Here is a 144,179-nt window from a genome sequence, read left to right on the forward strand (position 1 = left end):
ACTACATGTCTACATAGGATGGGGGGTCACACCTGACACTTGTACACATTTGCTATGACTGTACTGGTATGTCAGGTACTCTATTTCATTCTGTAGTCTTACCTATCATGCTGACTAGAGGCATACAATTGTACTACAGATCTTAGCTTTTATTTACCTACATATTCATTTCTGACTTCCTACCCTTCAGAACTGATGTCCCACTGCCTGACCTGCTGTAGTCTGTCTGTGTAGGCCTGGAGAGTGGAGGTTACCCATAGGTCTCTTTCAGAGGCCATAGCACAGCCTCTGTTTGTGTTTGTCTACACCTGTCCTGTTGGCTGTGACTGTTGTTGGGTATGTGAACCCCCCTGACTGGCATGTGTGAGTCACTTACCTTGTGGGTGTCCCAGTACTGACAGTGGTGCTGCAGGGCTGCCTATGTTGGATGCACATAGTACACTCCCTACACATGGTTGAGCACAGGTAGTATAATGTTTGGCATCTATTTTACTCTATGTGAGAGTCAGAGAGAGGTGTTATTTTCTGGGTTCCTCTTGTGTCAGTGTATGTGCTATGTGTTGCCTCTTTGCCAAGGCCATGGCATACTGGGAAAGCCTCCTTCTGCCTATTGTAAAACAAGAAAAAACTATTCTTACACTGTTAAAGGATACCGATGGAAAAATGGAAATGAAGCGGAGTAAACCTTCGGTAAACCACCACGGCAAAAATTCCAATGTGAAAATGTAGATAAAAAACAAAGTTTTATTGTAGAACAACAGATAAAATAAAACTATAAAATAAGTCCTTTCAAGTCTGATAAGCGCTTTCGTCAACTAGCCTTCTTCAGATTGTAAAATTTTAGGACTGATGCTTACATTTTTTAAAAAACAAGTAACCAATAGAAATCTTAATATTAAAGAATAATTCGCATCTGACCAATCATAAACATCATGCAAGTTCATTAAATCATGTTTCTTATTGGTTTTAACATGTCCAGTGATCTTATCAAAGCAGCAGCTTATGACCTAACACATTGATTTAAAATGGTTTCGTAACTAAAGATCTTGGTGCTAAATATATGTTATTTTTTTTATTTTTTATGTCAAATCGTAAAGGGCCATAAAAGCCTGATGCACCACTCGGAACACCTGTTTAACTTTTAAGACATTTAGCTATTCAATAACCATAGTTGAATAGTAGGTTTCTTTTAACCTGTTGGACTGCTCAACATAAAGAACAATAACCACAATGTAATAAATAAGCCTTAGAAAGCATAATCATTTAAAACAAATATAAATTCCATTCACGTTTCAAAGATGTGCAACTACTACTACATCTAGACCTAGATATGGAGTAGTGCATACACCTGTGAACTGGCCTTTGCCAGTTTTTATGAATCAGAACAATTACAAGACTCAAAGAGCACAGAGTCAAGAGCAGAAACGCAAGAAATTCATGATATGAATGAGACTCCATCTAACCTAGTAGTTAACATCTCACAGGCCGAGTTGAGCCATGAAGCAATGACCTTATTAAGTAGGGGTCTGAGCTTCATACCATCTTTGTCATCTGATCTGAATGAATTCATGACAGATATCAGACTCTTTTGCAGAAATGTTTCACTTAAATGTATTTTTGGTCAAGAAAACACCCATGAACCATATCAACTTAAAAAACGAAGCACTTTTACTCCACCTAATCCTCTGCTAGTTGAGTTATTCCTGAGACTATGTGAAGAAGAGATATCTAAAATAAGGAATTCTACTAACAAAACGAAAGGCTCTTTTTATAACATGACAGATAAAGAAAATGAAGCCTTAAGACAATTGAGACAGATGGATAACTTGGTTATAAAACTAGCGAATAAAGGAGGCTGTATAGTTGTAATGGAAGCAGAATGGTACAGGAACAAAATGTTAACCATGTTGGAAGATCAGCATACATATAGAAAACTGAATAAGAGAGAAGTTATGACCAGGATTGATCTCTTTTGTAGTCTTCTATATGAGCTATTAATGGAAAGGTGCATCACTCAGTAGTAACATGAGTTTTTTGATACCCCTAATCCTTTGTTTCCTAGCATAAGTGGCATACCCAAAATCCATAAGAACCTCCATGACCCACCTCTACAACCCATTGTTTCAGGAAGAGAGTGGATAACGGAATCTCTTTCTGTTTTTGTAGAGAATGAGCTGAAAAAAGCCCTACCATTTGCATGGACAGTTCAGAAAGATACAGGTAATTTCTTGAGTGATTTCTTCAGGCGAATTAATCATCTGACAGAATTTGACTATCTTTTATTAGTAACCATGGATATCTTTCCTGTTAAGGAATGAAATTACAGTAGAACCCACATGTACGTTATTGGAATTAGTCCTTGAGAATAACATCTTTGTTTATGGTGATGATTTTTACCTACAAACGTGGGGAGTGGCAATGGGCACCCCATGTGCCAATAGTTATTCAAATTTGGTGCTAGCCGAATGGGAGCACAATAAAATCTTCACCGAGAACAGCTTATGGAGTTCACATTTGTTATATTATGGTCATTTCATCGATGATATTTTTATCTTGTGGAAAGGACAAATGGATGAGCTGAATAGTTTTACTGATTACTTTAATGAAAGTACCAACTTTCCTGAATTCAAGGCTAATTCTTCAAATGAAGTGATTGACTTCCTGGACGTAAAGATTCGTTTTCACCCAAAAGAAGGCATAAGTACAGGAATTCATAGAAAAGCTACTTGGAGGAACCACTATCTGCATAAACAAAGTATGCATCCAGGACATATTTTCAAACATATTTATGAAAATCAGGTCCTAAGAGCTTTAGGACTATGAACCAATGATGAAGAATTGATGAAGGAGCAGCACAATATACAGAAGTATCTAAAGGAAAGATCTTATACAGGTAGGAACCTATCACTTAAACAAAATTTTCAGGAGATAAGAAAAGGCAAAGGCTGCCCTTACTTTTCCAAAAGATTATTCCATTACAACAGGAAGCTATCACCACTACTAATCAACCTCCACAGCTAAAATGCATGTTGACCTATAGCTCTGACAACAAACAAGTCTGTGAAGTAGTAAGAAAGTTTTGGTCAATATTAACAATGGATGAAAAAATCAAAAAGGTGGTAGATGACAAACCAAAGTTCCTTTATAAAAACAAGAAAAACATAAAAAGGCTTCTATGTAATAAGAATGGCTTCACTTCTCATTCAATATGTTTGGATAGAAAGCACACTTTTAAGTGCCAAAGTGTAAAGCCTGTCCTTTTATTGATAGTTCCAACACATTTTTTCTTCCCCATATGAATAAACAATATAAATGTAATGTTTATGCAGATTGCACAAGAGTGCACCTAGTATATTTAGCTACCTGCTGCCATTGTAGTGCTTTCTACATTGGGAAGACAGACCAGTGTTTCAAAGATCATATACTATGACATCTAAGAGATATACGACAAAAGGAATCAAATAATGTGCTTGCTATGCACATAGTCAAAACCATACCCATCACTTTCTTTTTAAAGCTATTGAAGTTCTTATCCAGATTAACAGAGGAGGAGATGTCCAGAATCGAACTGAACTACGATAACTCTGCTGGATCACTAACATGAGAGCAAATCACCCCCCTGGGCTCAATACCATAGTTCCACTGAAACCAGTGTTAAAAACCAGAAGGAATACTATCACCCACAAGAAGTAATTCTTGTTTTAAGACATTTTCCACTGTAGTATTGGGCACAACTAACCTTTTAAGCTGTTAGAGGTTCACCATCTTAGGCTACCTTTTTAAAAAATACATCATTACCATTGTGCCATCATGGATATTATTTACTTTTTTATATCATTCATATATTCACAATTTTACCATTCATTTCTCCTTTACTTGCATTTAATTATTCTTAGGACTAGGACATTTCTATAAATATATATATATATATATATATATATATATATATATATATATATATATATATATATATATATATATAGTTTGACCAACATAGTGGCTTATATGCCTACCAAATTGTTGACTGACATTTTATTTAAATCTACACATTCGACTGATGCCACGCAAGTTCTTTTTTGCTTTTCTCTTTTTTTTTCTTCTTTTTTTCTCTTTTATTGATTGGTTTATATTGATTTGGAGTTTATTGTATTTTGTGTTTTCTAAGTGTGAGCAACCCTTTGCATTAAGGGAAATTGCTCTTTGTTAATGCTTATTATATTTCGTAACCTTCATTGTTGTCTATGATATTTAGCAGATAACATGAAATATTTCTTATGTGTTTGAATGTGTTGATAGATCGATAAAGGTATATATTTCCATGGAGCATTACAAATGATTGTCTGCTCCCTATATAAAACGATTATCCGTTCTCTATACAGATATTTTTGATTGGTGCTGATAAGTATATTCTCCAGTGTCATTGGTTAATAACAGATGGGTTCACCAACTGAGAATAAGTCGATTTACTTGCTGCCCCATCATATGAGAATGTGTCTTGTTCTATGTTCTTAGTTACAAGTAAAAGTAAAAAAACTTTTTCTGGCTTTTGTCTTATGGAGTTCTAGGGATGATGAACTTTTTGGTCTAGTTTTTGTTTAGTGAAGATTCATATTTTACAGTTAATGATGACCTCGCTGGAGGCCTGACTAGTCAGCTACATATTTTTATTTGTTTTCATTGTGTGTGTGATTTAATATATAAAAGGGTTGTTGATTTCTGCTTAAGGACTGTCTTTAGCCTAAGGATAGTTGTGGCAATGCGGATGCTTTATTTATACATGGATTACTTTTTAGCTATCCTGGCCTGAATGAGTCATGAATATTTAATAATGGACACACTCTGCTGATAGGTTAACTTTTTCAAGCAATACGATTTGCTTATCCCTTTTAGCATTTATGCATTTTTGTTTGGTTTTGATGCATGTATTCACTGGCACGATTGGTTAGTATCAGCTAAAAACCACCAATAGCAAATGATACCTTGTTTTCCACTTGGCTTCAGTGAGAATTTCCGAAGCAAAAGCTGAAACTATTTTCAGCTTCTGTCCAAGGTTTTCCTCAGTTATAAATACTATAACATAATTCCTTATATTATCGAACACCAGTGATAATAACACTTAGCTCTGTCTACAGGATACTTGATTTTTCGGCAAGTTCCATTATTTTGATGGTGCATCATATATGTTTCAATAACTGTAATCACTGGATGGATCTGTTGTTTATATTACTTATTTATGTTTATACATTGGCCAAAGATGCAACACTACCAAAAATTAACGTAATGTGTTCCTTTTACTGTTGTAATCAAGTAAGGGTAGAGTCTTTAATTTGGAAGACCTATTTCGCAGTTACACATCTTGGAAACGTGAATGGAATTTATATTTGTTTTAAATGATTAAGCTTTCTAAGGCTTATTTATTACATTGTGGTTATTTTTCTTTATGTTGAGCAGTCCAACAGGTTAAAAGAAACCTACTATTCAACTATGGTTATCGAATAGCTAAATGTCTTAAAAGTTAAACAGGTGTTCTGAGTGGTGCTTCAGGCTTTTATGGCCCTTTACGATTGGACATAAAAAATAAAAAAATTAACATATATTTAGCACCAAGATCTTTAGTTACGGAACCATTTTAAATCAATGTGATAGGTCACAAGCTGCTGCTTTGATAAGATCATTGGACATGTTAAAACCAATAAGAAATGTGATTTAATGAACTTGCATGATGTTTATGATTGATCAGATGCAAATTATTCTTTGATATTACGATTTCTATTCGTTACTTGTTTTTTAAAAATGTAAGCATCAGTCCTAAAATTTTATGATCTGAAGAAGGCTAGTTGCCGAAAGTGCTTATCAGACTTGAAAGGACTTATTTTATAGTTTTATTTTATCTGTTGTTCTACAATAAAACTTTGTTTTTTTATCTACATCTTTACATTGGAATTTTTGCCGTGGTGGTTTATCAAAGGTTTACTCCCCTACTGCCTACTGGGACAGGCTCAGGTTGTTCCTCCTCCGAGTCACTCTGTGCCTGTGCATGCCATGACAAAGGTGGGGGGTTGTGTGGTCCTGCCACGTGCTGTTCCATTTGCAGCTGTTTCTGCAGGATCATACTGTGTAGCATGGCACATACAAGCACAATTTGGGTACATGTAGCTGGTGAGTACTGCAAGGCTCTACCAGATGTGTCCAGGCACCGGAACCATGACTTGAACATCCCCAACACATGCTCTACTATAATTCTGGTCTGTGCGTGTGCCTCATTATGGAGTTCTTGTTCGGGTGTGTGTGCATTTCAGATGGGTGTCATCAGCCACGGCTCCACTGCGTTTCCAGCATCCCCACTAGGTGACCGTGAGGGATATCCCCACTGGCAACTCTCTGGTACAGCTGTGTCAGATGCCATATGTGGGAATCGTGATAGCTTTCAGGGCAGCCAACACACACATTCATTATTATGCCCTGAGCATCACACATGACCTGACGTTTGATGGAGGGGAAACCCTTGCGGTTGATGTAGACCCTACCCTGCTCACCGAATGGTGCTTTGATGTGTATGTCTGTGCAATCTATAGCATCCACTACCTCAAGGTATTCTGCTATTTGGTGGAACAGTTGCATATTGCTGGCCAATGCCTCACAGGTGTTCGGGAAATATACGTGCTCACCAACATGTGCTGACATGGCATCCGGGAACTGGTGGAGTACCCTGGATGCTGATGCCTGTGAGATCCCCATAATATCCCAAATTGGCTTTGGAAGGTACCTGTAGCTAGTATTCTTAGGCCTACACATACCTTGGTATCCACTGGGATGGATTCCCCACTGTTAGTTCTGTGTGTCAGGCGTGGCCGACACAGCTCAACAATTTGCTGTAGGAGGTCCTTGTCCACCCTATAGCACTCCACTATCTCCAGCTCATGTAGCCCCTGGTAGGTTACCCAGGGTCTGTACACTCTTTTCTGTCTTCTCACTGTGGGTTGGTCACCAGCATTCACATTCTCACCACCCTCAGCCTCTTCCACAAATTGTTGTATAACAGCTATTGCAGCCCCTATCATTTTGCTGTTGTGAGTGTTAAAAGTTCCCTGCTTGTTTACACTGGTGGTGTAGAGTGTGGGAAAAACCAGAGGAGAAGGTGTTTGCATAGTTTATAGTAGTGTTTTGGGCTGGGCTGATCTGCTGCCTGTGTAATTGGCTGATTCTGATACATGTCACCTGCCAGCTATGCTAGTTCTCCTTAATTACCTTCCTACTGCATTTTTCCCTTCCCATTGCCTTCCTGTTTAAGCCCGGGGGCACGCCACGCAAACAGAGTGCTCAAATGTGCGCAGTGCTGCTATTTCCTGGTTTAACTTTTTTTAAAACCTGGTGCACGGCAGACCTGCTTAGGCAATGTAAAGAGTGCTAGGCAGATTCAGACACACCCCCTAGCTTAGCTAAGCTAGGAGCAAACCCGGGCCACAGGGCACCAATCTGCTTACAGTATGCCTGGCAACAACCCCCATGATGTCAGCTAACTCCTAGGCTTGCACCAAGCTATTCCTACTCTTACACTGTTGGGACCTGACTAGTATGCTGGGGAAAACTGGGATTCACTATCATTCCCCTCATTTGCATAGGATTGCCTGCTAATGCATAATTACTTGTCTCACATTGAGCCTCCCCCTTTAGCAACCACTACTCACTTGCCATGTTGTCTTCGGCCTGCCATTGACATGCATGGCAGAATAGTGATTTTAGTTAGAATGCTTAATTTAGGTTTATTTTGTTATCTCCCCCCCCCCAATCCTGTTTGCGTGCCACTGCCTTACACTTAAACAGCAGAGTTAGGCTAAAAAAAAAAAAAAGTTGATTTTTTTTTTTTCGCTGTTTGCAATGCCATTGATTTTGTACTTGGCCATTGGCATGCTTCCTAACTGATATGCAGCCTTTATTTGGAGCTGTCACAGCTCCGTTTTGGATTCTGCAGAAATGTACTCAGTTACTAACCGAGTACATTTATGCAGATTGCACTAGTCCTGCACGGCTGATTGCAAGCTTCCTGGATTGCAAATTCACCTTGTTTGCATGGATTTCTCCTGCAAATGAGGTGATTTGCATACAGGGGCTTAGTCCATGAAGGATTTGTGCAGGAGCGCTCATGTACGCCCCTGCAGGCTGTTCCTGGATCTCATGGCAGACATATTGCCTGCTAGAGCTCCTGCACTGATCTTGCACATCGTGCAAGGCATAGAGAATCCGGAGGAATCTTTTGAGAAGAATGTCATGCTATTCTGAACTCCATCTTTCGTACTGGGTATTTTCAGAGAAGTCTTGTGAAAAGACTAGTTGGATATTCAAGTATTCTTTTGTGTCAAAAGAAATTACTTGTAAGAAGAATTAATGTATCTGTTTTCTAATTCAACCAGGCAGTCACAAATGAGCCTGGCTATGTTTTGCAGGTGATACCTGCAAAAAGAATAAAAATAGACTTACTCAAATAACGAATGAATGAATAAATAAATAAATGAATGTGTTAAGTTTAAGGTCTAGCAACTTGCAAGTGCTTTTATAATTCAATACAAAACTAAATGTAAAAGACAGATACATTATATTTTAGCTATACATTTTTTTCTTTTCCTTTACTGTTGACTGAAGTTTTATGTTAGACACACAAAGTTTATTCATTCACAGAATGCATTATCCATTCATGCTCCTGTCAGACAGATTAACACTGCAGCTATGACTAAGAGTGTGCTGGCACAGGAGAAGAGGAGGAAAAAAGGACAAGCATGGCACATGCCATTGTTCAAGTTCGTCTGAGTCACCAGTTCATTGTTCTTTTTGATTTTTACACATATTAACTGCTTGGAAGTCACATCAGTTCAGTGTTAAAAATTTAAACTGCACAGCAAATCTGATTCCAGCAAATTTATTTGTATCTGTGCCTTTATACTTATTTATTAATTAAATAACTTTAATACTGTTATATGAAAAATACTATTCCTGTTTATTCAAACTTTTGCTTTAAATAAGATTAAGCTATTACTTTAGCAAGCTACAGACTATAGTCAATGTTTGGCTGCATATCTCTCTTTTACTAGAAACACATAACTCACTGAGAAGGTCTGCAATAAAAGAATGCCCAAACTTACATATGGGTTTTCTAGAACCAATCTCCTGTTTAAGAGAGCTTCAAATGTAGATAAATAGATAGATAGATAGATAGATAGATAGATAGATAGATAGATAGATAGATAGATAGATAGATAGATAGATAGATAGATAGATAGATAGATAGATAGATAGATAGATAGATAGATAGATAGATAGATAGATAGATAGATAGATAGATAGATAGATAGAATAGCAAATCAATAAAGCAAATATTACAAAATGCAATTGCCTCGGGAATTGTCAGCTAGCAAACTTCTCCTGTAGTGCACTAATCTTTAACTCCACGTGTACTGACTTAGCAACTAATCATTTTGGCTGTGGTAACCCTAGGTGTTAATGTAGGTCAGACCCAGCTGTGTTGCTCACCTGGAAAATATTGCAGATAACTGGAAAGTCAGATAGAGGAGCTACCAGAGGGGAAATAATGTTAAAAATGACAACAGCTTCTAGTCTCAACAATCTTAAGCATTACTTTACTTTTTGTTGCATTGAACATTGTAAACAGCTTTTTAGCCTATCCCTGTGGAGCGAATCAAAGTCCTGGTACACCAATCACTTGATTGTAAAGCCACACGGCACACGTAAGAAGCATGCAAAGGGCTTTGCTTATGGTGTGCAACATAAAAGTACAAATAAAGTATTGGGTTCTACTTGCTGAATGTTAAAATATGCATGCTGAGTTCTGTTAACAAGCTCTGCTTCCTACAGACTTAATGAGCTGGACACTGTTAATGGTTGGTTATGTTTGTAAAAGTGTTAAGGTTGCATTGTGAAGTTTTGATGAAAATGACACATGACAGAATCATTGCTGTAATTTCAGTCTTATTACTGTTAAGTTGTAGTTTGAAATCGATGATGATGATGTAGTTTGAAACAGAAATACAGTCAAGGGAAAGGAGAATGCAGTTTTGTTATTATTTACCAGTAAGTCTAAATGTCATCTGTTCACATAGCTTAGTGTGAAGTCAAGCAGTAAATCTGCTATTAAAACAGTAAAATATAATTGTGTGCCTGTTTGCTGGTTTGCAGTCCATACACAGGGCATCTTTCTTTCTTTCATCACGTTTTGAGCTTAAGTCTGAACATAAAGTTAATTATTGGAAGCTACAGTTTATGTTTTCATCCCAGTGGTTCATTAAGAACCTACCATCTTAAGAAAGGCAGACTGTGTTTATATCATTGTCATTGATGGAGTTTCACAGCAATCTAGATAATTTTCTACAGTTTTTTTTTAATTAATGGATGGTGCAAAGCAAGCTAAGTAATGTATGTTGCCTGTTTACATGAATGTCTGTGTTTCGATTTGTAGACATTGTACAGAAAAATCTCATTGTACAGTGGCTCAGATAAGGTGAAAATGATCTTACTACCAAATGTTCAAGCCCATGCTATTTCTTGAATCACTGCAAACTTCTAGAAATTGCTGGCATACAAGGCATAATCAGACCCCACTCTGATGGACCTCCTGCATATCCACAAAACAAACAGTACCAGAATTATCCATTCTAAAGATTTAAACCTTGCCTGTGATACAAATAGGTCCTACAGGAGTGACAGGTATGTATCCCAGAGACTGCCCCTTCTCTGGACCAGGCTCCCCATCCATGTGAAGCAGAGTTCCTTCCTAACCCACTTCAAGTGTAACTTGGACAATTGGATGGGGAACAGGAAATTCAGCTTTGGTTTGGCACCTATGTCTCTAATGGACAAAGGGAGACTGTAAATGGTTCATCTCCCAAGCCCCTGCTTGTAAATGTTTCATCTCCCAAGCCTCTGCTTACACTTACAAGGGTACCAGAACTTATCTGAGATCTGGGATGCATGGCTAGGCTTAAAAAGGCCCATGTGGTCATTAACCTAATAAACACCTATGAAGCTATTAACCTATGAACCAGTACCCATCTGCATTTTTTCTTTATCACTGTTTGTTAAAATTAATTATACTATAGGGGAAAATAAAACCAGTATTATTCATTCTTGTTGCTGTACAGGCTAGCAAATGCACATATGAATGATTGTCCATTCATAACCATATGAACAATTTCATTGTTGTCTGTTTATTAATGCTACTGGCAAAGTATATTTCTTAAAGTATGCAATGTCCATGAAAATAACTACAGATAAAATAAATTATCCATTCTGAATAATTTTTACTTAGAGCCATTAAAAATATGTTTCATTTAAAGTAAATGACATATTCATGTTATAAGAGGTATGATAACCCTCTGTAAAGTGCTGAATTAAATGCATGCATTTCACTGGTCTGTCTCTGTTAGTTTCCTTTTGTTTAGTTTCATATGTTCTATTTATATCTGTTGAACAGGTAGGTCCATTTGGAAGGTCTTATTTTCAGTTGGGGACCAGAGACAATGCCAACACAATAAACAACAACAAGCAAACAAGTTTTAGCAGATATTATATAATTAATTAATGCACAACATATTATTATCCTGCTGCAATTTGTTAGGCCATGCTTGCAGGTTTTACAAGTGTAGCGCTAGACCCAATGTCAACACCTTAAGCAGGGAATGCTCAATATTTGTTAAGATCAGGTTTCATGCTACTGTAGCACTTAACTGATTTGTCTTTTTTTGAGTATGAGTGTAATAATTACACTCCATGTACTTTAACATTTTTCTCACCTAAAATGATTGCATGATTGGAATTCTAAATCAGTTATTCAGCATTTCAAGGCACTTTCTCAGGAAATTTTAAGTTGATTTGAATTAAGTCTAGAAACAAAGACTAGTGCTGGTTACAGCTGTTCAATACTTAAATTAAAATGTAGCCCCATGACAATGACATCACACACCTTCCAAAGGCACTAAAAAGCTTATAATTGACACTGCTTAACTTTAAATCAATTTGGCAGGATTCAGAAAGGTTTCCATGAGATATAAACCTTGCTGTAACCATTTCTGATTCAGACACAGCCCAACCATGGTGCTGCACCATGAAGATGTGCATGAGTGTGATGGGCTGTCTCCATGGTTAACCGCAAATGCTAATGAGGCATATCAGGGATTCGCATATGTTAATTAGCCTTGGGATCCAATTCTCAGAACGGTCTTTGGTAAGGCATTTATGCAGTCAGCTCATTTAGAGAATCGCTCAGATTTGTATGTTACATTGGCTGCCCATGTTAATGCACACGGTCCAAAGTCTGTTCTCACCTGATTTGTGATCGAAGTAAGTGCTGGGGTGTTCAGAAGGCATGTAGTGTTGAGGAGCTATGTCCAGGCATGTATATATGTATATATGCACGTGAGTTGCTACATACGTAATTTTATGCAGAGGTATAAGGGGTGCGTGTGTGTGTGTGTGTGTGTGTGTGTGTGTGTGTGTGTGTGTGTGTGTGTGTGTGCGTGCATGTGTGTGCATGTGTGTGTGTGTGTGTGTGTGTGTGTGTGTGTGTGTGTGTGTGTGTGTGTGTGTGTGTGTGAGAGAATAGGTGAGTGCACCCATGAATACATTTGGATGGGATGAGCTCTGTGTGTGTGTGTGTGTGTGTGTGTGTGTGTGTGTGTGTGTGTGTGTGTGTGTGTGTGTGTGTGTGTGTGTGTGTGTGTGTATTGGGGACTGCCATACTTCCACTCTTCCCTAGAGTAATGATCAACTCCTGCAATGCTGGGAAGAACACTAAACACCAAGTATACTCTTCATATTGTGCCTTAAAGGAACCTTAATAAAACATAGACATAGAGGAAGATTTGCACTGCAGAAGATTTTTTTTTTGGGGTGAACACTAAGCATCAGGGTTATTCTTCATATTGTCCCCTAAAGGCACTTAAAAAGGACATAGAAGAAAGCTTGCAGCCTGAAAGATGTGTGCTGGGAGGCACTTAACACCAGGTATACTCTTCATATCATATTCTAAAGGCACTAAATAAAACATATAATAAAGCTTGTAGCCCAAAAGACATGAGTCCAGGGGAATACTAGACAGCAAGACTACTCTATGTAGTGTGTAGTAAAGGCTCTTAAAAAGATTCAGCTCCATCATTGATGCACATACACAGACGAGTGCTGATCCTCTGCACCATGACTAAACACCAGGATATGTAGAACATATTACCTTACATCTCTCTCTCAAAAAAAAAAAGCTGAAGGAAAAGGGAGTGGGGGTGAATGATTCAATTGCTTTAGTTTATAGGCAGAAAGCAGCTTATCAAGTAGTGGCCTTAACCTTATACACTTGCAAAAAAGATAGTTTAGCAGGGTGCTTTTTGAATAATAATAATAATAATAATAATAATAATAATAATAATAATAATAATAATACCAAGCTTGAAATTCTAATGACTGGCATTATATGTTCTTTGCAATGGTTTGTGAGTTAAGAGGGACAGGACATGAAAAAATATATAACAGCAGAAATGTTCTGTAAAAATAGGGATAGTCAAGATGGATCTGGTGTGTCTGTGTGTAGGGTGACTTTAGGACAAAACCAGGAGGAACCCTAGATGATGCCAGGGAGAACATTTCAATTATTTGGTGGACCTACTGAAAATGTTAATAGAGTAGCAGGTCTAGCATAATGATCCACTTTATAAGCCATAAGAGTATAAAATGTTAATGTCTGGCATCATTGACTGACTGCTAAGATCTGTGAATTTTGAGGGCAGGGACAAAAATAATAGATGTCAGATCATTTTTTTTTTCAGTTCAGAAAGAGGAATTTAGTATGCTAGTGTGTGTGGGAGAGTGAATGGTGGGGTGCCAGTGCCAATGGGATGAATGGGACAGCAGTTTTGACTACTGCAGAAAAGTTCCAATTGGCACTTGCAGTAGTTAAGGGTGATTCAGAGAAATGGAAATTAAAATATAATGAGGTTTTTCCTCATTGTGACTATTATGTGTCTAAACTTTAATTTCATACATCAAGGAAACAATTACTTTAGTAGGATGGCTGGCTGCCTGGCTGGCTGACAGGATATGTGCAATTTATTTTATCAAACTGGATTCACTCATTAAATCAATGTTTAGAGATATATGGCCTACTTGATAGTGCTATGACTTCAGGGTAGATAATATTTAATTGAGGGGATATTAAGTGTGTCCTAAAATAAATCAAGTTTTGTTGTCTTTAAGTAATATTTAGTGGACCCAGCAAGGGGATGGGTGAGAAACACAGTGTACAATTACTAGAAATGTGGACCAGCACCATATGGTAGCATCTGCATTGATAGCAGCTAAAAATGCTACTGATGTAGACAAAAATTCATCACAACAATAGATAGATAAGGGTAGGCGTGTGTGTGTGTGTGTGTGCGTGCGTGTGTGTGTGTGTGTGTGTGTGTGTGTGTGTGTGTGTGTGTGTGTGTGTGTGTGTGTGTATTAGGGACTGCCAGCAGTACGAATCATACCCATACACCCACAGACACGCACAAACACACGCACACACGCACACACGCACACACGCACACACACACGCATACACATGCACACACACACACACACACACACACACACACACACACACACACACACACACACACACACACACACACACACACACACACCCTCACATGCATGCACACAGACACAGACACACCTACACAAACAAGCAAGACAAACGTATATACACACACACACACACACACACACACACACACACACACACACTAACAAACAAAACAAACAAACATACACACAAGCAAACATTCTGTGACAGGCAGCATGGATACATACCAGTGTTCTTAACAGGTCGTATAAAGACTCTCAGAGCAAGACAGATCCATTTATCTTATCACCAGGCATTATAAAGAGTCTGTATTTTGTGTCTGAATGGGTAATGAGAACTGCAGCACACAGCTATGAAACAGAATCTGACATAACTAGTACATCTGGTGCTATGGGTCGCCCTGTGCCCCACACTGAAGCTTTTATTTCTGGTCACAGTATGATCCATGTATAAAACTAGACTGTGAGGTATTTCAGTGTATGAGCCATGTATAAAACTAGAATATGAGGTATTTTGAAGCACCGATCTCTTCAGTACCATCAGGGATGAATTCTGTATATCTTCACAAATGCTTCATTCTAGCCACCATCTGACTACCATTATCATCAGGTGGCTGCAGGCCAGCATTGCTGTTAGACTAAAGATCTACAGCATTGTGCTACACGTGTTGATATATCTCATCTGGGGTTTGCTATGGTCAAAATAAAAGAGTTTGAGTGTACAGAGACTGCAGGTCTCATCCTGTCCCATGCATTTGGTATTATTCAACATACACATTCTGTGACAGCATAGCAGAGCAATGCAAATAGCATGTATGATGCCCTGATTAAGCACACAAAGTGTTTTACACTGATCTGGGTCACATGCACTGGTTAAGTAGGGATTTCCAAGGATAATGTAATGACAGTGGTTACCTCATTCAGGCATGTAGATAAGACAGCTTATATTACACACCTCTCAGTGTGGATGTTTCTCCACATGTCATACTTATGTCCATGGTTACTGACATGCAAGATTTGCTGTGTATAAATACCAAAGGCTGTGTAGTTGTATGCAGCTAGTATCTGCATAAGATGAATGGTAATCTCCACTATATAAGCCCACTAGATGTAGTCTGCATGCCACTACAGTGACATTATTATTCAGTTAATTGATGAGATTTCATCCAACAGTGGTGACATTTCCTGTGGATCCTTTCCTTTGGTAAGCTACTGTATGCCTGACGTGGGCATCTTCCATGCTAATTTGCTGCCATCTGCTGCAACACTGACATGGATCATGGTATAAGCCATGAATAATAGTGCAGTCTTAACTAGTGCATGCTGTAATCTGGGTTTTGAAACATTTGTATTCTTCTTTGAGGATATCAAACACTTTTCCCCCCAACACATGTCTGCTTTTATCACTCTAGAACCTACCTTTGCAGACTGCAGCTCAGGAACTTTGTTCATGGTACTCAAATGATTCCATCATGCCAGTATTACTCTTTTCAAAAGTAAAAACCCATTGAGTTAATTTAGGCTCACTTTATACATCTTCTGATTATGACTGCATATTATTACCTTTAACTAACGAACTCCTGTCTGAAGCCAAATGACCAAGAAGCAAGGAACAGAGCAGGAAATTAAATGGAGAGCCCAGAGAAACAATAGGATGAGCACATGAACAAAAAGAGCAATACAACAAAAGAAAGGAACATAATAAATGCCAACACCCTTGTTTTCTGAAATAAATTTACTGTGCTTAGAGTATTGACAAAACAGTACTATTTTGATTTTATACAGATGTGATGTTTGCTCTGAGAGTGTTGATGAAGAAGTACAGAGAAGGTCAGAAGGAGTTGCATTGTGTCTTTGTGGATTTAGAGAAAGCATATGACAGGGTGCCTAGAGAGGAGTTGTGGTATTGTATGAGAAAGTCGGGAGTGTCAGAGAAGTATGTAAGAGTGGTACAGGATATGCATGAGAGTAGTGTGACAGTGTTGAGGTCTGCAGTGGGAGTGATGGATGGGTTTAAGGTGAAGGTGGGATTACATCAAGGATCAGCTCTGAGCCCTTTCTTATTTGCAATGGTGATGGACAGGTTGACAGACGAGATCAGACAGGAGTCCCTGTGGACTATAATGTTTGCAGATGACATTTTGATCTGTAGTGAGAGTAGGGAACAGGTGGAGGAGACCCTAGAGAGGTGGAGATATACTCTAGAGAGAAGAGGAATGAAGGTCAGCAGGACTAAGACAGAATATATGTGTGTGAATGAGAGGGAGGATAGAGGAATGGTGAGGATGCAGGGAGTAGAGGTGGCGAAGGTGGATGAGTTTAAGTCCTTGGGATCAACAGTTCAGAGTAATGGTGAGTGTGGAAGAGAGGTGAAGAAGAGAGTACAGGCAGGATGGAGTGGGTGGAGAAGAGTGTCAGGAGTGATTTGTGACAGACGAGTACCAGTAAGAGCGACAGGGAAGGTCTACAAGAGGGTAGTGAAACCAGCTATGTTATATGGGTTGGAGACAGTGACATTGACAAAAAGGCAGGAGTCAGAGCTTGACGTGGCAGAGTTGAAGATGTTAAGATTTGAACTGGGTGTAACGAAGATGGACAGGATTAGGAATAAGTATATTAGAGGGTCAGCCCAGGTTGGAAGGTTTGGAGACAAAGCCAGAGAGGCAAGATTACGTTCGTTTGGACATGTGCTGAGGAGGGATGCAGAGCATATTGGGAAAAATATGCTAAGAATGAAGCTGCCAGGTAACAGGAAAAGAGGAAGGACTAAGATAAGGTTTATGGATGTGGTGAGAGAGGACATGCAGGTGGTTGGTGTGACAGAGCAAGATGCAGAGGACAGGAAGAAATGGAAACAGTTGATCTGCTGTGGCGACCCCTAATGGGAGCAGCCGAAAGAAGAAGAAGAAGGAGGGTTCCGACGCTAGTGAAACATGAGTTAGTAAGATAAATATATATATCTACACACACAACCACACACACACACACACACATACACACACACACACACACACACACACACACACACACACACACACACACACACACACACACACACACACACACACACACACACACACACACACACACACACACACACACACACACACTCACACACACACACACACACACACACACACACACACAGATATGTAATAATGAGAAAAGCACTAAAATGATGTCATTTAGCAAAACTGTCATGCTGTTCACCACAGTACTTCACCTAGCATGTAAAACATCCAGTAATCATCTGCTTTAAATACATAAGTGAATTTTTGGAAGTGATTTTATATGCTTCTAAAGCAACATCTCTCAGACAGCAAGGAAATGCCACGGTCAAGGAAAGTAAATATAAATTAAGCAGCCACCACAAAGGCAAACCTCCATCATAGCAAATTTCTTAGTAAAGGAAGCCTAATGACTTTCTTTAACTGAAAAATGTATGACCAATTTGCTTTCTGTCAGAACTAGTTTCATGGTAATGCCATACCTATGAGTAACTGCTGACTCTGCCATCATGCATCTTCAGTGAAAGGATGTTTTATTGTGGTAAATTTCATTGCTGTGTAATGTACTGTGCCAGCTGATGGTATGACTTTGCCCCCTTTTCTTTGCTGTGGTGTGACAGGGAATCAGCACACACACATATATATATATATATATATATATATATATATATATATATATATATTTTTTTTTTTTTTTTTTTGGGGGGGGGGTGAGGAGGCCTTCCCCACTGCAATAACAGATTTTTTCTGTTTCTGTATGTTTTTCAGCTTACTGTTTTCAAAATCATACTTTCAGTAAATGGTGAGCCAAAAAAGGTATTTATCTAATTTTTATAAGTAAACCAAATGGTAACAGATGAACTCATTAGGCTAACTTCTTAAACTAGAATAAGGCTAGCAGGGTCATTTCATTTCCCAACTAAAAACTTCTGAACATCTCAAAAGCAGTCACTGCAATTGGTGATAAAAGTAAAAGCTCACTTATTCAAATCAAATTGATTAAGCTTCCTTCACTACAACTGCTAAAACTTCACCTCACATAAACATGAAAATGCCAGACTAGAAACTATCTTTGATTTCCTTACAATGTTTATAAGTTAGTTTTGTTTTTCTTTATACATTTTTGCCTCCAGCTTGACAACCATCAAGCCTCCTATCAGTCTCAACTCATTCATTCTGATTATCACCAGGGAATCCCATTTGTTAGGAAAATACCAAGCTGAGTAACTATCACCCAGCAAGCAAGGAAAAGTATGGGGCACTAGCTTGCATTCCAATAATGAATACCTTTTTTAAATGCTAACCCCTGCCTGACAGATGATATGAGCAGTAACATCACTGCAGTAACTATTACAATCCTCCCTATATACGTGTATGCTTCTATCTACATGTAATGAGGGCTATCATCTCTAGGTTGGGAGTGACAATTCCAGTTTGCCAGTTCTGGCCATCTCCCACCATGCGAGCTTTTGTTTACATGGTGGCAGTTAGTCAAGTATACCTGCAAAATACAAACTCCAAACTGAAACGGACCACCATTTGCTAAACCAGAAATCCAACAGAATGTAATAAATAAGTAAGTTTAATATTGTTAAGCATGGATGCAAATCATCCAATCCATATACTTAAAATGAGGGACTGCTCATGAGGTACCTGATTTGAAAAGACATATGCAAAAATTAAACATATACAACATTAAATTATATACTAAGTTAAATGGTATAAATACTTTAAATTTCACAATGTTTAACCTTTAAAATACAATTAATAGAACATATCTCATTCAGTCCTGGGTAATTCATGCCATCTAATGCTAACTGCCATTTAAGTTCACGATTTTCCAATATTTCATTATAAAAGCAGTTCTGGGGATCATGTTTGGTTTGTTCCAAAGACCCCATTCTAGCTAAACATATTAATTGCCCTTTTACCACTGCTTTCTTCTGATGATTTGGGTGCCAACTATCAAAATGAAAAAGGAATTTGAAAAATGTAGGTTCCCTATACATCCCTGAACTAAATCTGTTACTCAGTGATCTTTTTAATTTCTATATCTAGGAAAGAAATAGTTTCATGATTCCACTATATCATTTACATAATCAATGAAGATATTCAGCTTCTCTTGAATACCAGTCCATAAGATAAAAAAAACAGTCATCCAGGAATCTGGAGTATAAGTACCAGGAGCTTTGGAATTAGTACATTTAGTTAGAATGCTGTCAGAATTTGGTATATTTTTACACAAATTTGATATGCTAATGGACATGTTTCTTAATAGAGTTCACCCGTTTCAACCTATTAAGCTAATCAGGGATGAAGTAGTAAGGAAGAAAGAAAGTGGATTTTATCCATCACTTATTTCTGATACATTTGGTGAGATATTTAATAATCCAAGCTTGATGTTGGTCAAAAATTAGATTACTGTCCCTATAATTTTCCAAATCCCAAACAGCTGGGTCATCTCTCAGGGGTATACTGTTAACATGGTAGTTTCTTGGGGTAGATGACTCTCCAATGGATACAATAATGCAATTTTTGGCATTTAGTTTCAATCCATGATTTTGGCACCAATTATTTGTTTGGTACAAACCTTCCAGCAGAATGGCAAAGTCACTTAAGGATTCAATGACTGCTCCTAGCTTGAATTCATCTGCAAACACAGTCAGTAATAGCCCTTTGGGATTTGCTTTTACTTCAGAAAAGTAGATGTCAAACAGAAGTCCCAACACAGAACCTTGAGGGACTTCACTGATAATTGGTCTCTTTACGGAGGTAATTTCCCATGTTTTGATTTCCTGCATCCAATCTGGGTGCCAGTTGAATCCAGTGGATGGCATAGGGGTTTAGACCCAATTTAATTAGCTTTTCTACAATGTTTAAGTGGGGAATTGTGTCAAAAGTTTTGGGCAGGTCAAGGTATGCTGTATGTACCATTTTGCCTTCATCCACGGCTTTGGCGATCTTTTCAAAAAGCTACACCAACTAAGAAAGCATGACATGCTCTTGATAAATCCAAACTGAGATCTGTCCAGTGTTTGGAGGGTCCCTATGCCCTGATTGATTACTTCCATAAGTCTTTCCATGGCTTTGCATATGAGGCTGGTCAGACTTATGGATCTGTAATTGCCTGGGCTTGTGGAAGGACCTTCCTTATGCAGGAGAATGACAGATCCTGTCCATTCATTTGCTACAAAACCTGCACGGGGGCTGAGATTGAACAGTGTTGTTAGATGCATGGTTAAATCATGTTTCATGTTATTTAAGGGGCATCCAAAGATATTGTCAGGACCCATCAATGTAGTATTTTTTTCTTGTGATAGCACCTTTAGGACTTGGTCTTGTGTGATAGATGAAAGCAAACCAGTTTTCAGGTACATTTTCAGGGACAGATGGAGGGGAGAGAAAAGTAAAGTAAGAGCAAAATTTAACAGTCAGTAAGTTCACTATATCTTTAGCCTCAGTGTAGGCAAAATGTTCACAATCAACTCAGTGCATTGCTGTTATGCTTTTGAGATTATAAATATTAATAAAAAATACCTTGTGAATGTTTTGGCTCAGGTGATTATTTTAACATTAAATTTGGCTTTGGTGATTTTTTTTAAGCTCCTGAGTTGTTTATTTCATTGACAAGGGCTCTAACATTCTGGGAATTACTCTTACTTTAGGTCAAAATTATTTTCCTTTTATTATAAAGCTTGTTGATATTATGTTTTCACCATGTAGGTTTGTTTCTGGGGGACTGTCTTGCACTTCTTCCTATGGGGTAGAGCTGCATTTATGCAACTATTTATATACTGGTCTCGTGCGGTGGTGTATGTTTCTGCGTATTCAGTGGAGCTAACTGAGTTTGGTAGGGATTTGAAGCTTTCCAATGTATCTCTTAGGAGTTAGGAGAAAAAATGGCTGTTTGTGGAATGTGCAGTCAGTGTAAACATATTTTGAACACATCTAAGGTTAGGATATGTAATAGGGAAATTAATATTAAGGGTAGAATGTAGTTGTCACGCACAAGGTTTTGTTTATGCTGCTTTGTGTTCCCAATGTTCCAGTTTTCATGTTGGGAAGATCCAACGTAAGTTGGCCCAGCGGATATACGAGCACCTGTATGATGTTCGTCGGTGTGACTATACCAATGCATTATATAGGCATATTAATATATTTCCAGACCATGTTTTTAAGTCTGTGGTGTTGCAACAGGTCAAACAAGGGGACAGAGGTGGCCCTTGGAGATTGGTATCGGAAGACAAGGAAGTTTGGTGGCAGGTCTTCCTTAATGCCCATGTACCCCCAGGTTTGAATGATGCAATTTCCATTAGTAGTAAATTGAAGCTCAGGGTTTTGGATAGGTAATGTTTATGTGTGTAGATATATGTGTATACATATGCATTTTTTATGTATTTTGTATAAATGGTGCAGTATATATTTGGCAGTAGTATCTATATTCTTATATTCTTATATATTTTTTCTATTCATTAAGATGTATATTCATGCTTTTTTGAAGGATGATTTAATGCTCATTTGTAAAATGATTTAATTGGTGAACAGGGGTTAATCTAATTATTAAGGGTGTGGGCTGTAATATAAATGATGAGTTCTTGTAGGGTAGTTTGTCTGATGAAGTTTGGTCATTGTACCTTACAAAAGTGCTTACTTCAACTTGTTTTTACTGTGTTGTTGCAGAAAAAAAAAATTGTGTTCGCACTTTACAGCTGTGTGGCTCATTTTTTGTTCTTACTAGTTGGTGTTTCCTTTTTGGTGCATCTCTTAGGAGTTATTCAGGCAGAAAGTAGTTATTTTAAGTTGTCTTTAAGATAGCATACATCTGTACTCAATTTACATAATGTAAACAACATTTAGTCTCACTGTAGTAACCTAACTACATGCTTTATTTATTCTGGTCTTTTACAGTTGTATTCTAACAATCATGTCTTCAGAATGAGTGTCATCAAGTGAACATCTGCTATTTTTAACATTCTGGTCTACCTGCAAATAAAGATATTTTTACTTGCATTGTCTTCCATCAAGAACAGATCTCTAATTAATTTTAAACAGAAACTATAGCAACCTTCTGTAACTGTATCAGATCTGTGCTCTTGACGTTCAACAATATCTTATTGCTAAGATACATATTGTTGCACATGCCCATTAATTTGTATGATTTTATATTATTATTATGCCCTCTGTCTTTACTGTGTGTTTTATCAAGTTGGTGGAGTACATTTTTTGGAGTGTCTCTCATACCTACTCTGTAAATGGGCTCTGTTCAGTTGTTCTAATGCAGTTAATGAAATATAAATGTATAGGCATGTATATAGCTAGATATATAGATAGAAAGTCACACACAGATAATGTTGTGGCAGGCACAGGACTATAGAATCTTAAACTGCAGAATCAAAAGCTGAAAGATCATTAACACTCTACAAGCCTGGGATCATAGAAATTATAATAACAGGAAGACACTGGTGTAAAGAGGCACATTTGGCCATCCTGAATACAGGAAACAAATGCACAGTATGCATAAACATTATGTACTGACACATCCTCCTCCCATTAAGGAAAGAAAAAAAGGATAACAAATGGCTGTAATAAAAAGGCAACATATTATTGTGAGGCAATATAAATAAGACTGATATTAGCTGAAGCATGTACAACACAATTTAATTAAGGAAAAAAAAGTCAAACGAGTCCTGTACAATGGTGACTTTTGCAAATCAGAGAACTGTGCCTCATGTCTTCATAATCATGTACCTGTAATAGTGAATTAAGGGACTATGTATTATGTCCAGGGCTGCAGTACATCAGACTATCTGTTCTACATTGATGTATACTGAACTCCAATTTATTAAATATACTAAGTGGCAGTGCAGTGACAAAGCTGCCAAAAATGGGAGAACAGCAAGCTAACCCCACTCCCCGCTGCAGGCCAAAAAAAAAAATACTTTACTGATTTAACTACATTCATTTTCTTTTGAAATTCCCCTTTTCTTCATAGTTTGAAGCACTTCATCTTCAGGTAGTGCAGGACTGAGTTGCAGACCAGACATAAAGCTTACCTTTAAAACTGTCTTTCGACTTTTCCCGGTTAGGGGTCACCACAGCGGAACTCCGCTCCACTAATGATTGGCAGTAGATTTTTAAGTGTTGGCTTGCAGGGCCTAACGCACAACCTTCAATGAAGGAAGGCCCATTCACGCGTGTCAACACACAGAAAACAATCTAACTGCCAATCGAATGTGCAGCGTCTAACTGTGAGGCGACAATGCTACCGCAGCACCACCACCACAGTATAAAGCTTACCTTTGACTCCTTTTATTAGAACCCAGTTGAAACTTAACACCCTAATTGCAGGTAAAAAGCTTTAATAAGTAATCAAAACTACAAGACAACGCAGCACAGAAATAATGGCAAAATGAACAACATGACACCTCAGAAGCTTTTGTTAAAGTGCAGTACATAAACAGGTATAAGGCAGTTTGAATTAGGTACTAATCTGAAGTTCCTCACAGTTGAGACTTCACTGTGAACACAGCAGGGTATCATCCTGCCTAATATACTAAGATACAAGCATAGAATATGACAATGGTTGGTTGCCACTTATTGTTTACATTTTCTGTTCAGAATTTTTTCAAGCTTTTGAATTCCTTTCACTGATTTTTTTTATCAGTGAGTCAGTCCATCAATCGGTCAGTCAGTTACTGTTCTTTAACTCTTATTATTACTACTACTGCTATTGTTTCCACATAGCTGCATTAATGCTAGACGAATAATTAATATATTTGTGGTTTCTGGTTTGCTGACCTTACTTTTTGCTGTCACAGAGGTAATTTGGAATGGTGGACCCTTTTCCTAAAAGGATTTAGATACTAGTCTCAATTAATATATTTTTAACAAGAACATATTTATTAATTATCACTTATGACATAGGCAATCATATATTTATATAAATGAGAACAAACCATATTGACATATTTTTAGTTGCAAACATTATACATGACTTATGAGCTTTGCACTCATTGTCAGTCAAACATTACATAAATCATGCAAATCCTGCCTTGTTTAAGAACTCATTCCTCCTCCAGAATGTTATTTTACATGAATTGCTCCCACAGTTACCATTTTTTTCTGTGTAATTTACTCCTACACTTTTTCTAAAAATCCCATTTCTAGCTGTTGTATCTCTGTTACTATATTCACTCCTTCTAGTATGGGGCGTGCATTTTTTAATTTTTTTTACCCTTAGTTAGTCCCGCTACACCAATGGCTTTTTTTCAGGGGAGACCCAATGAAGATCTCATACTGACTGGGGAGATCTGGCCATGGCACTGAGGAACTTTCACTTCTCTTTTTGATAAATGCTATGAGATCATTTACATCCACTTGAGCTATGGACTCAGGTAGATGGAACCTCGGCTTGTATCCAAAGGAAGGCATATTCAGGAATGGAGCACCCCCCTCCCCCAATGCTGCACTGTAATGTCATTATAGGTTCATAGGTTGATACTAGGCTATCAGCCCTAGGGCCTATATAAGCCTAGCCATAACAATTCCCTGCATATTTCTTCCCACAATATTTACTTCCCTGGACCCCTGTTTAGCAGGGTGACTGACATGATCCCTGAGGTGAATTTCCTATCTCCCATCTAAACGTCAAGGTTCCTTTTGAAGAGGGCCAAGGAGGCGCTTTGCTTGACATGTATGGGCAGTCTATTCCAGAGTATGGGGAGTTTCTGGGTCAGGAACCTGTCCTTCCAGCATGTTTTGTTCATTGTGATGACCAGGTTTAGATCCCTGGAGCATGTGGCTCTGAGGGATTGGGATTTCTTTAAGTGGAGCATGTCCAACAGCTCAGGGTTTGACATGGCCTTGTATGTTAAACAGAGATCACCTCTGAGTAGACAATATGCCACAGAGTATATCTGGAGTTTTTTTAGATGGTCAGCATAGGTCATCTTCTTTAGGCCAGTGATTCTTTTAGTGAGGTATTTTTGCGGCCTTTCCAGTTGTTGCAGATGTCTTGTGAGGTACATACCAAATGGGGTGTTGCACTCTATAATGGATCTAATGAGGGATGAGTACAGTGGGATAATGACCTTCTTTTTTCTGGATGAAAAGCCCTTAGTGATGAGGTCTGCCACCTAGAAGGATTTCCTGACTGTTGAATCTGAATGCCGGGTTAAGGCACCTAATGCTGATGCTCATCAGTCCCCAGAAAAGGTGTTAATCGATGTAGACAGCGTTACTGTGGCCATGGAAGTTGCAATCTGGTAAGAAGTGTGCAACATCCCACCTGCTGAATGAACCAGTCCTAAAAATGGATAGCACTGTCATGTTGGGCCCATTCCCAGCCACTGTTGTCACTGAGAGTTGAAGGGGGTTATGTCATGACAAGTGGGAGGGGTGCTGTGATGACACTGAAGTCCACAGCAAGAGCCAGAATGGAGCCATCACACATAAAAATCTTGGTGGTAGTGGTAGTAAATATCGAATTAAATATTATATAAAGCACAAAATGGAGAAGGGCTCTATGTGAATAGCAGGTGAACGTTGGTCATTCCATCCTGAGGGATTCCCAAGAGAGGGGATGGGTGATGGCCGCCACCACCCTCAGGTGATCAAAATAGAGTTGGATTCAGATGTAAATAGGTGGGGTTTGTTACAGTCCACCCAGAGAATTTAACTTAATGACACATTAGTGACCCAGGCAGGTAGATCTGTATCCCCTTGTGTAGGAGTGGGAGACTGGCCTGGAGCGAAATGGCAAACTTTGAGTGCATTTTGCCTGTGGTGGTGTGCAGTGATCATCTCAGGGTTGGCTGGGAAGCCAGTAGAAAGGATGGCTCCTCTTCCTTGTGGAAAGTGTTACAGACTGCAATAGCTCCTCTCACCATGATGTGGGGTTGTGCAAGATAACTACTGCCCCACTTTCCTCCTCCTTCCTGCCTACCATCAATATGGGTCATGAGGGCTTCTGACTCCCAGCATGGCTATCAAATTGGCCAAACTGTCCTCAGTACAGCCCAACCTCATCTCACTGTTGGGCTGGGAGGCTCACTATGGGTGACTAGGGTCTGAGACGATGCCAGTGACCTAAACCTTGCTTCTTGAAACTCATACCAGTTGTGTGAGTCCAAGGGTGGGCCAGAAGACCTCATGGCATAATGAAAGTGAGCGTCGGCATATGCAAGCTGAGGTGAGATCCCTCTGGCCCCTGCAAGGATCTCCCCCACCCATAGGGCAGGTAGATCATGAAGGTACCTGGTCAGACCCAAAAGATGGTGAACTATGCTGGGGCAGGTTGAAGCTAGAGGAACCTCTTGTGGAGATCAATAGCAGTCCTGATGGGTAGATTGGTCATCTGTCCTGGGTGTAGGGGTGAAAGACTAATCGAAACATCTAGTAACTGGTTCACTCCAAAGTTTTCCTCAGAATAGCTGACACTCAACAGACACAGTTTTATCTGATAAAGTGAATAATTAGAAGTTTTAGGGCTGAAAAGATCTCAACCTATTCTTAAACTTTAAATGAGTATGACATGTGTGTTTGTGCTGCATCTGTGGTTGGTCTACCACAAACTCCTGAGTGAGAGATTTACTTATTGAGTATGTAGGAGTTAATTCCTTTTTTGGATGGTGGGTGTACAGTGGGGAAATTATTTTTTTTCCTGCACAGGCAAACTGTGAGCCTTTGATCTCATGTGCCAGCTGCTGATCCAGATTGCTCTAACTGAATCCAAATATTGGAAACAGATGTCCTGTATTATTTATTTCTTGATTACTGACAGCAGGAGATTGGGTTTGAAAGAATCTGGTAAAGTGCCACAAGTACACATTTAAAGTAAAACCAATGTGTGCTATTTGAGAGCACACTCTTAATGGGGTACTTAGTGTGAGTTTTGCACTTAGTATTTTAATACCTCAAAGTAGAGGAGGTCCATGCCTGCAAGTAGGTCAAATAGATAGTTCAAGATTATATACTTTAATATTAAAGGCCTTGGCACTCTCACAAAAAAGACTTAAAAATCCTATTTACTTTTAGGCAGTCTGTGATTTAATTTTGCCCTCTCTGAGAGTCAAAACTGAGAAAGAAGAAAGACTGAATGCTAAGGGGTATATGCATGGGTGAAGGTTGACATTAGTGCACATCATTGTCAATGGAGCAATCATTTTGGCATGTAGACTATGGCCTTTCCAGATTATAAGGCACTAGTCAAACAGAAAGAAGAGGTGGCTTGTTATATTACTCTAGGTTTAGCTGGCAAAACATGTCATTATAAATGCCAGTGTCTTGGATGCTGGTGTTTTTCACTTCTTTTAGGGTTGTGTCATATCATAGACATATGACAGAGGATTCTAATTTTGTTCCGAATACAGCCAAGGACAAAGTTTCTTGTCATACGGAACTACAACAGAAGGGTCAAATGTTTATACACAGTTTAATGGGCACCAACACACCATTATTGAATATTTGAAGGCTACATCACAGATGCAGTAGGAATACATAAACTTGTTAGCAAAATTTACTTATTTATTTATTTATTTATTTATTTATCAGGATAGTCCGACTGAGTGAGAGCCTATTTTCAGTGGAGGCCCAGGAAGAAAAGCTCCAATGACAACATTACAAATAATAAAAGTAAAAGTAAAAATAATTAGAAAACAGAAGATACACACTTCATAAGATACAATGAGACATTTCAATTAAAATAATTACAAAGTAAAACACATCAATAAAACACGTCTCAAGAGCACATAGAATTACTTTGATTAGAAATGAGTATAAGAGTAATGCAGGTTGCTGATAAAGTTGGCAATTTCCTGCATAATGTCTAATAAGTGTGAAATGACGAGAAATCTGGATTTCTTTTTTCCTTTCCCCATCTTTAGGTCTTAAGTGCACAAATATCATAATGAAAACCTTTTTCTTTTTGGATCACTATGCAGTGTTTGTAGTGTTTTGTGCTTAAGTAAAGTCATGATTGTGAGTCATGAGCTCAAGAGTTGTTTGTCTAAACTGCTCCCCCAGTAAAAGACATTAATGAGTTTGAGGGGAGTGATGAGACATTTCAATCAAGGCAATCTAGTGGTGAGACATTTCAAGCAAGGTAATCATAGACAGAAGTACCTTCTTCTGCTGAAATGATTCATTCTGTATGCTCGGCAGTCATGAGAGGTGCTTCGATTGCTTCTGGGTCATTCTTAAAATGTCAAAGATGAAATGAGATGAAACAAATAAAAAGGTATATTTATTCTTTACAGAAACATTCTTAATAATTCACAGTGCAAAAGGAAGTCCTTTCAGTACAAAGAGAATTTTTTGAAACATAACACAAGCTTTTAAATAATGTATCTGGTAGTTATAGACAGTTGCATGGTTGGGCAACTAACACTGATTATATAGAGTGAGTAGCAGAGCCAGATCCAGCACTAGTAGACCTAGGCAGTTGCCTAGGGCCCAATGGATGCAAAGGTGCCGCTGGCCAGGTAACTTCCATAATTACTTTTAAACATTTCTTCACACGCGTATGTCTAAATGTGTGTTTGTGTATGCATATGTGTGTATGTGCACAGAAAGAAAGACAACTACAACATGTATACACAGAGAAAAAAGCCTACACTAAATGAAATTACAGTGATTGCTTTTTCTATACAGTCATTGTATTATGTATGTACTTGTGAATAGGGTAGGTATGCAGTATACTGTCATTGGCTGTTGTGGACAACAAATAGCTTTATATACTAAAAGACAATATACTTATAGATAATATACATGTTCAGAAAAATATGCATCAGTGTCCACAAACGTTGCCCACAACAAACATTACAGTGGATGTACTGTCATCTGCATGCAGTAGTTTCCAAAGGAAGCCTCATAAATATAAGTGGTGTCATAATATACGGTAGAATCTTCCATACAAGTTCTCATCTTCATCAAATGCATGCTGTAGCAATAGTCATGTACATAATGGACACAAACGTAAAACATGATGCAGCATAAGTGATGTGACATAAAGTAAATATACATACCTTGGAATCAGACTGCTAAAAAAACCTAGATATATGTGAGAATCTCAGAATACTACAGACTTATGTGACATGCTGGCGCTTCAGCACCATATAGCATTAATGGACCTAATTAGCATGTAATGTTTCAGGCTTTCAGGGAATGCTAACTCACAGCACCAATGTCTGCCAGTCTTTGTAGAGTCGAAAATTGTGTGCCAAAATCCAAAAGTCATGCAGAAGCCAGTTCTGTCAGTGTAGAAGGAGAACATCTTTACTATGATCCATTCAGGCTGGTTAGAGTACAAAACATCTGTAAGAGCTGTTGGTGGAAGGGAGGAATGATGAGCTATGCCTGTTCATCTTTTTTCCAAGGAAGCGGAATGATGAGCTACACCTATTCGTCTTTTTTCCAAGGAAGCATGGGAATGGCATGCAGGTGTGAGGCAGGCCATTCTTCAAGATCACTGAAGGTAAGAGCCATGAATGGCGGCTGGTGTAGTTGAATGTGCACTAATAACTTTAGGAGGAGTTTGGACTATAAAGGCATGCTGATGTTTAACACTTTCCAATGCTCTTTTTCACCATGCCAACACAAAGGAAGTTGGGCCTCCCAGTACTGTGTCAGACCATCCTCTGTGAAATGCAGTGCTGAGTCCCAACCTCACTCTTTTTGTACATCCTATCTTCCTCAGTCCATACCAGCTGATAAAGTTGTCATGTGGGTTTAAATACTTGGGTGATGCTCTTCAGCTGTGGAATCATGTAGATGAGGGCTTGGAGGAGCCACATTTCCTGAGATGTCATCCCATCCTGCAAAACCACCAAGGATTTACAAAAAACAAAAGTTCTGCAGAAAAAAAAATATAAATGCAAGATATATAACCAGACAGAAACATGAGCATGGATACAGAAATGTCTGCACTTTTCAGGTATGTCTCGAGTATTGCAGACAATTAGAATGCAGCGCAGTGTGATCATACATTGGAATACATACAGCTGATATTTGCTAATATGCAATAATCTGAATAGTATGACTACATGCATTTACAGTACTGAACACCGTAATGCAATGTGTAACATCAGTTTGATATTGGATCACACTTAGTAGTAATGCAATTACTCTGCACACAAACTAACTGTAACAATATGGTAGCACACTGCTCCTAAGGAGTACAAGTAGCCATACTAACCATTATCTCATACTACTGTAAAAAGATATGTCATGCTGGCAAAATACAAGTTCATAATTAACTTTTAAGTCTCCAAGGTGTAATGAGTGTAGCCATTCCTTACTTGTAATTTATTTTCCACATCAGCCATTTGTTCATTATAGCTGAGTAATGTTTAACTACTTTGACTATATAGAAAACAAGTTATTTATTTATTTATTTATTTATTTATTTATTTATTTATGTATTGCTTTTCATGACTAGAGTAGTCCAAATGGGCTGTGGTAGCCCCTTTTCAATGGAGGCCTGGTGAAAAAAGCTCCAGTAACAAAATAGATATTCTGTTATAAGACAGAAAAATATAAAGCTTAAAATGACCCTATGGGCATACAATTACTGAAGGGCAACCATACTAGAAAAAGACCTGCAGGCAGTAAAATATAGAATCATTATATACTAATACAAGACAATTTAGTATATACAATGATGTTTAATAGCTCACATTTCAATTTTACATTGATGGATATGAGAAATAGGATAGAGATGGTGTGAGAGATACTAGTAGAAAGCAAAGAGATGATGATAAGAGTAGAAAGCTGAGAGTGGGTGAGGGTAGGTGAATAGTGTGCAGATTTAAGTGATCTAGAGTAAAAGAATGTTGTAGTGAATTTGAAGTAGATGTAGAAGGTAGTGAGTATGAGTTGGATTGCAGAGACCTCCACATGCTAATCTGAATAAATGGTGAACATTAGATAAACAATAAAAGGCACAACTTTTTAAATGAACTTTTCAGTTATATTTTGATTAAATTCAATATTAATTCCAGTTGTGGTGGAGACACTGTGTTCATGTATAGTGCATGCATAAAATATATATATTAGCATCAAAGTACATTTTAAATCTACTTCAGGATATAGTGATGTTAACATATTATGTATAATACATGTATCTGACAAGGACTTGTGGATAATTTATTTATTTATTTGTATTTTTTATTTTTAATTTCTGCTTGTTAACCAGGTAGGTAGGCTGGTACGAAGACCCTTTTCAGCTATGACCCTGGATACATAAGGGCAGATTTTACAATAACATTAGTACATTTATGTCAATACAGTTATTTACAAATATATACAGATAGATAATGATTTACAATTAACTCATATAGTCAATTCATTTATAAAGACAAAACATAGACTGTTAAAACAGTTATACATTTGCTAGACATACAATTAAAATCTAAGACATGAAGGAGGCAATAGCAGTACTTTTAGCCATTGTCAATAAAATATTGGCAAGCTGTGTCACTAAAAAGTTGCTTAAAAAGGGTTGTTTTGCAAATTCTAAATATTTTTTTTTGCCTCTAAACTTAAAGGGAAGAAAGACAGCTGCATACAGCTGGTCCAATCCTTGAAAAGGCCCTTTCAATGAAAGTTGTTTTGAAGGGGGTCTATGCAGTAGGATGTTATTAGAGTAGGATGTTATTAGGTTGAGAGCTTCTAAATGAGTGGTTTGGTTCTCTGATGTGAAAGAGTCATTTTAGAGGTAGTTGATATTCAAACTGCAGCTGAATGCATATCTATTGAACCTCTATAGCCAGACACAGAAGGTCCAAGTGTATATGCAAATTGCACCATCTTTACTTTCAACTTCCTGACAAAAAAAAAAAAAAAAGACAAGTTAAGAAAACAAAAATGTACCCAAGTAATACAAAAACTGAGGACTCTATTTTTTCTGCAATAAGTCATACATCACAAATACTGCAATAATACAAATGCACCAAGTACGTTTCACCACAAACTTTAACAAATGTATACTTCCATTAATAATGCAAACATCTTGTCCACAGTCATTTTGTGTAATTTGTTGTTATGCTGTCTGCTAAACATTATGTATACTGAGCATATTTTATGTTACCTGTGTATGCCACTGTTGTCAATACATTGTGCAGCACGTGTTTACACTTATGTAATCATGAAAACTTCTGCAAGCTTGCAACAAGTTCTCATGGGTAATTTGGTAATTTGTTAGCCACAACCATGTATGCTATATTTCAAGTTTCCTGCTCATATAATTAAATTTTACCAGTGTGACAAAGCCTGTCACAACTGTATGTGATAAAGCAGTAATATAGCTTCTCGTATTGATAAGGGGAGCTATATGAGTGCTTTGTTACAGTTTTACAATCTATCACAAACCACTACTGACTTGCTATTGCACCTTGCTCTGCATGGCACATTCTTCGATACTGCAGAAACATGTGCTTACACTGCTCAGTCTTTAGCATGGTAACAGATAACAGCTTTCTAGCTTTCTATGTATCCAAGTATGACAATTCTCCATAGCACTTTAACAATCTGTGATATTCTAAACATAACTGCAATGTCCAGGTTTCTACAATTACACTCACTCTGATGGTAAGTCCTGCACTGCACACACATTGTTCTGTAACACTGTTTTTTTTTGTGTTTTTTTTTTTTTAAGCAAATCCATGGATGTTACATGGGTTGGGCTGACTTTTGTGGTTTCTTTTCTGAGTCCTGCCCTACCTAATATTAAGTTACTCAGTATAATGCAGTGGGGAGAGAGACATATCCTAGATGACTGGAGAATAAGCATATTCACGTCAGTCTGCATGAGCAAAGTGGACATCCACAACTGTGGGCAGTACAGAGGTATCAAACTCCTGTCACACTACATGAATGTTCTGGAGAGGGTGATTGATAAACTGACATTCAGAATAGTAAAAAGTAAGATGGGAGATGAGCAGTTCAGATTCAGATAAGGCTGCAACACAATTGGCCCAATATTTGCAGTAAGACAGATAGCTGAGAAGAAGCTAGAGATGAGGAATGAGCCCAAATGGGCATTCCTAGACTTGGAGAAGTTGTATGACAAGGTCCGAAGAAAGCTGATTTTGGCAGTACTGTTGTGATTCAAAATCCTATAAACATTGGTAGAATTAGTGCATGCTATGTAGGTGGACCCAATGAATCAAGTACAAACAGTGCTTGGTCTTACAGAAGGGTTCACAGTGGGAGTGGATGTGCACCAGTGTTCAGCTCTGAGCCTGATGCTGTTTTTACTCATGATGGACTAAATTAGCAAACAGTTCGGAGGGGGCAGATCAACAATGTTGCTGTATGCAGATGATGTGGCATTACAGGGAGACCCTGAAAAAGAACTTCAGCAAAGGATATTGGAATGGAATGCAAAACTGAAGGCACATGGGATGAAACTAATTACAGATAAGACAGTGGTAATGGCAACAAATTGGGGAAATCAGAAGAAGCTGAGAAAAGAGATAGAATGGAAGACAGTGGAACAGGTTAATAACTTCAAGTATCTAGGAGTGGTAGTTGAGGAGAAGGGAAGTCTGAATGAAGAGGTCAAAGCTAGAATCAGAAGGGCTGCAACCAACTGACAGAGTGACTGGTGTAGTGTATGACAGAAGAATGCTAAAGAAGCTGAAAAGTAAGGTGTACAAAACAGTGATGAACCCAGTACTACTATATGGCACAGAAACCTGGGCAGTAAAGGCAGAGCAGATGAGAAAGTTTGAGATGACGAAAATGAAGTGCTTGAGAAAGGTGGTAGGATGCACACTGTGGAACAAATGAAGAAATGAGGGCATAAAAGCAGAAGTCGAGTCACTCCAATTACAGAAAAGATCAAACAGATTATGGTGGTTTAGACACATGTGCAGAAAAGCAGAAGACAATCTGGTGAAGAAAATTTGGGAGAGACAGGAAGAAGGTAAGAGGAAAGGAGGACATCCAGCAAAGAGGTGGATGGACTGTGAGAGAAGATCTGTGACAGTTAGGTATGAGTGTCAAAGAAGGCAGCAGTGTGGCATTGAATCAAGAGAGATGGTGACAGATAACACAACACCCGACCCCATGTAGAAAATGGGAAGAAGGAGTTGATGATGATGGGTGTAGCTCAGGTGAGTAATCCTTCTATCTTGCAGTTACCAGCTGAGTGCAAGAAGAGAGTGAATCTGGGAGCTGTCTCTGTTGCTCACATATGATGGCTTGAAATAGTACTAGGACACCCTAACCATCTGTGCTGGCTTTAGTCAAAAGCTAATTGAGTTATTAGACATGGCCTGTTTTTAGGTGTGTCCTCACCCATCTCTGATAGTGAGAATACCCCTTACTGCTCGTACAACTAATCTAGAAGCCATTCATGATTCTGATCTTGACCAAAAGCCAGGGCCATAAAGACCACCTGCCTCACTCCAGCATATAGTCATTATCCCATCAAACAAAGATGAGAAATCATAGTCTCATCATAGAGGTCATACAAGTGTCTGGAATGGACTGCATGAATGAACCCAGGTCTGAGTCATTGTCTAGGCTTCATTCCTCTACAACAATGCAACTGAATTACTCTGTAAGATTTGCATATTTTTGCACAAATTATTGGATCAGCAAGTGTTTGTGAATATTGTCATTGTGTGCTATCAACCCCTAGCAAAACAGATATTTTGTAAAGAGTAATATTCTGAATCAATACACGCTAATGTGTCCCATTAATGAAGAATGTTATCAGAGAGGTAAATATGGTACCAATCAGTCATACAAGTGTGTAATATTCTGAAACATGCACATATATGGGTTCACTATCTGAATGTAGGGCTGTACAGTTGAGTGTTTGAAGTTCAACAGGATCTTCTGTGCAAGTATAAACAATGGATTCCCTTAACACTTTACTGGTTAATAAAGATGTCTAAACACCTCTACCTCTAACTTTTCCTTCACCTTTGCATTTACAACAAATATTTTTTTTCAGTTATATAGTCCGTTCCATAGAGTAAACTTACCCTTCAATTATAACAACTTGTATTTCTTTTTCAAATGTTGTATTATTCTATACCTAGTCAACGATTGACTAGCTTGGAACTTAATGTCTGCTATACTTTTTTTTTTACAAACTACTAAACCTTAAGGATATAGCGTACACTTTACCAATATACTGTTTAAGTACTGTATTTACAGCTAGATTATGTATTTATGTATGTGTATATATGTGTGTATATATATATATATATATATATGTGTATATATATATATATATATATATATATATATATATATATATATATATATATATATATATATATATATATATATATAAGGGTCCCTTCACATAGTCAACATTTCAGAAAGCTGAAGACCATATGGCTGAGACCATATGATCAAGCTTTGAAATGTCGACCATGCAGAACGGGCATCTCCGTACAGTGCAGAATGGAAAGATTTCCATCTTCTGCACTGTAGTGCAATCTCAGAGCTGGTACATTTAAGTTCCGGGTGTGTGTGTGTGTGGGGGGGGGGGGGCAGAGCAATGTTTAGGTTAGTAATTGCTCTGTTTTTCTTTTTTTTTAGCATGATCAACATTTCAAAAGTCGATGATATGGTCTCGGCATTATGATCTTCGGCTTTCTGAAGTGTCGATCATGTAAAGTAGATCCATATATATATATATATATATATATATATATATATATATATATATATATATATATGTATATACATAGATATATGGAGCTACTTACAAATCCAGAATTACCAAAACCTGAACGACACAATAGTGAGACTATAACGTTGAAAGTTGTATTTCCTAAAAGTTTAAAAACTCAGTATTTAAAACATTAAAAAAAACTGCAAATGTAACATTCCTGCCCTCCACTGATACAAAATACACTAATAAATGAAAGCACTTTAATTTCTACATTTTTACATTTTATCTGGGGGACAAGCAACCCTGCACTCCCCACACACCTCTTGTTATTAAATAAATCAACTTTGAGATTGCACAACAGTGAAGACAATGGTAAATATACTGTTCTGTGCTATACAGTTGAGTGTTTGAAGTTCAACAGGATCTTCTGTGCAAATATAAACAATGGATTCCCTTAACACTTTACTGGTTAATAAAGATGTATAAACACCTCTACCTCTAACTTTTCCTTCACCTTTGCATTTACAGCAAATATTTTTTTCAGTTATATAGTCCGTTCCATAGAGTAAACTTTCCCTTCAATTATAACAACTTGTATTTCTTTTTCAAATGTTGCATTATTCTATACCTAGTCAACGATTGACTAGCTCGGAACTTAATGTCTGCTATACTTTTTTTTTTTACGAACTACTAAACCTTAAGGATATAGCGTACACTTTACCAATATACTGTTTAAGTACTGTATTTACATTTATGTATTTATGTATATATATATATATATATATATATATATATATATATATATATATATATATATATATATATATATATATATACATATATATATATATATATATATATATATATATATATATATATCTACAGGGGTTCCCTTCAGAATCTCGAACTACTGAAATCTCGAATTTCAGCAGCCAGAGACCAGAAGGGCGAAAGTGCAGAATACCGAAAACCCAGAAGCATGAAATTCAAAATCCCGAAGTTCAGAGATTTTGAATTAGTGGTTCTGGTGTTGGGGTGTGTGAGTGGGAGGGTGGAGATGTAGGTAAGTGTTTGTGTTTTATGGGTTTTGAGTAGGGGCTTTAGTCTGTGTCTGTGTGTTTTGTTAGTGTGGTGTGTGTGTGTGTGCAAGGGGAATGTAGCTTGTGTGGTGGTGTTTTTGTGTGTTTGTCTGTGTAGTGCAAACTCGGAGTTAGTATATTTAAGTAGGAGGGGTGTGCAAGGGGGCTTGCCCCCCTGCTTGCATGTAGGGTAGGTGTTTGTGTATGTGAAGGGTGGTGTATGTTTGTGCTTGTGTCTGCATGTTTAGTGTAGAAGTCGCAATTTTAAATTTTGCACTTCTGGGGTTTTGAGTTGATGGATTTTCAGCTTCACGGTTTCGAGATACTAAAATTTGAGATTTCAGTATTTCTAGATTCTTTATTGGGCTTTTGGACTTAAGGTTACCTGCACCTGCTTGTTTAAAAGTGGTTTTATTTATTTATTTATTTTTTTTTGTATCATTTCGAGATTATGAAGTGAATCCATCTAAAGACATATGCATATTCACATATATTTATCTTTGTTGACTACATTATTCCTACTATTCTAGTAGCCTTTTGTAAGGAATACCATAGGTGGTAGTTATATACTGCACAGAGAAATTTGCCTAGAGCATCAGGGAACTTCACATACTCTTTTTTTTGGAGTGCACGGGGACAATATTTGTTGCTACACTTCTGGTTTCTATTCCGAGTGTGAAGGCTGCTTGGAGAAACTGTAAGGAAGATGGAGGCAGCAAGTAAGTGTGATGGCAAGCAGCAAAAGAAAGAAGTGAATATGTAGAAGGTAGCAGAGTCTGAAAGTCAGTCACCATCTAAGGAGGATGGAATTGAAAGTGCAGTCAAGTTATCAAGAAAGCAAGAGAAGAGCAAAGTGAAGGAAATGGTGAAAAGAAGGCAGTCAGATCTTCCCAGGACTCTGTGTACATGCTCCAAAAAGATCTCTTTTCTGTGTCAAGGTTGGAGTGTATGTGGGATGTATATCTAAGGGAAATGATAAATCAGAGTAAGCCAGAAAGTGAAGCATCAGAGTCTTGAGGGGAGATTATGGGCAAAATTCAGGAAGAGGTGAGAGAAATTACAGAAAAGGAAAAATGCATGCAAGAATGGTGAAAGAAGGCAAGAAATAAGTCAGAAAGGGACATGGAGAAGGAGGAAAAGAGATCATGAAAAAGAACATTTGTTGTACAGCTTAGAAGTAAGGAAGAAAAAGAACTTGAAAGATATAAGGTATATGACACAGTTATTGTGGCTTTGGGAATATCTCCTAAAGAGGTTAGAGCTTTTATTCATTTATTGAAGAGACTTACTGTGATATTTTGTTCCAGACGGGACAATATATGGAAATGTCTTACCAAGACTTGAGAAAAAAAAAGATTGCTGTACAATTTCAAACTGAGGTGCATAATGAAGCATTGAAAGACTACTTAAAAACTGTATGTAAGAAGTTTTGGACACTGCAAGAATATATGATGATAGAAGTTTATGGACAAGAGTTTGGGATTGTGGGGTAATTTTGAAAATGGGAAATAAGTTTGTACATATTCCAAGTGTAATAAATGATGAAGGCAATAGAGGTTCTGTAAGATATAGGAGACAGCCAAAAACCTGTTTTTTTTCTGTGAAAAGAATGATATTTAATAAGTAATTATGATAAGATATTTTTTTTTGTTTGTGGAAAGATCGAACATGAAGCAAAGAAATGTGATTTGATGTGGAAAAATGTGGAAAAATGGGGCAATGATTGCATTAATTGTGATGATGAACTACATGTTGAAAAACAAGAACAGATACAAGAACATGTATATGATATAGTAAAGCATGCAGAACATAAAAAAACAAAATATCACACAGGAAGATAACAAAAAATGTATAAGGAAAATGAGAATAATGAAGGTGAATAATTAGTACTGGAAACAAGTGAAGAAGAAGATATAAGCTGGGAAACATTGAGAAGAAAAAATAATTCAGTAGAGAGAACGGTGAAAGACCGAAAAAGAAAATTTAAAAGTGTGATTGTGAAAGAAAAAACAAAAATAAGGGGGAAGATGGGAAATAAAATACATTTGAAAGAACCTGAAAATTCTATCAGTAAATGTTAATAGTATAAAGAACATTAAAAGAAGGTTAGGTGTTTTGGAATGGTGTATGCTACTTGATATTCATCTCATTATTTTAGAAACCACAAAAAATATTAACAGAAGAAGAAAGGCTGCAGATGGAAAAGTTATAGGGTGAAAGCATTGTGTGGAATATGGAAAAAGATACATGTTCAGTGATTGCTGTGTTATGTAATGAAATAGTTAAAATGTTAGATCATACTACAGCTGAGTTAGGTAGAATAACAGTGTTGGATATAAGATAAAAGAAAAATGTGTATAGAATTGTTCAGTATATGCATATGTTACTAAAAAAGAAAGAGGAAATGTTGAAAAAACTATTAAACTATGTAGAAGTGAATATGGAAATAATATTAGTGGGAGATTTTAACTGTCGCCTAGAAACAAAAGAGGAGAATTATGCCAAGAGGGTATATAAAATAATGAAAAGTTGAAAGTTATATATATATGAGGTAATATACATTGGACTTATAAAATTGATTACTTTATAATATCTGATAGTTTAAAAATATATAAAAGAAGGAACAAAGGAAACAGCTTTTTCACATCATTTGGCTATATGGGTAGAAGTAAAGGAAACATAAAGAACATATACGGTTAGGTAAAGGTATTAAAGGATTGAACAAATAAGATTCTGATGAAGAAGAGAGAGCAAACTGAACAGTTATGGAAAGATTGTGTGGAAATGAGAATATTCTATGAAAGCTGGACTGACTGGTTGATAAGCTTTAAAGAAAAATAAATGTTTTTTTAACTGTCAAGTGATAAAAAGAAGGAAAGAAAAGTAAAAATATAAGTTATTAAGCCAGATAGTATTAAGAGAGGTGTTAAGAAATAACAAAAGCTTTTATGAAAAGACAACAAAATATATGAAATGAACGAAGACAAGATTAAGAAAATGTTATATAAAAAAATGACTTTCTACAAGGGAAAAAATGAAGAAGTGACTTCATATTTGAGTAAAAATAGTGAGAGAAAATGAGAGTATATCAAGAAAATTGGCAAACAATGAAGGAGAAAGGAGTGAATACACAAGAAAAATATTTGAGGTAATAGAGCAGTATATAAAACTACATTTAAGAAAAGGGAAATAAAAGAGGGGCAATATGGAAAGCAAATAAATTAAATAAACACAATGATACTATTGAAAACATATAAATATAGGAGAGTTCAAAGAAATTTTAAATGATTTGGGTATGGAGAAAGCTACAGGAATAGATGGAATTGAGTATCATATGTATTATAATATGAAAGAATGGCAAAAATTATATTTTGTACAAGTATTGAATGAATGGTTAAAATATCCGCGGTGGTATAGCGGTAGCATTGTTGCCTCACAGCAAGAGGTTCTCCCGTTCAATTCTCGGCTGGAGTGCAGGGAGTGTCTTCAGTGTGGAGTCTACATGTCCTCCCCGCAGTTGGGTAGGCATTCGAAAGACATGCATAAAGGTTGAACGTTGAGCTGGCACCTCAGCGTTTTTGGAAGTCTACTGCCAATCATTAGCGGACCAGGGTTCCGCTGTGCCAACCCCTAACCCCAGTTAGCCAAAAGACAAACAACATTGAATGAATGGTTAAAGAAAAGGAATTTGTTAAAAAAGAGATATGTGTGGGGCCATGAAATTTATAAGGAAGAAATGGGAAAAAAACAGTATATTAGAAATTGGAGACCAATACTATTAAACAATATGGATTATAATATACTCATGAGAATAATAGGGAGAAGATTAGGAAAAGGTGTAGATAGGTTGATGGAGCCTATGATTTCTGGAAACAAAAAGGGAAAGAAAGTCAAGATTAATTATGGATATTAAGAGAGATTATAAATAAAAATGTGGAAAATAAAGTAATGGTAGGAGACTTCAATAAAGTATTTGATAGAATACCATACAAGAAATTATGGAGTAGATTAAGAAATTATAATATAAGTGATAAAATAATAACAGTTATAAGATCAGTATATGAGAATACTAATATGAAAATATTAAATGTATGGTTAAGTGAAGAAATAAGAATAGGGTGCGGGATAAGAGAGTTGTCCAGCAAGTAGTATATTATTTGCATTAATTATGAATGTGATTGTAAATTAAATGAATAGAGAATTAAAAATGACAAGGTTTAGCATAATAGAGGGAATAGTTTTAATTATTTCTTCTTCTTCTTTCGGCTTTTCCTGGTTAGGGGTCGCCACAGTGGATCACCTGTCTGCTCATGATTGGCAGTGGAATTTTATGGTGTCGAGTTGCCAGCCTGGCACCCAACCTTCCACAGAAGGCACACACATGCACACACTCACATCTAGGGCCAATTTAGAGTGTCCAATCCACCTACAGCATGTCTTTGGGATGTGGGAGGAAACCGGATCACCAGGAGGAAACCCACGTGACCACAGGGAGGACATGCAGACTCTGCACAGATGGCACTCCAGCCGGGGATCGAACCGGAGTGCCTCTTGCTGTGAGGTGGCAATGCTAACCGCTGCACCACCGTGGCTGTTTTAATGACTAAATATAAGAAATGGATGGAACAAGGAATTAGAAAATAAAATAAGTACTTAAATGTGCTTGGCTTAAGTATGAATAAAGACAAAATTAAAGTGAGTGGACTTTTGAGTGAATTAGAAGATTTTCACTTTAATGACAAAGAGATAGCTTGGGAATAACATTTGGGATAAACATGAAGAGAGAAATACAATGGAAAAGATATACAAAAGTTGAAAGAGATATGTATATTTTGGAAATTATACAGACTGGCATGTAAGAACAAAGTATCTTTAATAAATTCTATTCTTTTAGGTACAATAGCCTACTTGGCAAGTGCACATATGATCCAATCTAAGTATGAAAAAGAATTGTTGATTACATTTTCATTTATATGGGGATCAAGACTAAATCCTGCAAGTAGAAGGGTTTTGTATATCAAGGAAGAAGAAGGAAGACTAGGGTTAGTCAATCCTATAGTCCATGCAGCTTCTTTGAAGCCTGTAGGAAAGGGAATACAGGGATAGGGCCTTGAGGCAGTCTGCATAAGACATTTTACTTATGCCCTGTATTCTTTTAGTGAGGAATCTCTGTGGACGTTCCAGTTGTTAGATACACCACTTAGGTACATACTAAAGAGGACACTGTACTCAATGATAGGTCTGGTGAATACCCAATATAGTGGAACAATGACTTCCTTGGACTTAGATGCCATACCTTTGTTTATAAGTTGAGCAACACAGAATTATTTACTCACCACTGTAGACATGTGATGATCAAAGGCTAGATTAATATCTATGTGTGTCCCTAAGTCCCTGACTACTGTGTCAACTCTAAGGGGTGTGTTACATGCATACAAATATTTCAAGCATGGGTATTAATGCCCTTCTAGCTTGCCAGTATACCAAAACACTTATTCTTGTAATAAGTATCCAGGCTGTTCTTAAAAATATCTAAACTAGTACTTGCTTTAATGTAATTTGGTAGTCTGTTCCATGCATCAGCTACTCTGTCAGAGAACCAGTTAGTACACTTCTCATTCCTATAGAATCTCCTACATAGGTTGTCTGATGATTCTCTAGTACTTTTTGTTAACCCCAAACATTCCCAGAGGTAGTTGTCACTAAATGCCTAAATGCCCTATATACCTAAATAATATCTACTCTTAGATATCTGTAAGAGACACTGTACAAGTTCAGATATTTTAGTCTTTTATAATAACTTAAATTTTCACATCCATAGATATCCTTGGTATATTTCTGTTGTGCTCTTTCCAGTTTACTCATGCTTGTTTTCTTATATGGTTTCCATATTGTTATTACATAACTAACAAACAATGACTTCATTATGTTTGATTTCCTAGACTTTATAAATCTTTTTATACAACCTATAGTTCTTTTTTATTTAGTTTATTTATTTATTTATTTACATTTGTTTACCGGGAAATTCCGACTGGGCGCAGGTCCTTTTTCAGTGGATGTCCTGGGAGAAAAGCTCCACATCATGTACATGATAAATAGAGATACAAAGTTGCAGCAATAGTAAGCAACATTACAGGTTGTTGGCTTTAATACAATAACAAGATATTGATTATCAACAGTATATACAATAAATGTTGCAAGTTAAGATAGTTTCTTGTTGTTTATAATATTAGTAACAAAGTTGCCAGACAAGATTTTAAAGTATGTAAAGACAACTAGCTAATTCTGACTATGGTTAGTAGTGGTGGTAGTATATTTGGTTAAGAGTCTAGGTGGGGGTTAAGGGTGAGGGTGTTAGTCTGGATTAGAACAAGGACAAAGCCAGTGCAAATTTAAGTGGAATTTGAGCACAGTCTTGAAAAGGCTGCTGGAACGTAGAGTAGTTATAGAGGGGGGAAGATTGTTCCAAAGTTTAGATATGGTTCATGAAAATATGGCTTCTCCTGCTGAGTTTTTGGGTTTGATAATAGTGAGTTGATTTTTGTTGCTTGACCTTAGGGGCCTAGTGGAGTGATAGGGTTGGAGAAGGGTTTGAAGAGAAGGGATGTTATGGGGGTGGTTAATAAGTTTATGAGCGAGGGTGAGTTGATTAAAGTGAAGGAGTTGTGGGAGTTCTAGCCAGTTTAGTTCTTTAAGGGAGATACAATGATGGTTGCGGTAGGAGGTTCCAGTGGCAAATTTAGCAATTTTGTTGTAACAAGCATCCAGCTTGTGTAGGTCTATCTATCTAAGGTTGGTAAGTATGGGGGTGCATAGAGTAGGGTGGAGATTAGCTGGGAATTGGCTATGGAGATTCTAGCCACCTTGGTTAGGAATTGACGGCTTCGATATAATGCACCAAGTTCCTTGTGAACTTTTTTTTATTGTGAGAGATATGCAGGTGTGAAATCTAAGTTTGTTGTCTAGTTCCACGGCAAGTAATTCTGTGTTTTCTGATGGAGAGATGATGGTATTGTCTTTGGTGAGAATGTTGAAGTGGGGGTGTTTTGGTTGGCTTTGGAAGGTTGGAACAGGAGAAGTTTTGTCTAACTTGGGTTGAGTAGGAGATGAGCATTGGATAGCCAGCTTTCTACAGAAGAGAATGATTCCTGTGTGATTTCTTGTAGCTCTGGTAGAGTGGGGGCAGAGCAGATGAGAGTAGAGTCATCTGCATACTGTATAAGATATGCTTGTGTGGTGGCAGTATGTAGGTTGCTAGTGAAAAGTGAGAATAGCAGAGGGCCAAGGATAGACCCTTGGGGAACTCCGAGAGTAACTGTGAGGTGAGATGATAGGTTATCATCCCAGATTACTGATTGCTGGCATCCATGTAGATAGCTGTGGAACCAGTTGCAGGCTGATTGTGAGAAGGAGAGTTTGGGGAGAGTAGAGAGTAGTAGCTCATGAGATACCATGTCAAAGACCTTTGAGAGATCTAGAAATACGGCAGTAGAGAAGAGGCCATTGTTTTTGTGATGAAATATAGTGTTGGTGAAGGAGAGCAGAGTGGAGGTAGTGCTGTGATATGGCCTGAAACCATGCTGGGTTTTGGAGAGGAGATTATTAGCTAGGAGGTAGTTGGAGACCTGGGTGTTGATACATTTTTCAAGTATCTTGGATAGAGGGGAGAGGATAGCAATTGGGCGGTAATTGGAGAGGTCGGTGGAGGAGGTGCCTTTGTGGAAATGATGTGGGATATTTTCCATATCGAGGGAACATAGCCTTCTGTTATGGAACGGTTGATTAGAATTGAAATTGGGTAGGCTAGTGTATCAGCTGCAATTTTCAAGTATTCAGAGGGGAGGTTATCAGCTGCGAGTTTGGTGGGTTTAAGTTTTGACAATAGTCTTTTTATGTTGGAGGTAGGTACTGAGGTGAAGAAGAAAAGAGGAGTGGGGGTTTTAGGGTTAGGAGTTAGGGGGCTGTTGTAGGGAAGTGTTGTTTATTTAGAGATGTTATAGTTTCAGTGAAGTGTTTGTTGAAGAATTCAGCAATACTGCTAGAGGAGGGGGGAATGGACGGCTGGAGGGTATCAACCTTCCCTGGGTGGAGGATAGTGTTAATAGTGGACCAGAATTGCTTAGGGTTGTGGTTGGTAGAGTTTAGGGTGGATTTATAGTAGAAAGATTTGTCTAATTTTATTTGCTTTTTAGCTTTATTGCATAGTTCAAGGAATGATTGCCTATCTGAGTTATTTTGTGTTAGGTGCCAGTGCTCCCAGGCCTTATCTCTGGATTTCATTAGGGTTCTGGAGGTCTTTTGTAACCATGGGGCATGCCTGAATCTGACTTTGGCATTTCTTACAGGAGCATGTGTGTTTAGGATGAAGAGGAAGGTACTGTTGAAGAAGTGGACAGCCACATCTTGGTTGAGATATTTTAGTGGTGTCCAGTTAAGTTTTTGCAGGGAGGTGATGAAGGAGTTGGGGTTGGGGTTGAAGTTGGACTTGTTCCGTATTTGCCTGTGGATAATGGGCTTGAGACTGTTTGTGAGGTGCTGAATTAGGAAAGTGGGGGAGTGGTCACTAAGGCTGTCAGGTAAGCAGTCTGCTAGGTAAGAGTGAGGGGCTTTGTTGACTAGGATCCAGTCAAGTAAGGTATGATTGTTAGGGTTTTTACTGATTCGGGTAGGGGATTGGATGAGTTGAGTGAACCCATGGAGATTAAGGTGAATAGCTGGGAGATTGTTATTACAGGATAGCCAGTTAATGTTAAAGTCACCCAGAATGATGGTTTCCTGGGGTACATATAGAGTGGCTCAGCTCAAGAGATTTTCTAGGGGTGTAATATTTTGCCCTGGTGGGAAATAGCATCCTATGATATTGATTGTTTTGTTTGGGTTTAGCTTGAGATTGGCATAAAGGATTTTTTTCATTGTTGTGGTGAGGGGCAGATGTGTTCACGAGTTAAATATTGAGGTAGTGTTTAAATATCAATGCTACACCACATCCTTTTTTTTGGACAATCTGTCTATGGGAAGGATGTTGTATTCAGGTTGAAGTATTTCCTCACTTTTGATGTGAGGATTGAGCCAGGTTTCATTTAGGAAGAGAATATCTGGGGAATATATGCTTATGCTGGCATGTAGTTCTTGGATTTTATTGCATATGCTTCTGATGTTTAGGGACATTATAAGTAGGTCTGTTGTTTTTTTGTTGGCTAGGAGTTGAGTTGTGGGGGGGTTGCTTGGACTAGGGTTTGTGGTTGGGTTGGATTTGGGAGGACCGAGGTTTGGATGGATGTCTCCAGTGAGGGCTAGTTTATAGAGGGTGTTTAGGATATGTTTTATACACACAGTGAATTGCTTACGGTATCTTAGGGATATTTTATTTTTGAGTGCGTTAGGTGTTTGGTAATGAAGTGTGTGTATTGGGAGGATGTTATTGGTGGCAAGGGTTGTGTAGTTATAGTGTAAATGTTTGAGGGAGGGTGTTGAGAGAGTACAGTGGAAGTTGTTGGGGCATGTGACTGTGGAGCCTTGGTAGGATGTAATGTGAGCTAGAACTATGCAGGTTAGAAGTGTTATTATATTAGGTAGCAGCATGATTGTGTTGGATGTAGGGGGTGGGGGTGACTAGTGGTGTAGCCTAAATGGTGGTATTAGGGGTGGGGTTAAGGCTAAGAATAAATGTAGAGGTACTGGGGTGTGTGGGAACAGGGGGCAAGGAGGGGAGCGAAATGAGCATAGCGAATGGAGCAGGCTAGAACCCCCCCCCCAGGCTAAAGATTGCAGGGTAAGTGTCTAAATAGCCAAATTGGTAGGAGTTATTAGAATCTAGTAGGTTAAACAATCTCTAGACCTGATTTCAGCTGTGTCCTTTCTGGGTAGATACCTAGTTTGAAGAAGACAAAAAGTGGCAGTTTAAGTACCTTTTGCCTCTATTTTACAAGTGGGCAATTCCAGTGTATCTACTGGGTTACCTTTTTTCACCTAGACATTTATCTTGGTTTACTGATAACTAAAAAGAAAAAGTTTAACTGGGGAATGAATATACAGCTGATGGGGGTGGGGAGCAGCTGCTGTCCCTAGCCGTGGGTAGAGCCAGTTATTTCTGCTTTAGACCAGGTACTTTCTACAGTAGCAGGCTAAGAGGAGAATGTAGCTAGACACCTACAGTAACTTATTTTCTTTTTAAAGCCCTTGAGTCCTTGTGGCTGGTTTCTTCACTGCAGATGCAGTCAATGGCCAAGGATTCAGCAAGTGGGGAACTGAGAGAGAACCCATTTGCAGGGACAATAGTCACTAAATGAAAAGATGGAGACAAAAATAACTATTACGTTAAGGTCGGAATGAGAGAGAAGTGCTGTAAAAAGTAACTGAAATAATAAATTATCACCCAGGCAGGAAGGGTATTGGGTTTAAGAGTAGCAGCACATTATACTATTTACACAGGTACAAAGGGTATCATTAAGCAATTGGTTGATATGATTATAAAAATTCATAGCTGAATCTACCTATGTACCCAGGTCCTTAAGTCTGCAGTTTCAATCACTGTGTGCTGTATTAAATATTCACCTTTCAATTTATGCCTACCAAATCTCATATGCTTAGTTTCTGATGTATTCATCAGCATATTATTCTCCTGTGCCCAAATGGTCAATTTAGTCAAGTTATTTTGCAGACATGCCTTATCTATAACACATGTAATCAGTTTACCCAATTTCAGGTCATTTGCATACAGACTGTAGAACACCTCAGATAAAAAAGTTAGGTCTGAAAGATATAATCTAAACAAGTAGGGGCCTAGGACAGAGCCCTGTGGGACACCCTGACTGTCACCAAGGATTTTGCCTGTCCAGTTGCTGTATGATACTTGCCATGTTCCATTTGCAAGCCATGCAGCTATCCATCTTATTAAGAGTACATCAATGTTGTTGTGTCTTTTGGCTTATCCTGGTTAGGGGTCACCACAGCGGAACTCCATCAATACCTAGTTGAAATAATTTATTGATCAGTGTTATGTGCATTACACTGTCGAATGCTAGTTTCAAGTCCCAACCTATCTAGTTCTGACAATAACTTATCCAATATTACCTTCACCATTATGTTTCCAGAACATGAAAGTAGACTTAATGGTCTATATGACTCTGGGTTTGTCTTACTCCCTTTTCCCTTAAAAACAGGTTTAATAAGCACATGCCTCAAATCTCAAGGAATCTCCCCATATTTATATGACCTTGTGAATAATAGATATAATAGTACTGTAAGCTCTTTCTGAAGTGTTCTCAGGTCATTGTTACTAATTCTGTCTCCTCCCTGTGCTTTGTTTGGATCCAGTTCGTGCATTTCTTTTTCAATATAATCTAATTTGATTCCAGTATCTGGGTTTACCTAACTGTCACTAGGACAACTTACCACCTCTTTGTGGATCCAAACTGTTTTGCATAAGATTTTGTGAATACATCTATAATTTGTTGTGTCTGAGAATTAATTTTAGAATCTGCACACAGTTTATCAATTTATCTTTACTTCGTCTAGATCTTATCTATCTATAAAAAGGTTTCCTATTATGCTCAATATCTTTAAATACATTTTCTTCAAATTTTTCTTGATCTTGTCTCACACTATGCTTAATCTGTTTGTCCAGCTTGTTTGTTTCAGTTTTCAACATTGTAGTTCACCTGTCTTCCATTTCTTATATTTTTTGTCTCTCACCTTAAATCAGATATCTTGTTCTTATGGAAATATATCTGCCCTATGTTGTATACCTAGATCCTGATGTTTTGACTTATTGCACTCAAACAATTATTTTTCAAAACTTTCCATATTCCATTTGCAGTTTTTCCTCTGAACACCACACTCAAGTTAGTTTTACATAGCGACTGTTTGCTTCCATATAATCTGCAATTAACCTTCTGTGCATTGGCTTAGATTTCAGTTTGGCAGACTTATCTAGCAACAAATTAACCTTTATAACCCCGAGATCACTGCACATCAATGGTGGTAAAACGTGACTTAAAGTTAGAGTAATTTCTTTGGGAACACAAACAATATCTAGTATGTTCTGTCTCCTGGTAGGTATGTTTACAATCTGAAGCAATTGTTGTTCCTAAATATACACTGTGAATAATTTCCTTACTAACATTGTAAAATCAATATTATTCCAGTCTGTTTCTGGTAAATTTAAGTCCCCAGCGAATACTATTCTTCCATCCTGTATTTCATGCAATAAATGTATGAATTCCTCTAGGTCATCTGCGCTTGACTTTGGTGGTCTATACACCCCAACAATTGTTATAAGTTCCAGGGTTGCCTTTATTGTCACAGTTACACAGTCTATATTGTTGGTGTTATCACTCAACATGTAATAATCACAGGTCTCATAAAGTAGCTATCTTTAATCCCTATCATAACACCTCCACCTTTTTATTAGAATGTCTGTTACAGTAAAAACATTTATACCCTGACAGAACTGGTTTCCAGTAATTGTTCTTTAACCATGTTTCACAAACAATAACATCAATCTCATGGGAACATAGCAAATTTTCCTATAAAAAAAAAACTTTATTACTAATGCTCCTAACATTAACAACCATCAAAGGCATCAGATGCTGCTATGTGTGGGCTGCTAAATTTTTGACATGGCAAAAATCCTGCCTAGTGTTTGTCAAATATTGCAAAATATCTGCTGCAAAAATTCTCTTTCCTGATCTAGACAAATGCACACCATCCAGTCAGAACACATGTGCCCAAAACAAGGCTTGGATGCTCTACACATTTTCAGTTTTTAAAACAGGATATTTTTTCCATGTAGGTGTTTATCCAAAAAATCTTTTCATTCACAGTGACCTGACTATCCTTTCTATAGGTGATTTGTGAAAAATACATCCTAACACCAGTATGAGCAATGCTGTCTAAGAGGGCTGTCAGTTTCCTACTAACAGTCAGAGAATGTTTGTGGGTGACATCATTTCTACCAACATGAATAAAAACAGAGCCATAGTTCCTTACATTAAGGCATTCCAAGGCTTGTCTCACATCTTCTATTTTCACTTCTGGCAAGCATAACACTATTTCGATGTTCATTATCATCTCTGCAAACATACATATCAGTTCCTCTAATAATTGAATCTCCAATTACAAGAATATCTTTGCTGGCCAGCTCTGAAGAATCTTCAGATTCTAATTAAGTAATATCTGCTGTATCAATTGTTAAGAAGGACAGATCTTCATCACTATTGGTCTTATTAATCCCACTGCTTTCATTGTGTACTAAATTCTCATCCAGCTGGTATTGTAAATCCACAGCTTGAGTCATGTAGTCAACATCTGTCTTTCTTTTTTTTTTTTCTTACAGTAATGTTTTTCAATCCTTGATTTCTTCCTTTTCACCTGCCCCTTGCCTCTTTTTTCTACCTTTTCCATTGGAAAGGTGATGCCTTTTTCTGTAGACTGAGGGTTTTCTGATAGACAGATAGCATCATTTCCTGTAACCCGTGTGTTACAGAACAAAGCAGAATCCTTTTTACTATGTATTCTCTTTCCTTTATAGTATTTAATCAGTTTCTTTTCTTTCTTCTTATGTGTTGTGAACGTCTTCCTTCTTTCTTTCTTTTTTTGTTTCCTTCTAAACAAACTGAATCCTCAGATTGCTGAATACTTGCATCCAGAATTCCAGAGTTGTCAGTGGCATCATCTTGTTTCATAGGGGTTGAATGATCTTTGCAGAAAATAGATGCATCATTTCCTAAATGTGTTCTATTTGTTCTATGCCTAACGTTATTTAGTTCATCAGTCCAGTCATTAATATATGAAACAACAGTTAACCAAGCCATGCCAATTGCACAACTGCAATCATCATCAAGTCTAGATTTTTTTTCTAACAATGGTAAGCAAATCATCCAACTTTTGACACGAGGAACACAGATCACCAGTGTTATCAGCTGTTACCTTTAAATATGCATAGCATTTATTACACTGTACAAGATATTTGTGCATTAGCAAATCATTAATTGCATACTCATTTAAGGAATCCATATTCAGCTTCAAATTAATACAATATTACAAAAGAAAAGATCAAAATCAGTAACCTCAGAATTCAAAGAGAACTTAAATCAACTTCTATGACAAAAAAAATCACACCAGCAATATACAACTAAATAAAGTACAGTAAGTTGTTCTGACCATGCAAGTTCTACAAGCAAGACAAAAGTTGTAATTCCTTTACATCGCTCACTATCTCTCACAGCAGCACTTCTTTTTTACAATAAAGATAAATCACAAACCAAGATGGGATTGTTCAGATACGCTCAGGATTTTCCTCTCTGCAGTATGTGTAAATTTATAGCTGTCTAGGCCCCTCGGGCTAGCTAGAGCTTGCCTGTCTAAAACCTATCCCTTTCTAAAACCAACAGTGAAATTAAAGGTAAAACAACAAAATATGAATCAAAGTAAATCTTGTTAACAAGTTGTCCGTTCCTACCTAAAAACAATGAAAAGCAGTGATAAATAGAATATAAATTCAAATAAAACTTCTCTTACCAATCAACTCCACAGTAAGGCACAAACTAAGAAGGGATTGTTTAGATATGCTGACAATATGACAGTTAACAGGGATGGATGACTTCCCAAAGGACACTATTATGCATTTCTTGCCATTTAGTTTTAGTCCATGGCTCTGACACCAGTTGTTTGTCTGCTTCAGCCCCTTTTGGAGAACATTTGTGTCAGTGTGAGATTCAATGACAGCTCCCAATTTGCAATCATCTGCAAATTTAGTCAGGCAGAGACCATTGACATTGGCTTTGACTTCTGAGAAGTAAATGCCAAAAAGGAGTGGTCCAAGAACTGATCCCTGAGGGACTCCACTTGTGACTGGCCTCTTTGTAGAGGTGGGCTCCCGAATTCTAACTTCCTGGGTCCTGTCCGTGAGCCACTTGGCTATCCACATGGTGACATACGGGTTTGTACCTAACCTCCTGAGTTTGTCAACAATGCCCAAGTGAGGTATTGTGTCAAATGCCTTAGTCAGGTCAAGGTAAGCAGTGTGAATGATTCTGCCCTCATCCATTGCTTTGGAGACCTTCTCAAAGAAGTCCACCAGGTTGAGTAGGCATGATCTGCCCTTGACAAAACAAACTGGGTTGGGTCCAATGTCTGGAGATTTACTATATCTCTGTTGATCATCTCCATAATAATTCTTTCCATAGCTTTACATATAAGACTAGTGAGACTTATGGGTCTGTAGTGTCCAGGGTCTGTAGATGGCCCTCCTTTGTGCAAAGGGATGACTGTGGCCTTTCTCCATTCATAAGGCATGAAGCCTGTTAGGAGGCTACAGTTAAATAGTAATTCTAGAGGCCCTAAGAGGTCATGTTTTATCCTATTTAGAAGGCATCCTGAGATATTGTCTGGGCCCATTAATGCAATGTCCTTGGTCTTAGAGAGAGAGCATTAAGGACCTGTTCCTTAGTGATAGTAGGGGGAGTTATATTTGATGATATTTACTGAGGGAAGGTTGAGGGGGGAGAGAGGAGTAAAGTTGGAGCTGAATTTATCAGCCAGAAGGTTTGATATATCTTCTGGCTCAATGTAGGTGGCTCCATTTACAATGTGATCTGCATACAATTGTGTATTGCCTTTGAGATTGCAGACATAGCTAAAGAATGCTTTGTGGTTGTCCTTTGCCTGGGAGGCCAAGCTTAACTCAAATTTGGCTTTGGTAGACTTTATTTGTCCTCTGAGTTGTTTGTTTAGTTTGACGAGTGTGCTTTTATCCTTCTGGGTGCTGCACCTCCTAATTTTTGCCATGATTTTCTTCCTCCTGTTATACATCCAATTGATTTTGTGATTTCACCAAGGTGGCTTGTTTTTTGAGTTAGTTCTGTAATTCTTACTGGTGGGGACAACTGCCTCTATGCAGCTATTAACATGCTTGTACAGGGTTTCTGTGAACAGTTCTGCATAGGCAGAAGTGTTCTCTGGGTGTATGGGGGCTTGAAATTTTGCCAGGTTCTCCCTTAATAGCAGGCGGTTAGCTTTAGAATACTTTCTGAATATTCCAAGTTAAGCTGGGAGTCCAGGTTTTATTTTTTACTTCAAAGGAGACCATTTTGTGGTCTGACCTTACCAGGGAAGGCATTACAGTACAGGGTGTGCAGCAGTCTCCCATATTAGTGACAACCAGATCCAGTGTGGTTGCACTCCTGGTTGATGTACTGACTAAAGAATGCAAAACAAAACAAAAAACTCAAGAAAGGCTACTTCGGAGGCATAAAACACCAAGCAGAAATGTAATAGTCACTAAACAATCGGACACACAGTAAGGTTAAGAGCTTTTCATCCGGTAGATTCACCGGACTTCTTCAGACACAAAGTAAAAGCAAGCACGTTGTTAAAAACCCACAACATCCCATTCCACCTTCTGTTACAACCAGTCAAAATGCAATGAAAACAATTAACAATTAATACTATGGACGTCAGTGAAAAGCACTAACCGCCCTTTTAAAATACTGTTAGGTGTAAACGGTGACTTTAAACTTGAAACAATGTAACCTATCTAAAAGACACCGTTACTCAGATAAAACTTGTACATACTCCTAACACGAACTACTGTACAAACAATAATAAATAATAAATAAAATATACTTGGGCTAGGCTCAGTGTGAACCAACCTTGTGTATACTATATTAGTTGATAAAACCAAAGACATACACGTGTGATGAAATGTATTAAATAAAAATTCAATGTACAAAAATAGTGTGAGTGAACCTATAGTTCTAATGTTATTACTAAAATTATAATAAAAAAATACACGCACAATTACTCCTATCCACTCATTCTTACTATCTATCTAGTCAGACTTCTCAATTTTAAAATGCTAGAAATTGACACAACCTCATTGAGGCCTGGCCCTCTACTAGAGTCCATCTGGAGTTGCCACAGCACCTCCCACCTCTCTAATTGTAAACTCACAGCACCTCTTCTAACATCCCTCACTAACTGTTCAATAACCCTAAAGTTAAACATGTGACCCGGGATGTGTATCTGGTCCAGGGAGTTTGTGTTTACAAAATCCAGGAATCTCTGTGCATGTACGTTTGGTGTTGTATAGGATTCCCAGTTAATAGTGGGGTAATTAAAGTCACCCATGAATACGGTATTGAGTTGGATGGTTAGTGTTAGTAATAAGTTTGAATACATGGTATGGGTTTGCTGGGTCATAGAGGGCGACCTATAGCTTGCAAGGAAGTGGTATTGGAGCAGCTCAAGTGCATTGTCCTGTTTGACCAGCCTTGAAGTATATTTATTTTTCATGTAAATAGAGACACCTCTACCTTTAGTCCCTGCCTGTGAAGTAGCTGGTCTAAATGTGTGGATGGCATTATAACCTTGCACTATCAATGTGCTCTCCATGGCTTTAAACCATGTCTCAGTGACTGCACAGACATCAACATTCTCTATGGTAAAGAGAGCTTCTGGGGAGTGGAGTTTTTTGTTCAGACTCCTAGCAATGAGCAGTAATACTTTTAGATTTTCTTGGTTTTGATTTGCTATGTCAAGTACTTTCAGTTTGACATTGCCTATAAAAGGCAGTATGGGGGAAGACAATGTTTTAGCTAATATTCAAAAGCCTAGAGGGGAGAGGTACAGACCATCCCTGGCAAAGCAGTGTGGTGTGCTGACCATCTCCTTCCATGCTGACAAATATTGCACACCCTTAGAATTACACCAGAAAGTAAGCCAGTTATTAAAGTCAAACATATTTTGTTCGTATTGTGGCATCATCCTTGGAGAAGGTAAAATACTGCTCAGTGCTAAGCTCACACCAGCCTGTGACACATATTCCAAGAGCTCCATGATGTCTCTCTTCATATATTCTAGGGAGGTGTGTCTCAGGTCATTTACACCCACATAGACTATGAGTGAGTCATATTGGCAATTGTGGTCCAATGACCTGAGTGCATGCATAATGCGGCAGATCCTAGCCCTGATAAGCAACCGACCGTAACTTTCTCCTTACTCAGTCTAGTGAGAGGGACATCAGTGTGTCTCATGATGGAGTCTCCAATGACTAGAATGTTAGATTGTGTGTTGGCTTGCCTTATAGGCTTAGAGGTAGAGGATCCATGAGATGTAGCTCTATGTGTTGATGTGGGTGTTGTTTTGAAAGAGCACATTTGGGGCTACTGACGGTATTTCTTATATATACTTCATCTAGGAGGTGATTTAGGAAGGTTACATGTAAGTGCCTTAGCGTATGTGGGTGTATATGTCTGCTTTGAATTGTGCATGATGGCTGCAGTATGTGTACTACTGACAACCTTATTGACATTAGGATTACTTTTCTGTGAGAGCTTTGCCTTCAGTGACATTGTATAAATAAATCTCTCACATATTATATCAGTTTGAGAATTAACTGGTTGTCAGTAAACATGAGGCAATTTCTACATTGCCTCAGGAAGCCCATATCCACCAAGCCAGTAATACAGACAGTAGGAAAGTTCAAATCCTTGGCACCAGACCTTTTTTTATTGATTAGACAGTTGGAGTGAGAATGTCAGTCACTGTCAGGAGTATCCAGTTTGCAACTATGTGGATAGTACTTGTCACTGCAGACTAGTTGTCCTGTGTGCAACTAGGTATTGGAGAAATTTCAGTTGTGCTTTTACAGGAAAAATGTCACTGAAGGTGACTGAGTCTGCACAGAGCACTGCCAAGCACTTAAGAGGAAATGAATACATAGACCATAAAAATTTAAGGATGAAGTATTTAGGCAGATATTTTGAAGTTAGAAACAGATCAAGCAGTGCTTACTGAAAACAAAGAATTAGCTTGTCAAGAATGATGAAAAGAGGGGAGTCATATGAATGGCTACTGCCTGGCTACTACTAATGCTGGTCTTACCACAGCTTCACTCTGCTGAGATACAATGTTCCTTTGTTTCTTCTCTCACCAGAAGCAAAATATTAGCACTGATAAACAGTCTTGCCCCAGATGGTGCAAGGGTCTTTAGGCTTGTAGCCTTTTTCTGATAGATGCCTCGAATAACAACCAGACCAATCAGGTATGTTAAGCACAGACACTCACTCTCCAACCAGAAATATTCAGGAATCAATGCACTCTGCTCCTTCTCTCACATGGATCAGAATATAAGCACAGATTCCAAGCTGTCACCTACAAAGCAGTTATTAGGCTTTCTAGTGATCAGCAGTCTACAGGAAATAATGTCCCTGTACTCCTCTCACCAGGAGAAAACAGAAGCACTAATCCCAAGATGACTACTGAGAGGCAGAATGTGGTCTCTCCAATAACTGGTGGTCCTACAATAGATGCTTAAATGCAAGATGAAAAAATGGATTATCCTAAACACTGCAGTGTGCACTAAGCAGTTAGATATGAAAGTGGGTAACTTGAGTCTTATCCAAGTGAAGTGCCACTATTTTTAAAAGAGCAAGATAGACTGAAAGGGGTGAGCACTTTTATATACGGGTACCATGGAATACAGTGGGATGGGCAATAAATTTAAATAGTTGAAGGGGACTGATTTCACAATATGATAATTTTGCGTTTGCTCACACCAGCCAGTGAAAGAAGAGACGGAAAGAGATATATGGTCAAATTAACATAAGGGGCAGGCAACTAGAAAGACAGTGGTGTTTAATAACACAACAGTAACAAGGTGGGAGGGTGGGAAAAATTCTGTATGACTCACAACAGACAGAACTGGGGTCTCTTATCAAGTTTTAATATGAATTTAAAAGCAGAATACAAGTAAAACACAGTGTAAGGAAAACAAATCACTGTATACAAAATAGAAAAAGGCAATAAAGTAATTAATACAAAATACAAGAAATACAAACAAACTAACCTTTCACTCACAGCAAGCTGTGGCAGAATCTGGGTGAGCTTTTCCAATAAATGTAAAATTATTTTTTTAGAAGATACATTTTGGTTGTGGAAAAAAATACTGGGGGGAATAATTGAACTGTATGAAGTTGCATTATGTTGTAATGTAAGATGCAATCAATTGTAAATAATGCATATAATGTAAATAGTGTATATAAGTTGCTATAATTAATAAAGAACCCGTACCCATTGTAGAGAATCATTCTATTCCCAGCACAGTGGTGGCTGGGAGAATGATGCTCAAGACTAAGTAAGATAGCAGAAAACACAGAGAAAATGCTGGTGCTGTTATGGAGTCAGTGCAAGATACAGAGGAACTATTTCAGCAAAAATATTTTTACTGCTTCTGAAATAAATTAATCTCAAAACAATGCATGTATAATTGCAATCATCCAGTCAGGAGGGTTGTAGGATGTTATTGAGTGAGATGACACCGCAGCATGACCTTGAGAGTGGAAAGGTTGTTTCATCATCTGACATTATGAATAAAATACAAACTGAAGAATCTGAATCCATTTTGAAGGAAGGAGGTCAGAAGAGGAAATCATATGCAGAGATGGTAAGGAAAGTGCAGGGATAGCAGTAAGAGAGGGAAGAGAAGACAAGTTTTGTAAGCAATCATAGAAACATTGTTGTGAGAATTCACAATAAACAAGAAAAAGAAATGGATGGGTATGAGGTAAAAAATTTGATAATGCCATTGGGTGTGAAGGCTCAAAAGGTAAGAACTTTTATACTTATTCACAAGTAGACATTGTTTGATATTATAGTTGAGACTGGTTTTGATAGTTTCTGGGAAGAGTATGAAAACAAAATGAACCATAATCCATGGAACCTATATGTGATCAAAGCATTTTGGAGGGAAACAAAAAATACAGGTACCATTTTGAACTGAAGATGAAAAATAGACTTTGAACAGACATTTAAGTAAATTATGTAAAAAAAGTTATAGGTATTACTAAAGTTTATGATAACAGAGGCTTATGGACTGGTGGATGAGATTGTCATATTGTGCAGAAAATGGAAAAAGAAAAATCCCTAGTGTGATAAATGTTGAAAGACGTAAGGACACTGTAAAATATCAGACACAGACCAAAACATATTTTTTTTCCTGTGGAAAGTGGGATCACCATTCCTCTCAACTGTCCAGATTTTCACAGAATGTCCAGATTTTTACCTCATTTTTGGTCAGATTCTCATAAAATTGTCAGTTTTTGGCAAATCACTGTAAAATCATTGAGGACTGAAGTCAGAAAATAATGGCACACATCTGCGTTTCAGACTTCATTTCCTTCTGAAAAATTCATGCTAATGTACAACCTGTTATTCTATCAACTTTCTAAGTTTATAAGAGCAATAGTTAAGAATAATCCCTATTTTTAGCACTATTTTGGGCCTTTGCCCCCCCAACCATCACTGGTGCTTTGTTTCAGATTTCTTGCTCTAAGAGGTTGAGAGTTATGGTGATCACTTAACACATAACTGTGATAAAAGGAAATGTTATACCTGTGGAGACACAGTCGTGATGCAAACAGATGTGAATGTCAAGTGTTATAAGTGTAAAAAAATAGGCATTAAAAGATGAATTGTAAAATAGAGAAAACAGATGAAGAAGAAAACAGAGGAGAGGAAAATGTACAAAATAGAAATAGTGGAAATAGAAGGTAAAGGGTATGTAGAAAAGGAAGAAAAAGACAAAGATATAATTAAGATATAGTTAAAGATAAAAGATAAGAAAGAATATGTCACAAAGGAAGGTTCTGAAGTAAGAGATGAAGAAGATCTAAAGCAGAAAATAGTAAAACAGGAAAACAGAAAATAAATAGATAATGTAGATTGTGAATATATTTAAAGACTCACAATATATAATTAATTAGAGCATAGAAATACTGACAATTTTAGAGTACTTTTGATTAACATAAATATTATCAAAAATGCACTAAGAAGGATTTGAGATTTAAATTAGGTTAGAAAGTGTCATGTGAATATAATAATATTAGAAGATATAACATTTCTGACAAAGGAAGAAGGATTGCAATCAGAAAAACTTTGAGAAGGAGACACAGTATTGAACCTAGTTAATGAAATGTGTTCCAGAATAATAATTCTTAGTAAACAGTCAGTAATGATATTAGATACAACATTGGTAATAATGTGAAGGTTAACTATTGTAGAACTAAGATGGAACAACCAGGTATTTAGAATTATACTATCACATGCCTCTGTCACAAGCAAAGAGGGAGGGAATTACGTTCATAAAATTTTGGATTATGTAGTAAAGTAAATAAATATTACATTGAAAGGAAATTTAAACTGGGATTTGAGAGGAAAAAAGAAAAAAAGAGAGGGAATGATTGAAAAAAATGTGAGAAGTTGTAAAATGCAGCAAGTTAAATATTTGGAACAATAATTTGTGGACATACTGCTGGGGTGCATATAAAACTGAAACAAATTACTACTTTGTTTCATAAGAATTGAATATTGCTGAAGGAAAGTCTATTGCAAATAGTTTTTTTTCAGATCATTCAGCCATATGGATAGAGAGAATGGAGAATAAAGAGTATATAAAGATGGGATAAGGGACATAAAGGATAATTGAGATAGTATAAGATGAAAAAGAAAAGAAAACAACACAGTTATAGAAATACCACATTACTAAGTGGGAAAAACTGGCTTGAGTGGTGTCTTGTTTTCCCCTGGGAAAATATAAAATATGTTTTTAGAAAGGCAGATAGATGTAAGAAAATCAGAAAAACAAAAATATGGTAAACCATATACAGATGCTTAAAGGATTTAGAAAAAAATATCACAGAGTATTTTGTGAGAAAATGGAAAATTTATTAAACAAATCAAGAGAAAACTAAACAATTATTATTTAAGCAAAGCTATTTTACTAGGTAAAAGAGAAGAGGTATCATCTTACTTAAGTAGATCAGTTAAGGAAGATAGTAGCATAACGAGATTAAAGATTAAGAGAAGAAATTAAAATATCCGATGAACAGATTATGAATAGTGTAGTAAATAATGTAATAGAAATATTTAATGATAGAAAAACAACAACATAAAATATGGAATGTTAAAAGATTATCAGAACAAGACAATAAAGACTTAGAAAAGAAGATTTCTTTATATGAATTAGATAAGGTAGTTGAACAAGTTAATATACAGTCAGCTGCTGGACCAGATGGGCTAGAATAGCAACTGTATAAGAAATTAACAGATTGCCAGGAAAAAAGTATTTTTAAAAGTTTCAAACAAATGGTTAAATGAAGGTGCTGTGCATAAAGATTTAAGTAGCAGAATACTTAAATTTATATGGATAAAAGACAACAATGAAATTAAAAACTGGAGACTAATAGTATTGGACAATGCAGATTATACAATTTTATGAAGATAATTCAGAAGAGAATGGAAATTAAACGAAAAACACTATGAAATATAGTATATATATATATATATATATATATATATATATATATATATATATATATATATATGGTTCAAAAAGAAAAGGAATTACTCTTGATAGTAAGGATAAATTGTGGATGATATTAGAAATAGAAAAGAACTGATGATAGGAGAGTTAAATAAAGCCTTTCATACCATACAACATGAATTGTTGTAGGTTATTATAAAGATAATTCAGAAGAGAATGGAAATTAAATGAAAAATACTATGAAAGATAGCATATATATAGTTCAAAAAGAAAAGGATGTCAGGAATTACTTTTGATAGTAAGGGTAAATTGTGGATGATGTTAGAAATAGAAAAGAACTGATGATAGGAGATTTAAATAAAGCATTTCATACCATACAACATGAATTGTTGTAGGTTATTATAAAGGAATATAATATTAGTAGAAAAAATAGAAATGTATGCTGTTCAGCATACAATACAATTTAAAGTAAGAATTTTAGTAAATGTATAGTTAAAAATCAAAATAAATGTAAAGAATGACATAGGACAGGAATGTCCAATGAGTAGCATTTTATTATCTTTAGTTATGAATGCCTTAATTAGAAAAGTAAATAGGAAAATGAAAGATGCAAATTATGTAACAAATGACCGGATAAAAATTCCAGGTATGGTGAGTTATGCAGATGGCATTATTATGATTACAAGAAACAAAGCCAAACTGATGATAAGAAATTTAAATAAAGCCTTTCATACTATACGACATACATTGCTGTGGGTTATTATAAAGGAATATAATATCAGCATAAAAAATAGGAAGGCATGCTGTTTAGCATACAATAAGATTTAAAGTAAGACATTTAATAAATGGATGATTGACTCATAAAATAGATGTAAAGAATTACATAAGACAGGGATGGCCATTTAGTAGCATTTTATTCACTTTAGTTATGAATGCCTTATTAAAGTAAATATGAAAATCAAAGATGCAAATTATGTAACAAATGAGGGGATAAAAATTCCAGGTATGTTGACTTATGCAGATGATATTATAGTGATTACAAGAAACAAAGTTTGGAATAAAGAAGTAGTATATTACATGCACAAATGTCTTAAAGTAATAGGCTTGGCTCTAAAAGACAAAAGAAAGGACTGTGTGATATAGGAAAAATAGAAAAAAATTATTTTTCAGTGAATGAGATTTTTTAGGTATAAGATTTGTAAGTAAAAATGTAAGTAAAGAACAACAGAAAATGATAATATATTAAATGAAGGAAATTTGTGTTTTTTATAGGTTCATAGATTAGTACTATGCTAACTGCCCTTGCAAGCCATTTAAGTCTAGCCAATTATCCCTTGTGAGACTCAAACCTTGCACCTTTTGTTTGTAAGGTGAACACCTTAACCCTTCAGCCACCCTCCCAACCTTCTTGGAAAACATATAAACTATTTTTTTAGGAAAAGGCTCTTTTAATTAAGTCAGTTTTGATGAGGAAGACAGCTTATATGGCAAGCATGTATATATCACCAATAATACATGAAAAAGAAATATTAGAAGTGGTTTTCTCATTCATATAGGACTCAAGACTGAATCCAGTGAAAAGACGACTTCTGTACATGGACAAGGAAGATGCAGGGTTAGGATTAATAAATTCAGTTACACATGCTGTCTCACTGAGACTTTATAGAGTATCAGACTGGATAATTGAATGAAATCAGAAGTTAGATGCAAAATTATTCAATTAAAAATATGAAGGTTTTTGGGCAATGCTAAAGAAATTTAAAAGAAGAAAATAACGTATAAATGAAAATATAGGATATTAAAAAGTAAAGATACATTTATGGAAAATAAAAATTGAGGAAACTGAAAATGAGATAAACATACGATATATGAATATAATGATGCAATATTATCATGTTAATCTAAGGGCAGATTTAATAAATGAAAAAAAAAATAAAGCTATAAAATAAGTTCATTGTATACAATATAAGTGGAATGTTATGATTTTTTTTTAAGTAGACTGGTGATTAATAAATTACCAGTCAAAGGAAATATCCCATATTAAAAGAAAATTGAAAGAATATATTTTTCTGGCAAAGAAAAAACTATAGAACATATTTTTTAATGTAGTCATATAGTGAAATTGTGAGAAAAGTTATGTGAAAAAAAATGTTAGAAGATATAACCACGGCAGATAAAATAAATATAGATACAATTATGTAAGGATATTACAGGATAAAAGCAAGGTGTATGTTAATAAAATGGATACAAGATTATCTTATGGTGTATGTATTATTTGGAATTAAAGGATAAATAAAATTATGTGTAATGGAAAATAGTTGCTAGCAACAATTTTACAGAAAATCAGATGGAAGCTATGGAAGGAGTGAGGGTCTAATAAGAAAGACAGTAAAAAATGTTATGACACTTGTGAGTATTTGTTAATGAGGAAAAAGATGTACATTTTCTATACATATTATAAATAGAAAATATTTAAATATGTAAATTCGTAAAATTGCAAATAAGATTGTGGTCTACTTTATGTGCTCGAAGTCCGAGAATATCGAATACGATATTCTCGACACTAGTACACCAAAAGCACAAAACATCGAAAATGTAAATGGAAATATCTGTAGGTGGAGATTTCCATTTACTTCAATGTAGTGCAATCTTGGAGTTGGTATATTTAAGTAGCGGGGATTGTGGGGGGTGCAGGGGGGCTTGTCCCCTGCCTACACTAGTTTTAATTTTTTTTGTGTGTTTTTTTTTTTGGACTTCGATTGTTTAATTGTTCGATGCATATGGTTTGATCCATATGCATTCCAGCTATTAAACTTTCGAGGTCCTAAAGTAGACCCATAAGATTGTACATAGTATTATGAAAGTGTTTTTAAATAAAGGATTCCTACTCTTTTCAACTTGTGCTCAGGATCTTTTATATCTACCTGAGCTGTCACCATCTCAAGCAGATGGGACCTCTGGGACCTTACACTCAGGAGTGCAGTGAAAAGAACCACACAGCCTTTGGCACTAAAGGTAAGTGTGCCAACTGTTGCACTACAGACACTGCTAATATTAATATTCATGTGTGTGTGCGTGTGTGTGTGTGTGTGTGTGTGTGTGTGTGTGTGTGTGTGTGTGTGTGTGTGTGTGTGTGTGTACTTTTTAACCATAATGTTAGCAAAGCCAGCATAAACGTGAAATACTAAGACACCTCAGACATTAGTTCACATAGCAACACACATACCTCTAAGCCCTAATTTCCCACTGAGACTGCATCTAACCACAATAATGTTTTAATTACATGTTATTCTACAGTCAGGTATAAGGACACAATCATCACCAGGCTGGATTTCTAGAGCCAAGATTCAGGATGTAACAAAGGATCTTTAATCCCCCCCCCCCATCTTTACAAGCATTATTATGGCCTGACAGTGGTCCTTGTGGTGGTGAAAAACTTTAGGCACTCTATCCAAAGGACATTCAGAAGGATATGACTTGTGCTTGCCAAGCACGTATCTGGGGGAGGCAAGACACTGCCCTTGAGTGGTATTTTACCACCACAAACAATGATGTAGAGACTCAAAGACAAGATGATTGGCTTTAATAAATGGTTATGTAGCTGGTATCATTCTTCAGGGATCCTGTATGTGTCAGCTTTAGATGAGATGGCTATTAACCCTTTCTGTTTTGCCAGTGATGGTCTGCTCCTCTCTTACAAAGGATTTGCTGCCCCATAGTGACTTTCTTAGACAGAGTACATTCTAGTCTGTAGCACATTAATGTGGAGCTACTCAATGACAGTAGTCTGAAACAAAACTGAACTTTGGGCTCTCCTGCATATATATTCATATATGTATAGTTATAGAGACATGGCTGCAGATCAATGAAAACACCTTATATCTTCCTGGAAAAAAATGCCTATCACATGTTTAGACTTGTTGGTTATTATAGGGGAATATCAGTATTTTTAAGTTTATTATCAACTCATGACAGTTTCCTCAAACAATTGCATTTGAATTCCTAAATGTTCAAAACACCATAAACAAGGAGACCCCTTCATAACTTGATACAGAGTGCTCTTTATGTCTCTTCTAAGCATGATTGCTATCTAATCATATTCACTGACATTACTATTAAATTCAATTTATTTCTACTGAGTGACTTCAACTATCTGTCAATAAACTGGATGACCCACACTGTCAATGGTCAGTATGCTGAACAAATCAGTCATATTATCAGTGCTAGCTCTCTTGTACAAATGGTTAACTGTTAGATGGATAGGTAACTGCTTGTCTGATGTAACGCATGTGGTTAAAGTTGCAAGTGCCACTTCTGAAAACAAAAAATGTTACCAGTGGTATACCGCAGGGCTTAGTGTTTGGTCTTCTCCTACTTGGCATCTATTTCTTAGACTTTAAAGCCAACACTCCTGGCCTATGATTATCTAATTTTGCAGATGACTGTAAATTGGGTGCTGTTATTTTATCATCCACTAACTCACAATTGCAGCATTATATGCTAAACTGTGTTAACAACTGGTGCAAAGGCAATGGCCTCAAATTAACTATTAAAAATTATAATTCATAGCTAGCACAGTTTATTTTGGTAAACAAAGCATTTTCATATATTATATTTTATATATATATATATATATATATATATATATATATATATAGTATACATGCATACAGTCGACCAGTGAATGGTTGAGCGGGTATGGCCAAAAGGAGTGCGGCAACATCTCAAAACTGTGGTTGCAAGTGTTGTGAATAGCAAAATCCCGTCCCCTTTTTGACCCATGTTAGCACTCATTTTAGGGTGTAGAGCAGTTGGAAATGTCGAATTCAGTGTTTTTACGGCATTCCAACTGTCCGGCGTTATGGGATTCATGGAGAAAAGTCATTCAAATGTATGGTTGAGCAATGTACGCTCAACCATATGAATGTAAACCATATATATATATATATATATATATATATAAATATATATCTATATATATATATATATATATATATATATATATATATATATATATATATATATATATATATGTAGACAACAGTTTACTATCATAATTTGGAAACGCACTCAGTAGAGTCATCATGTCATTAAAAAATACTGGCAAAAATGAAAATGTTTTTCAATCCCAATCTTGAACAATGTTAAAGTCGAGTGTTCGTCATTCGTCATTTTGAACATATGCCCGTTGAACTGCATGTGTTGTCTGGCCATCGATATTCAAGCTTCGGTACAGTAGGTTTCAATTTTCCAAATCTTTGAAAGTATACATTCAATGTTACACTACTCAACCAAGTGTGTTTCTAAATTATGATAGTAAACCATATAAAATACACCCTCCAATCAGAGACTGTCATAATGGATCAAGGCACTTTTATGTTGATAATTCCTTATTGTTTAGTCATTGTGTCTCCACAGTAGTTTAAAAAGCCTTCTATCAAGCTCATCTACTTTCCAAAACCATTTCACTATATCCAAAAATGTTACTTGTAGCAAGTTATTTGATCTGTTTCTGGGTCTGGGCCTGAAATTCTAGTGGCAGAAGAAAAGGTATCCTGGTCTGCCCAAATTGGGAAAAACACACGGGGACTTAAAGTGAAAATTACTAGCTATAGCTAGTTGGTACCTTTTCACTTTGGCTAACCAAAGTGCATTTTTACATTAAGAAAACTGGGATTGCAATTCTAATGGCATTAGTAAAGTAGTCAGGTCAGTCAAAGTTGGGAAATGCCGCAGGAGGCTTAACGTGAAATTGTTTCATCAGCCAGAGAGACTTTTAGGGACTTCGTTGTTTGGTGTTAATTTGCAGCTCTGATGGATCTCTCACATATCTGCAGAACAAACAGCACCATAAACATTAGACACAAGTATCTGAATTATTTCTGCAACATAAATAAAACATGCTGGAGTGACCAATGTGTGTCTCAAAGTATCTCCATGCTATGGAATTGTCTTCCCATCTACATGAAGCAGACTTCAACCCTGACCTTACTCAAAAGAAACCTTACTAAAAATCATAAATTCTCCCCTGGCTTGGCCCTCAGGTCTCTGATGGATCCCCAACTGACATACCCTCTCCACATAACGTTAGCTACCTCTTACCTAGCATACTCCACCATATAGGTATCCAAGGAATTTGGGGACAAAACTGTGTAGGGTTGCACAACTTTACTTGTAAAGACCCTGGAAATCAGTAGCCTAGGATAAACGTATGAAGTTATGAATCATATAATTATAAACATATATATATATATATATATATATATATATATATATATATATATGTATATATTATATATATATATATATATATATATATATATATATATATATATATATATATATATATATGTGCTACAGAATCCAGAAAGCCCAAAATCATGAAGACCAAAATCCTGAAAGTTCAAAATACTGAAAACTCAAAATACTGAAAACTCAAAATCCTGAAAACGCACAGGATACCAACACTTACTATATTTCAGCACAAGTACATACAGAAACAAATAAAACACACCCCTGGATTCATGAAGCCTGCACCAGGTGCAGGTGTAGCGTATGCAGGATAATGCCAAATATGTCCGCCAAGCGATTCAGGTACGAACCAACTCCATGTGCACTACCGACGTACGCAAGAGCTACACAGCCCTCGGCATAGGTATGCAAATCACCCCATGCGCAGTGTTGCACCATGCTAATGAAGGCATACAGCGAATCACGAAGTGGTGCAGGCGTAGCGCAAGCCCATGGAAATGTAAACTAAAAAACATGGTTTACATTTTCCCAAACAGAACATTGGAGTTATGGAAGCGGACCAGACCAATGTATTACAAAATTAACATATGCCAATGGCTAAATACACAGCCAATGGCACAAGAAAAGATGCACAACATCTAAAAAACATTTAATGTCATGTCCACAGTACTGCACAGTACAACCGCAGGACATGTGTGCGCAAACAGGAATACAAAGGAAATATATACAAATGTCATAAAATCGCAATGTAAGACAAATCAGGATTTCGCCATAATAAGCAATGGTAAGCATGGCACACCACAAGCAAGGCGCAAGGGTTGCCAAGGGCCCGTGACAGTGTTCGGCACTGTAACTATGAATTAGTAGTCAATGCCATGCAAATGAGGCAGGTAATACTGAATTGCAAACGTCCCGCCGGATTAAGGATGTACCTGATGGCACAGCACTATAACACCGAGGAGTGTATCAGAGGTAATAAATGACATCAGCAGAGGGGTGTGCCACTGTATCAGTAAGCACATTGGAGCAATGCAAATCTGTCCTGGCCATTGCTAAGCAAAGCTGCAGGACAGGGGTGGGGAGGAAGGTATAGAACAGTTTAGCTGAGAGCACACATGGTGCCCGAAAGCGCATGTGTATGGGGATGAAATCGTGCCCAAAACCCGGTAAATGGATGCACGTGCCGTGAATAGCACAAACAGGAAGGTCAGGGGAAGAAAAGAAGGAAATGTCGAAGTAGGGTAATTGGCGTACTAATGAGCAATTAACACCAATCAACTCACGGCGGCCAATTGATGGCAGTAGACAAGCCTGCTTGCAGAAACCTGCAAAACAGGATAGGGGCGGCATAGGATTGCAAAGAAAGGAGGGGAGGACTTGGAAAGCAAAGACAGGAGAACTGTCATAGCAGAGCAAAGCAAACTCACAGTAGACCGGCAATAGCACACATTACACAAGATAAGCCAGGTCTAGGAAAGTACAAATGAAAGCAGGCTGCTGGATGCATGCCAGCAAATGGTAGGTGTAACATGCACACATGTAAACGGAAGGGCAGGAGGTAATTCATGGCATCTAAATGTAATGCAACACCAAAGGCAGCACAATAGTGGTTCCATTAATAAAACACAGAATATACCCTGTAGCCACAATCGTACATACACACCCTATGATATCATCAGTGTTCACAGCAAAACAGTATAAAGTGTGAAAGCACCCAACACACACCTGTGTATTCCCAAACACTGCACCATAGGTGTAAACAGATGGGGAACTTTTAAAATGTACATGTTGGGAGCTGCCATAGCTGTGATTCATCAGCATGTGTTACAGACCGACGGTGTTGTGGAGGATGATGCCGACAACCACCGTAGGCCTTGGAGGAGGAGAAGAGTGTTCAGACCAAAGGTAACCTACCAGGAGCTACATGATCTGGAGATAGCAGAGCATTACAGGGTGGACAGGGGCATCTTACAGCAAATAGTAGAGCTGTGCCAGCCACGCCTGAGAACCAGAAACAACAGAGGGGAACCCATCCCAGTTGACATGAAGGTATGTGTAAGCTTGTGAATACTAGCCACAGGTACCTTTCAAAGGCCAACTGGAGATATAATAGGGATCTCACAGGCATTGGCATCCAGGGTACTACACAAGTTCCTGGATACCATGTTAGTACATGCCAATGAGCATATATACTTCCCCCAAATTCAGGAGGAGTTGGCCAGCAATATGCGTCACTTCCACCATGTGGCAAACTACCCGGAGGTACTGGGTGCGATAGACTGCATGCACATACAAATCAAGTCACCACTCAGTGAGTATGGTAGGCACTACATAAACCACAAGGGATTCCACTCCATCAACTGCCAGGTCATGAGCAATGCCCAGGGCATTATCATGGATGTGTGTGCTGGCAGCCCTGGAAGCTACCACAACTCCCATATCTGGCATGCCTCACAGCTGTATCAGTATTTGTCAGGGGGGACATCCCACAAGGCCACCTTGTGGGGGATGCTGGCTATGCACTGGAGCAGTGGATGATGACCCCCATCAGAAATGCACACACACCAATGCAAGAACACCATAATGAGGCACATGCACAAACCAGAATCATCATAGAGCGTGTGTTCAGGATGCTGAAATCATGGTTTCGGTGCTTGGAGACATCTGGTGGAGCCTTGCAGTACTCTCCAGGCACATGTACCCACATCTTCATAGCATGTGCCATGCTACATAATATGATCCTGCGGAAACAGCTGCAGCAGGGTCAAAATGGGGGAGAGCCTCACAGCCCACTGCAATTGCCAAGGCCAACACAGGCACAGGGGGATCCAGACCATGGACACAATGTGCCAGCCCCAGTAGGCAGACGGAGGTGTGCCCAATATGCCTACACCTTGGCAAAGAGGGAACGTATAGCACATACCTTGACAGTGTAGGCTCCCATGGACTGCACCCCTATCCACCTGCACACACAGTAAAATGGATGGCACACAAACATGACCACCTGTAAATTGTAATGTATAGGTGGCCCACTGAGGAATCCTACATAGACAGCCCTCAAACATTGTACATGCAACAGCCATTGGAACATGGAAATGTCAACCCCTGAACAGTAGATGCTCCTATCAGCATCTGTCGGTGCTGTGTGTATAGGTTCTCAGGTACATCAGTGGGTACACGTACGATTGTCAGAGGCAAAACACCAAACGGGGCAAACAGTGACTCCCGTTGCCACAACATCGAGTAAGCAACTGTCACTTACTGGAGCAGAGGCAATTGTGGGAGCACATGTGTGCAAGCACTGTCCTACACACACTCATCATGGATTCCCGGCTGTGTTACCGAGGGGCTCCACAAAATGTAATCATGGATGTTGTGTCAAGGCAGGGGATGTACCCATGACAGGCATTCATCACCCCAGCATGCTGCATCCACGGTCGTATGAAGGTGTAGCACATTATTGGGTGTAGCTAATTGTGATATACATACCCAGTGCCAGAGTACAGCCAGTAAACATCACATGCACATACCATTAAATGGACTCATCAATTTGTAAACTAATGGAGTTATCCATGTGAGTGTAGTGTGGAGTAACTGCTGTAATGTTCTTCACATACAAAATGACATAATACGTGTACAAACCCCAGATGTCCAAGTGGTACATGCAGTGACTGTCGTGCATTTTCCCAGTCCCATGTCCCGCAAGGGATGTAACGTAATCCCAATGGCACGGGTAATGCATTCTGGATGCAGGTCATCAGAATATGTGTAGCACACGTTAGCGGGAATAAGCATTGCCCACAGCTGGTAAGCGATGTTTAAATACAACTATACGGATATGCGCAAAACAGGGCTAAGCTTTACCGACCACTGCGCAGATCATGGTCAATGATTTACAGAACAGGTGAAACCAGTATTAGTCACCCCTGAACAAATAGCACCTGCTCTGAAGGGTAAAACGACCACTGCCAGGAGTGGAACAGGCAATCATGTATACAATCACCCAACACTATTGCTAGCCAAGATATATGTACGGTAGGGTTGCCACATTTCAAATGACCAATGTGGGACATACGCCAGATGTCTGCAGGATGACACATACACCCGGCCAGTATGAAAACCAGAACGTCAGTGTTTTGCATAGATAAAAAGCTTATTCTAGTAATGGTCGCAGGTTCGTGTTCCGTGTCCTGTAACATGTAGGTGGGTCAGATACAGAATAAGTGTTTTATGCAACTATTACATAAACTATAGGGAATATGTTTGTCCCAAAGTCACAGGACATTTGCTATGTTCACAAATATTTTGCAGGACACAACTGCACAAAGAGGGACTGTCCCTCGCAAAGTGGGATGGGAGGTAAACTTAACCTATGGCAGGTGTGTAATGTGACAGGTACAGACACAAACGTGCGGAGTCCAGGAAACACAGTATACACTGACAAACACACAATGAAAGGCGTAGCGTGCCTGTCACCACCCCTGTCCGAGATATGTATATATATGTATATATATATATATATATATATATATATATATATATATATATATATATATATATATATATATATATATATATATATATATATATATATACACACATATATAATACAGATAGAAAGGGTGATAGTGTGATATATGTCGATATATAAGGAGTCACTGACATCTGCAAATATATAGATAGGTCAATGACATTCAAAACACCTTTGAGGTACAAATAAATAGGATACCGCCAACTATGGAACGTGTCACACACCGACACGTGTAACCAGGAGGCTGAAAGACAGAAAGAACACAGTACTGGAACAGTAGAACCACAAGCAATATGATGATAGTAAGGACATGTAGTCACCGCTGCCGGCGGTGCGGTCCACGTAGGTACTGTGTACAACTGTGGTTGTGAGTGATGTAGCCTGTGTATGTGTGTGTTGAGGGTGCCATGTGTGTTTCCATGTGACTGTAAAGTGTGTGTGTGTGTGTGTGTGTGTGTTTGTGTGTGTCTGCATTGTGTGTCTGCAGGTGGCAACTCGGAGGTAGATGATTACGGTAGGTGCGGGTATAGCTAGCCGTAGGCATACGGTAAACACCTGTCCCACATTGGGAAGGACAGCCCCCCTTGGGCAGGTGTGTCCTGACATGAAACATTACAAAGGGCAACTGTCCGAGAGTTTAGGACATTAGTATGTCCCAAATATTATGCAATAGTTGCAGGAAATACTCATGCCTGTATGTAAGAAATGGAAATGTTACATGCAAACCGATAAGTAGTTAAGGTCCAAGAACAATTGGTATGTAATGAGGATAAAAGTATGTGCTATCCTGTGTACTGACCGTGGCCATATGTTAGCCTGTAAACACCACTGTGTGACCCGCAAGTGTCCAACTATGGCCATACAAAAAGGTGGCAAGCCATGCCACAGAGGGTCTGACACCAACACCACTGCAATGACTGCAAATATTTGGGACAGACATACACGGGATAGCGGCCATTTAGAAATATCCCTGCAGATATCACCGTACATCCGGAGGTATGGAAGTATCAACCTCACCTGCATACCATATATAAACCAATTAACAACGGCCCAAAGTAAATTCCCATAACATAAGTCTATTAAGTGATAGCACTGTAATTAGGGAAGGGGCCCACACACATATATATGGACTACGTAGAAATGCAAGCCCCACAAAACCATATATGCTAAGTACACCCGCCTACATCCCCCACACTGGAAACAATAGCAATACAGACTGTAATCACAGCACAAACATCTAGTTAGTCAATCACATCTGCTGAACAATTAACATACCTTGTGAGAGACACATTTAAAGGCGCCATGCAAAATTGTATCCATCGTATAACGGAGCAAACGACTATGTTACAGGTGTTTGCAATAGTCCGTTATCAGACGGGTGGGATGACAGGTAGAGTCACAGGTAGAACCACATACTCAAGCTGTCACACACAATCCACGGGGGACATGACTCCAAAATACACTTGGCTCTACACATAGCAGTTGCAATTACACACAACAAAACACAATACAGGCCGTCTCCCCGAAGGCAGGGCAAATGGCCAATGCCCAAGTGGAGAATTCAATTATACCCCACTGTTGCCACGTAAATGGCGAATGGAGTAGCTGCACAGCTGAAGTGCACGTAATTAGTCACACCGGAACACCAATTGGCGGCAGTAAACCACATGTTGCAGGTATCGACGTATATAAGGATGGCTTGCCAGATATTCAAACTGTATGCTCATACCGTAAAACAGTTTAAAGTGTGATACAGAAAAGCTAGATAGAGATGAAATACCGGAACGATATCAAGGTATGTAGAACACTAACTGTATGTATAGTATGTTCTGTATTGTTATGTCAGTGTATGCATAGCCTGGTTTGCAGTAATTAAAAGTGTCCGCCATGCATAAAGTCGGAAATGGTATTTATGTAGTGATGCCTTGCTGATCGTACTAATGCTTGTAGAAGTTATGCGTCCAGCTGTGGGCCACAAGGTAAACAGCACAGACACCACAAGGGATGCAACATGATGGCTTTAAACAGAACAATGTCATATGACCTGCCGTCAGTGGCAGGGTATGTCCAATAAGTATGTGCCATAGCAGGGGATAGTATATGTGGATATACTGTAACAGTACGCATGTGTATGGGCATATAACGTCAATGACATGTCTAAGGTGGTCCCTCTGTGCAAGTATGCTTTGAATTATGGGATACCATGTAAAGCATGTGTAATGTATAGTACAGTAGATTGATATGTCAGATATGCTACACAGGAGAACAGGCATATGATGCATACCAAAGGTATCATATAGTGATGTGAGTAGTATGCAATTAATTTATGTATAAACAGTTATGATGAAATAAATAATGTAATCCACTCTGTGCATTTGCAAAGGACACAAACATTACTCCCATACTAGAATAGCAGAAGAGATGTGACAGACAAACAAGAACATGATTGGCGTGTACAATAACAGGATACATATGGCCTTTAGTCACAGGACATTGTAATAGCATGACAGCTAATCTAAATGGAAGGGCTATTCCAGTAACCATGCACAAAGGACATGTAATAGCTCCACAAGTTCATAGTGGGGTACCATGCAGTCTGGCAAGTCTATGTGTAACAACAACTACAGTGTGCACACCAGTGGTACCTCTCTAGGGTAGTGTCCTGTGAACAGAAGAGCCATGTGTAACCTGCATCTCTGCACAGTACAGCCACTGCAGTGATCCCTGGCGTACGTGTGTCCACCATCCACCAAGTGAGGTATCACATGAACACTGCTATTGACTGTCCATGTGTGATGTACATAGGAATCTTGTCCCTAAGCATGGTGAGTGTCCGGTCTGGGAATGCAACCCCCAAGCACATGCCACACACTGTCGTGTGTGTGCACATATCCATGAGCATCATGCTCATAGTGGCTATTGTTTATGTTGCGTGTGCGGAGTATATCCATTAACATATTTGCTGACATGGGCCCTGTCTTTGCAGCAGAGGTCACCTTTGAGTATGTAGTCCGCAAATGTGTACAGACGTGGTGTCTGTACATCAGCCGCTAACTTTAACTGTCGTAGCTCAATAAACGTCATGGCGTTTTAACGTTGAGTTATGTAAAGCTGTTGTGTAAGGTACATCCTAAGCGGGGTGTTGTACCCATGGATGTGTGTATAAGTCCGGTGTTCAGAGGTACAATGGGTGCCTATGTACCAGCTACACACCCAGTACAGACAAGTGTGAACATGTAGAAGGATATCCATGCCACAGTGGCAATGTGGTAATCACAGGAGTGTGTGCAACATACATGTGTTTTACAAACACATACAATGCGACATGTATGTAGGGGACTAACACCTATGTGATAACCAGTGGGTGGATGGTGTACTGCAAAGGTGATGTTCATATCAAGTGTCATGCAGGTTGAGGCCATGATGTTCATATCAGGTATCCGTCACAATGACACCCATATGGATGGGGTCTGTATCAGCTGGTGGATCAACAACGGCACTTGGTATGCAGTGGTCTGTAACGCTAGGCAGGGAAGTCCCCTCAGTGGTAGCCTGTACCTCAGGGAAGCATATACCAAACATGAGGGCCCCATGACTGAGGACTGTGGTATGCCAAGTGTAACGGGAATGCAGTATGTGATATGGTATGCCACCCTCAGTGTGTGTGTCCCGTCCATTAACCACTTTGCATAACATCCTGAGACATATGTTGTGATGTGCAGGTGGATGTGTATGTTGTCAATACCAGAATGGAAAACGGTGCTGAAAGGCAGCGAAATAACAATGTAGGCTGTGTGGACCCCCGTGTTGTCATCAGCTACTCTGGCAACTGTATGAAAGGTGTTCAACAGGTGTAGGAGACATAATTAATAAACCACAGCAACCAGCAGTAACAAAATTGGTAAAAACCACAGCAGCAGCAATCCAGCAATTCCAAGGAAGGAAATTTATTCACCAAACAGCAATACAAAATCTCTAGCGCCTCGGCCAACAAGCCTTTAACAGAGTACATCAAATGAAGAAAGAACCACAGTTTATATACACATCTACTTAATTGAATAATGAATTAATAACTTATATTACACAGTTAATTGAACCTTATTAAAACATAAAGCACAGTTTAACCCACTTATACAAAGCTTTTCCAAAAGCATTCTTGATTCAGACCCACAGGATACATAGTATTAAATTTTAAAATCAAAAATGCCTCTTTTTTTCTTAATAATTGTTTCACTTGTTCATCTGTTATAAACTTTTTACATATTAACCTATCTAAAATTGTAGCCTGAAAACCTTCCACACTTCCATTATGTATGGTTGTAGGAGACATGCTGTGGCCCCAACAAGACCAACCCAGCTGGCATCAAAGGACCGGAGCACAACAAAGACTCAGCGAATGATGTCCATGATGATGCGCCCTATAGCCGTGCAGAACAGTCCAGTGAGGTGTGTAGGGCAATAGTCCCAGTCATGCATTGTGGCACCACCTGTGTGGAGTGTAACTGTCGCTGTGTGCCAGTCAGGGGCCACAATGTCTGGTACAAGGCTATTACTGAATATGGTGTCCCAGTGGGGAGACATGTCATTCAGAGGTCTGTGGACATCACAGCCTGGGATTTTGTAGGGTGACAAGGGGCCAGTGTCCTAGGACATATAGAGTGTAGGTCAGTACTGTGTAGGTGTGACTGCAGGTACACAGCAATGTTCCTGCAAGGAATGTGGCCCCGTAGGGAGTGAGAGGGTGTAATGTTAGCATTGAAGCCATCAGACAGCATGTTGCCAACATCACCTGTTACTGGCATGTTCCAGAGTGACAGTTGTATGCGTGAGCAGATGTGGGTATTGCATACGACTACTGACATACCACCATAATGCCTTGTGGTACATCTCGGGATGTGTTGCAGTAATGTGTAAATACCTAGTTATGGAGTATGTGATGAGGGATCCCGTGACCCTACCGAGGCTGACCAGTGAGTTACCCCACCCATGGGAATGTACACCACTGTGCAACAGCCCCCACCTGTTATTGTAAAGTATGTCCATGGAACCGCACCCCCAGAGTGTCATCTGTTATCTGGTGTGTACCATCATGGCTCTGTGTGGAATAGCATGATCCATATTGTTGTGTACATGCTAATGAAGTGCACTGGGGTATGTCTCAGCGTTTGTATGTGCATTGTTCACCTGCACGTGTGTCATGACATCAACTACCACTGTCATACGACATCTGTAGTAGGTGTTGTAGTACTCATCTACACTGTATGCCGTGAAGTGTGTGGTGCCGGTAGGTGGCTAACAAGGGTGAGTAGCATATGTCTGGATTCCACCAATGAGGGGATAACCCCAAGTGTGGAACAGCAGTCACATGTTGGTAGTATCTATGTCAAGGATACTGTTGGTCTTGGAGGTGGTGTGTATGGGTCGAACCAGCCGAGCGGAGGTTATGACTCACGGACAGTGTACACCTAATGTGTCGGTACATGTGCGGCTATCACTGTTAAGTGTGGGTTACTGTCAGTCTCACATCACTTGCAGCAATATGAGCCCAACTATCCAGTACACCATGAAATTAGGTCTGGTAACCATGGGGTATGTTGAATCCGCAGCTGGTAATACTGTGCATAGCAGTTTCAGACACAGTTATTTGCACGTGGAGCACCTGTGATGCATTGTGTTAAGTAACCAGCCGGGATGTGTGTACAACATAGTGGAATATGGGGACACCTCAGCCTTGGGTGTGCCAGTCCAGGTACATACCTGAGAGGTACGGTCTGTCTATAACCAGTCATTGCAAGTGTGTTCTGCAGAGCCAAGAGGCAGGTCCCAGTCACTGCAGAGATATATGTAAGTGGTGCAGTATCAGGTGTGAGCCAAGAGGTAGGTCCCAGTCACTGCGGAGATATTGAAGTGGTGAGGTATCAGGTGTGAGCCAAGAGGCAGGTCCCAGTCACTGCAGAGATATTGAAGTGGTGCAGTATCAGGTGTGCCTTGCCTGCATGCATCACAGAGGATGATGTCAAGCACTGTGTGACATGACCACATGTTTGGCTAGCCAGTTCCCATTCTGGTGGTGACTGTTATTGGACACTGTGCAAGACAGGCAGTATAAAAGCAGCAAGAGTCCAACATGTGATCTGTACTCCCAGGGCTGACAGATGCAGGTCAACTGTGCCACAGCATCATGTTGTTTGACCAGGTCTGTCAAAGTGGATGTGTACCAGACACCTGTGGAATGACAGCAGAAGCATGGACAACTGTTGGGAGTGACACAGTCACTCGTTGTACAGTGGTAACAGGTCCGGATGACTGCAAAATGCTCCCCAGGGCTTGGACCACACCATCAGGGCTACAACACTGGTGGGCTATTGCATGTCCTTGCACACGTAGTCTGTGCCCTGAGATACAACTTCAGTCACACAAACATGGAAAATGACAGTCACATTGTACCTGTTGAGTTGTGGCATGTGTGCATAGGTTATGTTGCAGAACCAGTTACTTGACAGCAGGATGTAAGTGACTATCACCTTGTGTAGCCTGCTGAGTGGAACAGCAGTGTGACCGCCAACAGTCACCTATGACAGGTGTGTTGTGTATGTTATGACACCCTATTGGCTGTATGTGATGGACACACGTGTCTGTGGGCTATAGGTTGGTGTGGTTGTGTTTGGCAATGTGGGCTGTGGTTGGTGCCCCCCACAGAGTATGAAGGGGTACTGTACAAGATGTCTCCGTATGTGTGGCCTGTGGTGGGGATCATGTGGGACTATCTGATGAGTGGGGTGTATTGCCAATGTTGCACATCCCCACATGACTGTCAAGTGCAGTCAGGGTTGGTGACAGTATAACCCCCAGCAGGGTTGCATATGTGCATCCCCCACAGGCTGTATTGTTGTATGTTGGGAGGTGTGCATTGACTATGTACATGAGAATAGCTCTGTTGCCACATGTACAACATAGTCATCGTAGTGACAGGTATTAGCACTGGTACGTGCCAGTTGGGCATGCCTGTATATAAGTGGTATGTGCCAGGTGGACACGCCGTATAAACCACCATGTCTCACAAGATATGTGAGTGATGTGTGTACAACAGCTGTTGTACTGTAAGCAAGCTAGAAATGTATGGACAGACAGTGTACCTGTGAGGACTGGTGTGAAATGGGTGCTAAACTAAGCAGTAGCTCATAAAGTGCCAAGAAGCTCTAAACAAGTGCCAAGCATGCCCATACATTACAGATAGGGTGTTGGATAATATCAACTGACAAGTGTTGACGACAGTCATGATTGGTGGCACCGCATCAGAACACTGCCAGGTATGGTCTGCAAGTCCATGAACCATTATCAGTGTAGATGTTAGCAGTGCAGATGTACAAGACAGTACGGATGTTTGACTACAAATGCCTTTGTATGTCACAGGAGTGTTCTACTAGTGGCCTGTTGACAGACTCACAACTACTAAAGGTGCTACAGTGACATGTGCATATCACATGGTGTCAGCTACAGTAAACCAGAGTTAATGTGTTGTACCCCACCCGCATTATAGCCCATACCACACAGACAAATGTCAGTCATCTGTGTATGTGAGGATGTGAATGGCCATGACCTATGGGCAATAGTTGTCACAGTGTTGTGAACAACATACAGAATGGGCTGTGTGTGTGAGGTGTGTGACATATGTGCACATTCTGGTGGATGATATCAGCAATGACACCACTAGGGGAATAACCCTGTACCCATTAAGTAACACCTAGGCTGTGGTCAACATTATGGACACTGTGTTAGGGATGGTGTTGTGCAGTACACCTCCCTGAGCTGGAGACATCTCCCTGGCCCTTTAGGTTGTCATCTGAGGTATCCATGACATGACAGGGTGGTATCCATGAGCAAGGAGATCATTGGACAGGCATACACAGCACCCGTGTGACCAATATTGGAACACATATCACCCTCCAGGGGTAGGGCCCATGCATGGATGGCCGATACCAGCCTCCACAATACTCACCTCCAGTATGCAGCATGCTATCCACCTTGCATACAGACATATGCCACACTATGCTGTTAGACATGCTACATGTCCATAGCCTGATCTGAAAGACATACGTCATGGACAACCACTGTCCTACAACTAGGATGGCCACATGCTGGACAGATCCCTGTGCCATACCTGTGACATACTCCCGCCATACCATGCAGCCCTGTCCACATAGCTGCACATATCATCCCTGTCATACATGGTGTGATGGCCGTATGGTAGATGTAGTATCAACTATCTGGATCAGTAATGTGTCACTGATGCCCCTCGCGGTGGCGTAATGGGTGTCGGATACAGCTAGGAAACCCAGCCCGTACATGCTATAGCCGATAACCTTACCTGCGAATGATGTCCGACTACCCATTGTCCCATGTCTATCACATGTGCAACACAGGCGATCCGTGGCAGGATGTTGAACAGCTGTACAGTGCAGTGTAGATGTCTATGGCAAAACAGATGCATGTACAGGTTTCCATGCGTATTTGGTGCATTGTCACTGTCCAAGTCCAGTAAGGCTGTGTCTGTGTTGATATGTGACATATACACAGCATCAAGGTCAACAGCATTACCGTGGATACATCAGGCATGTGCAGATAGGTAAGAACACCAGTGCAGGCAAACAGACATGCCCACATGAAGACAGACGTCACATGCAGTAGGAACACTAATGAGGTGATACACATATATGGGGATGATATCCAATGCATAATGGGTGTTACATGTTCATAGGTTCATAGGTTTATACTAGGCTATCTGCCCTAAGGCATTTATAAGCCTAGCCCAAATTTTTGTGGCTTACGCCACCCCTTATATGAAAAAATACTGTGCCCATTAGTTTGTTGTGCCTCTGTCCAGCAGTGACACAGAGATGATTCCCGGGGTAAACCTACGATCTCCCATCCACAGGTCTAGATTTCTCTTGAACAGAGTCAACGAGGTGCTCTGCCTCACATGGACCGGGATTTTATTCCACAGCATAGGGAGTCTCTGAGTGATAAATCTATCCCTCCGGCATGTCCTATTTATATCCGTGCTAAGGTTTAAGTCGCTTGCTCTAGTGGTTTTGGTGGATTTGGATTTTTTGAGGTGGAGCATGTCCATTAATTCCGGGTTGGACATGGCCTTGTATGTCAGACACATGTCACCTCTGAGCAGACGGTATGCGACTGAATAGAGCTGGAGTTTCTTCAATCTGGCAGCATATGACAGATTTTGGAGTCCCTTTATCCTTTTGGTGAGGAAATATTGGGGTCTCTCCAATTGCTGCAGATGTCGGGTGAGATACATCCCGAATGGGGCATTGTACTCGATCATTGGTCTGATAAGTGAAGAGTACAGGGGAACAATGACCTCGCTAGATCTGGATGTGAATCCCTTCATGATCAGGTGGGCAATGTAGAAGGTCTTTGTAGCCACTTTAGCAACGTGAGTGTCAAAAGAAAGGCCACTGTCAACCTGGGTCGCCAGGTCCCTGATAACCTCTTCTGTGCTTAGTGGATTGCCACCTATATGGTAGCTTGGGGTTACCTTGTTTTTCCCGAAGGGTATGACTATACATTTTTTGGCGTTTAACTTCAGGCCATGGCTCTGGCACCAGCTATCTGTTTCCATGAGTCCCTTCTGAAGGATATCCGTGTCCGATGCACTTTCCGCTATGGCGCCCAGTTTGCAGTCGTCTGCAAACTTTGTCAGCCAAAGTCCTCCCATGTTGGCCTGTACTTCTGAGAAGTAGATGCCAAACAATAGGGGGCCAAGGACCGAGCCCTGTGGGACACCACTTGTGACTGGCTTGGAGTCTGACATAGCGCCAGCAACTCTAACCTTGTGGGTTCTGTCCTTAAGCCAGTTTGCAACCCATCTTGTGACATATGGGTTTACATTTAAGCTGGTAAGTTTTTCTACAATACCTGAGTGGGGTATTGTGTCGAAAGCCTTTGCAAGGTCAAGGTAGGCTGTATGGACTGCCTTTCCCTCATCAATGGCCTTGGTGACTGTTTCGGAGAAGTCGACCAAGTTCAAAAGGCATGATCTTCCCTTGACAAAGCCAAACTGGGTTGGGTCCAATGTCTGCAAGTCCCCTATATCTTTGTTTATGAGCTCCATTATGATCCTCTCCATAGCTTTGCAGACTAGACTTGTTAAGCTTATGGGGTGGTAATTACCAGGGTCCGAGGCGCCTTTGTGGAGTGGGACCACAGTTGCCGTCGCCACTCCTTGGGCACGTATCCTGTGGTAAGGCTGAGATTAAACAGCTGCCTTATGTGCAGGTTTAATTCCTCATTTAGCTCGTGTAGCACACAGCCGGGGACACCATCCGGTCCCATTGATGCTGTGTTTTAGCTTTAGAGAGAGCAGCTTTCACCTGCATTTGAGATGTCCAGGAGGCTACACTCGGCTGGGATAGTTATCTCTCCTTTAGGGGAGAGGGGTGAAGTTTGCACTGAACCTGTCTGCCAGTATGTTGGCAATGTCTGTGGGTTCAGTGATTTTTGTATCATTTTGGACTAATTCTGAGAATATCTGGGAGTTTCCACCCAGGTTCCTAACATAGCTGAAAAAGGACTTATGATTGTCCTTTGAATCCATGGCAATTTTTCTCTCAAAATTGGCCTTAGTTGATTTTATGAGTGCTCATATTTTTTTACTAATAATGATCAGGGGTGACTTCCCTTTTATGGATTTTGTTCTATCATGTAATAGCTTTCTCCTCTTATTGTAAAGTTTGTTAATGGCTGGGGTCCACCAGACTGGACGTTTGCCCTTTGTGGAAAGATTCTTGGTTTTATTTGGGATTGCCTGATCCATGCAGTCCTGGAGGTGTTCATAGAAGGCATTTGTAAGGGCTTCCGCAGCTTGGGTTGTGGTTTCCACTGGCTCAGGGGCCTTGAAGGATACCACACCAGTCTTGAGTAGTGTGAAGTTTGCTTTAGAGAAGTTCTTCACTATGGTCTTTTTGTTTGGGGTGGGGGATGTGGATTTCCAGTGAGATTAGTTTATGATCAGATCTCACCAATGAGGGATATACTTCCGATGTGGAGCATTTTGTCCCCATGTTTGTGACAATGAGATCTAGTATATTTTCTCCTCTCGTGGGAACAGTGACTAGCTTTTCCATGGCATTTGAATTTATGAACTCCAGGAACCGTTGGGCTAGAAAGTTAGGGCTTGAGTAATGTTCCCAATCTATATTCAGGTAGTTGAAGTCACCCAATATGATGGTGTTTGGAGATACATTTATACCCTCCAGTGTCTTCAGGAAGGCTGTGTGGGGTTCCTGAGTTTGAGAGGGTGGCCTGTAGCATGCTACAATTTGTAGAGCAGTTTTGACTATAGTTAGTTGCACCTGGATGGTTTCTGAAGCTTCGTGCATTGCCACCAACCTGGAGGTGTGGGTATCCTTTATGAATATTGATACACCCCCTCCTTTTGTGGTGTGGTCCGGGTTTTGGGGCCGGAACGCATGACATGAGGTAAAACCTAATAGTGCCAGGGTGCTCTCAGGAGCCTTGAAGCAGGTTTCAGTTACAGCACAGACATCGATGTTCTCCATACTGAGAAGGGCCTCGAGTGCGTGCATTTTGAGATTTAGACTTCTGGCATTGAGCAGCATTACCCTCAGTTTCTTCCCATTTTTTTTTTCTAGGGTGGTAGGTTTAGAATTTGAGCCTTGCCTAAAAAAGGCACTATGGGGGTGGCAAGAGCCTTAGCCAATATCTGGAATCCCAGGGTGACAGGTGCAAGCCGTCCCTTGAAGCAGCGTGGCTTGTCAAGCATGTCATCCCAGGCAGACAGACACTGGATCCCCTTTGAATGACACCAGACATTAAGCCAATTGTTAAAGCTGATCATCTTGTCTCTATATTGTGGCATCATTCTTGGTGAAGGAAGGATACTGCTCAGGGTTAGGGTCATACCTGCCTGGACTACATAATCAGAGAGCTCCTCTATGTCTCTTTCATGTAGTCCAGGGAGGTCGCCTCAGGTCGTTCACACCAGCATGGACAATGACTGTGTCATATTTGTACTTGCCGTGGAGTGACCCAAGTGCTTGTGTTATGTGGCGGATTCTAGCGCCCGATAGGCAGCTTACTGTGACCCTCTCCTTGTTCAGCCTGGTGAGTGGGACGTCAGTGTGTCTGACTACGGAGTCACCTATGACAAGTATGTTTGGTGTTGTATTTGGCCTTAAGGGCTGTGACTGCTTTGTACACTGCTTTTGTGGTTTATGTGTTGCTTGTGGGGTGTTTTGAGGTAGCAGTTGTTTGGGTGTCTGCTTTGGAGGCCTCTGCTGTTTAGGTAAATTTTTACTCAGAGCCTCCGAGTATGTCTTTGTGTGTTTATGTGTTTGATTCAGTGGAGTGGTAGCATTATGTGAGGCTGGTTTTGTGGTGTGTGTAGTTGCCTTCTCCTCCTGTCTGGTCTTGCCAGTCCTGAGTTGAGAGAGCTCAGCCTCCAGTTTGGCTAAATAGCTGCATCTCTCACAAGTATTTGTGTTATGTGGGAGGAGGAGAGGGTTGTCTGTGTACATGAGGCAGTTATAACATTGCCTCAAGATTCCCAGATTCACAAGCTGGACGAGAGGAGATTGACAACTGACCTTTGGACATGCTAGAATAATATTGGGAAATCCTTAATTGAAAACAAGGGCCAGTGGGGAGTGAGGGTGTAGTGCTTTTAATTTTTAGTGCTGACTTATATAATTGCTTTAGTGATCAAGTGCCAGGTAACTTGAGTGCAATGTGTTACAAGTAACTAAATGCAAAAATGACAAACAGTAACTTTCTTTCAAGTGAAACAAGTAAATAAGTACAGTAAGCAATGCAGATATCACTAGTGATCCACAGAAGCGCTGAGAAGTTGCGTATTAGGTGGAATTAGCTTCCAGGGAAATAACAAGCAAACAAACAACAAGCATATAAACAAAGCTAGATTCTGCAGGCCTGGATCCAGTCTATGCTAGAGCAAACAAGGTGTACCAATTTTAGTAAGATACAGTTCAAATATTCAGGCACTATAAACCTTTAACCAGAAATTCCCAGCTCAGAAGGGCAGAGTCCAGCCTCTTCTCCCACAAGAGTGCAGACCACGAACCTTCTTAATGTAAAATAACTGGCCTGAAGCCCAAGTGCCTAAACCAGAACTAATACACTTGGACACTGGGCTCTCAATCAGCAGTTCCCAACTTAGAAGGATGAAAGCTACCTATCCTGCCACCACAGTGCCAGTCGTGTTAGTGTCATGTTGATTTGCAAAGATAACTGTGCAGATGTACTAGAAATGTATGTGCAGCAGTATCACTGTACATGTCTGTAAATGTGACCTGTCACCTTCATCATGTCTTATAAATAATGCCTCATACACGCCTACCAGCATACAGCCGACAGGAGGATGATGTCGTAATCCCGTACCTCCATGAGAACTATGAGGTGTTATTTAGCCATGTGCCACAGCACGCACAGCAGCGGGATGACCTGTGGCAGGATCTTCGCAGGAGGGTCAACGAAGTGGGTGGCCACAACCGCACCTACCAGCAGGTGCGCAGACACTGCATGGACTTGATACGTCATGCAAAACAGCGTGCCACTGCAACCACCAGGGAACAAAGTGGAACAGGTGGTCGGCCACCAACCCAGCCTCCACTCACACACACAGAGGAGCTACTGACCAGTCTGGGGACACCCTCGGAACAGCTCCCACAAACACTAGCTGCCATTGTGGAGGTGGGTGTGTCCCAACCAATGAGTCTGGAGTTGCCTGGTAAGTCAGAACTGAACATATGGACATTATATCCCACGTACGTGTATGTGTCAGTGTATATTATGTAATGTAACAACATATGCAAGGTATGTGGACACACATGCTTCATGCTACATTATGCTACCCTGTGTATGCACCATACCTCTGAACTGTACAGGTATTTGCAGGATGTCCAGATGTCTGCCTCATTTTGTCGGTGTGTTCCCCTTAATATCTGTCCCTTTCTGGCATATAGCTGAGGAATGGAGTCATTAAATGATGACATACATTTGTGTTTACGACTGCACATTCCATGTAAAAAACATGTACATGCAATCCTATTAGTCTAGCAAATTTCTAAGTTTGTAAGAGCAATATGTCACAGTTGTCCCTATCTGTCCTAATCATAGTAGGCTTTGTCCACATTTATTGTTCTAAGAGGTTGAGAGGTATGGTATGCACACATGTGCTTACTATATGCTATTGTACAGGCAAATGTGTTAACTTGCACTGTGCACCCTGTGGCTGTCATACAGTCATGAATAATGTTCATACTGCTGTGTCACCCTATAATGGTACCTCTGGCGTGCCGCACAGACAAGAGACTGTCATCGGTATCAGGCATGTCAAAACATAGATCTAGTCACCATGTGGCCAGTTAATACATGGATATACAGGTTGCATCACCCATCATCCACACAGGCCACCCATGTGCAATATATACAAATGAAATGACACACAGACATGAAACTACAGTATTTGTCATTGCTACATGTGTGTCCAGCTGTGCATACAACGATGGAGGTGTTCTACAATGGAGGCATATGTACTATACAGTGGAACAAAACATGTGGTACACAAACCAGTACCGCACAGTGAGCAGTGATATGGGCAGACCACAGGCATCACCATTGTGTTATATGCCCCTGCAATGGGTTCACACATTGTGATGTTCCATCCGACATGTCTCAGATACGTAGCTTTTTGGTTGCAATATCATCACAATTTCCCATAACCCATACCACACATACACCTGTTGTCTGCATAGCCCTGTGGATGGTGATATATCCAACATCTATGGGTGTATGTCATATGGGACAACACAGACATGTGTGATAGACGGCCATCACATACATGACCAACACATGTGCACACATGGCCATGGGGGATGGCCGGAGACATGTAGCCACACAGTAGATCGGATGTGAATACACCCTGTCCCACTTTGTCCAACATGGTCCAGTTACAGCCATACTAGACCGATTGTACAGGTGATGTAGTACGGTCACATCTTAAATGCCTGTGCACAGCTAGTGGAGGTGTCAGTGACTTCTACCTCATAAGATGTGTTGAACATGACGTCTGTGTCATACATGATGGTAGTCACCTTTACAGATTCCAATGACAGTGACATCAGGCCCCAGATACTGTACTTTCCCCTTGCTGCCGTAGGACATCACTGTTAGCTGTGCACCTTGTGTGCATGGTACATCAATGTCATGTTTGAAATGGTGACGTGACAGGTCCGCTATGTGTGGACATGGTTGCCAGGCAGCTAACACTCTGTAGTCATTGTGCAGGGGTATCATCTGTATGTCCTCCAGTGACCCATCACATGAGACAGCATGGTTCGGTGTGTATACATTTCAGCATCGTAGGTCACAATCCACAGGTATGTCATGGGTATGCATGCAGTTCTGGATATGCAATGCGTACATATCATGCACTGTTTAGCAATATAAATGCCTCATGATGCCATGCAATGGCACAGTGTCTGTACTTCACACTGTACAGCAATGTAGACCGCTCACAGTCCCCTACCATGCCCATGCACATTTGCTCAACATGCATTCTATCTGTAGGGCATATGGCAACACCACAATGTGATACCCAGTACGACTCTGTACATGTGTCAAGACATCATTGTGTTAGGCATGCATGCATGTTAATGCACACGTCAGCAGATTACATGTCAAGGTCACATCAGCCATGTGTACTGTTATCCTGTTCTGGTCCACATGGTGTATCACGGGGATGCGTGCATACTACCATGATCGTGTGAATTGCATGGATAATGATATGACACCTGCCTGCTGTAGTGTGCATTCCAGGGGGTATGCTTACAAACACTATTGATGTCTGAGCTGCATGCTGTCAGCTGTATCACAAGCATGCTGCATGCCATCTGTCATATCACATGCATGGCGTGTCAGTGTGTGTGTGTGTGTTTGTGTGTGTGTGTGTGTGTGTGTGTGTGTGTGTGTGTGTGTGTGTGTGTGTGTGTGTGTGTGTGTGTGTGTGTGTGTGTGTGTGTGTCAGTGTGTGTGCGTGTGTCAGTGTGTGTGCATGTCAGTGTGTGTGTGTGTGTGTGTGTCAGTGTGTGTGCGTGTGTCAGTGTGTGTGTGTCATTGTGTGTCTATTGAAATTTAGAGTCTTTCTTTGCATTCACAGGTGATGTAGATGCGTTACCCTCCTGCGGTCCCTCTGATAGTGTCCCCACAGATGCTAGCAGTGATGAACATATGCATGAGGTACAGGCAGGGATGTCAGGGGCTGAATCTGTGCCAACGGTTGCCATCCCAGCTATGTCCCACTCTTCCCCACACAAAGTTCAGCTGCCAACACATACCACATTAACAGTGGCCATAGAGGAAGGACAGTCAGCGTCTGTTAGTGTTGAACAGTAACGTGTGGTGGCTACAGAAGGTGTGTCTCCACACCATGGTGGCAGTGTACTGACTGCAGATGTGCCACACAGGCATGTGGCTGGTGCTGCTCACAGGAGGACCTCTGGCAGACATGCACCTGCAGGACATAGCGCAGCAGCTGGAATCACCAGACGCATGTTCCAGACTGTAATGGCGGCACAGGAACATGCTGAATGGCAGAACAGAGAAGGGCAGAGAATGTAGAAGGCTGCTATCAGTACCCTAAACAACATCCAGGCATTGGCAGGTGCTCAACAGCAGATTGCTGATGTTCTGGACAGGCGATTGGGAGACATGGTCAGAATCCTTGACCGTGGCATGGCAATCCGCGAGTGTGAGCTGTCTGTGCTGGAACATCTGGTAGGGGTGCGGCATAGGCCACATGGACGTAGGCCAGCTACACCACCTAGTGCAGGTCAACGTGAGCGTGCCACCTCACATGGCCGCTCCCATAGTGCCAGTAGCAGTAGCAGTGCAGCTGGTGCTGTGCTGTCCACATCAGGACACAGCAGGCCACATGGACATGCCCCTGGATGTTCCCGGTGGGGACACGGTTCCAGTGGCCATGTGTCGTCAGACAGTAGCCATTCTGTACCTCCAACTTGTAGTGCCCGTGCAACCCCTGGCAGGCACAGGACACGTGGTCGTGGCTGGTCACAGTGAGCTGTACAACCTGGTCTGTACAATCTGGAGCTGTCGATAATACCCTTGTGTAGGCCTCACAAATGACAGAACTGTGTGCACACATACATGCACACAGCAAACACAACTGTAGGGCTCCACAACATCCACATGCATACGGAACAGACATGTCCAATCAAATCACCAGCCCTTACTCATACACATGATGTCATCCATTGGTGCAGCATATGCCCCTGGCAAACAGTATCACCCTGTGCATATGATGAAGCCTGTGCCACATCCCTGTCATCCACACCATCGGTGCAGGGATATGCTCAAATGGTCTGATGCACAGAGTGAACAGAATAGTGCGAGGTGTATCTAACATTACTTGTGTATGCATATTGAGGGATGTGTATGTTGCATTGGTTGTGTGTGAATACTGAGAGATGTGTATGTGACATCGGTGGTATACTGTCGACATGCACCAGTCATACCATGTAGTCCAGGTGCAGCATGCATTGTGATATGTTCACAGTATGTGTCTTGGTTACAACAGTAACAGCATGTTGGTAATGATGCCCTGGTTCCCTCCTATGGTGTACTGGCATGTGCCTACAGGTAGCAGTGTTTGCAGTCCCCCATGTGTAACTGTGGAGTACTCACAGGCATGTATGGCAATATCAGCATGCTAAATGTACCCTCAACCTGACTGGTGGAAAGTCAAACATGACACAGATGTCCGCACATATACTGCACCTGAAGCATGTAGTCAGTTGAACAGGCTACAGCAGACAGAGACGTGACATACATACCAGGAAACATTACAGGTATGTTGACATGGTGCAGGGATTGTACATAGTGGTCTGGCCAATGATGACGTCAGAGGCCACTTGATAGCATGAGGCCACACTGTGTAGCAGTAATACCCTCTCACATTACAGGAACATGGCCACATTCTTGCGGTCTACAGCACTATAACGCACACCCCATAGTGTTGAGGTGAGGACCCTTGCCTATGTGGTCATCACCCTCGCAGTACTTTGCACCCACACGACGTGGCACAGAGAAGGAACATGCATAGGTAGGCAGTACGGCTGGGACCGATGGCATCAACAGGATAGTAGACTGCATCACTATGAGGGGTTAGTCACCATGAGGGTGTTTCTGATCCTGTTTTCACTGTATGGTAGCATACACCCTCACACCATGCACCAGACAGCCATACATACATACATACACACACACTGTGGTGACCAGAAATGTGTATACGGATAGCCGATGTGTGTGATGCACCACACCTGCCGACGTCATGCTTTCCACACTGCAGTATGTACGGATCTCTACAACGGTGTACAGGGATGTGTAACAACTGGGACGTAATCCCCACCATATGTGGCATATGTGATCACACAAGCAGACACATATGGCAGTGCTGGGAATGATACACCTGCCATATGATGAGACGTTTGATAGACATGCAGCGGTATTGTCCGCATTATGTGTACCAATGCTATGTCCGGCAATTGTGTTGCTATATGCACACGGGAGGATGTAAGTGTTACAGGTGTCATGTGACATACAGTTGGTAACACCTGACTGCTGTGTATGCGTTATGTCATCACCATCAAGTAACAGTTACATAGCATACTGTTTGCACATGGCATGGTAGGATGGTGTGTGACACACCTGTGAGCCATCCCTGGCACACATACATCTACACAGGTGGATCACCACTTTATGTACACACATCCCTCCATACGTGATGTACAACCAACCGTACTGTTTGTATGTCACCATATACAGGTGTCAATGATGGGGCTGCATTGCGACTGCATGTTGTAGTTAGCTGCAGCTGTGTTACGGACATCGGCCACTGCACAGGCATGGTTGCTGCATGCACAGTACAGATTGTACATGTGTGTTGGTCCTACATGTGTCTTCTGTAGCCATGTTTGTATGCATTGCTATTGGTGTACATGTGTGTTGACATACATAACACATGGACTGTGGTATGATATCACGGGTGTCATGGGTGACTACTACAGGGGAATGTGTCCTCATTCAATATTGCTACCTCCTGTACTGTGAGCATTCAACAGACATGGACCCACCTTTCATTTGCGTGCGTATGATTGCTTAGGCCATTGTTCTGCATGGGGGACAGCAAAGGCTAAGCTATGTACATATGTGTTGTGTTTGTGGTCCATGCACACATCCACTACAATCACATGTATGACAAATCCAAGCATGTGTGTTCGTTGGTGTACAGCAACACTCATCTGTCACAGCTGTGTAAGACCCGGGGACCCTGGTATGTCTTGAGCTGACCTGGTCATGTATAGTGGTATCATTGCAATGCATAACACCTGTTGGAACCCTGTCGGTACATGTGTACTCTGCACAGTTGCTGTAGACCTTTGTACAGTCCAATGGTCATGTGTCACACGGTGTTGTGGTAATGTATGGCTGTGTATTGCTGCAGCAATGACATGGTGATGTCTTGAGGGCTACAGTGTAGACTGCAGTGTGTACATCTGTGATCTGCACCTGTGACAGCTGTGATGGCAGCTGAGTGTGTACTGGTCACTGCATCTGTGTGACCGCCCTGTGCGTGGGGACAGTTATACCTTACTGTGCCCTTCTGTGTTTAGACTCCATCTGCATGCAGGACGGCCCGCCCTGTGCATGGGGACAGTTATACCTTACTGTGCCCTTCTATGTTTAGACTCCATCTGCATGCAAGATGGCCCTTTGCAACTGCTGTGTGAGCATGCCCATTATGCTGTTGTGTAGATGGACACACAGGACAGTCCAAACTGAGCCCTTGCATGTTGAGACTCCGTCTGCATGCAAGACGGGCCTTTGCAACTGCTAAGTGTGTGAGCATGCCCAGTACACCATTGTGTAGATCGACTCACAGTACAGTCCAAACAGACCTGTATTACTAAGCGTGTGGCCATGGCCAGTGACACCTTGTGTCAGTGATGTCCCTCTGTGCATGGGCATGGCCGTTGACATCCTGTATAGCCATGGTGGTCATCCAGGCAACAGATGTCCATTTTTAACGTCATGATGGATGCCTACTGAGTACACACTGGCCGACTATCTTGAAGGGTGTACTGTCTGTGGCGCATTCCGTGTCTATGTATTGTTGTTGTAGTGTTCCATAAATCTTAATTTGCCCCGATCACACCACTGCCGTGTGTTTGTCTACGTCTACCATGGGACAGCAATATGTATGTATGCTTTCAGACTGATCACTCTCTATACAATCCCTGTTGGCGTCCTTGTCTTTGTGGATGATGACACGTGCCTAGAAATATGCCTCTGGGACTGCTGTGTTTAGTAATCTCGGTAGCACGTTCTGTAAATGCATCATGCTGTAGTGTGATAGGGTAGTTAGGTGTATGTTCGACTCCCAGCCCTGCCAAGTGTGTGTGTGTGTTTGTGTGTGTGTGTGTGTGTGTGTGCACGCGCGCGTGCATGCTCCCGTCCACCTGGGGTCTCAGTTATGCTTTTAGATGCCTCACACCACAGATATTTCCCACCTATGTCTTTGCCTTTGCGGATGATGACATGCACCTAAGAAGTATTCCTCTGGGACTGCTGTGTTTAGTAATCTCGGTAGTGCATTCTGTAAATGCATCATGCTGTAGTGTGATAGGGTAGTTAGGTGTATGTTCGACTCCCAGCCCTGCCAAGTGTGTGTGTGTGTGTGTGTGTGTGTGTGTGTGTGTGTGTGTGTGTGTGTGTGTGTGTGCATGCGCGCATGCTCCCGTCCACCTGGGGACTCAGTCATGCTTTTAGATGCCTCACACCACAGATATTTCCTACTGACGTCTTTGCCTTTGCGGATGATGACACTCGCCTAGAAGTATGCCTCTGGGACTGCTGTGTTTAGTAATCTTGGTAGCGCGTTCTGTAAATGCATCATGCTGTAGTGTGATAGGGTAGTTAGGTGTATGTTTGACTCCCAGCCCTGCCAAGTGTGTGTGTGCGCGCATGCTCCCGTCCACCTGGGGACTCAGTCATGCCTTTAGACACCTCACACCACAGATATTTCCTACCGACGTCTTTGCCTTTGCGGATGATGACACGCGCCTTGAAGTATGCCTCTGGGACTGCTGTGTTTCGTAATCTTGGTAGCGTGTTCTGTAAATGCGTCATGCTATAGTGTGATAGGGTAGTTAGGTGTATGTTCGACTCCCAGCCCTGCCAAGTGTGTGTGTGTGTTTTCAGCTGCATGACAACAGTACATTGCTTTTACAGTATTCACTCTCCATGACATCCGTGCGGCGTCTTTGCCTTTGATGCTGCTGTCTGCAGGCTAGACGCATGCCTGTGTGAATGCTGTGATCTACTAATCATGGTAGTGCATTCTGTAACTGCATAATACTGCTGTGTGGCACAGTGTTTAAGTTTGTGTTTTGCTCCCAACCCTGCCATGTGTGTTTTTTGTGTGTGTACGTGTGTGTGTGTGTGTGTGTGTGTGTGTGTGTGTGTGTGTGTGTGTGTGTGTGTGTATGTATCTATCTACATATATATATATATATATATATATATATATATATATATATATATATATATATATATATATATATATATATATTGTATATAGATATGTATGTTGGGATTATCACTCTTGAATGTGCTGCATTATCTGTACGTGATTACTTTGGATGTATGTACATCTGCTATGGCTCTGTGATAGTGCACATACTGTGTGCTGTAGTGATCGTGGGTTATACTTGTGTAGTGACCGGTTATTGTGTTGCTGGGTATTACACGGGCATTGGAAACAATGTTAGTACAGCACCTTTGAATGGTCGTATGCACATCACGGCAACAGTCAGCAGTGGTTATTACTTTGGAGAGTGAGTATGGCTCATATCCGTATGTAGTAACTGACAATTCTATGCAACTCAGGTTAACATTACAGACTCACGTTTATCCACAGGTTGTGGTACAGTTCCCAGGACTGTATGTGTATACATTGACAGGTGCAGGACTGGGTTAATGTTGGATGCATTGAGGGGTGTCCATGGCCAGTAATGGCAATCTCTACAGCCTGGCAGATACGGTCTGTGACTGTCCCAGAACCTCCTGTATATGGCTGACACACGCTGTACCTGTGTATATGCAGACACACTCACTTACCACAAACAGCTAGGGCTATCACATACACAAACCCATTGCATCACCATTGGGCCATGCAATAACCATTGTCCCTCACACACACACACCTACGTGTAAAATGGATGGCTCAATGACAGCTCTGGAAATGTAACACCACACCCTGTGCATATGATGTCACCTGTGCCACCACCTGTGATGTGTAACATTGATGCAGGATCAGACTAACCTGGTGCTGATGCACACGGTGGCTTTATTCCACTGTATTGATGTTAGAATGCTGTTAACACAAAGTGTGTTACTTCCAGGCATATATCAGCAGGCATGATGCATTGCAGCTATGACCATCAATGTAGCATAGTTTACAGCACTGTTAATTCTGATGATGTATTCTCCATCCATGTGCCATTTCACTGATGTGTGTAGTATTGGCAGCATGTGTGTCTGAGTGTGCAATACGTGTGTGATGTGTGTAGTACACATGTATACATGCTTACAAATGCGTACACTGGCATAAATGACATTACATGGGCTTCACCATTCGTACACTAGCTTAATCGTTCTTCATCACATGCACATGGGCTAACACATGCGCACACATGCTTACTCGGGCTTACTGGCACACATGGGCGTGGACACACTGTGGACAGGTTTGCAGGTCACATCAGTGGTATCCATGGCGTACACCGTCAGTCTCCTGACTTTCCCTAGGATAGCTCATAACACGCCTCTTCCACTGAGTACTGACAGCAAACATGTGACACCGCTCCGGTGAGATTACAGTGTTGTATACATACACACTCATGTTGTCACCTATCTTCTCCTCTAATAGTCCACTTATCCTACACTACACTGTAGAGGCTTGTCCCATATGGCATGACATGTTGTGATTCACAATCCTCAGCCTCACTTGCATCAGATTGCCTACAAATGCTTCGTTACATCTCTGACAGAGCACTTCCACACATAACAACCAGTACGTAGTAGCCATGTTGTCCCCAGCTTGCCATTCATCTGCATGGTGTGCTAACATCTAACTAAACCTACATTTTGTATGTATATTATACATATTTGACTTGTTTTGAAGCGCAGCGCATTCTTGTGGCACTGCGCTAGACTTCCACACCAGAGATCGGGGGAGGACAACTACAGTTTTATTGATATCCAATGGACAATAATGCCACTGGCCTTAGATTTGGACATTGGCATGCTTCTTCGACTGTATTCATACTGTATTTGCAGCTGTCATTGCTCCGTTTAGCAACATGCAGAATGTTAGTCACCTAACATCCTGGTACATTTCTGCACATAACTATGCTCTTGCACGGACAGCTTACTTTTTCATATATCACATATTTACATCATTTGCATAGCTTTCACATACAAATGGGGTATGTTGCAAATCCCAACATTGTCCATGCAATGTTCATGTTACGGGCGGTCTTGCACGCCCCTACAGGAGTTTGCTGAATAGCTTGGCAGACATCTTTCCTTGCTGTACTCTCACTCAATCCATGCATGCCGGAGGCTTCGTGTATCATGGCCTAGGCTTTGCTGTGTGCTATGTCTATTTGTGGTGTATGCATGGCTGTGGGTATGTCCCACTGTCATCATCTGTAAAGGTGACACCCTATAGGTACTTCATGTAGACTGCTGTGTCATTTGACATGTCAGCACATACCTGCGGCCAATACTGAACTTCCTACTGCAGCGCTTTTCATACCTCCTGAGTTATCTTGCAGTCGATAATGCTGTTTCCTCAGACATGTATCTGTTTCTGATCATACCTCTCAACCTCCAAGAGCAAAAAATCTGGACAAAGCCTAACATAATGGGGGAACAAATAGGGGCAGATTTTAAATATTGCTCTTACAAACGTAGATAGTTGACAGAATAATAGGTTTTGCATTAGTATGACTTTTCTGAAGGATTTGGGGTCTTAAACTCAAAAGTTTGTCATTATTTAATGACTTCAGTTCTCAGGTATTTGCCAGAAAGGTACAGATTTTAAGAGGAACACATCAAACATATGAGGCAAACATCTGCACATTCTGGGAAAATCTGTACAGTTGCGAGGTATGTTTCTGATACAGGATATCAATTTTCTAACACCAATACACACAATATATGGCGGCATCACAGGCCAGATGCCATTACATTCCAATTGCAGGACACACCCACACAGAGGGTTGTATTCCTCACAAAGGCCAACATGTACTTATCCACACTAATTATTCTATCATGTACCTTATTTGTACGCCGGTATTTGCACTTTCCGTCAGTTGCAGAGCTCATGTACGAGCATGGGGGACTGGACACTGTATTGGTGACACTGCATGACACATGTCTTTTGAGTCTATTAACCTTCCACATTGACTTTCACAGGGCATACATTGTCATTCACATTTGTCGAAGTACATGCTTTTGACTTGTACATGTTTTGCCATTTGTCCTGACATCTTTCTTCTCACCTGTCCACCTAGTATCACTAGTTCTGTACATTTATTTAGGATGGGTTACCTTCATACCTCTCACCTGTACACATTATGGGTAAACGCCCTGAGGTTTGACCTATGATTTTGTTACATTTGTCCTAATAATGTGCCTTTCTGGTAAATTACTGGCAAGGCATTACGAACTGTGAGGTTAGATAATAATGACTGACATTTCTATTTCATGATTACTAACCCTCATAACATTCGTATTCCTGACTACGCCATTATTCTATCAACGTTCTGACTTTGTCTGGGGTATATTTAATATAGTCCCTATTTGTATTTCATGTACTATGCCTTAGTCCAGCTGTCTTATTCTGAAAGTTTGGCAGGTATGGTTACCATCTTGGTCGTATGTATGTCCATCCATGATAATCGCCTACATGACACTGATATAGGTCCCTACGTCTTCCCCCCAATGGTTTACACAATATCCAGTAGATGGGTTGAACCTTTTTGGAGAATATAGGCATGTGCTATACCCACATAGGTATATTGATCACTCCCATGGGGTGGACCTAATAAATCTATGCCAACCAACACCTAGGCCCATTTCTGCATACCCATAATTCCCATACCTGACACCCCTCCACAGTACCCATTAGACATGTTTAATGTGAGCGATAATAAAGTGTGAAGACACTTTTAAGCACTCCCTATTGTCTGGATATCAGGTCATACTTCATACATTCTATCGACCCATGTGTTGTTACCCTTGCACCTGCTACTGTTGCATGTACAGCTATATCGAAGTTGCAGCTGTGACTTCCTTTGCATCGATGATGGTTCGCACTTCGTACGGGATCAATTTTTGGGGTCCTGCAAAGGACACCTATATTCATGTTTAAAGTGTAGAACTTGCAGGCCTGTCACACTGGTACTTTCTGGGCAATGGTTTGGAAAGCAGCAGTGTATTCACCTTTCATGCATGTTTGTCTGTCTATCCATAATAGCTATACCATGACCTATTTATGTACATGTGTTATATCTACAGGGACATATGTTTGTTGTGTATATATCTATTAATGTATTGTGTGTGTATAGATATATATATGTACATATATACATATGTCTGTACATTCCTAATTTCATAATTTGCTTTGGTTTAAGTCTGTGGATATATGTGTATATATATATCCATATCATACCTTTCAACTGTACAGATTTTTGCTGAATGTACAGCTGTTTGCCTCTTATCTTTGGTCCGTTTTTCATAAAATTGTGTCTATCTGGCAATTTAGTGGCATATCATTAAAGACTGACGTTGGTAAATAATGACAAGCATTTCAGGTTACGACTTCATACCCTTCAGAGAATCCATGCTAGTGACACACCTGTTATTCTATCCACTTTCTATGTTTGTTAGGGCAATATCTGGGGATTGTCCCTATTTGTACCAGTTGTTTTCATGGCTTTGTCTGGTTTCGTACTTTACGGGGTTAACAAGTATGAGCCATGTATATATAACGTGAAGAAAACAGCATTCATTTGCTATGCTGTGAGCGGATTACATACGCGCAGGCACACTTGCATATCCTTATTGTGGGTTACATATGTTTAATAGATATTTGTGCTTACGTGGCATTTCATAATTCTGACCATAACAGTTACATATCTGTATTCTGGTTTATGGACTGATGTGAAACACACGTTCACCTTTCCATATTTAAATGTGTGTACAGCACGAACGCATTCATTACACTTTAAAGTTATATGTGCAGTGGTCGTAGGTCAATCAGGACTGCATTCACGTTGGCCGGATGCCGGAACCACTATTCTATTGGTGTTCTGCCTCATTGATATGCACACCCATAGTACTTAGCTACATCAACATACACCTCACCGCTTCACTTACAACACAGGCATCCATTCTCCTGCTGGGAAAAACGCGGTACTACATATTACACATTCCCTGTTGCCTACTGCTGTGGACCCCAGCTGCATTGTTAATCACTTCAAGGATATGTAGGACACCAAGGCATACAGTCCTGGCACATACAGGTCTTTGACTGTCAGGATGTTCATGTAGTGATCTGGGTTTAGGCTTGTCTGGCTGGTGAACGGAACTTCCCTGGCCGAGTTCAAATGTCAGATGAAGCATATGGACAGGGAGTTTCTCTCTATTATGAATTTTTACCTGTGTTTATAGACACAGGTTTTTGGGCACCTGTCAGCAGCTTATTCTGTTGGCAATACATATTATGGGTGGGGTTGTTACAGTCCATACTCCACGGTGAGGGGTGTTCCCATTCACATTTGACTATTACCTATATTCAGTCATATGGGGATTATTATTTACAGGTATGCAGTTGTACATTACACAAATGTGAAGGGTTGTTACTGTAAATATATACGGACCATACCTCTCAACCTCTTAGAGCACCAAGTCTTCTTAAAATCAACATGATGGGGGACAAATAGGGACACATTTTAACTATTGCTCTTACAAGCTTAGAACGTTAATAGAATACTAGGTTTTGCATTAGCATGAATTTTCTGAAGGATGTGGAGTCTTAAACTCAAAATATTTCTCATTATTTAGTGATGTCAATCCTCAGCTTTTTACCAGACAGGTGCAGATTGTTGGAGGCACACAACAACAATATGAGGCAAACCTCTGGTCATTCTGCAAATATCTGGACAGTTGAGTGGTATGGTACGGACCTCTGTAATACGCTGTTGTGTTCTGGCACAGCAGTAGCTCATCATTAAAGACTGAAGTCGGAAAGTGCTGACAGACAGTTGGGTTTCAGACTTCATACTCTGGACATTAATGCCAATGTTCAAACTGTTATTCTATCATATTTCTATGTTTCTAAGAGCTATCATTACAAATTGTCCCTGCTTTTGGACCTTTGTCTCACTTGTATTCATGGCTCTGTCCAGATATCTTGCTCACACAGGTTGACAGGTATGGTCGGTCATGCCTGCACACAGTAAGTGTCCCTCACACTTGATCAGGGTTATCCTGTTTACATCAGCGTCTTCCTCATCCTCATGCCGTTTGCCACTATGCGAATGTGTGCAATATATTCTCCCTCCTATTTGTGTCGGGACACGTGCGTCACGGGAAGGTGTTTTATCCTGGGTAGTAGGTTATGCATGACCACTTAGGGCTGGACAGTGTCATGGACCTCTACTGCACATTCTGACATGTGTCCAGATATCTACAGGATTGGACATCATGTTGTCATACCCATTCTACTATTTAAACAGGTTAGTTATCCCATGAGGGATATCCCAAAAATTGGACAAGACCAAAACAAGTCAGATACCGAAGATTTTTGTGGCTTTATGAAAATGTGCAGGGGGTTTTACATGTAGGGGATACATGGTTTGCAATCCTGACACGGCCTAGGGTGACAATACCTGCTACATGTGCGTAGGGGTCACTGTGTGTAGCTGTGTCTGCAACTAACCAGTAGGCCAAGTACGGCTGGATTTGGTGGACGTTCTGGTATGGAGGCGGGTTGTGTGATGTGGAGGGTATGCTGGGTAGGCCATTATGCATCCAGGTGTGTTGCATTTGTTATGGCCAGTTCCATCAGGACCAATCTGTGGGTATTTGATGGTGACATATCTATACATTTGTATCGCACATTTCCAAATTCATATGTTTGTGGGATTGTGTTCTACACTATGGCCTGTCTGCTTGTCTTGCAGCTGTTTCTACATGTGTTTGTGTTTCTTTCCACTTCACCCGCTGCCCCCTCGTACACCTCCGGTTCACCTTTTCTGCATACGACACAATATCGCCTTTGAGGATTTTACCATTACCCAACCACCCCTCACATGCAAATTCCTCACACCCCATAGATCACTACTTTGGTTGTTGGCCCATGACATGGCCAGAGTAACACATTGACTACCTTACATGTGTCAGGTACCTTTATGGTTGTGTGGACTACCCCGCCATGTTTGCTTTCCACATGCTATACCTCACGCACATAGGTACACGCCCATACTTCACTTTCATTACTTAGTTGGTATACCCGGGTACTACCCATTCAACTGTGTCACATACAAGTTCAGATTATACTGCTAACTTCCGGATTTTGCCAGCCTGTTGTACTCATTGGTAGGATGGCACCTTTTCCTATGTTTAAGCTATTCCTTACACATATCCGACTGTTGTGGACAATGCCTCCCCACAGTCGACGGTTGTGTTTCCACCTTTTCAATTGGCCACAGTGTGACATTTGCGGTGAACACAGCACATTTTACAGGCCGACACATACCCACGGTCAGTTCGGCAGATAGAACTTACAATTCTTGCCTATATCTAAGCTTATTCTTGTAGCATTTTGGTGTCTTATTCTGTTTCTTATGACATTTATGTAATATACATACAGAGAAAACTGTTTAATGCAACTATTACATGACATCTAAGGAATAATTATGTCCTATAATCTCTGGACATTTGCCATTTTTACAAGTTTGTGTCAGGACACATCTGTCCACAGAGGGACTGTCACGCGCAAAGTGGGACAGGTGGTAATCTTAGTCGATGGTACGGATCATACTGTTCCTTTTGGCCTACATGTGTCCTTATTGTTGTAGCCGTTTATATGCTCCTTCTCTTTCGTTTACATGCATATTCTATTTCCTATCACATTTGGTATGTGAAATACAGACATACCTTTTGTATGTGACTATTACATGCCTTGTGGGATATGATTCGGACATACGGTCACTACATATATCTACATTTCTCCTCGTGTATTTTGTTATGGACACATCTGCACAGCTATGTACCCTCCCTCACATTATGGGTCAGCTGGTGACCCTCTCCATTGGGCTGGACATACCTACTGGTGGCGCGCTAACATATGATACGTTTCACTTCCATATGGTATAACTATCAATACTACGTTGGACTACGGGCACAGAGTTTTCATCTCATTTGTTCAAGGGTAGGGACCCGTTATTCCCTACCATGCATTTGTGTTTGCTTCTTCATTTTCTGTTCGCAGGGACTATCTTGCATGCTTTGCATACGTTTCAGTATCCAAGGACACTGATAGGTGCGATTACTATTGCAGGCAGAATATAATATTCAGCAGTTTAGGTTGCTCATCGACAGCTGACATTGACACGCCTCCATGCGCAACTTCGATATGCCCCATGAACTTGCGCATGTTTCCTATGCACGTGGCGGCTGCGTGCCTTCATTAATATGCATATGGCATGACTACTCCATATATACGCCACACGGCTGGCGCAAGCCTTATGCCGGCCTTGTGCCGAGCTTCATGAATCCCGGGGACAATCTATATTACTGTTCTCCAAGTATAAGCAGGGGCAAGCACCCCTGTACCCCCATGTGGGAGGCTGCATCCCCCACAACCCCTGCTACTTAAATATATCAACTCCAAGACTGCATTTAGTGTAGTGAAGTGCAATCTTGGAGTTGATATATTTAAATAGCATATATATATATATATATATATATATATATATATATATATATATATATATATATATATACATACAAACACACACATATATATATATATATATATATATATATATATATATATATATATATATATACAGAGAGAGAGAGAGACAGAGAAAGATATGAGTATATAACATTTGACTGTATCACCTAAATATCAACAGCCTAAATGGTGACAAAAAAATCTAAATTTCAAAATACTGACAATTAGAAATATTTAAACACAAAATATCAACAGTTCATATCTCAATATGATATACCGACAAAATTGAAGTTAAACCAGAAAAGGGTATAAGCCTTTTCCCCACTGTTGTGCAACCTCAGGGTTGGTATATAAATTTAGCCTGGGATGTGGGAGGTACAGGGTTACTTGGCCTCCTCACAAAAAAACCTTGGTTTGGGATGTAGTTAGGTTTTGTTGATGGACAATAAACTATTCGTTGGCACTGAAAGTGATTTTTTTCCAGCACTTAAAATGTTAATAAAGAAAAGAAAGAAAAAAAAAACAAAAGTAAATGGGAAAGCATTTCTGAGAACTGTGATGTGATTGTCAGAAACTGAATGTGCAGCTCTTCTTTTACCGCTGCACCTAACAAAACAACGTAACTATAGGTGAATATCAATATTTGTTGTTCAAAAATGTTTTATTAGAGATATCATAGTGCTGCAGAGGTGTAACTGTATCGATAGCCTCTGACAGTAGATCTGTATGCCATTTTAATATTCTGGCTGTAAAGTACCATTGTCCTTAGTTTCTGTTTGGTGTGATATGTCACTATATGACTTCTTCTCAAAGTCAGGATGCCATCTTCCGTCAGCTGTCTTGAAAGTTTATTTTTCAGATAAGATTTAGTTCTTTACCTCAGCTCTAATGAAAGATGGAAACATTAGAAAGTGTGCCTCATCTGCTAGATAATGTGAGCAATGAAACTCTCATGATAAAAAATGGACAAAGATAATAATATCCATTTGTTAACCAGGCAGGTCCACTTAACACACAGTCCCTTTTTAGTGGTGACCCAGGAGCAATAACTGATTAAGTGAATTGATCGAGGTTAACACAGTAGTCAATTGATGGTTAATGGAATCACATCCTGTACCTCAGAAACAACAGCACACAACCTTAACCCTCTGTACCAACTGCCAGAAGATAGTAACTGCTTCAATATTACTGAGTTTGATAAACATTTGTAACAAGAGCTTGAAGCAAGGGACTTCCGCTATGACGGTGTACCAAATGCCAGCTGAACTGCACAGCTCCACAGAAAAAAAATGACTTAAATGAGGAAAGAATACAGAAGTGCAATAAGGAGAACATTCAAGAAACTAGAAAAGATTCAGAAAATTGGTGTCAATGCAAAATTAGAAGGGATATTCTGCAGGAGAGGGGAAAGTGCAGAAAAAGATAGTGATAAAACTGAAGTAACAGCAGAATGGAAGCTCAGACACCCATTGGAGATTCCCAATATATTTACTTGACAGAGAATAGGAAAAGGTTAGAATAATGAAAATAGTGGAGAAATAACTGCAAAAAGCAGGGAGGGAGGGAGCAAGGGAGAGGGAGTGGGATGAGATAAAAAGGCAAGTAGGAGAGAGTGAGGAAGACCTAGGAGAAAAGCAAGAAAGGGAATAAAGCAAGAGATCTCAGATATACAGAAACATAGCAGAGAAGAAAGGGAGAAGGAGGAGGTGTGGAAAAAGAAAGGCAGTTAAACAATTTTGCAAAAACTAGGCAAATGAGATAATTTGGAACAAGAAGATAGTGGTAGAAAAGTTATAATTCGGTGATAGTCCAGGAGCAATTAAGGTACCGGAATCAATGTTTAGACAGTAGGAAATAGAGCAGGGATTTTTTAATATAAGGAGGGAACACAAGATATTATAGAGAAAAAGTTTGGCAGGTATCCTGGAAAGATTCAAAGAATATTATCAGAAACTATAGAGCATAGAATGGGGGGGGGGGCAGGATTGAGAAAGGTTGGAGGAATGGCAGAAGCCAATTTTCATAAAACTGGAGAAAGAAGAAAGTAGAATAAATGATTTTCTCAATAGACAACGATGGGATAAAAAAGATCTTGGATTAGAATGGCCACAGGTAAATCCCAGGTTCAGACTGACTACTGATTGAGGTATGGGATTTAAAGAAATGGGAATAGTAAAGAGATGGGTAAGGCTATTTAATAAAGTAATGGATGAGTCACCTCCACCATACTTGTGACAAGAGGTAAAATATCAATGATATACAAAGAAGGTAAAGACCCCATGGTCCCAGCCTCATACCATCTAGTATCAATACCGATTCATTATTTTAAGTGCTTTGTGTTAATAGTATCAGATAAATCGTAAAAATACTCCTGATCATACAGCATGACCAGCTGGCTTTTGTCGGGGGATGGATTACAACAGATAATATAATTAAAGTCATGTTGAGAATGCAAGAATGGTGGGGAAGAGATAGCATTAGTGTCATTTTAGACAGAAAAGATCTTTGATAGAGTAGTGTGGGGTTATATGTTTGAAGCTACGGATAATGGGGGTTCCCAAACAAATGGATGCATATAATAATGGGAATTTATCAAAGTGCAACAGCCAAAGTAAAGATCAGAGCAAGATTATCTGGGAATTTTGCAATACAGAGAGGTATGAGACAAGGTTGCCCACTATAAACTCTCCTATTTTCCATGTATATTTAACTGTTGTTATAAAAGTGAGGTTGGCAGCATGCCAAGGATTTGAATGGGAAAGAAAAGAGGAAAAGCATTAAATTATATGCTGGTGACATGCTCTTAGTGCTGTCTAATCACAAAAAGGACCCTCCCAAGATTTGGGATCTCCTTGGGAGTTTTGGAAAGAAATCAGGATATATAGTTAAAAGGCACTAGGAGGAAGAGAGATGGTAGAGCAAGAAGAAGAGATAGATGGATTATGGAGCACACAGCTGAGATATTTGGGTGTATGGGTAGGTAAAATGGTGAAAAAAAACAGAAAATTGACATACCAAAAATACTGGATAAGAAAAAACAACTGCAAAGTTGGTTAACAATACAATTGGATTTAGATAAAAGGATGCATGCTCTGAAATGTGTATTATCCTGCAGTTTATATGTGCAAGACATGCCATTTGGAACTTAACAGGGATCACTGTATTAAAGAAACAATCCAAGGAGCTTGGAAGAAAGTAACCTTACCAACAGACAGTGGTGGTTTGGGAGTTCCACATTTATTGCTAAACCTCCAGACTTGCCAGATACACAGTATATTAATAGTAGTGGATACCCAGTATGAGGCAGATTGGAAAGATATAATAATAAAGAAAGAGTTGGCAAGAAAAGGATAATAGATATAGATACAGTAAATAGGCTGTTGGATGCAGGAGGTAGAGAACCAGAAATGGATTGGACAAGAGCAGTACAAAACTCTTTCAGTTAAATATGGGGACAGCCAAATAAAGTAGTTGAATAGTGAGAATAAAAGCCATAGTTGGAAGCTATATAAATAATGTACTTCAAAATGTAATGTAAAGATGGAGGAAAAACAACAGTGAATTAATCATTAGTCCCAGCTGCTAGGTTGGAGATGACTTACTAACCTGGGAATAAGTAAGGGAAAACAGTTTAGCTCTGAGCTGGAGATGGAATATCAAGACTAGGAAATAGATGCAGGAAGGAATAGACTTAGACCTGGTAAAAGTAATAGATGTGGGGCAGAGGAGGGAAGAAGTACCAGAGGGCTGATTAGGCTAGGCAGAAAATACCTGAGTGGCAATAACAGAATGAGAACTGAAATGCAGAGGAAACAATGGGGAGCAGAAATAGCCATAGGCGTAGAGGATGGAGATTAGTGAGAAATCCTCAGACTCCCAAAGTATATATCAAAAGCCTGATTATTTAGAAATTTAGACTCTTTCATGGAAATGTCTCCATAAATATTTTTATTACCAAGCAAGTTAGCCAGAGTATTCCTGGCAATGACATGGGTATGTTGGAGATTTGAAAAAGAAAGAGGTATAAGAAAGAATATGTTCTGGGAGTTTAATAAATTAAGGAAAGAGGAAATAAATCCTATTCTAAGAAATAGGATAACAGGGATAGGGAACATTGAATCAACACCTAAACTATTTCTACTAGGATACCAGAGAGGAATACCAGAAGTAGTAAAGAGATAGCAAAGATGGGAAAGCATGGAAAATCCAGAACTGAAGGAAGTAATAAAATGAATCAATAAAATTTGCTGGAGGAGGAGAAAGAAAAAGTAGGAATGAAGGAAAAAAAAATATCAAAAGAAATAGCAAAGCTGAAAGGGGGAGTAGGAGACCAAGACGTAGGCCCCCAAGGGAAGCATGAACAAGGAGAGAGAGACAGATGGAGGTACGGGAACACCAGTAAGTTGGTCATATACCCATAGAAAAAAATAAAAAGCAGTGAAAATCATAGCTAGAGCTGACATTTATCATGGAAAGGGGGTATTTACTATTTACTGTGTAAAGTGATTATTATAGCATTGAATAAAATGATAGTAAGACAGACAATGTAGAAAATCAAATGTGATATACAAAAAGAAGAGGTGCTTATTTCAATATGGGGGAGAAGTTTTATAAACATTGGTGTTAAGCATGGCCCAAATGTATAAACAGTTTTCTTCTTCTTTTGGCTTTCCCCGATTAGGGGTCACCACAACGGATCACCTGTCCTCTCATGATTGGCAGTGGAGTTTCATGGTGTTGAGTTGCCAGCCCGGCGCCCAACCTTCCATGGAAGGCACACACACACCTAGCGCCAATTTAGAGTATCCAATCCACCTACAGCATGTCTTTGGGATGTGGGAGGAAATCGGAGCACCAGGAGAAAACCCAGATGACCACAGGGAGAACATGCAGACTCCGCACAGAAGGCTCCCCATTATAATTTTGTTGGAAAATTGCAAATGTGCAATGAGAAGATAAAAACTACTTGACTGTTGGATAGGATTATAAACATTGTGGAATTTATTGTAATAATGGCCAAGAGAGAGGTAACTAGATGGCTACATTCTGGGAAACTTATATGACAATACTTGAGGTTTATTTGAAAATACAGCTGATAAATAAGTTTGCTTCATGATGTGATGAGGTTCAAGAAGGATATAAAGTGACACTTGCACAAAGGTGCACTTTAATAGTAGGTCATAACTGAGTTTGCATTAGTGTACTGGACTTGGTTTCCTGTACCGATTCCACTATTATATTTGCAATGAAGGTTTGAGCCTATTGATCAGCAAAATAATCTCAAATACTTTTTTATGATGGTGCTGTTCTGCATAGAAACAAATCTGAATGCTATCATTTGCTTAATGATTCATGATGTTCTGAACTGACTAGAATATTTTACATCAATTTTCGTGACAACACTTCCATAGCATTTCCATATTAATAGAATATTCTAAACACTGTTTCAAGTTGAGTGATACGAGTAATTTAGAATGTAATACTAAGATAGAAATGCTCATATTTATGATGTCATTTCCATTTTCACATATGTTTCTATATTTTAAAATGAAGCCATTATGTTATATGAACAATATATCTCACGGGCACTTACTTGAACAGGACCACACTGCTAATCAGAGAGGTAACTGCACTTTAGAGGTGATAGACAGCTATGCTTTAAAGTTCTGCATTCCTAATAAATAATAATGTATAAGGTTCACACTTTGGTCTTGAAATATATTTTTTGTAAATGATTAATTCCAATACTCAAACTACAAACTGAAGGGCACAGTAGGAGGTTGATTATAGCTTAAAACTGATTCAGTAAGAAATGTTTACCACCGTGAGGTCTCTTCTGGCTTTGAAGCCTGATAAGATTGACTTGCATTAAAGGTTATAAAAACACTGTTAGGTGGATTTTTCATTTACTATTTGGAATAAGTTTATCTTACATATAACTTGGCTAATGAATTGGTCAGGCCAGGTTTGATTAGGAGACTCTTGAGTGTTGCCATTCACCAGTTATGATTGGAAACAATACAAATCTGGGTTAACTACATGAATTGTTCCATTTTGATTGTCAAAGTATAATTTTAGACTATACATCAGTAGTGAAGTGATGGATTTTCAAGCATTAATGAGTAATAAAGCCATGATAATAATGCCAGTATTGCTGGCTATACAACAGAAGCTTTATCTGTGATGACTTATTAGGCCATACATTTTTATCTTATCTGGTAGTTTTTGTTTTGAGAAATTCCATTTTGCTTGTAGTTACAGGTTGATTATGCAAAGCACTTTGCCCATATGCAGCCACATTGTCAAGTATCAGACTCAGTCGGGTCAGACTTTGGGATGGACTACCAATTGTTTTGCTGGTACATGCCCAGGTTTTGAATTTGAGCATCTCTGCGTGTCATCAGTAGCTTCTTCATATCTTGGAGGTAATTAATTCAAGTCACATGCGTTAATGAGAAGAACTAGTGGTTTATGGTCTGTTTTCTTTAGGAAACAGACCAGTTTCAACAAGAATCTGGAGAACTATGTGCATATCCATACTCTTGTTAGGCACAGATTTTTAATTTGGGAATATGTGTATTTCTGTTTCGGTTAATTTTCTGGAACAGAAAGCAACTGACTTTGGTTTGCCTATATCCAAATGCACCAAGGCAGCACCAAGTCCATGGGTGCTAGCTTCAGCACTGACTAAGGGAGATTTTGTGATTTTGTACTATGCAAGCACCATTGCCCACATTAGTATAGACTTAGCCCTTTTAATAACCTGTTCTTGGAAATCATCCCATGTCTACTCAGCATCATTTCACAATAAGAGTGTCATAGGACATAACACGTTTGATATTTCTGACATAAATTTTTCTAATAATTTAACCATATCATTACATTTGTAGTTCTCTGCTGGTCAGTTAAAGCATTGACTTGTTACATATGGCCTAATGTCATCACCATTAATATAAATATTGTATTACAGTTTAGCCAGGCAACCTTTCTCTTTATTTAGCTTGAGTCCTGATTACTGGTATAAAGCTCATCCAGCCTTTCACCATGCATTTGCTTATTATATCCAAATGCTAAAATGACATCCATTGCAAGAATGACACTGTCATGACCTCTTAACAAGGTATGTATTTCTCGCTAGAAGGTTTGAGGCACAGATGTGACCTAAAGGTAACTATCTGCAACAGAATCTCTACAGTGGAAGGATAATTGTTGTCAGCCTCTTGCTACTTTGGTCTAGAGGTAACTGCCAAAATCCACTGAATGCATCTAATGTGGAAACTGCATTTTACAGCTTTAGAGTTGTATCTTCCAAAGCAGGCAATATAAAGCATTCCCTTTCTGTTGTATTATTCAATGTCTTAAGTTGACACATATTTTGACTTTACCATTTTTCTTAATCACTGGAATCATTTTGGCACACACCAATCTGTTGATTCAGTAATTTTTGTGTGATATCAAGCAATTGCTTTCTCTTCAATGCAGCTTCCACTTTGGAGAGGACAGGAAATGGTGCTCTGCTGGATGTAGTAATTGCATATTGGACAACAACTATCTTTAATCTTTTTTTAACAAGCTAAGAATCTAAGAAAAATCCTGGTTAGGAAATAAATGTCCTAAGGCAGTGAAAGAACACAACCTGTTATCTTTGTATTTGGCTAGTATACCATACTAAGCATATGTATACTTAACTTGCTTGTTTTTTTACTTCAATCATAGTACTGCTATTCTTTGTATTCCTACCTAGACTGTATTTTTCATTTTGTGCTTGTATTTGAGATTAAATCAACATTTGTATCTGTACATTGTATATGTATCATACTGCTATCTATAAATGTGGAGCTTTTCTCCCTGGGCCACTGCTGAAAAAGGCCATTTTGTCCAGTCGGACTTTCCCGGTAAACAAATGTAAAATAAAAATAAATAACACACATCCACATTTATTTCATGAATTCTGGGAACCAGGCACAATTTATGGGCCACACTTCTGCTCTATAGATTACTTATATCTGGGCCCATGGATATAATGGCCCAAACTATGTGTTTATTGTCCTTTCTATTCAGTCACTGCAAGACACTTTCCTGTGCTTTTGAGCGTCTCACTAGGTTACATATTTCAGTTTGTGCTCTTATTAATTGTGAGCATATTGACATGCTTCTATAGGTACCATGTGGCATTTACTGTAATGTATGCCACAGTGACTATTTTAAACTCCAGTATAATTTCTCAGACTGGGAGTCTTGCTTGCTGTTTAATTGCTGTACCCAAAAAGAAACTTTCTTTTGTACTTTCCTGTTTTGTTTCACTTGCTATTACTTTGAACATGTTATTATTACACATAAAGGCAAAACATTGTATTTTGTTATACTTTTTACAACTTTTGTTTCACGATAAGCATTGATCTGACCTGATGTGTACACAGTTGTATTATGTTCAATTTTCTAGTTCCCACACATATTTGCATTGGGCATCACCATATTTTTCTACTTCTTTAACACTCGTTTGTTACTCAACTTCACACAGATTTGTCACAACATGAATATCAGCATTCTCTTTTAATTAACTTAATGAGTTATTTGTACATCCTTTTATGATGTTAAATTTGGCCCTGACTGTTGTTTTTGTGAAATTCGACTGCCAGCATACCTCTTAACTCTCCAGATTTTCACAGAATGCCCAGATTTTTCGGTCATATTTTTAGTCTGTTACTCATAAAATTTGTGGTTTCCTTCTATATCACTGGGATGATCTCAAGATTCCAGTCATTAAATAATTACATACATTTAAGTTTCAGACTTCAAATCCTTCAAAAAATGCATCTTAACACAAAGTTTGTTATTCTAGCACATTTTTAAATTTAACAGAGCAATATTTGCAAACTGGCCCAATGTTTGGGCTGTTATCCCCCCCCCCCCCCCCAGTATGACAGGCTTTGTTCAGATTTCTTGAACTAAGAGATTGAGAGCTATGGTTGCCAGATATGCATATAAGTCTGTCTCTAATCTGATCATTTTAAGCAGCCACAAATTCACAGTATTGAGTCAGTTTGTATAAGTACAGGTACCTCAGAAATACTTGGGATACATGTGTGGAGAGTTCATTTTTTTTTTTTGAAACACAAGGATTGCAAACGTGAAGAAACTGGTGTAAATAGTCTTAAGAAGAATGTCAAATCAGAACCTTTGGCACCTATCCTGCTAATATCATAACTGTGGAGGTTATGAATAGTTTGTTTGTGAACAGAGAACATCTACTATGATTAAACCTGCTGAGTTTTACTATAGTCTGGTAAAGGAAAGTGTAAAAAGAATATAATCCAGCATTACATGACTCAGACGAATAACAACATATTAGGGTGTCATTTTGAAGGACTGTCCTGCATCAAGGACTGGCAACTGCTGCTAGGCACTATCACAACTAAATGAACCATAGCAATCTGCTTAAATTACTCTTAGGAAAGTGAACATGACATGACATGGAAAAGGAAAATGCATAGTTTACAGTTGATAGGGAAAGGCTACAAAGAAAGCAGAAAAGTGTTATTTTCCTGGTGTTGAATGCTCTTTTTTCAGGTAGCTGGGTTTGCTTAAGCCAACATGATTCTAGCATTTCTGAGAGACTAAGAGTTATAAAAACATAAGAAGATGAAATTCAAATGAGCTGAAAGAAGGTGATACTTAGTGGCAGATATCATAAGAGAGATTCAGTTAAAACTGAATGCCAGAAGGTTAACTGCAGAATAGGAAGAAAAAGGATGTATGAATTCAGGACAACAGGGAGACAAATGGATATATGAGTTACAAAGGAGGCTTGTTCCACACATACACAGCTTCAACAAGTGATTTTAACTGCTGTGACATTTTTTTCTATATTGCACAATATAAAAAGGCACTGCAGAGATAAACAGGATAAAAAAAAAAAACAACTGTAGAGCAGCCCAGGAATCGAAGGACTGCTTTAATAGTATAAATACAAATACATGCACGAACAACATAAAAAAGGAATAAAATGCTTAACAGGATCACTGCATATTTCATCCTCAGTCCCTCCTGGGCTACAATGCCTTTTTGTATTGTGTTTGGATAAATCATAGGCACTGATTATCTCTCATGGTGTTGGTATTTTTTGTAAATTATGACAGCTGACTTTTAGTTAATATGATCGTGTTTTCTTTTTCTGTATTTTGTATGACACTTTAAATGCATCATTTACTTATAGGTTCATAGGTTCATAGGTAAGTACTAGGCTAGCTGCCCTTGGGGGCCATTTTAAGCCCAGCCAGTTTCCCTTTTTGTTCTCAAAATAACCTATCCCATTTGGTTAAAGACTGATCTTACTCATCCCATGTTCCATAATTATATATATTATCCCTAATGAGAATAACTGGGATCATAACAAAAATAATTTGAAGGGACCCATGCATGGGAAAAAACATTTAGGAGCTGCCTACATCCAGAAATAGTAAAGGGAGGGTAGTCATGGTGTAAATTATCTGTTCCCCATCCACACATCTAAGTTGCACTTGAATATTGCCAGGGATGAACTTTGTTTTCATGAGGATGGGAATCTGTTCCACAGCAGTGGTATCCTCTGCGAGATATACCTGTCTCTCCAAACCATTGTGATGATTTTGCTGAAGAGGTTTAGATTCCTAGACTAAGTATTTCTGATGCCATTTAATTTGTTGATGTGTAGTAAATCTATCAATAATGCCTTGCATGCCACACAAAGGTCACCTTTTAACAGTCTGTAAGATACTGAGTATAATGGTGGGGCTTCGATTCAGTCCATGTAGGACATATATTTTAAGCCTTGTATCCTTTTCGTAAGGTTATCTCTGTAGACATTCCAGTTTTTGGCATGTATCTTGGCAGATACATGCCAAAGGGGGCATTATATTCAATGACTGAACTAATGAGGGCTCAGTAAAGGGGGACAATGACATCCCTAGATCTAAACACAATCCCTTTGTTTATATGCTATGCAATATAGAAGGATTTTCTTACAACAATGGAAACATATAGGTCAAAAGTTAGGTCAGAGTCCACATAATTTCCCAAATCCTGAACAACTGGTTCAACTCTTAGGAGCTTATTGTCAATATGATAGTGAGGATTTGAAACTTGCTAACTTATATATACACCTAATTAAAATCCTGTATCACTTAAATTAATAAACAATCTAAACACATCTAATGCAATAATTTGCTGTGCCGTGAAATTATTGCATTAGATACGTTTTGATTGTTTATTAGTTTAAGTGACACAGGATTTGAATTAGGTGTATATATATATATATATATATATATATATATATATATATATATATGCAATTTTGGAGGGATTATTTTATCTGATGAAGTTCATTTGACGAAAACATAAAAGAAAATACTATCACAATGTTATTATCCTGTGCTTGTTCTTTGGTTCGATTACGTATCTTCTTGTGTGTGCATTAAAAGTAATGCTATAATAGTTAGTCTCCAAAACAAATGAAAAACTCCTCTTCCAGAGTTATTGTTGGCACTTTTTCCTACCACACTTACTCTTGCATTCCACTTGCTGGAAAGACAGGTGGCCATGCTAGTTAGAGCAATGTAAGCATCTCAAGTGAAACAAGTTGTATGAGAAGGATATGTTTCATAAAAAATCTGTAAAAGATAAAACAATTTAGGATGGTTATATGGGGAATGTAGGGTAACAAGAGGAATGCATCTTTTACTGAAAGGGTGGAGGATGCATGTAGCTGTCTTTCTGAACATGCCTTATGTTCAACAATGATGAGGGTAATCAAATGTATGAGACATGCAAACCAGTCTTAGGTGCACTTAATTTTGTAGTTAGAATCTGCAGCTTAGTTGACAGATTAAAGTCAGACAGAATTAGTTGTGTTAATCTTAAACCGGTACAAGGAGGACATGGGCCATATTCTTAAATTGTTCTGTGGTCCTTCCAGTTCTGGACTATGCTTCAGTGGCATTAAAACTAGTTTGGAAGCATATAGTTTTTGGTGTTTGGTTTTTCACACTTGCTTTTACATTATCACACTACTGTCCAATTCCTTTAAAGATCATGTATAACATTTTCCATACTTAGAAGCTGGTTGATATTGTGCTTTTTTTCTTGTAGTGCAATGCAATCGACATCTGTTGCAATAATTTTTCTAGTATTTTTCAAATTTTTTATCTTTTTTATGTCTGCATATGGTCGGGGGTTCTCTGCTGCATGAATGCTTCCCTTCCTGCATTAATATCATTATGCTCACTTTGCTGAATATGTTAACATGCATCAGGAATAAGTTGAATTACTGATGCAGTTTAAGGGAGTTCAAAGTACTGTCTTTTCTTCCTTGACAGTTAGCTCATTCAGTGTCAGTGTAGAACAAGGAGTGAAAAGTTGTTTATTTATTTTTTTAATTATTTTTTTCATATAATCTTACATTTGACAGTTTTGTATGTGAATTAATCTAGTCAGTCAGCACTCTAAAAGTATTCCTATAATGGTGGGAGTATTTCTTGCAGTTATTTTTAATAATAGCATATTACAGTAATTGTATGCAAAGAGTACAATTTTTTTATTGTTCTTTTAATTATGTAAAATGTTTTCTAACTGTAAGTAATCTGACTAATAAATAGTTATTAAGTTCTATGCAGCAGTCATGCAATTATTTGAGATCATTTTTTGGTGGGAAATTATGCATTGAAAACAGTGTTTTTTTTTCAGTAACTCTGTTATTGAGTATTGATTAATATAGCCTTTCTCAATTATGAAATAGTGAAGTCTGCAAACAGCATTCAGTAGTCTGATTAGGGTCTATATTACTAGATCGAATGTTCAGGTTTTTGAATACCTAAACATCGAACTGGTAATATCGAAAGTCAAAAACCGCGAATGGCCACTTTCACTCAGGGAAAGAATTCCCTTGGCCATAAAAAAACAAACAAACTTTTGAACCCAAATGAAGTGGGGTGCTTCACCCCCCACCACACCTCCCCTAACTAAGTACACCAACTCCAAGATTGCTCTACATTGGACAAAAGGGCAAAATCCGCATAACGGCCAAGGGAATTCTTTCCCTGTGTGAAAGCGGCTGTTCATGGCTTTCGATATTACCAGTTCCATGTTTAGGTATTCAAAAACCTAAAAGTTTGATCTGGTATTATAGACCCATCTGATTAAAAATGGCTTAAGGCAACAAGGAACACTGAATGATTTGACCAATACCAAACTAGTATCTGGTCAGTCAGTGTATGACAAATACAATCTCAGTGAATCAAATGTTTAGTAACATGTATCTCTTCAATGTATCAGTGTTGAGTCTGCATATTATTTAGGTATCCAACAAAAATATCAAGTGAAAAAAATAAACAGTTAACATTATATATTTTCAAAAGTGAATGCCACTCAAAAATCTTGTAGTATTATGTTTAATGATGCTTGCTCATTAAATACAGTGAGCAATGCAAAATAAGCACATCATTCAAGAAGTGTACCATCTCAACTACAAGGTAATGAAAGCTGTATTTATTTCTTTACTCACTTTATTTTTTTGATCATTTTATTTGACTGGTTTTCAGACTCTCAGCCACGATCAAGATCAGACAGCTGGTATGAGATATATATTCAAATTATGTATCAGCAGTTGTACTTCAGCAATGTGAAATTTTTGCTGTCATAATCCAATCTGTATCACCTTACACATCTTTCTTAATGTATTGTGTGGTCATAGGAAAGTTCCCCTCAAAATCACGTTTAACATATTAAATGATGAATGCGCAGTGATGCAGGTCTTTAATGATGCAAATCGCAACAGTAAAGCAGTACTCTATAGATGTGTTGTTCTTAGGAAAGCTCAACATTATTGCATAAATGAAAAATGTACCAGTGTTATAAAACATCTTAAACAAGCCTTTACTGCAGAGATATATACCAAATAAATTAAGAACAATAGTAGACTTCTGACAGATGCATACTGCACTCAACCATAATTACCGACAAAACACAAAAAGCTCCTTTTATGAAGGCATCATGGGAGATGTGATGGCAAAAAAAAAAACAGACAGATGTGACTTGTGCATAGTTGATTTTGAAAATATCCATAGGTTCATAGGTTCATAGGTTCATACTAGGCTATCTGCCCGAGGGCATTTATAAGCCTAGCCCATAGTTTTGTGGCTTACGCCACCCCTTTGGTTTGGAGAAACTATGCCCATTATTTTGCTGTGCCTCTGTTGAGCAGTGACACTGAGGTAACCCCTGGGGTGTATTTGCGATCTCCCATCCATTGGTCAAGATTCCTCTTGAACAAGGCCAACGAGGTGCTCTGCCTCACATAAACCGGGATTTTGTTCCACAGCATAGGGTGTCTTTGGGTGATGAATCTATCCATCCAGCACGTCCTATTAATAACCGTGTCGAGGTTTAAGTCTCCCGCCCTTGTGGCTTTGAGGGATCTAGATTTTTTGAGATGAAGCATGTTCATCAAATCTGGGTTTGACATGGCCTTGTATGTCAGGCATAGGTCACCTCTGAGCAAGTGGTAAGCAACTGAATATAGCTGGAGTTCTTTCAGTCTGGCAGTATAAGACAGATTTTTGAGACCCTTTATCCTTTTGGCGAGGAACTTTTGTGGCCTCTCCAGCTGCTGCAAATGTCGGGTCAGATACATTCCGAATGGGGCATTGTACTCGATCATTGGTCTGATGACTGATGAGTATAGGGAGACTATGACTTCCCTTGATCTAGATGCGAATCCCTTCATGATAAGGTGGGCAATGTAGAAGGTCTTCCTGACTACTTTAGCAATATGAGTGTCGAATGAAAGGCTACTGTCAACCTGGGTTCCCAGGTCCCTAATAACTTCTTCTGTGTTCAGGGGATTGCCACCTATATGGTAGCTAGGGGTAACCTTATTTTTCCCGAAGGGTATGACTATGCATTTCTTGGCATTTAACTTTAGGCCATGAATCTGGCACCAGTTATCCATTTCTGTGAGACCCTTCTGAAGGATATCTGTGTCGGATGTGTTTTCAACTACGGCGCCCAGTTTGCAGTCATCTGCAAACTTTGTCAGCCATAACCCTCCTGTGTTTGCTTGTACTTCAGAAAAGTAGATGCCAAACAAGAGTGGTCCCAGGACTGAGCCCTGTGGGACACCACTTGTGACAGGCTTTGAGTCTGACATGGCGCCAGCAACTCTGACCCTGTGGGTTCTGTCACTCAGCCAGTTTGCAACCCATCTTGTAATGTATGGGTTTACTTTTAAGTTGATGAGTTTTTCAATGATACCCGAGTGAGGTATTGTATCGAAAGCCTTCGCCAGGTCTAGGTAGGCTGTATGGACTGCCTTTCCCTCGTCAATGGCCTTGGTGACTGTTTCGAAAAAGTCAACCAAGTTTAAAAGGCATGATCTGCCTTTGACAAAGCCAAACTGGGATGGATCCAAAGTCTGCAAATTCCCTATGTCTTTATTTATGAGATCCATTATGATCCTCTCCATGGCTTTGCAGATAAGGCTTGTCAAGCTAATGGGATGGTAGTTTCCAGGGTCGGTGGAGGCACCGCCTTTGTGGAGTGGGACCACAGTCGCTGTACGCTACTCCCTGGGTATGTATCTGGAGGTGAGACTAAGATTAAACAGCTGTCCTAACTGTGGGTTTAATTCCTCGTTGAGTTCATGGAGCACACAGCCAGGGACACCATCAGGTCCCATGGATGCTGTGTTCTTTGCCATGGAGAGAGCAGTTCTCACCTGGGCGTTAGAGATGTTTGGGGGGCTACAATCATTTGGTATAGATATCTCTCCTTTGGGGGGAGGGAGGGAGAAGTTTGCACTGAACCTGTCAGCCAGTATGTTGGCAATGTCTGTAGGATCAGTAATCTTCACATCATTTTGAACTAATTCTGAGCATATCTGGGAGTTTCCTCCTAGGTTTCTGACATAGCTAAAGAATGCCTTATGGTTGTCTTTAGAGTCCTTAGCTATTTTTTCTCAAAATTAGCTTTGGATGATTTTATGAGAGCTCTTAGCTTTTTACTTATAGTGATCAGCGGTGTCTTACCTTTTAAGGATTTTGCTCTATCTTGTAGTAGCTTTCTCCTTTTGTTGTAGAGTTTGTTTATGGCTGGGGTCCACCAGACTGGATGCTTGCCTTTGGTACAAAGAGTCTTTGTTTTGCTTGGGATTGCCTGATCCATGCAGCCCTGCAGGTGCTGGTAGAAGGCATTTGCAAATGATTCAGCGGTTTGAGTAATGTTAACCGCCGGCTCAGGGGCCTTAAAGGAGACCACACTAGTTTTTAGAAGTGTGAAGTCGGCTTTCGAGAAGTTCTTTACTGTGGTCTTTTTCATTTCGGGTGGGGGCGGGATGAGGACCACCAGCGCGATTAGTTTGTGATCAGATCTCACCAGTGAGGGGTATACTTCCGGCGTTGAACATTGTGCTCCCATGTTCGTGATGATGAGATCAAGTATGTTTTCTCCTCTTGTGGGGATGGTGACTAGTTGTTCCATGGCATTTGAGTTTATGAATTCCATGAACTTTTGGGCTAGAGTGTTTGGGCTTGAGTAGTGTTCCCAGTCTATATTAGGGTAGTTGAAGTCACCTAGTATGATGGTGTTTGGAGATACATTTATCCCCTCCAGTGTTTTCAGGAAGGCCATATGAGGTTCCGGAGTTTGCGAGGGTGGCCTGTAACATGCTACAAATTGCAGAGCAGTCTTGCCTATGGTTAATTGCACCTGGATGGTTTCTGATGCATCGTGCGATGCCACCAATCTTGAGGTGTGGGTGTCCTTGATGAATATGGATACCCCTCCTCCTTTCTTGGTATTGTCCGGGTTTTGGGCCCGGAACGCATGATATGAGGTAAAACCTGATAGTGCTGGGGTGCTCTCAGGAGCCTTGAACCAGGTTTCTGTCACAGCACAGACATCGATGTTCTCCATACTGAGAAGGGCCTCGAGTGCGTGCATCTTGAGGTTGAGACTTCTGGCATTGAGCAGCATTACCCTTAGTTTTTTTTCTTTGTTTTGTTCTAGGGTGGTAGGTTTAGAATTTGAGCCTTGCCTAAAAAGGCACTATGGGGGTGGCAAGAGCCTTTGCCAAAATCCGGAATCCCAGGGGTGACAAGTGCAAGCCATCCCTTGTGAAGCAGCGTGGCTTGTCCAGCATGTCATCCCAGGCAGACAGACATTGGATCCCCTTTGAATGACACCAGAGTTTAAGCCAATTGTTAAAGCTGATCATCTTATCTCTGTATTGTGGCATCATTCTTGGTGAAGGTAGGATACTGCTCAAGGTCAGGGTCATACCTGCTTGGGCTACATAATCAGAGAGCTCCTCTATGTCTCTTTTCATGTAGTCCAAAGAGGTACGTCTCAGGTCGTTAACACCAGCGTGGACAATGATTGAGTTGTACTTGTACCTGCTGTTGAGAGACCTGAGTGCATGCATTATGTGGCGGATTCTGGCACCTGACAGGCAGCTTACTGTGACCTTCTCCTTACTCAGGATATGTTGACTGTATTGTAGGTAAGCATACCTTTCAAAATCATAGCACAAGAAATAAGGGCAAAGCTTAAAATGATTAGGGACAGAGGCTCTAAAAGTACATATTTTAAATATTGCTCTGATAAACACTAAATTATGCTAGAATAACAGGATTTGGAAATTGTGTTAATATACATTTCCTGAAGGATATGGAGTCTGAAAATCAAATGTATGTCACGATTTAATGACTTCATCCTTCAGTGATTTGCCAGAAAATCACACATTTTACAAAGAACAGGCTAAAAGTATAAGGCAAAAATCTGGACAGACTGCAAAAATTTGGACAGCCGAGAAGTATGATAATAAACAAGTACTTAAAATGTTTTATAGTCAAATAATTATACATTTCTGCTCAGCATATGTTAAAGTAACATGTAAATTATTTTTACAAAGGAAAACATGTGCACATATGTGTGCATGTCTGTGCACTGGTGTGACAAAGGGAGATACAGCCAGCCCAGGTATTTGGAATTTTGCAAATAATTATATGTCATTTGTGAATATCAACATGCTTTACATAGAAGTGTGACAAAGGGAGATACTGCCAGCACAGCTGTCTGGCATTTTGTAAATGGTTATGAGTCAATAGTGAATGTCAACATGCTTCATGTAAGATGCTTGTGTTACAAATGTATTAGAGCTATATGTCATATATATATCAAACCAAGTTTGTACAGATATGTGTGTTAAAAAGATATTTTATAAAATTCTGAGCTTAAAGATGTACCCATAGTGGAAGAGAACAGAAACGTACATGCACCATTGTAATTTTTTAAATGTATATATTTTAATAGTGGAAACTGGAACACAGGAGGTTAATTTCAGTCTAGCAAGGATTCAAAAATAGTAAATTAAATTACTTTGTGGCAGCTACAGACACAATGGGCCAGATTCAGGAAGGCTTACACGGAGTTTAAGAGTAGTGTAAGCCTCCGTGTAAGCCTCCCGATCCAGGAACAGCCCAAACCTCCGTGTAAGAGACAGCTAACACGTCTCTTACACGGACTGGGCGTGGAAATGCTCAATACCTCATTTGCAGCTCAAAGATATGCAAATGAGGTATTTGAGCGATCCAAGAAACCCAAACCAGTCCGTTTAACGGACGTGTTAGCTGCAGAAATGTACTCAGCTGACAACTGAGTACATTTCTGCAAAATTGAAAACGGAGCTATGTCAGCTCCAAATAAAGGGTGCATATGTTTCATTCAGCATGCCAATGGCCAAATATGTGGCCATTGGCATAAAAAGTGTTGCAAAAATATTTTAAATAACTATTTTTTTTTTCGTGGGATTATGATGTTTAACTGCAGCGCACACCCGCGCAAACGGGGTACGCTGCCTAAAACTGAAAACCGAAGCTTATAAGCCCACAACTGTGGGATTTATGTATTACATGGAATGTCAATAGAGGGACTAGCAGACCAAAAACAATATGGCCTCCATGTAGTGGTTGTCAAGGGGGGGAAGCTCCGTGTAAGATATGTAACTAAGCATTACTAGGCAATCCTATGTAAATGAGGGTTACAATACTGAATCACACTGCCACATAGGTAATGAGCACTTTCTGAGTAGTGTAAGAGTTACAGAAGGGGGAGGAACAGAGTAAGAGGTAGCTGACATCACGGGGGGGAATGATAGAAATAAATGTATCAGATTGGAGGGCAATATAAGGTGACAGATGACAGGCAGACATCAGGGATAGAGGTGTGTCCCAACAGAACACTAGAAAAGTCAAGAAACAGAGGGTGCACACTATCCCTACACTCCAACTTTCTTGATATACGTGCATGCGCGCATGTGCACGCGTGTAAGGCAGGTTCAACATGTGGGAGCGTGTTGCAAACCATTTACAACGGTTTGCGTGGGCGTGCACGTGTTTAAGGCTGTGTATGCGCGTTTTAACATGAATCAGCCAAGTTCTCACCGTGTAAGGATGTGTGCACGCGTTTAAGTAACTGTGAGCGTGCTTAAGCTGGTGTGCACATTGCTCCCCCTGAGGAAACAGAGAGGAAACAGAAAACAACCAAAATACAGGGAAACTGCCAGAGGATACTGCTGGAGTTAATTGCTGGAAACAATTGGAAGCAGGCAATTACACAGGCAGACTAGAAGCCCAACCCAGCACTTAAAACACTGCAAAGAGCAGTGCAGGCTGTTTCTCAGAAGAGATACTGCAAGAAGGTAAGCTATCAGAATTGAAAACTGAAAAAAGCTGAACTCAGAGCAGAAATGCTAGGGGCTGCCATAGCTGTTATAATCAGGCATAGGCGAATTGCTGAGGGTGGTGACAATGCAGATGCTGACAGACAACCCAGAGTGAGGAGAAGGAGAAGATTATACAGGCCCAGGGTCACCTACCATGGGTTACATGAGCTGGAGATAGTAGAGCGCTACAGAGTGGACAGAGACCTTCTGCAGCAAATTGTTGAGCTGTGCAGGCCACGCCTCACACACAGAACCGACAGAGGGGAACCCATCCCAGTGGAAACCAAGGTATGTGTTGGCCTAAGAATACTAGCAACAGGTACCTTCCAGAGACCAACTGGTGATATGATGGGGATATCACAGGCATCAGCCTCCAGGGTACTGCACCAGTTCCTGGATGCCATGTCAGCACATGCCGGTGATCATGTATATTTCCCCAATGCCCGTGAGGTTGTGACCACCAATATGCATCTCTTCCAGCAAATAGTGGGATACTCTGAGGTATTGGGTGCAATAGACTGCATGCACATACGTATCAAAGCACCAGCCGGTGAGCGGGGTAGAGCCTACATGAACCACAAGGGCTTCCCCTCCATCAACTGCCAGGTCATGTGTGATGCCCAGGGCATAATAATGAATGTATGTGCTGGCTGCCCTGGGAGCTACCATGATTCCCACATCTGGCATCTGACGCAGCTGTACCAATCATTTGCCAGTGGGGACTTCCCACACGGACACCTAGTGGGGGATGCAGGTTATGCACTTGAGCCGTGGCTGATGACACCCACCAGAAATGCACACACACCTGAACAGGAACGTCATAATGAGGCACACGCACAAACATGTAATGTCATAGAGCGTGTGTTTGGGCTGCTCAAGTCACGGTTCCAGTGTCTGGACACATCTGGTGGAGCCTTGCAGTACACACCAACTACATGTACCCAAATGATCATGATATGTGCTATGCTACATAATATGATCCTGCGGAAACAGCTGCAGCAGAACCAGCATAGGGCTGGGCTAAACATACCCCCACCATTGCCAAGGCCACCACAGGCAGAGGGTGACTCGGAGGAGGAACAACCTGACCTTGCCCCAGTAGGCAGAAGGAGGTGTGCCCAGTATACCCTGGCCTTGGCAAAGAGGCAACGCATAGCACATACACTTGGTCAGTAGGAACACTGGGACTGATACCCGCTCTGACTCACTCATATAGTAACAGGGATGCCTAACATGACACAACCTGCTTCCAAACATGTACAGGGAGTGTAGTATGTGCATCCGACAGAGGCAGCCCTGCAGCACCACCTGAGGCATGAATGCCATGTGTCAAGTAATGTAACACTATGTACCATATGCACACCTGAGGACCCTGACTAACATCCACCCTCACCAATCACAAACCACAAAACACAAACCCACATTCATAGGTACCACAAGGGATAGGAACCTAGATGTAATGCTACCCAATGCCAGAAGTATAAACAGCAAGATGCGTGCAGTGTAAACACACAGTATAGAGGATGTAGATATCAGTGCTGTAATAGACAACTGGGTCAAAGCCCACACCAGCACCCTAACACTACCAGGTCACACCTCATACAGGGATGTACATGTGCAAAAACATGGAACAAGCTACAAAACGAGGGTGACTAGCAATAAATGTCATGGATAACCACACCCCATGTTGGTACCACAACAAGAAGGAACATGGATTAGCCATGGTCAAATGCCAATTGCTAAAACTGCCTACTACTAAATAGCTTGCTGCAGACCACAGTCCTAATAGCAGGAACTGCACCAGGCCTATGTTCATAGGTTCATAGGTTCATACTAGGCTATCTGCCCTAGGGCATATATAAGCCTAGCCCAGAGTTTTGTGGCTTCCACCACCCCTTCAGTTCTAAAGATAATATGCCCATTATTTTGCTGTGCCTCTGTCAAGCAGTGACACTGATGTTATCCCTGGGGTATACCTGCGATCTCCCATCCATTGGTCATGATTTCTCTCGAACAAAACCAGCGAGGTGCCCAGCCTCACATGTACCAGGATGATGTTCCACAGCATAGAGAGTCTCTGGGTGATGAATCTGTCCCTCCAGCATGCCCAATTAATAGCCGTGTTGAGGTTTAAGTCTCTTGCCCTTGTAGCTCAGATGGATTTAGAGGTTTGGAGGTGAAGCATGTTCATTAATTCCAGGTTGGACATGGCCTAGTATGTCAGGCACAGGCCACCTCTGAGCAGACGGTAGGTGACTGAATAGAGCTGGGGTTCCTTCAGTCGGGCAGCATAAGACATACATTTGAGACCATTTATCCTTCTGGTGAGGAATGTTTGGGGCCTGTCCAATTGCTGCAGGTGTCGGGTCAGATACATTCCGAATGGGGCATTGTACTCAATCATTGGTCTGATGAGTGATGAGTACAGGGGAACAATGACCTCCCTTGATCTAGATGTGAATCCCTGCATGATCAGGTGGGCAATGTAGAATGTCTTCCTAACTACTTTGGCAATGTGAGTGTCAAACGAAAGGTTACTGTCAACCTGGGTGCCCAGATCCCTGATAACCTCTCCTGTGCTTAGAGGAGTAACACCTATATGTGAACTAGGGGTAACCTTGTTCTTCCCGAAGGGTATGACTATGCATTGTTTAGCGTTTAACTTTAGGCCATGGCTCTGGCACCAGTTATCCATTTCTATGAGACCCGTCTGAAGGATGTCTGCGTCAGATGGGTTTTCAACTATGGTTCCCAGTTAGCAGTCCTCTGCAAACTTTGTCAGCCATAATCCTCCGGTGTTTGCTTGTACTACTGAAAAGTAGATGCCGAACAAAAGTGGGCCCAGGACTGAGCCCTGTGGGACACCACTTGTGACAGGCTTGGAGTGAGACATGGTGCCAGCAACCTTGACCCTGTGGGTTCTGTCACTTACCAGTTTGTAACCCATCTTGTGACGTATGGGTCTACATGTAAGCTGCTGAGTTTGTCAATGATACCCGAGTGGGGTATTGTATCGAAAGCCTTTGCCAGGTCAAGGTAGGCTGTGTGGACTGCCTTGCCCTTGTCAATGGCCTTGGTGACCTTTCTGAAAAAGTCAACCAAGTTTAAAAGGCATGATCGCCCTTGACAAAGCCAAACTGGGTTGGATCCAAAGTCTGCAAGTCCCCTATGTCTTCATTTATGAGTTCCACTATGATCCTCTCCATAGCTTTGCAGACCAGGCTGGTCGAGCTGATGGGACGGTAGTGTCCGGGGTCGGTGGAGGCACCTCCTTTGTGAAGTGGGACCACCGTTGCCATATGCCACTCCTTGGGTATGTATCCTGAGGTGAGGCTAAGATTAAACAGCTGCCCTAACTGCGGGTTTAATTCCTCATTGAGTTCGTGGAGCACACAACCGGGGACACCATCTGGTCCCATGGATGCTGTGTTTCTCACCTTGGATAGAGCAGTTCTCACCTGAGCATTTGAGATGTTTGGGGGGCTACAATCCCCTGGTATAGATATCCCTCCCTTTGGGGGGGGGGAGAAATCTGCACTGAACCTGTCAGCCAGTATGTTGGCAATGTCTGTAGGTTCAGTGATTTTTACATCATTATGAACTAATTCTGAGCATATCTGGGAGTCACCTCCCAGGTTTCCAACATAGCTAAAAAAGGCCTCATGATTGTCCCTAGTGAGTTTTCTCTCAAAATGTGCCCTGGATGATTTTATGGGAGATCTCAGTTCTTTACTTATAATGAGCAGGGGTGTCTTCCCTTGTATGGATTTTGCTCTATCTTGTAGTAGCTCCTTCCTTCTGATGTAGAGCTTGTTTATGGCTGGGGTCCACCAGACTGCACGCATGCCTTTGGTACAAAGAGTTTCAGTTTTGTGTGGGATTGCCTGATCCATGCAGTCCTGGAGGTGCTGGTAGAAGGCATTTGTAAGTGATCCAGCGGCTTGGGTAATGGTTTTCGCTGGCTTGGGGGCCTTGAAAGAGACCACACCAGTCTTTAGAAGTGTGAAGTCGGCTTACGAGAAGTTCTTCACGGTGGTCTTTTTTATCTGGGGTGGGGGCGGGATGTGAACTTCCAGTGAGATTAGTTTATGATCTGATCTCACCAATGATGGGTATACTTCTGGTGTTGAACATTGTGACCCCATGTACGTGATGATGTGATCTAGTATGTTGTCTCCTCTTGTGGGGATGGTGACTAGTTGTTCCATGGCATATGAGTTTATGAACTCTAGGAACCTTTGGGCTAGAGTGTTGGGGCTTGAGTAGTGATCCCAGTCTATATTGAGATAGTTGAAATCACCCAGTATGATGGTGTTTGGAGATACATTTATCCTCTCCAGTGTTTTCAGGAAAGCTGTGTGAGGTTCCTGAGTTTGAGAGGGTGGCCTGTAACCTGCTACAAACTGCCGAGCAGCCTTGCCTACAGTTAATTGCACCTGGATGGCCTCCGATGCATCATGTGTTGCCACCAACCTTGAGGTGAGGGTGTCCTCAATGAATATGGACACCCACCCTCCTTCCTTGGTGTCGTCTGGATTTCGGGGCCGGAACGCATGATATGAGGTAACACCTGATACTGCCGGGGAGCTGTCAGGAGCCCTGAACCAGGTTACAGTCACAGCACAGACATTGATGTTCTCCATACTGAGAAGGGCTTTGAGTGCGTGCATCTTGAGGTTGAGACATCTGGCATTGAGCAGCATTACCCTTAGTTTATTTCCTTTTTTGTGTTCTAGGGTGGTAGGTTTAGAATCTGAGCCTTGCCTAAAAAAGGCACAATGGGGGTGGCAAGAGCCCTAGCCAAATTCCGGAAGCCCAGGGGTGACAGGTGCAAGCTGTTCCCTGCGAATCAGCATGGCTTGTCCAGCATGTCATCCCAGGCAAATGGACATTGGATCCCCTTTGAATGACACCATAGATTAAGCCAATTATTACAGCTGGTCATCTTGTCTCTGTATTGTGGCATCATTCTTGGTGAAGGTTGGATACCGCTCAAGGTCAGGGTCATACCTGCCTGGGCTACATAATCAGAGAGCTCCTCTATGTCTCTGTTCATGTAGTCCAGGGAGGTACATCTCAGGTCGTTCACACCAGCATGGACAATGACTGAGTCATACTTGTACTTGCAGTTGAGTGACCTGAGTGCTTGCATTATGTGGTGGATTCCAGCACCCAATAGGCAGCTTACTGTGACCTTCTCCTTACTCAATCTGGTGAGCGGGACGTCAGTGTGTCTGACGACGGAGTCACCTATGACGGGTGTGTCTGGCATTGTGTTTGGCCTTAAGGGCTGTGAATGTTTGGCACACTGACTCTGTGGTCTATGTGTTGCATGGGCTGTGCCCTGTGGAGGCAGTTGTTTGGGTGTCTGATTTGGTGGCCTCTGCTGTTATGGTAGATCTGTGATCAGAGGCTCCGAGTATGTCTTTGTGTGTTTATGTGTATGATTTGAAGTTGTGATAGTGCTACGTGAGACTGGGTTTGTAGTGTGTGTGGTCACCTTCTCCTCCTCTCTGGTCCTGCCAGTCCTATGTTGAGAGAGCTCAGCCTCCAGTTTGGCTATATAGTTGTATCTCTTGCATGCATTTGTGTTTTGTGGGAGAAGGAGAGGGTTGTCTGTGTACATGAGTCAATTGTAACATTGCCTCAATATTCCCAGGTTCACCAGCTGAGCAGGAGAGGACACTAGCAACTGATCCCTTGACATGCTATAAGGAATAGACAAAAAACTGTTGGAAGACAGGAAGATATCAAGCCCCCCAAACCACATTATATTGCTTGACTGACAATACCTACACATACACCATAGTTTCATAGTTTCATAGTTTACTACTAGGCTATCTGCCCTAGTGCATTTATAAGCCTAGCCATATTGATGTGGCTATTGCCACCCCTTATAGTGGTAATACGTGTACAGAATAGATTCCAAATATTGTGCCTCTCACTTAGTAGTGACACATTATGACCCCCATACATAATTGAATACCTTGACTGTGCCTCTGTCTAGTAGTGACACAGGGAGGACCCCTGGGGTAAAACTACAATCCCACATCCAGTTGTCCAGACTTCTCTTGAAGAGAGTCAGTGAGGGACTCTCTTGTCTAACATGAACTGGGATACTCTGCTAGAGTGTGAGAAGCCTCTGAGTTATGACTCTGTCCCTCCAGCATGTCCTATACATGTATGTGCTGAGGTTCAAATCTTCAGCTCCCATGGTTCTGGTGGAGTTGGATTGCTTGCAGTGGAGCATGTCCACCACATCCTGATTGGACATGGTCTTGTATGTCAGGCATAGGTCACCTGTAAGTATGCGGTATGCCACTGAATAAAGCTGGATTTCCTTTAGTCTGGAAGCATATGACATGTGTTGTAGACCCCTGATCTCCTTGGTAAGGTACTTTTGGGGTCTCTCCAGCTGTTGCAAGTGCTGGGTGAGGTACATACCAAATGGGGCTTTGTATTCAATCATGGGCCTGATAAGGGAGAAGTATAGTGGTACAATGACCTCCTGTGATCTGGATGGAAAACCCTTCATGATGAGGTGGGCAAGATAGAAAGTCTTTCTAACCACTTTGGCAACATGGGTGTCACAAATTTTTTTTTGGGAAGGGGTCACCTCCAGGTTTCAACATAGCTAAAAAAAAGGCCTTCATGATTGTCCCTAGTGAGTTTTTCTCAAACAAAAGTCTTCTGGGATGATTTTATGGGAGATCTCAGTTCTTTACTTATAATGAGCAGGGGCGTCTCTCTCTGTAATGGATTCTTGTTTCTATCTTTGTAGTAGCTCCTCCTTCTGATGTAGAGTTTGTTTATGGTTGGGGTCCACCAGATCAAAATGATGCCTTGGTACAAAGAGTTTTGTTTTGTGGATTGCCTGATCCATGCAGTCCTGGAGGTGCTGGTAGAAGCGACATTTGTAAGTGATCCAGCGGCTGGGTGGGTCGGTTTTCGCTGGCTTGGGGCCTTGAAAGCAGACCACACCAGTCTTTAGAAGCTGTGAAGCTCCGGCTTTTCGAAGTTCTTCACGGTGGTCTTTTATCTGGGGTGGGGCGTGGATGTGAACTTCCAGTGAGATTAGTTTAAGATCTGATCCTCACCAATCGATGGCATACTTCTGGTGCTGGAACATTGTGACCCTACATGCGGATGATGTGATCTAGTATATGTTGTCTCCTCTCGTGGGGATGATGTGGTGACTAGTTGTTCCGCATGGCAGGCGAGCTTCATGAACTTCCAGGAACCTTTGGCCAGAGTGTTGGGGCTTCGAGTAGTGATCCCAGTCTATATTGAGATAGTTGAAATCACCCAGTATGATGGTGTTTGGAGATGGGCATTTATCCTTCCAGTAAGTTTTCAGGAAAGCCGTGTGGAGGTTCCTGAGTTTGAGGAGGGGGTGGCCTGTAACCTGCTGGCAGTCCGGTCGCAGCAAGGCCTTGCCTACAAAGTTAATCAGACCTGGATGCAGCCTCCGATGCATTTACATAGCGTGTTGCCACCAACCTTGGAGGTGAGGTGGGTGTCCTCAATGAATATGGACACCCAATTCTCCTTCCTTTGGTGTCGTTTGGGATTCTCGGGGCCGGAAACGCATGATATGAGGTAACACCGATACTGCTCGTGGGAGCTGTCAGGAGCCTGAACCAGGTTACAGTCACAGTGCCAGACATTGATGTTCTCCATTAATTAGAAGGGCTTTGAGGCGCAGGTATCTTGAGGTTGAGGACATCTGGCATTGAGGCATTACCCTTAGTTTAGTTTCCTTTTTGTGTTCTAGGTGGTAGGTTTGTAATCTGAGCCCCTTGCCTAAAAGGTGCACAATGGGTGCGCAAGAGCCCAGCCAAATTCCGAAGCCCAGGGCGGTTGACAGGTGCAAGCTGTTCTCTGCGAATCAGCATGGCTTGTCCAGCATGTCATCCCAGGCAAATGGACATTGGATCCCCTTTGAATGACAATTCATGCAGATTAAGCCAATATTACAGCTGGTCATCTTGTCTCTGTATTGTGGCATCATTCTTGGTGAAGGTTGGATATCAAGGTCAGGGTCATACCTGCCTGGGCTACATAATCAGAGAGCTCCTCTATGTCTCTGTTCATGTAGTCCAGGGAGGTACATCTCAGGTCGTTCACACCAGCATGGACAATGACTGAGTCATACTTGTACTTGTTGGTGACCTGAGTGCTTGCATTATGTGGTGGATTCCAGCCCAATAGGCAGCTTACTGTGACCTTCTCCTTACTCAATCTGGTGAGGCTGATCGTCAGTGTGTCTGACTACGGAGTCACCTATGACGGTGTGTACCCTCTGGCATTGTGTTTGGCCTTAAGGGCTGTGAATGTTTGGCACACTGACTCTGTGGTCTATGTGTTGCATGGGCTGTGCCCTGTGGAGGCAGTTGTTTGGGTTCTGATTTGGTGGCCTCTGCTGTTATGGTAGATCTGTGATCAGAGGCTCGAGTATGTCTTTGTGTGTTTATGTGTATGATTTGAAGTTGTGATAGTGCTACGTGAGACTGGGTTTGTGGTGTGTGTGGTCACCTTCTCCTCCTCTCTGGTCCTGCCAGTCCTATGTTGAGAGAGCTCAGCCTCCAGTTTGGCTATATAGTTGTATTCTTGCATGCATTTTGTGTTTTGTGGGAGAAGGAGAGGGTTGTCTGTGTACATGAGTCAATTGTAACATTGCCTCAATATTCCCAGGTTCACCAGCTGAGCAGGAGAGGACACTAGCAACTGATCCCTTGACATGCTATAAGGAATAGACAAAAAACTGTTGGAAGACAGGAAGATATCAAGCCCCCCAAACCACATTATATTGCTTGACTGACAATACTACACATACACCATAGTTTCATAGTTTCATAGTTTACTACTAGGCTATCTGCCCTAGTGCATTTATAAGCCTAGCCATATTGATGTGGCTATTGCCACCCCTTATAGTGGTAATACGTGTACAGAATAGATTCCAAATATTGTGCCTCTCACTTAGTAGTGACACATTATGACCCCCATACATAATTGAATACCTTGACTGTGCCTCTGTCTAGTAGTGACACAGGGAGGACCCCTGGGGTAAAACTACAATCCCACATCCAGTTGTCCAGACTTCTCTTGAAGAGAGTCAGTGAGGACTCTTGTCTAACATGAACTGGGATACTCTGCTAGAGTGTGAGAAGCCTCTGAGTTATGACTCTGTCCCTCCAGCATGTCCTATACATGTATGTGCTGAGGTTCAAATCTTCAGCTCCCATGGTTCTGGTGGAGTTGGATTGCTTGCAGTGGAGCATGTCCACCACATCCTGATTGGACATGGTCTTGTATGTCAGGCATAGGTCACCTGTAAGTATGCGGTATGCCACTGAATACAGCTGGATTTCTTTAGTCTGGAAGCATATGACATGTGTTGTAGACCCCTGATCTCCTTGGTAAGGTACTTTTGGGGTCTCTCCAGCTGTTGCAAGTGCTGGGTGAGGTACATACCAAATGGGGCTTTGTATTCAATCATGGGCCTGATAAGGGAGAAGTATAGTGGTACAATGACCTCCTGTGATCTGGATGGAAAACCCTTCATGATGAGGTGGGCAAGATAGAAAGTCTTTCTAACCACTTTGGCAACATGGGTGTCAAACGAGATGTCACTATCTACATGTGTCCCCAGGTGTCATTTGTATTCTGTGCTCAGTGGGTTGCTGTCTATGTATTGATTTGTGGGTACTTTGTTCCTCCCAAAGGGGATGACTACACATCAGTTGCAGTCAGTTTCAGGCCATGATTCCGGCACCAGCTATCTGTCTTTGTGATGGCATTCTGTAGGATGTGTGTGTGCCGGCTGATGTATTCACTTATGGTGCCCTAGGTTGCAGTCAACTGCAAACTTTGTCAGCCACAACCTCCTATGTTTGCTTTCACATCTGAAAAGTAAATGCCAAATAAGAGGGGTCCCAGGACAGATCTTTGTGGGACACCACTTGTGACTGGCTTTGAATCTGACAAGGCACCTGCAATGTCGACTGTATGGGTTCTGTTTCTTAGCCATTTTGCAAACTATCCTGTGACATATGATGTTATATTTCAGCTGTTGAGCTTGTCTATGATGCCTGCGTGGGGTATTGTGTCAAAGGCCCTAGCCAAGTGCAGGTAGGCTGTGTGGACCGCGTAGCCCTCATCAATGGCCCTACTGACAGTATCAAAATAGTCAACTAGGTGCAAAAGGCAGGATCTGCTCTGTACAAAGCTGAACTGGGTGGGATCAAGGGTCTGTAGGTCACCAATGTCTCTGTTTAAGAGCTCCATAATGACTCTTTCCATAGCTTTGCAGACAAGGCTGGTTAAGCTTGTGTGGTGGTAGTTCCCAGGGTCTGTGGAGGCATCTCCTTTGTGGAGTCGGACCACTGTTGCTGTACGCCAGTGTTCAGGTACATATCCTGTAGCAAGGCTAAGGTTAAATAGCATTTGTATATACGGGTTTAGCTCCTTCTGGAGTTCACATAGCATGCAACTGGGGATACCATCAGGTCCCATTGATGCTGTGTTCTTGTCTTTGCTGAGTGCAGCTCTCACATGGACATCTGAGATGACAGTGAGGTTACATTCATCTGTGATAACTATCTTCTGTTGGGTGTGAGGGAGGGGGAAAATTGCACTGAACCTGTCTGCCAGAATGTTGCCAATATCTGTCAGGTCACTGAAATATATGTTGTGTACCAACTCAGAGCATATCTGAGGGTTCCCACCCAGGTGTCTGACATAACTGAAGAAGGCAGTGTGGTTATCTTTATCGTCTTTGGTGTTTATGTCTCAAAGTTGACCTTGGATGTCTTTATGAGAGAATGTAGCTTTTTACTAGTGCTGCTCACAGCTGCCTTCCCTTTAGGAGATGTAGCTCTGTCTTGCATTAGTATCCTTCATCTGTTATACAGTTTGTCTATGGCTGGGGTCCACCAGACAGGCCACTTTCCCTTGGTGGAGAGGGTCATGTTTTCATTTGTGATTGCATGGTCCATGCTATCTCGGAGATGTCCGTAGAAAGTGTCTGTGAAGGAGTCACCATTGTGTGTTGTGGTTTCCACTGGCCCAGTGGGATTAACGGATACCATCTCAGTCCAAAGAAGTGTGAAGTCAGCTTTTGAGGTGTTTGTCACTATACTCTTAGTATTATACTAGCACTGACACAAGTGTAGACAATTTCCCAGAATCCATCAAACAAAACGGACATGCAAAATGTAACACTTCCACAAGAGGGGTAAGCATACTGGATGTGATAATCAGAAATATGTGTACCAGATGTCAAGATGAGAAGTGTATCCCTCACTGGTAAGACCAGACCATAGAGTACTCACACTGTAGTTACACATCACGACCCCAGTCCCTGGCCAGACTACCACAGTGAAACACATGTATAAAGCATAGCTTGCACCCCTACAAACCAATGTGGAATCCATGAAAAGCCCTGTGCAGGTCCAGAATATGGGACACACTGCAGAACATGTTATACAGGTATACCATGAACACAGCCAAGAGTGCTTTGAGTCTGCAATCACAAACAACAAGACACAATGCCATACACCCAGGCATCTGGCATGCTGGACACCATAAATTACTAAACCATTGAAGAGAATGAGGAAGCTACCACATGATGGATCAAACATGGAAAGTGAAGTAATCAGTGATCACTAGTATGGCAATAAAATGTGTCCACACATACAATCCATTAAGGCCAGGCAAAACAAGTAGAATCTGTGAATCCAGTGGCAATGTGACACCTGTCCCAAGTACACACACAACAACAACTCACCCCAGTAAATACAAATGTATGTGATAGACACAACCAGGTAGCCAAACCGGGGCCTGAGCACCCCCAAATCAGTACTGTCAAAAGTAGTCAGGAGGACAAGGTAACCACATACACCACAAACCCAGTCCCACATAGACCTACAACGACTGTAAATCAAACACATAAACGCAAAAACATTCCCAGAGGCCCTAATTACAAACACACAACACCAACACAAGCCTCCAAAGCAGACACCCAATAAAACAAACCCCAGACATAGCACATGTAACACATAGTACACAAAGCTGGTGTGCAAAACAGTCACAGGACAGAAGGAGAAACAACATGCCTGATACAGTTGTAATAGGTGACTCCTTAGTGAGACATGCTGCTGTCCCAGGGATGGCTTGCACCTGTTACCCATGAGCGTCTGGATATTGCCTAAGGCTTTTGCAAACTACAGAGATCCTCCCATAGTCAAGGCCGAAAAGAGCAACCCACCACCATAGAACACAAAACTGGAAAGAAACAGAAGGGCAATGCTGATCAATGCCAGATGTGTAAATCTCAATATGCATGCTCCTGAGGCCCTCCCCAGTATGGAGAACATTGATGTCTGTCCAGTGATACAAACCTGCTGCAAGCCTCATGACAGCACACCAGCACTACCAGGTAATACCACATATCATGTGTTATGGCCACAAAACCTATAACAAAACATAAAAGGAGGGTGAGTATCCATATACAGCACAGACAGCCATACGTCCAGTTAACTGACAATGCCTATGTCATTGCAGTCCACCCATGTGCAACTAACCGTAGGCAAGACTGCTGTACAGTCTGTAGCTACAGACCACAATCTCACACACAGGAACCCCACCCCACTGTCCTGAAGACAGTGGACAGTATGAATGTACCACCAAATACAAAACAAGGTACACACAAATTACCACATAGGTGGTAAACCATTATGTGTGGAAGGAGTAATCAGGGACCTAGTGACACAAGTGGACAGTCACCTGTTATGTGACAGCCACATCGCCAATTTGTCTAGGAAGACTGTCTATATTGGACACTGTATCATGAAAGGATTCACATCTATGTCAACAAAGGTCATTGTGCCCCTATACTGTTCCCCTATCAGACCATATTGTAATACAATGCCTCATGTGGGATGTACATTACCTGGCACCTGCAGCAGTTAGAAAGACCTCAAAGGTACCTCAGCAAGAGTCAGAAAGGGTCTCAACTATATCTCATATGCTGCCTGGCTGTAGACACCACAGCCGAATGCAGTCACATACTGCCAACACAGAGGCATTGTATGTCTGTTGTACAAGTCCATGTCCAACACAGAAGTAATGGATATGCTCCACCCCAGAAAAATCAAAGCCATCAGAGCTGTCTGAGTCAGAGATGTCAACCTTAACACACAATCAAATAGGATGTGCTGGAGGGACAGATACCTAACCCTGAGTCTCTCCACACCCTGGAACAGAATACCACTACATGTTAGGCAGAGCCCCTCACTGACACTCTTCAACAGGAAGTTAGCAAAATGGATGGATAATTGTAGATGTACACTGGGGGTCTTTACTGTGTCATGTCCAGACAGAGGCACAGCTAAGTAAATCATAAGTGGCCATGATATTCACATAGCAAGAGGTGGCAAAAGCCACATGCACTGTGGCTAGGCTTACAAATACCCTAGGGTGGATAGCCTAGTATGAACCTATGAACATATTATGATACAAATTGTACAGGACACTAAGGATAACCCCAAGGCTGCTGCAACTGATGGTAGTAAGCGTGTTGTGAATTCCTGGATATGCTCTGGATCACACAGATATTACAAACAACATACCAAACACACACACGTATTGCCAACATACATCCTGACAGGTGCAGTGCAAACCCCCCCCCCTCATAATGCCAAATATCTTTCCCAGCAGACTGCTGCCTCCCTGACATTATGTCAGCCTTACCACAGGATATGTACCCAAAGAGCAGTGTACAACAACAGTGGGTGTTCTCAAGAAAGCTGTTGCCTGAATGGACACTAAAAACAACCACCACAGAATTCTGAGAAGCTTGGTCTGCACAGCTATGGAAAGGAACAGCATGTACTGCATACATAACGATATTGGGGATCTATTGACACCCGACCCTACCCAGTGTGGGTTTATGACATGCAGACCCCGCCCCTAAACATGTGTGACTCAGTTGAAACAGTGATTGAGGTCACTGATGAGGGCAATGTGGTCCACACAGTGTAGCTGGACCTTGCAAAGCCTTCCATACAATACCCTACGTGTTCCATATAGATATGCTCACCAGCTTATATATACACCCCAGTGTCACTAGAGGGGTTGCAAACCAGACCAACGACAGAACTGACATGGCCAGACATGCTGCAGCCATGTCAGACTACAAACCACATATAACAGGTATCCCACAAAGCTTGGTCCTGGGACCGTCCCTGTCTGGTATATATGCCCCATAGGTACAGGCCAACATGTAAGGACTGTGCCTGAACATGTTTGCAGAGGACTACAAACCGCCTAACATATCTGACACTCCAGCTGACACAAGCATCCCACAAAAGGGCCACATAGAAACAGACAACCGGTGCCATAGCCATGTCAGCATGTGAAATGGAGAAAACTTTATAGTCAACCTCTGTGAATATACAGTAAGTGACCACCAATTACCACATAGGTGTTAACCCATTACATACTTCACATGTAATGACGGACCTGGGTACACAAGGTGATAGATATCCTGCATAGGAGAAACATGTGGCTGTAGTGTTAACAGAAACAATCCATATACCAACCTAATCATGAAGGGTATGACATCTAGATAAGGGAAGGTCATTGTGGTTCTGCAGTTATCCTTCATCAGCGTTACAAATGACCACAAGAGCCCTGTGGGGTGTACCTCAGCAGACACCTCCATCAACTGTAAAGTCCACAACAGTACCTCACCAGGAGTATCAAAGAGCTTGAACACATGTAATGTGTTGCCTGATTAAACAGAGTGCAACTCCACACACTGCCATGCTGGCCACCCAGACACAAGCTGTGCCTGATGTAGAAAGCCATGTCCAAGCTGGAATCAATGAAAATGCTGCACCTTGTACAATCTGAATGGCAGTGAGCTATGCACATGAGGGACCTGAACCCCAGCACTGACATACATAGGACAAGCTGTACTGCATTATCCATAACACAGAAGCCACCCCCACGCATGAGTAAACTACCAGTACAGGTTATCCATAGAGTCACTCATTGATTCTCCTCAACAGTAATCTTAATGAGTGGATGGGAGATGGTAGGTTTACCCTGGGTATCAATGTTATGTCACAGGTAGACAGAGGCACAGTATACTAAACAAGACATATGTCATGGCAAACTACACTTACAATGTGTCAAAGGACAAACACACTCTCTGACTAGCATTAGAAATGGCCTAGGGCACATCAGTAGTGTTTGCCAATGTACACCTATGTTGTGGAATACACTACTGATGTTGGATGAGGCTGTTGTAAGTAGTTCATATCCGAACATAATGCAACATGGTCAGATAGGTTCATAGGTTCATAGGTTTATACTAGGCTATCTGCCCTAAGGCAGTTATAAGCCCAGCCCAGAGTTTTGTGGCATACGCCACCCCTTATATGGAAACAATACTGTGCCCATTAGTTTGTCGTGCCTCTGTCCAGCAGTGACACAGAGACGATCCCCAGGGTAAACCTATGATCTCCCATCCACAGGTAAAGATTCCCCTTGAACAGAGCCAGTGAGGTGCTCTGCCTCACATGGACCGGGATTGTATTCCACAGCATAGGGAGTCTCTGAGTGGTACATCTATCCCTCCAATATGTCCTACTTATATCCCTGCTAAGGTTTAAGTCACTTGCCCTAGTGGTTCTGGTGGATTTGGCGGTTTTGAGATGGAGCATGTCCATTACTTCCTGGTTGGACATGGCCTTGCATGTCAGGCACATGTCACCTCTGAGCAGATGATATGTGACTGAATAGAGCTGGAGTGTCTTCAATCTGGCAGCATATGACAGATGTTGGAGACCCTTTATCCTTTTGGTGTGGGACTTTTGGGGTCTCTCCAATTGCTGCAGATGTTGGGTGAGATACATCCAGAATGGGGCATTGTACTCGATCATTGGTCTGATAAGTGAAGAGTACAGGGGAACAATGACCTCACTAGATCTGGATGTGAATCCCTTCCTGATCAGGTGGGCAATGTAGAAGGTCTTTCTAGCCACATTAGCAACGTGAGTGTCAGGAGAAAGGCCACTGTCAACCTGGGTCCCCAGGTCCATGATAACCTCTGCTGTGCTTACAGGATTGCCACCTATATGGTAGCTTGGGGTTACCTTGCTTTTCCCGAAGGGTATGACTATACATGTTTTGGCATTTAACATCAGGCCATGGCTCTGGCACCAGCTATCAGTGTCCATGAGTCCCTTCTGAAGGATATCCGTGTCTGATGCACTGTCCAGTATGGCACCCAGTTTGCATTCATCTGCAAACCTTGTCAGCCAAAGTCCTCCCATGTTGGCCTGTACATCTGAGAAGTAGATGACGAACAATAGGGGGCCAAGGACTGAGACCTATGGGACACCACTTGTGACCGGCTTGGAGTCTGACATAGCACCAACAACTTTAACCCTGTGGGTCCTGTCCTTAAGCCAGTTTGTAACCCATCTTGTGACATATGGGTTTAAATTTAGGTTGGTAGGTTTTTCTACAATACCCGAGTGGGGTATTGTGTCGAAAGCCTTTGCATGGTCAAGGTAGGCTGTATGGACTGCCCTTCCCTCAGCAATGGCCTTAGTGACTGTTTTGAAGAAGTCGACCAAGTTCAAAAGGCATGATCTGCCCTTGACCAAGCCAAACTGGGACGGGTCCAATGTCTGCATGTCCCCTATATCTTTGTTTATGAGCTCCATTATGATCCTCTCCATAGCTTTGCAGACTAGACTTGTTAAGCTTATGGGGCGGTAATTACCAGGGTCCATAGAGGCACCGCCTTTGTGCAGATGTGCACAACTGGACCCTAACCAGGCTGTTGTGCACACTATGGAAATGTAAAGCAGTGATAGGACTAAAGCCCAGGATACTGTCCACCACAGTGAAAGTACTGAACCACTACACTATACAGTACTATAGTGTTATGTCAGTATGAACGGATGTTGACAATTGTATGCAGAGTATCCCATGCAAAACCTGCAGGCACAGTATAATCCCTGTTGTGTTCACACAAAAAGCATTTGGACAGTAACTACACAACATGGCACAGAACACACAACCATAAAATGGAGATATTTGTTGAAGGTCACACTCATCCACAAATGTGATGGGCTGCAGAGTTCAACATATGGAAAGCTCACACTGGGCATGCTCACACACTTAGATAAATGAGACATCTTTCACACAACATGCCATGGGAAGGCTGAACTGGGCATGCTCACACACTTAGTCCAAATGTTACTCTTAGCAACTGTGAAAACACACCAGAGGATGCTTATTCCCCTTTCTAGACACTGATCATGTCAGCACCCTATAAGTATATCAGGAGAAAAGGAATCTACCAGTAATCCGAATAGCGCGCTCTGCTAATGCATTCGTCTCTAGTGTCATAACATAGTTAGGTAGGGGTTTGAATCCAGCAAGTGTGTATGAAGGGGGGGTAAGTGTGTGTGTATGAAAGGAACATCCTTTTTGGCAACTGTGAAAACACACCACAGGATGCCCATTCCCCTTTCCAAACACCGATGATGTCAGCACCCTATAAGTATATCTGGAGAAAGCAAATCTCCCAATAATGCGAATAGCATGCTCCGCTAATGCGTCTGTCTCTAGTATCATAACATAGTTAGGTAGGGGTTTGAATCCAGCAAGTGTTCATGAAGGGGGGTAAGTATGTAAAGAACATCCTTTTGGGCAACTGTGAAAACACACCACAGGATGCCCATTCCCCTTTCCAAACACCGATGATGTCAGCACCCTATAAGTATATCATGAGAAAAGGAATCTCCCAGTAATCTGATGCGTCCGTCTCTAGTGTTGTAACATAATAAGGCAGGGGTTTGAATCCAGCAAGTGTGTGTGAAGGGGTGTAAGTGTGTATGAAAGGAACATCCCTTTTGGCAACTGTGAAAACACACCACAGGATGCTCATTCCCCTTTCTAAACTCTGATGATGTCAGCACCCTATTAGTATATCAGGAGAAATGAAATCTCCCAGTAATGCGAATAGCACGCTCTGCTAATGCGTCCTTCTCTAGTGTCATATCATAGTTAGGTAGGGGTTTGAATATGGCAAGTGTGTATGAAGTGGGGTAAGTGTGTGTGTATGTAAGAAACATCCTTTTTGGCAACTGTGAAAACACACCACAGGATGCCCATTCCCCTTTCCAAACACCGATGATGTCAGCACCCTATAAGTATATCAGGAAAAAGAAAATCTCCCAGTAATGCGAATAGCGCGCTCTGCTAATGCATCCGTCTGTAGTGTTATAACATAGTTAGGTAGGGGTGTGAATCCGGCAAGTGTGTGTGGAAGGGGGGGGGTAAGTGTGTATGAAAGAAATATCCCTTTTGGCAACTGGGAAAACACACTACAGGATGCACATACCCCTTTCTAAATGATATCACAATTATTTATGGCTTTTGATTACAGACATGTCATGTGTGTTTTGCCCACACAGAATGCCCATGTGTGCGGGTTGTCTCTCACAATAATGCATGACATTGATTAAACCAGTTATGGCAATGCACACATGATGTATCCAAATACACATATGTACCTGTGACCTTCAGTAGTTACCATGTGTGATGCCTGCCACATGTGAATACATGGTATTTGCACAGGGTAACATTATGACTGTGGTCTTCTGTGCAGGTGCTGCATGTGGGATGTGTATATACAGTGTGAGATGTAGATGCTATCAGCCTAGTAGTGAGGGATACACACCTGGTCTGGGGCATATAGTCTACATGTTGTTGATGAACAGGTGCTACATGTTTTCACCTGTTGTGGGAGTGGTAAGACGTTGTTCCATAGCAATGCAGTGACTGCATGCTAAGAACCATTCAGCTAGGGTGTTGTAGCTACAGTAATTCATTAGCATTCAGTAATATGTCAGCATCCCTGGTGAGGGTCTGATGCCAATCAAGGTCAGGGTTCTACCAGCCTGTGTCACTTGCTCAGTGATCCCTTCCATGTTCCCTATCATGTATCCCAGTGAGGGACATCACACATCAGCTGTAGTGGCATGGACAATGACGGAGTCATATGTGTCCATGCATCTGACTGACCTGTATGCTTGTGTTATGTGGTGGACCATAGTGCCCCATGAGCATATCACTGTGACCTTCACCTTGTCCAGCCTGGTGAGCATGTCCTCACTGTACTGGACAATTAAAGTACCTAACACAACCGCAGCAGTAGTGTTGTATAGCTGTACAGACTGTGCTTGTTTGGCACTCAGGATTTGTGTGCTATGTGTTATGCGTGCTGTGTGCAGGCCTAACGTATGCCTGTGTGCCAGCTGCAGAGGTGTCTGCCAGTCATGCAGGATGCTATCCTTGGGCTCCACAAATGGCCTGGTGTGTTTCCGTGCTTGTATTGCTGTCAGTGTAGGTCCACATCAGACTGGTATTGCAGTCACTGTAGTATTTCATGCCACTTGACAGGTTATGCCAGTACTGGGTTCAGAGTGCTTAGTCCACAGTTTGGCCATGTGTTTACATCTCATACATGTGTTGTACATCCATGGGTAGGGGATAGGGTTGACTGTGTACATGTGGCAGCTGTGACATTACTACATGACTCACATATTCCACAACTGTACCATAGAGGTGGATGACAACTGACCTTTGCACATGCTACCATAGTATTGAGATTGCATTGGTGATTAACAGCACATAGGGCCAATGGTGAACAGGATACATAGGTCCATAGGTTCATACAAGGATATCTGCCCTAGGGCATTTATACACATAGCCAGAATGTGTGTGGCTTTCACCATGCATTGTAAATCTATCTTGCTATGCCCTTTTCCAAGGTTAGTATACTGTGCCTCTGCCTAACAGTGACACATAAGTGATACCCAGGGTAAACCTACAATGTCACATCCAGTCATTAATATCACTCTTGAAGATAGTCACTGAGTGACTCTGCCTAACCTCTATTGGGATAATATTCCAGAATGAAGGGAGCCTCTGAGTTATGACTGTGTCCCTCCAGCATGTCCTATGTATATCACTCCTGAGGTTCAAGTCTTTCCAGCGTGTATCCTGATGGGATCTGGATATTCTGAGGTGCAGCATGGCCATTAAGTCAGGGTTTGACATGGCTTTATATGTCAGGCACAGATTTCCTATGAAGAGGCAGTATGCCACTGAGTAGAGCTGCTGTTTCTTTAACCAGTCAGTATGTGGCATCTGTTTGAGCCCTTTGATCCTCTTGTTGAGGTACATATGTGGTCTTTCCAGTTGCTGCAGGTGTCTGGTAAGGTGCATGCCAACAGGGTCATTGTAGTCAATTATGGGCATGATGAGGGATGAGTAGAGAGGCACAATGTCCTCCCCTGATCTACATGTGAATCCCATCATGATGATGTGGCCCATATAAAATGTTTTCCTAACCACTTTGTCCATGTTGTTGTCAAATGGTAGAATGCTATCAACCTGTGTACCCCAAGGTCCATAATTCCTTCATCTGCACTTAATGGATTAACACATATGTGGTACTTTGTGGTCACTTTGTGTTCGACAAAGGGGATGACTATATGCTTTTTGGCATTCAGCTTGAGGCCATGGCTGTGGCACAAGTCGTGTGTTTGCAAGAGGCCCTTTTGGAGGATGCGTGTGTTAGCTGGAGAGTTGATTATGGCGTCCGGTTTGCAGTCATCTGCGACTTGCTCAGCCACAGTACTTCCATGTTGGCCTGTACCTCTGATAAATATATAATGAACATGACAAATCCCAGGGCTGAGCCATGTGGGACACCACTTGTAACTGGTTTTGAGGCTGACATGGCTCCAGCGATTCTAACCATGTGTGTTCTGCCCTTGAGACACTGTGCAATATCCGTAGTGACATAGGGGTTAATATGTACACTGGTGAGCTTCCCTAGAATGCACAAGTGGGGTATTGTATCAAAGGCTTATGCAAGGTCCAGGTAGGCTTGTGTAGACCACCTTCCCATTGACAGTGGCCTTGGTGATTGTTTCAAAGAAATCAAACAGGTTTGAGAGGCAGGATCTGCCATTAACAAAGCCAAACTGTGTATGGTGACATGTCTGTAGGTCTCCAATATCTATATATATGAGGTTCATGATGATCCTTGCCATAGCTTTGCAGACCAAGCTATTCAGACGTATGGGGTGAATAGTGTCCAGGATCCGTTAAGGCACCACCTGAATGTAGAAGGACCACTGTTGCTGTACGCCACTCTTTGGCCACATATCATGTAGTAAGGCTGGGATTGAACAGTAATGTTATGTCTGGGTGTAGCTCTTCTTGGGGTTCATGTAGGACACAGCCTGGGACACTGTCTGGTCCCATTGATGCAGTGTTTATTGCTTTGGAGAGGGCAGCTCTTACCTGAGCATCTGGGATGTCAGGGGGGGAAGCACTCTGCTGGGAGACATATTTTCCCTTTTGGTGTGGTGGGGGGGGGAGGTAGCAGTGAACCTGTCCACTAGGATGATGGCAATGTCTGTGTGTTTGGTAATTCGTGTGACATCTTGGACCACCTCCGAGCACATCTGGGTATTACCACCCAGGTTCCTAACATAACTACAGAAAGCCTTGTGATTATCCTCAGTGTCTTGTGGAATCTTCTCTCAAAGATGGCCTTAGACAATCTTATGAGTGCCTGTAGTTGTCTTCTAATACTCATCAGTGATGCCTTCACATTTTGGGAGTTTGTTGTATCATGTAGTGGCTTCATCCTTCTATTGTACAGTTTGTTTATGGCTGGTGTCCAGCACACAGGACATCTGCCTTTGGAGGATTGGGTCTTGCTTTCATATGTGATTGCATGATCCATGCATTCCTGAATGTGTCCATAGAATGCCTTTATACAGGTATCTGCAGTCTGGTCCATATTTTCAACAGGCCTGGGGGCTTTGAAGGTTTCCACATCATTTATGAGGAGTGTGAACATGCTTGACATGAGTTGTTGACTGATGTCCCGCCCTCCAGACTGAGCAAGGTGAGGGTCACATTTAGCTACCTGTCGGGCGATAGAATGTGCCACATAACACAAGCACACAGGTCACTCCACAGCAAGTACAAGTATGAGGCAGTCATTGTCCATGCTGGTGTGAACAACCTGAGATGTACCTCCCTGGACCACATGGAAAGAGACACAGAGGAGCTCTTACAGCACCCTCTCAAAATCAGGACTCCCACACAGCCTTCATGCTGACACAGGAGAGTATAGATTTCTCTGCAAACACCATCATACTGGGTGACGTCAGCTACCCAAACATAGACTGTGAACATTACTCAAGCCACAATACCCAAGCTGTAGGGTTCCCATAGTTCAGACACTCTTTAGCTATGGAACAGGTAGTCAACTTTCCCACAACAGGGGCAGATATACTAGACCTGATCATCACAAACATGAGTACAAAGTGCTCACCACTTGAAGTATATCCCTCATTGTTGCAATCGAACCATATACTAATCACACTGGAGTACTGGACCCCCCACATATGCAAACCTCAAACACATTGATGTGTGTGTGGGAAATGCCCCTATTAGCAACTGTGACAGTACACTACAGGATGCAGATTCCCCTTTTAAAACACTGATGATGTCAGCACTCTATAACTATATTACCTGAATTAACTATCTCCAGTAGTTCGTATTGCGCGCTCTGCTAATGCGGCTTTCTTGAGTGTCATAACATAGTTAGGTAGGGGTTTAAATCCTGTAAAGGGAATGTATGTGTGTTAGTATGAGTGGGGTTTGTGTGTGCGCATAATGCTGTGAGGGAAAAGTGC

This window comes from Protopterus annectens, chromosome 4.part0 (assembly GCF_019279795.1).
Source record: "Protopterus annectens isolate FY-2018-M chromosome 4.part0, PAN1.0, whole genome shotgun sequence".
NCBI lineage: Eukaryota > Metazoa > Chordata > Ceratodontiformes > Protopteridae > Protopterus > Protopterus annectens.